Consider the following 132,780-nt stretch of genomic DNA (forward strand, 5'->3'; position numbering starts at 1 on the left):
AAAAAATGGAAGCAACCTACGTGTCCATCAGTAGATGAATGGATAAAGAAGATGTGGTACATATAAATGGAATATTATTCAGCCATAAGAAGAAAACAAATCCCATTTGCAACAACATGAATGGAGCTAGAGAGTATTATGCTCAGTGAAATAAGCCAGGCAGAAAAAGACAAATATCAAATGATTTCACTCATCTGTGGTATATAAGAACAAAGAAAAAATGGAAGGAACCGAACAGCAGCAGACTCACATAACCCACAAATGGACTAACAGTTGCCAAAGGGAAAGGGCTTGGGAAGGATGGGTGGGAAGGGAAGGATAAGGGGAAAAAGGGGACATTACTATTAGCAAACAAAATGTAGAGGGGTCACGGGGTGGGCTGTACAACACAGAGAAGACAACTAGTGATTCTACAGCATCTTACTCTGCTGATGGACAGTGACTGTAATGGTGTATGTGGGGGGGACTTGATGATGAGGGGTGTCTAGTAAATATAATGTTGCTCATGTAATTGTAGATTAATGATACCAAAATTTAAAAAATCATAATGATAATAATAAAAAAATAAAATTACAGACCAATATCCCTGATGAACATAGATGCAAAAATACTCAACAAAATATTAGCAAACCAAATTCAAACTTACATCAAAAAGTTCATCCACCATGATCAAGTAGGATTTATTCCAGGGATGCAAGGATGGTACAAGTTAGAAAATCCATCAACATCATCCACCACATCAACAAAAAAAGGACAAAAACCACATGATCATCTCCATAGATGCTGAAAAAGCATTTGACAAAATTCAGTATCCATTCATGATAAAAAGTCTCAATAAAATAGATACAGAGGGTAAGTACCTCAACATAATAAAGTCCATATATGACAAACCCACAGCCAACATCATACTGAACAGTGAGAAGCTGAAAGCCTTTTCTTTAAGATCAGTAACAAGACAAGGATGTCCACTCTCTCCACTTTCATTCAACATAATTCTGGAGGTTCTCACCACAGTAATTAGACATCAGAAAGAAATAAAGCGCATCCTGATTGTTAAGGAAGAAGTTAAACTGTCACTGTTTGCAGATGGCATGATATTGTACATAAAAAATGCTAAAGAATCCAATCCAGAACTACTAGATCTAATATCTGAATTCAGCAGAGTTGCAGGATACAAAATTAATATGCAGAAATCTGTTGCATTCCTATACACTAACGATGAACTAACAGGAAGAGAAATCAGAAAAACAATTCCATTCACAATTGCATCAATGAATAAAATACCTAGAAATAAACCTAAGCAAGGAAGTGAAAGACCTATACTTTGAAAACTACAAGACACTCATGAGAGAAATTAAAGAGGACACCAATAAATGGAAACACATCCTGTGCTCATGGATAGGAAGAATTGATATTGTTAACATGGCCATCCTGCTTAAAGAAATCTCCAGACTCAATGCAATTCCTATCAAAATACCAATAGCATTCTTCAATGAACTAGAGCAAATCATTCCAAAATTCATATGGAACCACAAAAGACCCCGAATAACCAAAGCAATCCTGAGAAGGAAGAATAAAGCTGGGGGAATTACACTCCCTAACTTCAAGCTCTACTACAAAGCCATAGTAATCAAGACAATTTGGTGCAAGAACAGACCCATAGACTAATGGAACAGAATAGAGAGCCCTGATATAAACCCAAGTATATATGGTCAATTAACACACGATAAAGGATCCATGGACATACAATGGGGAAAGGACAGTCTCTTCAACAGCTGGTGTTGGCAAATCTGGACAGCTACATGCAAGAGAATGAAACTGGATTATTGTCTAACCCCATACACAAAAGTAAACTCAAAATGGAATAAAGACCTGAATGTAAGTCATATAACCATAAAATTCTTAGATGAAAACATAGGCAAAAACCTTCTGAATATAAACATGAACAACTTCTTCCTGAACACATCTCCTCAAGCAAGGGAAACAAAAGCAAAAATGAACACATGGGACTACATCAAACTAAAAAGCTTCTGTATGGCAAAGGACACCATCAACAGAACAAAAAGGCATCCTACAGTATGGGAGAATATATTTGTAAATAACATATCACATAAGGGGTTAACATCCAAAATATATAAAGAATTCTCTTGCCTCAACACCCAAAAAGCAAATAACTCAATTAAAAGATGGGCAGAGGATATGAAGAAACAAGTCTCCAAAGAAGAAATTCAGAAGGCCAACAGACACATGAAAAGATGCTCCACATCACTAATCATCAGGGAAATGCAAACTAAAACCACAATGAGATATCACCTCACAGCAGTAAGGATGGCCAGCATTGAAAAGACTAAGAATAACAAATGCTGGTGCGGATGCGGAGAAAGGGGAACCCTCCTACACTGCTGGTGGGAATGTAAACTAGTTCAACCACTGTGGAAAGCAATATGGAGATTCCTCAGAAAACAAAAAACAGAAATACCATTTGACCCGGGAATCCCACTCCTTGGAATTTATCCAAAGAATACAATTTCTCAGATTCAAAAAGACATATGCACCCCTATGTTTATTGCAGCACTATTTACAATAGCCAAGAAATGGAAGCAACCTAAGTGTCCATCAGTAGATGAATGGGTAAAGAAGATGTGGTACATATACACAATGGAATATTATTCAGCCATAAGAAAGAAACAAATCCTACCATTTGCAACAACATGGATGGAGCTGGAAGATATTATGCTCAGTGAAATAAGTCAGGCAGAGAAAGACAAGTACCAAATGATTTCACTCATTTGTGGAGTATAACAACGAAGCAAAACTGAAGGAACAAAACAGCAGCAGACTCACAGACTCCAAGAAGGGACTAGCAGTTACCAAAGGGGAGGGGTGGGTGAAAGTGGGTGGGGAGTGAGTGAGTGGGGGATTGAGGGGGCATTATGTTTAGTACACATGGTGTGGGGGGTCACAGGGAAGACAGTGTAGCACAGAGAAGGCAAAAGTGAATCTGTGGCATCTTACTACACTGATGGACAGTGACTGCAATGGGGTATGGGTGGGGTCTTGATAATAAGGGGAAATGTAGTAACCACATTGTTTTTTCATGTGGAACCTTCGTAAGAGTGTATATCAATAATACCTTAATAAAAGAAAAGAAATATAATGCAAACCACAAATGTGAGTCTATATATAATTTTACATTTTTAATAGTCATGTAAAAAATAGAAAGAGGTAAAAGTAATTTTATTGAATACAATATCCAAACATTATTTCAATAAGTGATCTATAAAAATTATTAAAGAGATGTTTTACATCCTTTTATTATTCTGTCTTTGAATCTTGGTATATAATTTACACTTCCAGCACCTTTCAGTTTGGAGTGGCCACACTTCATATACTCAATAGTGGCTTATATGTTGGACAGTATAGGTCTAGAATATAAATACTGAGATACTGAGTCTAAATAGAGTTGGTTTTAGGTGCTACAGATGAGCAGTATCAAATATGAAATTTTCCAATGTGAAATTTCCTAATATATACTTTTAATTAGAATGAATGCTCTTACATAGAAATTTTTATAGGGACGAAAAGATTTGCTGAAAAATTATGTTTACCTACCAAGTGAGTAATACTTTTGCATTTAGGATAAAAGAGCAGCAATAACAGTGGGAAGAAAAAAAGAACCTCCGATTTATGTATATGCATTGAAAATCATTTAACACTGAATTCACTGGTAATACAGTTTGCGTAAGTGGATACAAGGGACATAAACGTTCTAAATCCTGTGATTCTCCCTTCAAACCAGCCTTAGCATTTTTCCTTTTAGGTTCCCACTGCCCAGACTTTAACTCAAAGTCTTTTCCACCAGTACCTGGGCTGGTAAGGAAGGCTTCTTAGATGCCAGCACATCTGTTCTCCTTTTCTAAACAGACCCTCCGGTAGGTGCAGCTCAGCCACCTCACTATGTCCCAGGAGTCCTGGACAGAAGGCTGTTATCTGACTGAAGCCTGTCTGTCCACCTTGAATGCCTTCTGCCTTCGCTCTCTAACCTAGACTCACTCTGATGTTGCACTTTTATGGTGTCATTTCCCTCAGCTAAGACATTCGCCCCTTCCTTTGTCTGGTTATTCAAGTCCTATCACCTTTGCCTGTGTGCTGCAAACTTCACTTCTTTCAAGAACGCCTTGCTGTCCTGTGGACATGCTGCTTTCACCCCCTTCGGCTCATGCCGGGTCCCTTGTCACCCACTGCCATTCACTCACTGTCTTGTGATTGTCCCTGGAGGGCCAGATCACTGAGTCCTGCAGATTGCTCCCTCTTTGCACTTGCTTCTGCCTAGAGATACTTGTAGAACTGTCTTCCCAAGGCTTCTTCACAGTTTATAGATGTCTAGAAAGCTTAAGACACACGTGATTCTTGCACTTGAAAAAAGTGTGTGAGGCCCTGACTACTTTTGCCCAGAGCAAAGAGCAGGGCCATGGAACACATTTGCCTTCCATGCTATCCTTCGTCCTTCACCCAGACCTGTATTCTGCCATGTGACTTCCCAGAGGTGGACCCCATTTCCCAGCCTTGAATTCTAGCTGGCAATGTGACTTGTTTTGGCCATTAGAATGAGGAAGAGGAGGAAAGTGCCAGTGACAATCCTTGGCCACCAAGTAAACCCGATCCGGGTGGACACAGTGGGAGGAGAAGAGAGTTAGGAGTTTGGTGCCTTCCCTGCACCGTTCCCCCCCAACCAGTCTGGCTTTGCCAGTAAACAAAGAGGATCCTTAGGTCAATGCCCTTCACCTCCTGGGCCTCGATTTCCTCTCCTAAGAAATGAAGAGATCAAGCACGATAATCCTCATGCTCATGAAAACTATTAATATATATATGATATATTAGCCATTCTCACCCAACTCTACTGCTGAATTAAGTTTTTGCCAGCTGTTGTGGAAAATGAGAATATTCTATTATGGAATAGATATTCCAAACATTGTGTTCACATGGTTTTAGCAATCATTAATAAAATCTTAAACCATCTTTGAAAATAGTCAAGGAAAAGGCAACTACTATTTGTCAGATGCTTTCATGTACCATTGTCTCATTTACTTCTCCCAACTCTGTAAACGGATATGCTATGTAGGCTTAAAAACCAGCTGAAGTCACATGATTAGTGGATGGTGGGTGGAGCTGGGATTTAGATCCTGGTCCTGCCCGGAGTCCACACCCTCTCTGCCAGGCCTGCAACAGTTGGGATGATTCAGAATGAGACACAGAAGCTAGTTTAATTACCTTCATGCATGCTGGTGTGGAGACAAGATAGTAAGAGACTTTTAAGGCTGGTAATCTTTTATACCTTAACCCTTTCCTTCCAAGTTCATGCTGAGATTTCATGCAAGTCTGCAGTCAGGGCTTTCTCTTTAACCTCTGTTTCTTTGGAACAGTTCTCCCAGGAAGCATGTGTCATGGCCAGGGACTCATGTTTCACAGAATAGCATTCACATTTAGAATGTGAATGTTACACCACACAGAGTTAATCTCTCTCTTTACAAGGTACATTGACAAGGATGGGGGAAAAAGTTATTATCTTGTAGCTTTCAACCTGTGGCCCTTTACTGAACACCAGTGCTGATGGTGCAGTATTAATTAATATTCTTACAGTTCTTATAAATATCTAGTAAATGTCAAAATGCATTGAAGAGTAAGCAAGGCAGCTAGGGCTTGAAGAAGCAATATTCTAAAGCAAAGAGAAGTGCATTGTTCGTGGTCTTTCAGTTTTCAATTCTTTCCCCGCTCATAGTAGTTGTCAATCCACAGTTCTGGCCATAGAGATTGAATGTAAGGCAGCAACATAGAACCTACAATAAATTTTCTGGGCTATGGAGACAAAAATTAGAATTTAGGGCTCCCTAGGTAGCCAAGATTTTATGGTCAAGATTCCAGAAAGAAAGGGAAATACGAAGAAGTGAGTCTGAAATTCTGTTTATAATCCCCTCTCAAGACATTTATTGACACCTAAGTTGAATTTATGAGATTCTTTAGGTTTCAAGTTTGCTTTTTTTATCATTTCCTTTTTGCTGAAAACCTTTCTTTTAGCCATTATTTTAGGGCAGATAGTCTGGACAAATTCTTTTAGTATTCCTTCATCTGCGAATGGCTCAATTCTCCCTTCATTACTGAAGGATATTTTTGCTGCGTATAGAATTCTAGGTTAACAGTTCTTATCTTTCAGCTCTTAAAAAACATATGCCACTTCCTCCTGGACTCCATGGCTTCTGATGAAAAATATGTGGCTGTCATTCAATTGTTGTTCCTCTATAAAAAATACATCACTCCTCCAGTTGCTTTTGAGTTTTTTCTTTTTCTTTAGTTTTCAGAAATTTGAAATGATACGTCTTGGTGTGGATTTCTCTGCATTTATCTCATCTGGAGTTTTTGCTCAGCTTCTTGAATCTATATGTTTCTATCTTTCATAAAATTTGGGAAATTTTTACTCATTGTTTAAAAAAATTTATTTTTCAGTTCCAATTTCTTCTCTTCTTTTGAGTCTTTGATGACATAACATTAAATATTTTTTGTTCTATAGATTCCTGAATTTCTGTTCATTTTTTCCAGTCTATTATCTCTCTGCTGCTCAGGTTGGATCATTTCTATCCTTCCAGCCTGAGGCTCATTGACTCTTCCCTCTGTCATCTTCATTCTTCTATTGAGCCCATCCAGGGAGTTTTTTTTAAATTTCAGGTGTTGCTCTTTTAGTCACAAAATTTCCATTTGGTTCTTTTTATATCTCATATTTCTTTGAATTTTTTAATAAACAATTTTAAATATTTCATCATCCCTGAATATTTCAATATGCCTCTCTATCATAGTAGAAGCTCAGCTTCTGCTAAGTTAGAATGCCATAAAAGAGCAGACCCCAAATTTCAGCAGCTTACAACAACAAAAGTGTATTTTCCTTCCTTCACATTATATGTAAGCTGGTGATCATCAGTAGCTACACTCCACCTATGGGTAGTTTGTGAATCTTCACTTCTCTCTTTATCCCAGGACCCAGGCCGAAGCAGCAGCCCCTACAGACCACGCCACTCCCATAGAAGAAGAAAAAGAATAAGAGAGTAGACAGGAACTTGAAGTGCCATTTAACCTCCTGCCAGTCTGGCTAAGAGTCACTTCTGCTTATATGTCACTGGCTAAAAACTAGCATGATGTCAGTAGTATGGGGAAAAATAGTCTTTCCAGGGGAAGACTTGCAAATAATACAGCAAGAGATAAAGGGCGGTGATGATATATATTTATTATCCAGGAGAGAGGGATAACTCCGAATAATCGTTTTTTTCTCAAGTCATGTTTCCTCAAGAGACTAGGGCAGCAGTGCCGTAGCAGTTTCTATCTTCTGGATTGCTTGGTTGACTCCTCATGGTGTCAGTTTCACCTGTTCCTCCGTCCCTAGATTTCTCATAAAATGAAAATGATATATAAATAGTTAAACTGAGGTTAAAAATTTTTGGCAAGAATGTTCATAGGTAATACTGTGTTGTCCCTATTACAGCGCATCAGGAAGCATATGATGTCTTACTGTCTTACCACAAAGGATGATAACACCGATCATTGAGTTAAGGTTTTGGCAACCTGATTCCTCCAATGTAAGTTTTTTTCCTCCTGTAGTTATCACATCTGTGCTGTGAGACTCATGAACTATGTGAATAGCCAGTTTCCCACCAATCTTTCATTCCAAGGCTTTGGCATCCATTGATGAGACTGCCTCAGTTATTTTTTCAGTTGTAATAAATGATTATTTTTATCATAACTTTTAAATTTGTTAGCTGGCATTCTTGAGTAAAGAAGGGTTTTCTTCATCAGCCTATCTAGTATATTTATAAGGCAAATAGCTATTAGATTAAAAATGGAAACGCTTAGGATCCCATTAAACTGAGTTTTTAATCTTACTTTTAAAGAATTAATATTATATCATGAACATTTTTCTATATATATATATATTTTTTAATAGTTTTGTTGCTGTATAATATAGATTATAGTGATGACTATGAGCATTAATCTGACAAAAATATATAGGATCTTTATGCTGAGAATTATAAAACAATTTTGCATGTTTCCTTGACTTTTATGGCTTTGGAATTTTTTTAAATTAAAGTATCATTGATATACAGTCTTATGAAGGTTTTACATGAACAACATTGTGGTTTCAACATTCACCCATATTATCAAGTCCTCACCCTCCCACCGCTCTCACTGTCTATCAGTGTAGTACGATGAACCAGAGTCATTACTTATCTTCTCCATGCTGTCCTGCCTTCCCTGTGATCTACCTGTACTGTGATTGTGAATTATGGTGCCCTTAATCCCCTTTTCCCTCCCCACCCACCATCCTGGCTTTGGCATTTTTAAAGATTACAGGGCAAATATTTTGTAGAATGCTGTTCAATTTGAATTTGTCTCAAGATTAGATTTGGTTTATGCATCTAGAATTTCTAGAATTCTAGAATTTTTACCTGGTTCTTTAAAAAAATTTTCCCATTTCTCCATGGAATTCTGTTTGTTCACCCATTTTGTCCATGTTTTCCTGAAGACCCTCTATCATATTTATTATAACTATTTTAAAGTCCTTTTCAGCTATTTCCAAAATATCAGTCATTTGTGGGTGTGCTTCTACTTACCTCTTAATTACAGGTCACATTTGTTTGCTTCTTTGCATGTTTAATAATTTTTGTTTATTTGTATTGATCATTGTGAATGATGACATGTTGTTGAAACTCTGGGTTAAGTTATGTTCCTCTAAAGAGTATTACATTTTACTTTGGCAGAAGTTAAATTACGAGCAGATCACCTGGGCCCTTGGGGGATCAGTTTTAGCCTTTGTTAGGGTAGGTATATTCTGTTTGCCCTTGGCTCTCAGATGTGGTCTTTACTCCAAGGCATGTCCCTTCTGCATCATCAGTGGAAAGCCCAAACTATTTACCAAACTCCCCTATTTTTTTAGGATTTAAATGCTAAATGAAACTCTTGAGTCCTAGGCAGCTGCTAAAACCTCTGCCCAGTTCCTCAGCCTCTTTCTTTTTGCTGGTTTCTTGTAGTCTTGTTGTGTGCATACACAATGTAGGAATCTGCCAAGGATTTAAGGGAAATTCATATGAAAATGTCGGATCTGTTCCTATGGTGACCTTTTCTGTTATAGGATTTCCCCTCCCCACATCAAATTCCAGTGCCTCTGGATAATTTCCCAAACTGACTTCTGTCTCAGTAGCCTAGCAAAAATGCCACTCTCTGCTTGAGTTCTGCAGTAAATGATGAGGTGCCTCAGGGGAAACACTGATTGTATGTGGACCTCACCAAATAAGCTTCCTTTTTTAAAGGGTAATCCTTCCCATTTCTCTCTACTTTGGGTTGCTTTTCAGTTCCCTCACCCCATTATCTTTTATATTTTATCCAGGACTTATCATTGTTATTGGCAATAGTTAACTAATACAAGATACATCTGAAGTACATGGACTGGACTGATAGCATGTTTTGATTCAAGGGTATTTAGAATTAACTATAAAGATGAAATAAATCAAATAAGCAGTACTTATATATATGTCTTAATGAATTTGTGTCTTACTTGTGGAGTTTGCAATGTTTAGTAGAACTTAGCATGCTAGGTTTGTGGTTCTAACTTATAATATGTAATTGAATAATTGGTTTTAACTTGTCATTTAATGTTTAAATCTCACTTATTTTATAAACAGCATGGGAATAATTAAAGGCATTTTAAACTCATCATATTTATATTTAACTTATTGAATTTAAAAATATTGTTTAGATACTTTGGCGAAGTCTCTCTGTAAATCAGATATTAAAATACATAAAAAAGGAAATTGACTCTTTTAAATTTCAAAATTCAATTTGAAATAATTAAAGTATTTAATTAAATTTGTAAGTGGGATCAAAATTAATACAAGCTCCTCATGAATGATTATTATAATTTTCTATATTTATAAGAAAAATAAGAAAGTAAGTATTGCAAATTGAACCAGGATTATTTTGTCTTTGTAACTTTGATAAATTGAACAGTTAATTTTAAACCAAAAGATTAGGTATGTGGATCTGGATTCTGTGACTTGGTTAAAATTGTCCTAGATCACGATTTATTTAATGTCTGTCATCTTCAATTTCTTTATCTGTAAAATATACCTAAAAGTATATGTTTCAATAAGTAACAATGCTCATGATGATAACGATGGTTAATGAGAACACATTTTTAAAGGAGAGTTACAGAACAATGTATAGAATATGATTCCATTTTTTGGTAAAAAAAATAAGATAAGCAAACACAGGCATAAAAAATATCTCATGGAAAAAGAAAAGAAAAGAGAAACAGTAACTCCAGGAGGCTAGATAGGTGACTTTTTTTAAAAATTGAAGTATAGTTGATATACAATCTTATGTTGGTTTCAAACATACCACACAGTAGTTCAACAGTTACCCTTATTATTAATTCCTCACCACAACTAGTACAGTTTCTATCTAAAATTTAGTTATTCTGGCTTAAAGTCTAGCTACCATTCATGATAGAAAGATGTTACAGAATTATTGGCTATATTCTCCATGCTGTACTACCAGCCCCATGACCAACTTCTATATATATATATATATATATATATATAGGTGACTTTAATTTTTACATAAAATTACCTATCATTTCTAGTTTTTCCACAGCATAAATACATTATGATATTATTCCACAGTACAAATAGTTATGATAGTGTGTGTGTGTGTTTATGTATGTGTATTCATATATAAAACTTTCAGTTGTAGTTCATTTGTGGGGTTGTAATTTTTACCACTTGTTCATTAATTTTATTTATTTTCTATGTTGAACAGATATACCATATAATCAGAACAAACATATACCTGAGGAGTCTGAAGTCAAGAAAAAGATATCTTTCCTTGGTTTTAATCCTGCATAGAGGTCTTCCCACGTGGGTTCAGGTAGAAAGAGGCTGCGCCTAGTAGCCATCAACACAGCCATTAAGTTATTAAAAAATTCTTCTTTAGCATATTTGCTTTGAGATTGGGTGTAGACTGATATCAATCCATCCATCCTTCATGCCCACAAGTAAGGGGGGACTTGCCTCACATTGTAATGGAAGTGTGTACCTGTCCCTGCCCTGGGTCTCCTAGTACAGTGTGTGTCTAGAGAGAGGCTGTAAGTACCTCCATTGTATCCTTTCCTTCTTACCTATTGCCACCTCTTTTCACTCTCCAGGCTCTTGTGAAGCCCTTTACCACTCTTCAAGCCTCCCTGATCCCCTCTCTCCCCCAGGGAACCTCTAAACCCCCCTCTTCTTTCCAGGACTCAGGTCGGAATACCCAAATGTCCCCCTCAAATTCTGCAAACCAATCTCTGAGAGTTCCATAGCCTACACAACAGTTTTCTGTCCTTTTTGGATAATGGTTAATGGTCAGCAGTTATTTATTTAACCAGACAAGCAAACTTAACCTCATATGTATGTCATTTCCTCTTTGAAGTTTTTCCTGACCTTCTCACTCCCAGAGAATAAACCCTCCCTTACCTGGACTATCAATTCTCCAAGGCCCCTTGGATGCCCATCGCTTAGAGCACCGCTCATGTAGGACCATGGCTCTTTGCTTACATTTTAGTCTTTGACAAGATCATATGCTTTTTGAAACCAGAGATATGTCAGGGTATCTCCAGCGCTGACCACAATGCTTATAACATGTTCTCATCACTTGCTCATTGTCTTGAAGCAAAAGACAATGTGCATTCTGACCCTTAAGAGGCTACTCCCCCGTTGAGAAGAGGCACCTCTTCTTTACAGAAGAATCCCGTATAATATATGTAGGTGCCCCCACCTCCTACCCCAAGGGTGACCTGGATTCACTGACTCACTTCCAAAGAATAAAGTAAAGGAAGGGAAAAATAACATCTTTACAGTGTAGATACCTTGCAAATACCATCTTAATCAAGTGATGAAGGTCAACATCATCAATGATGCCATGTAGATACCAGACGCCGCTGATAGGGTGTGATGAGAGGGCCCTTCACCTCTGTGCTATTTTTCTGCAAACCTGCAACTCCAGTCTAGATGAGAAAATATCACACAAACCCAGACTGAGGAACCTTCTACAAACATACCTAACCTGTACTCCTCAAAATTGTCAAGGTGATTAGGAAAAACAAAACAAAACAAGAAAGACTTGAGAAACTGTCACAGACCAGAGGAGACTAAGGAGACATAATGACCTAATGGGGTGGGGGATCCTGGGTTGGATCCTGGAACAGAAAAAGGACAGTAATGGAAAAACTGGTGAAATCTGATAAGATCTGGAGTTTAGTTAATAATAATGCAGCAATGTTACCTTTTTAGTTCTGACAAATGTGTCATGGTAATTTAAGAAGATAATATTTGGGGAAGACGAGAGCTCTCTGTACTATATTTGCAACTTTTCTCTAAGTCTAAAATTATTCCAAAATTCAAAGTTTATTTTAAAAGAATCATTCCCCCATGCACTACACCCTCTGTAAAGGCCAAAAGATCAAACATCCTTATTTGGGTATAAATGGAACCCAGTTACTTAGATACTATGTAGTAGAATTGAGCAATTAAAGCAACATAATTTATTTTTATTTTATTCTGATTATAATGATCTGTAGAAGAGAATACCAACTGCCTGCACATCCATCCTTTATTAACAGAACTCACACTGGCACCCAGCTAAATGGCTACATTTACTGTCTTGCTTGTAGGCTGGGGTAACTCTGTGGTTAATTTCTGTTCAATGCTATGGAAACAGAGTATTTCCAGGAAGTCTCCTTCAAAGGGATAGGAACTCCTTTCCTGCTGCTGGTGAGAGGGTGGGAGGTTCCTGAGCAGCGCATAGGGACTGATGGAGCCATAAGAGAGCTTGAGTCTGATCTTTGATGAAGTCTTGGAGGTGTCACGCATGATCCTGATTGATACGTGATCATACACACCTGTTTCTTTTAAATGGGAAAATTTCATAGACGTATATAGGTGCATATGGAAGAAAATAGAAATGACCTGTAATTCCACCACTTTGAAATAGCTTGTCTTGACACATTCAGTATCATGAAGTAAACAGATACATATCAGATATTAAAACAAAACTCTTAGGATCTCAAACACTGAGTTTTCTATCTTATTTTTAAAATCCTAATATCATGGGCACCTTTCTTTACATTTATTTTTTTTAAATATTGTTTTGGCTTTGGAATAATATGCATTATGGTCATGAATTATCTGGGGCCTAGATCTTTGTAAGTTCTTAATAAATACAAGTGATTGTTATTATTATTATAATTTTTTAACCAGTTCCTTCTTGGAAAGTTAACCTGTCAAATCTAATTAAGAAAGAAGAAACCACAAGAGAACTTAGAACAAAAGGAATTTAATACCGGGAAATGGTCACAAAGGTGATACGAATGCTGAGATATAAAATAGGGGAAATTAAATAACTGAAAGGTCAGCAAAAGAAGGCGCTTCCACTGTGAGGTACAAGGAGAAAGGGAAAAGGCCCTGTGGCCACAGCCTAGGCCCGGAGTCACGGGTAGGAGCTCTAGCGTCATTGCAGACGTTTCCCACGGGAGCTAGAACCGCGGAGGAAATCCAGCTGCTTCCAGAGGGCTGGGGGGAAACACTCGGGATTCTCCCTTCCTCCCTCCCAATAGTCTCCTTCCAGGGCCTCCCACTGGCCAAACCCATGCAGGGGCCTAGGAAACGGAGCGCTCAGGGATCAGCCTGGGGCTGCAGAGCAGGGCCGCGGAAGAGGATCTGGCTGGAATGGATCTGATGGAAGCAGACCCTCTTTTACTATTCTGCGTTCATTTTTACCCTTCCACCTTTATTTAACAACTTCAAACCTGAAGCACCGCTCTTTTACAAATGCTTTCTCCTTCCCTGTAATAAGAGGGGTTGCAGATCCCATCAATTATCACATTCGTATCAGATGCAAGATCTCCAGGTGAGTATACCCACCTAGCTGGATGTGTCTTCTCACCGTCTAGTGAATCCACTGTGAAATTACGCACCGACAGCATTCCTCATGCAGAGCACATGGAAGAGGAAGAGCGTCGCCAGTTAGTATACGCATAAAAGTGTGTACGGAGCCTTCGGTTCTCATTTCCATACCTGGTCACAAGGCCATCAATATTTTATCACCCATAAAATACTTGGTAGATGGATTGGAGCGTCCCATCTACTACGGAATATATAGCCTCTGAAATCCAAAGAAGTTCAGGAATAATTCAGCAAAACACATTAATTTTATAAATACTAATGTCTCCCATATATCAGTCACTCTGGGAGATACAGGAAAAAATGAAAAGTGGGTTCATCCTTTGAAGAATTTCATCTAGTCAATTGCATGGCAATATGAGCCATGACTATGGCTCTGTGTGGACAGGGCCCGATTACATTTATGTATGAAGCGCTGTAAGCATGCAAGGGAAAAGTAACCATTCCTCCCCTTGCAGGCTGAATAGGAGAAGGAGGGGATACCTGGTTGTGTTAAACTGTGAGCCGATCAGCTCAATGAACAACAAAGTATTTTATCCAGGCCAAACACAAAAGGTGTTCATACGTCATGACTCTCACATTTAAACTACTTCTAAGTATGTAATTTACCTATCAGATAAATTTGTTTTCTATGTTTGGATCCTGCAAAAAATGCAACAGAATGAATTTCTGTTTCCCCTTTGTAAGGAGATTTTAAAAACAATTCTTTTTTATTTAAAAAATAAAAAATAAAGAAAAGAGAATTTCCCATTGCTCTTCAGAACAGCAAAATAATCCTCACCATTGTCATGCAGGGCCTGGCATTGAACACTTAATAACTGAACTAGAGACTTAGTTTAACTTCACGCTCAATTATAAATTGTGTGTTAAATGGGTGTTCCATTATTGGACATATGGCACCCAATTTTGAGGTTTGAACACAGCCTTTCTTTTGTCTCTTATTGATGAAATAGATGCAAGATATTCAGCACCCTTGCATTAATTCTCAGTCACTATTTCTAATGTGTTTTTATTTCTTGGAAATAATCAGGAAATATTCCATAACTTGGAGCAACAATCTGTATCTGACATCTTGTATTCACTTAAGTCAAATGCAATCAAGATTGAATAATTTATATTTTCCTATTGACAGCAAAGATTATTCTGAATTTTCCTTACAAAAAAGGAATTTCTCTGATGCCTCTTCTTTAAACACACACACCTACATAGAGCTATTTAAACGTGTTACCTTATACTGCCATAGCTAATATCTTAAGACTTAGTATATACTTGAGGCGATATGATAGCTTACAATAGCGTGTGTACATAATATCTCCAATAGTCTTCTTGATAAATCCAAGCCTTGTCAGCTGACTCTTTGTGTCAGACCTGATTATCTGATGATTGCTGTTTTCAACCTTGTAAACTGGCAGGAGATACGTCAGGTTTGCCCTTTTTTGTTGTTCAATTGTGCTTGCTTTATTAGTGTTATCTTTGATCCAAGGTCCCTTTGAAGGTTCAATTTTACAGCATTTTGGGAAGATTACTTAAACGCAAAGGGAGGTAATATAGTCTGCAAATCCATGTAACACAATGCCCATAAACTTCAGTGCATCGCTGTGAGCTGGAAGACGGGACACTCTCAAGGGCGCCGTTGTCAGCAGCTCCAGGTTATGGAACCACCTCGTGCCTCTCAGCGACCTGGGCTTCCTCTGCACAACACGTGGCCGTCGTATGTGAGGTCAGAGTACGAGTGTCAATCTGATTATTACAAATCTAAAAATCCATTCAAACTGCAAGCTAAACCAATGGATTTTAATGTAACAGCATACAAAATGTCTATTGATATGGTTTCAAATTCTACATTACAACTCACCTAAAAAACTGGTCACAATGATCTGAAAAGGTTATTGAAATATTCTTCCCTTTTCTAATTATAAATCTATATGGAATCAGGTTATTGTCATATACTTCTACCAAATAACATATCACAGCAAATTAATTGGAGAAGCAGGTAGAAGGATCTGGGTGTTTCCTTTAGGCCAGCTTTAAGAAGATTTGAAAAAATTAAAGTAATGGTTCGGTTTTCTCACCAAATTTTTTAATTTTTGAAAATACAGTTATTTTTCATAACATAGTTTGTTAATGTTACTATGCAGTGTGTTATTATTGGTATTTTAAAGCAAACAGAAATATTTTAAAATTCTCAAATTTAACTTCTAACATGGTATCAGTGGATATAACTTTCATAAACAAAAGCTCTTAGAATCCTCAATAATTCAAAAACATCAAAAAGTGGAGAAAATGTACCATGGTAACACCAACAACATGGATACATTTTATTAACATAACAGGGAGTAAAAATACATTTTGTAACACTATTATGATTTCTGTTTAAAGATTCGCAGAATGATGTCAGCATCATGGCTGAATAAGACATCCCTCATTTGTGTCCCCTCCCCCAACAACAACAATTTGACATCCATTCATGGTGAGAAGTGCTTTGTGGGAGCTGTGGGACCCAGCGACATATGCAAGGGACCTGGGAGACGTCTCGCCCACCTGCATACCTAGGCACCCAGAGCTTGGTCCCGGCCGTGGATCCTGCGGTGGCTGTGAACTGGCTCCAGCCCTTCTCTGCCCTGGTTTAGGAGCCCCTGGGAAACACTGTCTTATCAACCAAATCACCCACAGATGAGAAGGCCTTTGCGGAAGTTCAGGTTTCCCGTGAAGAAGCTCGGGCACACTGTTGGAGCAAAACACATGAGTATGGATGTATTGGAGAGGGCAAGAGGAATTGTCCAACTTTACTGCATCACCCCTGCCCCTAAGGTGGCATGGCTTAGGGCCCGGAGAGGTCTCCTCCACCTGTGATCACTCTGGGAATGTGACTGGGCCTCTGCAGCTGTGCGGGGTGCTCCCAAAGAGGTTGGTTTCTCTTACCACCAGCAGAGTACTGAATCATGAGCTTCATGAATGGAGCTGAAAGAGGCTGGGAGAGTGGCAGATAGACTCCCAGATCCTACTGACTATGCTGTGGACTCCATCAGGTAGCCTGTCCATGAGCCACTGGAGTCACCTTGACCATGGATTTCCCAGCTGGTCCACGGCACCCACAGTGTTGTGTGCATCTGACCCACACGCCCGTCCACCATGGCCAGCTCCCTGTGTACTCTTGATGGTGGCGGTGAGAGCGAGCTTTGGCAGATGGCTAGCGAGGACATGCGGAAAGCCGTCCCCAGTCCGTGCACAAGGGAGGGATCACAAACGTGAGCTTGAGCACCACCTTTGGGAAAACCAAAGGGAGTCTTTCAGCGTTCAGCCTGGTGCGTTTCAGTATAAAGAGAAAGATTACAGGCTTAAGTATTCTGCCACAAGATGGAGCAAGAAGCTTGGAGCACGTGTACCGACAGAAGTTCTGATAAAGCCTCAGAATCTCTATCAGGGCAGGTGGAAGGTGTTTCTCTCCCAAAAGCAGGATAGTAAAGACGAGTTAGTGACTGATTCGATCCTTCAAATGTGAAGACAGCAACACCCAAGGAACACGAAAACTCAAGGAAATAGGACACTGCCAAGGAATCACAGTACACTTCCAAAACCACTCCCAAAGGCAGAGAGATCTGCAGCTTACCTGATAAAGAATTCAAAATAACTGTTCTAAAGAAATTCAGTGAGTTACAAGAAAACACAGAAAGACAATGAAATGAAATCAGGAAAATAATATATGAGAAAAATGAGAGTTTAACAAAAAGAGATCATAAAAAAAGAACAAAACAAATTCTGTTTTACATGAATGAAGTGAATAATGCAGAAGAGAGTAGATCTTAAATGTTCTCACCACAAGAAAGAAACGGCAATTATGTGACAGAATGGAGGTGTTAACTAATGCTGCAGATGCTGTGGTAATCATCTCACAGTGGGCATCAGACCAACACCTCCTGCACCTTAAACTTACACAGTGTTGTATCTCAGTTATAGTTCAATAAAGCTGGGGGAAAAAATGGTCAACTGGAAAGACTGATTAAAAGTGATTGTGTGGTCCAGGGAGCCAAGATGGCGGCGTGAGTAGAGCAGCGGAAATCTCCTCCCAAAACCACATTTATCTATGAAAATATAACAAAGAGAACTCTTCCTAAAATAGAGACCAGAGGACACAGGACAACATCCAGACCACATCCACACCTGCGAGAACCCAGTGCCTCATGAAGGCAGTAAGATACAAGCCCCTGGCCGGTGGGATCCGAGCACCCCTCCCCCCAACTCCTGGCGGGAGGAGAGGAGTCGCAGTGGGGAGGGAGAAGGAGCCCAGGACTGCAGAACACCCAGCCCCAGCCATCTGCACCAGAGCGCAGACACAGTGCATACGCGGGGCCCTGGATACAAGGGAAACAGGGCAGCAAGACCGGCGAGTGGGTGCCTGAGGCTGGTGCCAGAGAAGAAAGAAACGCAAGTGGCCATTTTTTTTTTTTTTGGCGAGTGCTTTTTCTAAGTCTTAAAGGGACAGGGACCCCAATACTAGAGAAACAGGGCAGCAAGACTGGTGAGCGCGTGCCTGAGGCCGGTGCCTGAGGACAAAGAAAATCGTGTGTTTTTCTTTTTTCATTATTTAATTAATTAATTAATTTGTTATTTATTTATTTATTTTTGTTGTTGTTTTGTCTGGCAAGTGCTTTTTGGAAGTCTTAAAGGGGCAGGGCGGGACACTTAGTTCAGAAGCAGAGAATTGGGGGATCTCTGGGCACTCTAATCCCCTGGGCTGCAGGGAGCACAGAGGCCCCTTATGGAGATAAATAGCCTCCCGGCCGCTCCCACTCCAACACAACTCCACCACTTTGGAGCAGCAGCCTGAGCCAGGCCACGCCCACAGCAACAGCGGAGATAAACTCCATAGCAGCCCAGCAGGAAGCAGAAGCCTGGTCTGTGTGCTGCTACCCAGCACAAGCTAATAGAGGTCGCTATTCTCCCAGGAGAGGAAGGCCACAAACCAACAAGAAGGGAAGTTCTTACAGCCGTCACTCGTACCAGCTCTGCAAACTATCTCTATCACCATGAAAAGGCAAAACTACAGGCAGACAAAGATCACAGAGTCAACACCTGAGAAGGAGACAGACCTAACCAGCCTTCCTAAAAAAGAATTCAAAATAAAAATCATGAACATCCTGACGGAGATGCAGAGAAAAATGCAAGAGCAATGGGATGAAGTCTGGAGGGAAATCACAGATGCCAGGAAGGAGATTACAGAAGTGAAACAAAACCTGGAAGGATTTATAAGCAGAATAGATAAGACGCAAGAGGCCATTGAAGGAATAGAAACCAGAGAACAGGAACGTATAGAAAGTGACATAGAGAGAAATAAAAGGATCTCCAGGAATGAAACAATACTAAGAGAACTGTGTGACCAGTCCAAAAGGAACAATATCCATATTATAGGGGTACCAGAAGAAGAATAGAGAGGAAAAGGGTTAGAAAGTGTCTTTGAAGAAATAATTACTGAAAACTTACCCAAACTGGGGGAGGAAATAATTGAACAGACCACGGAAATACACAGAACCCCCAACAGAAAGGATCCAAGGAGGACAACAGCAAGACACATAATAATTAAAATGGCAAGGATCAAGGACAAGGAAAGAGTTTTAAAGGCAGCTAGAGAGAAAAAGGTCACCTATAAAGGAAAACCCATCAGGCTAACATCAGACTTCTCGACAGATACCCTACAGGCCAGAAGAGAATGGCATGATATATTTAATGCAATGAAACAGAAGGGCCTTGAACCAAGGATACTGTATCCAGCACGACTATCATTTAAATATGATGGCGGGATTAAACAATTCCCAGACAAGCAAAAGCTGAGGGAATTTGCTTCCCACAAACCACCTCTACAGGGCATCTTACAGGGACTGCTCTAGATGGGAGCACTCCTAGAAAGAGCACAGAACAAAACACCCAACATATAAAGAATGGAGGAGGAGAAATAAGAAGGGAAAGAAGAAAAGAATCTCCAGACAGTGTATATAACAGCTCAATAAGCGAGCTAAGTTAGGCGGTAAGATACTAATGAGGCTAACCTTGAACCTTTGGTAACCACGAATTTAAAGCCTGCAATGGCAATAAGTACATATCTTTCAGTAGTCACCCTAAATGTAAATGGACTGAATGCACCAACCAAAAGACACAGAGTAATAGACTGGATAAAAAAGCAAGACCCATCTATATGCTGCTTACAAGAAACTCACCTCAAACCCAAAGACATGTACAGACTAAAAGTGAAGGGATGGAAAAACATATTTTGGGCAAACAACAGTGAGAAGAAAGCAGGGGTTGCAGTACTAATATCAGACAAAATAGACTTAAAAACAAAGACAGTAACAAGAGATAAAGAAGGACACTGCACAATGATAAAGGGCTCAGTCCAACAAGAGGATATAACCAGTCTAAATATATATGCACCCAACACAGGAGCACCAGCATATGTGAAACAAATATGAACAGAACTAAAGGGGGAAATAGACTGCAATGCATTCATTTTAGGAGACTTCAACACACCACTCACCCCAAAGGATAGATCCACCAGGCAGAAAATAAGTAAGGACATGGAAGCACTGAACAACACACTAGAACAGATGGACCTAATAGACATCTATAGACCTCTACATCCAAAAGCAACAGGATATACATTCTTCTCAAGTGCACATGGAACATTCTCCAGAATAGACCACATACTAGCCCACAAAAAGAGCCTCAGCAAAATCCAAAATATTGAAATTCTACCAACCAATTTTTCAGACCACAAAGGTATAAAAGTAGAAATAAATTCTACAAAGAAAACAGAAAGGCTCACAAACACATGGAGGCTTAACAACATGCTCCTAAATAATCAATGGATCAATGAACAAATTAAAATAGAGATCAACAATATATAGAAACAAATGACAACAACAACACAAAGCCCCAACTTCTGTGGGATGCCGCGAAAGCAGTCTTAAGAGGAAAGTATACAGTGATCCAGGCACACTTGAAGAAGGAAGAACAATCCCAAATGAATAGTTTAACATCACAAATATCGAAATTGGAAAAAGAACAAATGAGGCCTAAAGTCAACAGAAGGATGGACATAATAAAGATCAGAGAAGAAATAAACAAAATTGAGAAGAATAAAACAATAGCAAAAATCAACAAAAGCAAGAGCTGGTTCTTTGAGAAAATAAACAAAACAGATAAGCCTCTAGTGAAACTTATTAAGAGAAAAAGAGAATCAACACAAATCAACAGAATCAGAAATGAGAATGGAAAAATCATGACAGACTCCACAGAAATACAAAGAATTATTAAAGACTACTATGAAAACCTATATGCCAACAAGCTGGAAAACCTAGAAGAAATGGACAACTTCCTAGAAAAATACAACCTCCCAAGACTGACCAAGGAAGAAACACAAAAGTTAAACAAACCAATTACGAGCAAAGAAATTAAAACGTAATAAAAAAACTACCCAAGAAAAAACTCCCCAAGGCTGGAGGGATTTACCTCGGAATTTTATCAGACACACAGAGAAGACCTAATACCCATTCTCCTTAAAGTTTTCCAAAAAATAGAAGAGGAGGGAATACTCCCAAACTCATTCTATGAAGTCAACATCACCCTAATACCAAAACCAGGCAAAGACCCCACCAAAAAGAAAATTACAGACCAATATCCCTGATGAATGTAGATGCAAAAATACTCAATAAAATATTACCAAACAGAATTCAACAGTATATGAAAGGGATCATACACCATGATCAAGTGGGATTCATCCCAGGGATGCAAGGATGGTACAACATTCGAAAATCCATCAACATCATCCACCACATCAACAAAAAGAAAGACAAAAACCACATGATCATCTCCATAGATGCTGAAAAAGCATTTGACAAAATTCCACAGCCATTCGTGATAAAAACTCTCAGCAAAATGGGAATAGAGGGCAAATACCTCAACATAATAAAGGCCATATATCATAAACCCATAGCCAACATTATACTGAACAGGGAGAAGCTGAAAGCTTTTCCTCTGAGATCGGGAACTAGACAAGGATGCCCACTCTCCCCACTGTTATTTAACATAGTACTGGAGGTCCTAGCCACGGCAATCAGACAAAACAAAGAAATACAAGGAATCCAGATTGGTGAAGAAGAAGTTAAACTGTCACTATTTGCAGATGATATGATATTGTACATAAAAAACCCTAAAGACTCCACCCCCAAAACTACTAGAACTGATATCAGAATACAGCAAAGTTGCAGGATACAAAATTAACACACAGAAATCTGTAGCTTTCCTATACACTAACAATGAACCAATAGGAAGAGAAATCAGGAAAACAATTCCATTCACAATTGCATCAAAAAGAATAAAATACCTAGGAATAAACCTAACCAAAGAAGTGAAAGACCTATACCCTGAAAACTACAAGTCACTCTTAAGAGAAATTAAAGGGGACACTAATAAATGGAAACTCATCCCATGCTCGTGGCCAGGAAATATTAATATCATCAAAATGGCCATCCTGCTCAAAGCAATATACAGATTTGATGCAGTTGCTATCAAATTACCAGCAACATTCTTCAATGAACTGAAACAAATAATTCAAAAATTCATATGGAAACACCAAAGACCCCGAATAGCCAAAGCAATCCTGAGAAAGAAGAATTAAGTAGGGGGAATCACACTCCCCAACTTCAAGCTCTACTACAAAGCCATAGTAATCAAGACAATTTGGTACTGGCACAAGAACAGAGCCACAGAGCAGTGGAACAGACTAGAGACTCCAGACATTAACGCAAACATATATGGTCAATTAATATTTGATAAAGGAGCCATGGACATACAATGGTGAAATGACAGTCCCTTCAACAGATGGTGCTGGCAAAACTGGACAGCTACATGTAGTAGAATGAAACTGGACCATTGTCTAACCCCATACACAAAAGTAAATTCAAAATGGATCAAAGACCTGAATGTAAGTCATGAAACCATAAAACTCTTAGAAAAAAACATAGGCAAAAACCTTTTAGACATAAACATGAGTGACCTCTTCTTGAACATATCTCCCCGGGCAAGGAGAACAACAGCAAAAATGAACAAGTGGGACTATATTAAGCTGAAAAGACACCATTAAGCTGTCAAAAGACACCATAATAGAACAAAAAGGAACCCTACAGTATGGGAGAATATATTTGTAAATGACAGATCCGATAAAGACTTGACGTCCAAAATATATAAAGAGTTCACATGCCTCAACAAACAAAAAACAAATAAACCAATTAAAAAATGGGCAGAGGAACTGAACAGACAGTTCTCCAAAAAAGAAATACAGATGGCCAAGAGACACATGAAAAGATGCTCCACATCACTAATTATCAGAGAAATGCAAATTAAAACTACAATGAGGTATCACCTCACACCAGTAAGGATGGCTGCCATCCAAAAGACAAACAACAACAAATGTTGGCGAGGCTGTGGAGAAAGCGGAACCCTCCTACGGTGCTGGTGGAAATGTAAATTAGTTCAACCATTGTGGAAAGCAGTATGGAGGTTCATCAAAATGCTCAAAACAGACCTTCCATTTGACCCAGGAATTCCACTTCTAGGAATTTACCCTAAGAATGCAGCACTCCAATTTGAGAAAGACAGATGCACCCCTATGTTTATCACAGCACTATTTACAATAGCCAAGAATTGGAAGCAACCTAAATGTCCATCGGTAGATGAATGGATAAAGAAGATGTGGTACATATACACAATGGAATACTACTCATCCATAAGAAGAGGGCAAATCCTACCATCTGCAGCAACATGGATGGAGCTGGATGGTATTATGCTCAGTGAAATAAGCCAAGTGGAGAAAGAAATATACCAAACGATTTCACTCATCTGTGGAGTATAAGAACAAAGGAAAAACTGAAGAAACAAAACAGCAGCAGAATCACAGAACCCAAGAATGGACTAACAGGTACCAAACGGAAAGGGACTGGGTAGGATGAGTGGGTAGGGAGGGATAAGGGGGGGGGGAAGAACAAGGGGGGTATTAAGATTAGCATGCATAGTGGGGGGAGGGAGAAAGGGGAGGGCTGTACAACACAGAGAAGACAAGTAGTGATTCTACAACATTTTGCTATGCTGATGGACAGTGACTGTAAAGGGTTTTAGAGGGGGGACCTGGTATAGGGGAGAGCCTAGTAAACATAATATTCTTCATGTAAGTGTAGATTAAAGATAACAAAAAAAAAGAAAGAAAAGGGGAATTACTCCCTGATAGGATAAAACTAACTGTATATCAACAATTAATGCACGCTTTAAATATCCTTAATTTTGATCACTTAAAGGGTGTCAGATGATCAGCTGTGGAGGTACATTTTTCTGATAATATTCCTTTCTCTTAAAAAAAAAAAAAGCAGTTCCTGTGTGGTGACCTCCAATGAGTTCTACACAATGGTATAAAGGGCATATCAAAGTGTGGGCAAAGGGTCTGTTTGTGTTTATACAGAGGATCAAAGCCTAATTTGGCTACCCAGAAAATGAACTAAGATACGATATGAAGAACAACTTCCAACATCAGCACTCTCTGGAAGAGTCATACCAGAAGATGATCATCAAAAAAACCTCAACAAAGATCCAGGTGATGCTGCAGTTGTAGCTGCATTCATCCCACCAGTTCCTGGACTTGCCATTGGAATGAAGAAGGAGATGTCTAAGCTGGCCTGTGCATACAGTAAAACAACAAATTTGACTGGATCTGTACTGTTGTAACTCAAGCAAGAATTAGGAGAAGTGCAAGTTGTAGCGCTCCAAAATCTTACAACTACAGACTATCTACTGTTAAAAGAACATATGGGATGTGAACAGTTCCCAGGAATGGGTTGTTTTAATTTGTCTGATTTCTCCCAGACTGTTCAAGTACAGTTGGACAATATCCATTATATCATAGACAAATTTTCACAAGTGCCTAGGGTGCCTAACTGGTTTTCTTGGCTTCACTGGAGATGGCTGGTAATTATAGATCTGCTTTGGTTATGTAACTGTATTCTTATTATGTTAATGTGTGTCCGCAATTTAATTAGTAGTTTAAAACCTATACATGGTTAAGTTACTCTACAGGAAGATATGTCAAAGAATAATCAATCTTCCCATGTTTTCTTCCATCTGCTACATCTATAGCTTTTCTTCTTCCTTCCTAATTACAACCCTTAAATAGAATTCGTGCCTCATATCGAATTCACCGAGTATCATAATTCCTCCAAGTGGTAAAGATACCTCAAGACAAATACTGGGCATTAAAGCCACAGGGCATAAATCTGCAAAGAAGTAAAAAGCTAGCCTTTTCAAACAATATTGCCTCTCTCTCACTTGCCAACTTTACATTTCTCTGTATGGCCCGAGAAGATGACTGGTTAGCCAGAGATGGGTAAGATTCCTCAAGGGAGGAACAACCTAAGACAGGCACAGTTGCAGGGGGCCCATCAGGTGAGAAATTGGGGATCAACAGAGGTGAGGCTTAGAACCTCATCCCCCCCCCCTGTTTTGAGAGAAATCTTCTGTATCCGTGGATGTTTTATTGCCCTCGTCTAGCTTGGATTAACACATAGTGTACCAGGCACACACCTGATCATCTACATTCGCTCTCTTACAACACTAAACTGTTTTCTACCTTTATCTTGCATCTACCTACCACTTCAGCATTTTATTTAAATAAATAATAATAATTATAATAAAGGGAGAAATGTGGGATTCACATATAAATCAAGTATAAAAATCAAATGAATATTCATATTTGACCTGATTGTTTATAGTTCATCATGTGTGATCAGTTTCTGTGATGACTGCCCTTGCACTGTTCACCATATAAGAACTTACTCACTATGTAAGAACCTGTTCTCCATCTAAGAACTTGTTGGTTATGCTTCAGAAGATTGGAGACTGACGAGAATTAGGCTTGGGGTGGATTAATGAGTGTATATTGAGCATTGAGTCCCCTATACAGAATTTTATTGTTTTTAACAACCATTTGATCAATAAATATGAGAGATGCCCTCTCAAAAAAATTTTAAAAAATAAAAAATAAAAATAAAATAAATAAAATAAATAAAAATAGATAAATAAACCCTACACCCCCCAAAAAATATCAAATATTAATCACTAGAAAAAAAAAGTGATTGTGTGTCAGGGAAAGGGGATTGAAGAGCTGAAGGAGGAGGTGAGCAACTGAAATACAAGAGGGGCTTTGCAAGAACATTTTGAAGAGTGTGTCATGAATTGAGGAGAGGAATTACCTCAATTTTATACAGCTAAGGTTTAAAAACAAACATTTTTTTTAAGATACACTTGTAATGTGGCCCAAGCAGGCCTAAGAGATCTTATTGAACCAAGATTCCCATTAAATAAGGGTCTACAAGTTTCCTTCTGCTATATTTTTATATGAGTCATATTCCTCTGGAAAGGAAATTTCAATTCTCTTAAAATACTTTCTTTATCTCCTTGTTGGAATGAAGTTCTCTTAACTGAACAGAAATCTCTCTCTCATTTCTCAAATGGAGGTATTTAAAATATAAGTAACCTTGAGAGAAGTAGCCTGCAAATTAAATTTACAATAAGGAGTAAATGACTGGTATTAGATTTCCTCGCTAAGGATGTGTTTAATGGGAGGCCAAATGAGCAGGATTTAAAATTCCTTGGTTGTGTAGGGGAATGGAAGGAATGGAAAAGAGAAGGGGTTCATTACAATGTGAAAGACAGATGAAGTCCCTTGAAATTTTCATTAAAATTCATGCTTGCAACAAATTGTATTTTGGGGTTGAAACAAGAAAAAGTGTTTGCCATGTGTTTGTGGCAGTTTAGTTCTGAGTTCAAGGTATACAATAGATTAATTTTTACCTGTCTAATATTTGCTCCGGTTAACAACTAAGTAAATATAATTTTACTCTCTGCTTTATGTGATAGACTTAAAAATGCGAAGGGATTATAAATATATGGTTGAGGACAATGGTTACCTGGGGTGGGAGGAGGAGGGGTCAAAAGGGGAGCTACAGACAGGTAACAACTATGTTTTTAGAAGTTCTAGCAGCTGCAGGAAGGAAGGAGTAAATACAATGAAAGAAGGCCATGGGTGGATAGACGGTATTGTTGCGATATGAACTAAGTAGTACCACTAATTCTGTGTATTTGAAATTCAACAGAAAAAGAAAAACAATGAATTTAGGGTTTAATAAGGTAGGTGAAATCTGAGGAGCGAGACCTGTTAGCAGCATCTACATCTACATTGTTTTCAAGTAGAGGTGGCAGATTTGTGATGTTGGACAACGATGTTCTTCAGTAGCTCTCCTAAACCAGTGAATCAGATTTTGCTGTGTCCCCTATATGGGGTAAACTGAGGCAGCTCCCTGTCTATCCTCAGTGAGACAGCCCTTGAGACTGGGTCATCAGAAGCATGCTCTGTAACGGGGTGAGCCAGGGTCCCCAAAGTGTCAGCCCCTTGGAGACCATTGCAGGGGTACAGCCGAGAGGAGGCTGAGAGTAGATGTTGAATGTTCTCACCACAAAAAAGAAATGGGTCTTCTTCATAGGGTGGCCTTCGTGGGGATGGAGGTAGTGTGTTCTCATGAGGGGCTGGTGAATTCCAGGAGGGCCGTCCTCCCATGTTGGGCCCTCCTCAGAGATGTTTATTACTACACAGGAGAGGCCAGAGTGCCTGGAGGGAGAGGCGCCCACCTTAGGTGTCAGGGACTTACCTGGGAACCTGTCACTCCTATGTGTGGTGGTTGCTGCCCGGAGGGATGATCAGGACCACAGCTTCCGACTCTGTGTATGACAGAGAGAGCGAGTGGTGGCTTCTTCAGTTGGGGGTAGGGGGGCTGAGGGGTGTCAGACAGTAGATCAGGATCATCCAACCACACACTGGGAGAGCCCCCTCCAACATGAGCCTGACAGGGGACCTTCTCTGATCTGTTACCCTTTATTTTCTTCACCCTGCGGCAGCACCAGCCTCATGTGGTTGGGCCCTTCATTATATTCAACTTAGTCCACTGACCTGCTATGTTCTTTTTCATTCCTGTTTATTTTCATATATTGAAGTGCTTATGAATAGGTAATACAATGGCATAGTCTTTAATGCAAAAGCAATAAAAGGTTGTATGTAGTGGAAACTCAACCCTTCTATCCCCCCGTCAGCCCTACTACTCTTCAGCAGCAACTATTTTTGTCACATCCTTGTAAATATCTCAGAGATTTTACATATATGTATGTGTATGTGTATCCCACCAAAGATATATTCCCTTTTCTTTCCTTGGCACACTAATGGTAAAACACCATATACACAGTCTTGTACTATTTCACGTATCTCAGAGATGTTTTCATTTTAGTACATCAAGAGCTCTGTTATCATTTTTAACAATCACATGATTTTCCACTGTATGCAAGTATCATAACTTATTTAACCAATCATCTATCGATGGATGTTTAGATGGCTTCTGATATTACAAATAATGTTGCATAAAATAACCTGGTACAATATAATACCCATGTTTCATATCTATAGTTTTATAGTTTTTATAAAGTTTATAGTTTTTCTCCCTTTTTGCATGGCTTCTGGATTTTTGTCATGGAAAGGGATTCCTCACTTCCCATACCAAAGTTTTTTCTCCCTTATTTTGTTCTAATTCTTTTTGACTTCTTGCATTTTTTTAAATTTTGGTATCATTAATCTACAATTACAGAAAGAACATTGTTTACTAGGTTCCTCCCCTTCACCAAGTCCCCCCCACATACCCCTTCACAATCACTGTCCATCTGCATAATAAGATGCTGTAAAATCACTACTTGTCTTCTCTGTGTTGCGCAGCCCTCCCCGTGCCCCCCACGCACTATACATGCTAATCGTAATGCCCCCTTTCTTTTTCCCCGCCTTTATCCCACCCTTCCCACCCATCCTCCCCAGTCCCTTTCCCTTTGGTAACTATTAGTCCATTCTTGGGTTCTGTGAGTCTGCTGCTGTTTTGTTCCTTCAGTTTTTGCTTTGTTCTTATACTCCACAGATGAGTGAAATCATTTGGTACTTGTCCTTCTCCGCTTGGCTTATTTCACTGAGCATAATACCCTCTAGCTCCATCCATGTTGTTGCAAATGGTAGGATCTGTTTTTTTCTTATGGCTGCGTAATATTCCATTGTGTATATGTACCACATCTTCTTTATCCATTCATCTACTGATGGACATTTAGGTTGCTTCCATATCTTGGCTATTGTAAACAGTGCAGCAATAAAAATAGGGGTGCATCTGTCTTTTTCAAACTGGAGTGCTGCATTCTTAGGGTAAATTCCTAGAAGTGGAATTCCTGGGTCAAATGGTATTTCTATTTTGAGCATTCTGAGGAACCTCCGTACTGCTTTCCACAATGGTTGAACTAGTTTACATTCCCACCAGCAGTGTAGGAGGGTTCCCCTTTCTCTACAACCTTGCCAACATTTGTTGTTGTTTGTCTTTTGGATGGTAGCCATCCGTACTGGTGTGAGATGATATCTCATTGTGGTTTAATTTGCATTTCTCTGATGACAAGCGACGTGGAGCATCTTTTCATGTGTCTGTTGGCCATCTGAATTTCTTGACTTCTTGCATTTTCTACACATAAATTTTGATCCAGTTGTCATTTGTCCTTATGTAAGTTGTATGACATGGGTGTTAACTTTAATTTTCCCAGATGGTTACCCAGATGTTGCAATACTATTTATTAAATGATCCATCCTTTCCCCACTGCTTAGAACTATCACCTTTATTACCACATTTTTGTTTGTAGTTAGATTTATTTCTGAGTCTTATTATTTTCCATCGGTTTCAGTACCATATTTATTATTATTATAGTTTTATTTTAATATCTGATAGGGCTGTTGGCTTCTCATTATTTTTATCAGAATTCCTCTGAATATTATTGCTTGCTTGTTGTCTTGCTATTAAAATTTAGAACCAGCCTATCTAGATATAAATATACAGACCAAAAAACCCTCAAAATCAAGCACACATGCACACACACACACACACACACACACACACACATGTTAACTAAGGAAAATTGACACCTTTGACATACTGATTGATCCTTCTCATGCATATGGTAAACTTCCATTTGTTCAGGTATTTTCTTGTGTCTGTGTCCCACAAGGGTAATTTAAAGTTCTCATGTCACAGATCTGGACCTTTGGGTTCAAGTCTGCCACTGGGGCCAGTGCTGACCCAGTGAGAAGGCTCCAGACTGTCAACCACCCATGGGACAACTAGTGATATTCATCACTTAAAAAAAATCAACTTTATTGATTATATATATCAATATACACATGATAAACTGTATCCTAGTCATAAATTTTTTCTCAAAAAAATTGTCAATAAACTTTGTTCAGAAAAACACAGCACATTGACACTAAAAAGGGGTGTGCTGAAGTTTCCCTAAGCCCATGTCCACAGTTTAATCAGGTACTGCTTGGTGCAGTCACTGTTGCATTTGCCTCCCTCTGGTCCCAAACAGGTCATCTTCAATTCTTTTTTGGAGTCTGGGGCCCCAAAGCGCCATGGGATGTTGGAGCTGTAAGAAGCCTCTTGGAGGCTGATGAGTTCAGTGGACCGGTTCAGTGCTGTGTAGGAGAAAGCACGCTGCATTAAGGCAAAGCAGACCATGGCATCCTCATCTTAGCCCATCCAGTATCCAGCTGACTGGCCGAGCCTTTTAGTTTTTTTGAGACTCAATTTCCACCACTGTGACAGATGGAGAGGTAATACCGACTTGGTCTACCTCTAGGATCACTATGAGGATTGAATGAGATAGAGGGTGTGAAAGGCATCAGCAAAGTCAAAAGTAATGAAACACAAAGGATTTTATTAAATAGATAAGGAAAATGAAAGACATACGGAAGTCCCCTGCGCCCAAAGTTGTCTCTTTTTATTTGGTGGCACCAATCAAAAGATTGTTGCATATATCATGCAACAAACTAGAGAACTTACCCTCTGGCCAAGCATTGTGTAAAGGTCACAAACAATAAAAGACATAGTTATCCTTGCTCTAAAGAAACTCATCATCCAGTGGGGTAATATATTTCTTTTTCAAGAATAAAATAGACTCTTGGGTGCTGGTTACATGGGAATGTTCACTTTGTGAAAAGCCATTGAGCTGTACAATGATACTTTGTATCTCTTCTTTATGTATATTAGGTTCATTTCGACACAGAGTTTACAGAAAAGTATATTGGATTTATTTTAACTTTGTAAGATCCATTCACAGATTTGAATGTAGCATAGCATCTTATCATATGTTGCACTACAGTTTATTTACTCCTTCCACTAGTGACGGGTTTTTGGGTCATTTCTAGTGTGGGGCGATTATGAACAATGCCGCTGAGAATCCCCTTGTACGTGTCTCTGGCAGTGCAGTTTGCTCTGGTAAGGGAAGAGCTGAATGGTTGGTTATAGGTATCTTCAGATTTACTAGGTGGTGCGAAAGTGATTTGGAAGTGGTTGTCCCAAATCTCCTTACCAGCAATAATGACATTATTCCAATCAGTGTTGGAAGACATTAAGATTTTTGGCAGTCTGACCAATGTTTTGTGTCATCTTGTAGTTTTACTTTGTATTTCTGTGATGTTGAACTTTTTGATATGTTTATTGACCTTTTGAATTTCTTCCTTTGAGACATGCTTCCTAAGAATTTGCCCATTTCTCTACTGGGATTTCCTTGTATTGATTTGGATTGGGGATTACTTAAGAATTCTGTAAGTGTAAATGGACAGATATCGAGACATCCTAATATGATCCAATGGGAAGTTATAGCTTTGACATCTCTGAAGTCACCAGCTATGTCAATATGTCATTGGGAAGAATGGATTTTCCATTATGTTTTTATTATTGATTTCTACCTTAATTACATCATAGCTAATTCTTTGAAATGACTGAGATTTGATTTATGGCCTGCTGTACAGTCAGCTTGTGTAACTGTTACAGGTGTGATGTGAAGCATGTATGTCAAGTGTGGTATCTGTGCTTTTTAAATCTGTATCTCTTATTTTTTTTCTGCTTGTCCTATTAATTACTGAGACGAGTACATTAAATATTCCCTTGTAATTACAGATTTGCTGCTTATCCTTCTAAATCTGTCCACTTTTGCTTTACGTATTACAAGTCCATGTTATTAAACCAGCTCGCCAGCACAGGAGACAGGAAACCTCTACATCTGCCTGATGAAATGTGTTCACAGCCTAGGCATCATGAAGTTTTTCCTTTCTTTTTTTATAATCCTGTTTATCTCACTTTCCAAAAGGAAGGCATCTCACTCACCTATTTCATTCCTCATTATGCTGTTTCACCTCTGGAGCACCACACAAAGGGTACTCTGGAATATTAATTGTTGGTATTAATCAAGAAACCATAAACTGAAAGCAAGGTTTTGTGTTTTTCACTGCTTAGACATATATGTGTTGAAGGGCACAGAATAACATTAGATTATTATGGGACTTTTTGACATATAACTCAAGAATATTTAAAAAGTTGAATGGGGGGCGGAGCCAAGATGGCGGCGTGAGTAGAGCAGTGGAAATCTCCTCCCAAAAACACATAGAGCTATGAAAATATAATAAAGAAAAATCTTCCTAAAATAGAGACCACAGGACACAGGACAACATCCAGACCACATCCACACCTGCAAGAACCCAGCGCCTTGTGAAGGGGGTAAGATACAAGCCCCAGCCCGGCGGGACCCGAGCGCCCCTCCCCCCGGCTCCCGGCGGGTGGAGAGAAACCGGAGCGGTTTTTTTTTTGGCGAGCGCTTTTTGGAAGCCTTAGAGGGACGGGCCCCCGTTGCTGGGGAGGCAGGGTGGCGGGACCGGTGAGGAGGTGCCTGGGAACGGCGCCGGAGGACAAAGAATATCCTGCGTTTCTCCCTGCGAGACCTGGGGGCGGGTGCCTGAGACCGGTGCCTGAGGACGGAGGAGGTCGCGCGTTTTTCCCCTTTTTTTTTTTTCTCTTTTGGGCGAGCGCTTTTTGGAAGCCTTGAAGGGACGGGGACCCCAGTGCTAGGGAGGCACGGTGGCGGGACTGGTGAGCGGGTGGCTGGGACCGGCGCCTGAGGACAAAGAATATCCCCCGTTTTTCCCTGCGGGACCGGTGGGCGGGTGCCTGAGACCGGAACTTGAGGACAGAGGAAATCGCGCGTTTTTCCCCTTTTTTTTTTCTCTTTTCTGCGAGTGCTTTTTGGAAGCCTAAAAGGGACAGGGACCCCGGTGCTAGGGAGGCAGGGCGGCGGGACTGGTGAGCGGGTGCCTGGGACCGGCACCTGAGGACAAAGAATATCCCGCATTTTTCCCTGTGGGACCGGTGGGTGGGTGCCTGAGACCAGCACCTGAGGACGGAAGAAATCGCGCGTTTTTCCCCTTTTTTTTCTCTCTTTTTGCCGAGTGCTTTTTGGAAGCCTTGAAGGGACAGGGACCCCGGTGCTAGGGAGGCAGGGCGGCGGGACTGGTGAGCGGGTGCGTGGGACCAGTGCCTGAGGACAAAGAATATTGAGCGTTCCTTCCCTGCGGGACCGGTGGGTGGGTGCTTTTTGGAAGCCTTGAAAGGACAGGGACCCTGGTGCTAGGGAGACAGGGCAGCAGGACCAGTGAGTGGGTGCCTGGGACCGGCACCTGAGGACAAAAAAAAAAACACAAAAAAAATCGCTTGTTTTTTCCTTTTTTTTTTCCTTTTTTTTTTTTCTCTTTCTTTCTGTTCCCTCTCTCATTGTTGCTGTTGTTGTTTTGGTTTGGAGAGTGCTTTTTGGAAATCTTAAAGGGGCAGGACAGGTCACTTAGACCAGAAGCAGGGAATCTGGGGATCTCTGGGCACTCTAACCCCCTGGGCAGCAGGGAGCACAGAGGCCCCTTACGGAGATAAATAGTCTCCTGGCTGCTCCCCCTCCAACGGGGCTCCACCATTTTGGAGGAACAGCCCCAGCCAGGCCAAGCCCACAGCAACAGCGGAGATAAACCCCAAAGCAACTGGGCAGGAAGCAGAAGCCCTGTCTGCGCACAGCTGCCCAGCACAAGCCACTAGAGGTCGCTATTCTCCCAGGAAAAGGCTACAAACCAACAAGAAGGGAAGCTCTTCCAGCGGTCACTTGTACCAGCTCTGCAAACTATCTCTATCACCATGAAAAGGTAAAACTACAGGCAGACAAAGATCACAGAGACAACACCTGAGAAGGAGACAGACCTAACTAGTCCTCCTGAAAAAGAATTCAAAATAAAAATCATGAACATGCTGACAGAGATGCAGAAAAAAATGCAAGAGCAATGGGATGAGATGCAGAGAAAAATGCAAGAGCAGTGGGATGAGATGCAGAGAAAAATGCAAGAGCAGTGGGATGAAGTCCGGAAGGAGATCACAGATGTCAGGAAAGAGATCACAGAAGTGAAACAATCCCTGGAAGGATTTATAAGCAGAATGGATAAGATGCAAGAGGCCATTGAAGGAATAGAAGCCAGAGAACAGGAACGTATAGAAGCTGACAGAGAGAGAGATAAAAGGATCTCCAGGAATGAAACAACACTAAGAGAAATATGTGACCAATACAAAAGGAAAAACATTCGTATTATAGGGATACCAGAAGAGGAAGAAAGAGGAAAAGGGATAGAAAGTGTCTTTGAAGAAATAATTGCTGAAAACTTCCCCAAACTGGGGGAGGAAATAATCGAACAGACCATGGAATTATACAGAATCCCCAACAGAAAGGATCCAAGGAGGACAACACCAAGACACATAATAATTAAAATGGCAAGGATCAAGGACAAGGAAAGAGTTTTAAAGGCAGCTAGAGAGAAAAAGGTCACCTATAAAGGAAAACCAATCAGGCTAACAACAGACTTCTCAACAGAAACCCTACAGGCCAGAAGAGAATGGCATGATATACTTAATGCAATGAAACAGAAGGGCCTTGAACCAAGGATACTGTATCCAGCACGACTATCATTTAAATATGATGGTGGGATTAAACAATTCCCAGACAAGCAAAAGCTGAGGGAATTTGCTTCCCACAAACCACCTCTACAGGGCATCCTACAGGGACTGCTCTAGATGGGAGCACCCCTAAAAAGAGCACAGAACAAAACACACAACATATGAAGAATGGAGGAGGAGGAATAAGAAGGGAGAGAAGAAAAGACTCTCCAGACAGTGTATATAACAGCTCAATAAGCGAGCTAAGTTAGGCAGTAAGATACTAAAGAAGCTAACCTTGAACCTTTGATAATCACGAATCTAAAGCCTGCAATGGCAATAAGTACATATCTTTCAATAGTCACCCTAAATGTAAATGGACTTAATGCACCAATCAAAAGACATAGAGTAATAGAATGGATAAAAAAGCAAGACCCATCTATATGCTGCTTACAAGAAACTCACCTTAAACCCAAAGATAAGCATAGACTAAAAGTCAAGGGATGGAAAAACATATTTCAGGCAAACAACAGTGAGAAGAAAGCAGGGGTTGCAGTACTAATATCAGACAAAATAGACTTCAAAACAAAGAAAGTAACAAGAGATAAAGAAGGCCACTACATAATGATAAAGGGCTTAGTCCAACAAGAGGATATAACCATTCTAAATATATATGCACCCAATACAGGAGCACCAGCATATGTGAAGCAAATACTAACAGAACTAAAGAGGGAAATAGACAGCAATGCATTCATTGTAGGAGACTTCAACACACCACTCACCCCAAAGGATAGATCCACCGGGCAGAAAATAAGTAAAGACACACAGGCACTGAACAACACACTAGAACAGATGGACCTAATAGACATCTATAGAACTTTACATCCAAAAGCAACAGGATATACATTCTTCTCAAGTGCACATGGAACATTCTCCAGAATAGACCACATACTAGCTCACAAAAAGAGCCTCAGTAAATTCCACAATATTGAAATTCTACCAACCAATTTTTCAGACCACAAAGGTATGAAAGTAGAAATAAATTCTACAAAGAAAACAAAAAGGCTCACAAACACATGGAGGCTTAACAACATGCTACTAAATAATCAATGGATCAATGAACAAATCAAAATAGAGATCAAGGAATATATAGAAACAAATGACAACAACAACACTAAGCCCCAACTTCTGTGGGATGCAGCGAAAGCAGTCTTAAGAGGAAAGTATATAGCAATCCAGGCACACTTGAAGAAGGAAGAACAATCCCAAATGAATAGTCTAACATCACAATTATTAAAACTGGAAAAAGAAGAACAAATGAGGCCTAAAGTCAGCAGAAGGAGGGACATAATAAAGATCAGAGAAGAAATAAACAAAATTGAGAAGAATAAAACAATAGCAAAAATCAACGAAACCAAGAGCTGGTTCTTTGAGAAAATAAACAAAATAGATAAGCCTCTAGCCCAACTTATTAAGAGAAAAAGAGAGTCAACACAAATCAACATAATCAGAAATGAGAATGGAAAAATCACGACAGACTCCACAGAAATACAAAGAATTATTAAAGACTACTATGAAAACCTATATGCCAACAAGCTGGAAAACCTAGAAGAAATGGACAACTTCCTAGAAAAATACAACCTCCCAAGACTGACCAAGGAAGAAACACAAAAGTTAAACAAACCAATTACAAGCAAAGAAATTGAAACAGTAATCAAAAAACTACCCAAGAACAAAACCCCGGGGCCGGACGGATTTACCTCGGAATTTTATCAGACACACAGAGAAGACATAATACCCATTCTCCTTAAAGTGTTCCACAAAATAGAAGAAGAGGGAATACTCCCAAACTCATTCTATGAAGCCAACATCACCCTAATACCAAAACCAGGAAAAGACCCCACCAAAAAAGAAAATTACAGACCAATATCCCTGATGAATGTAGATGCAAAAATACTCAATAAAATATTAGCAAACAGAATTCAACAGTATATCAAAAGGATCATACACCATGACCAAGTGGGGTTCATCCCAGGGATGCAAGGATGGTACAACATTCGAAAATCCATCAACATCATCCACCACATCAACAAAAAGAAAGACAAAAACCACATGATCATCTCCATAGATGCTGAAAAAGCATTTGACAAAATTCAACATCCATTCATGATAAAAACTCTCAGCAAAATGGGAATAGAGGGCAAGTACCTCAACATAATAAAGGCCATATATGATAAACCCACAGCCAGCATTATACTGAACAGCGAGAAGCTGAAAGCATTTCCACTGAGATCGGGAACCAGACAGGGATGCCCACTCTCCCCACTGTTATTCAACATAGTACTGGAGGTCCTAGCCACGGCAATCAGACAAAACAAAGAAATACAAGGAATCCAGATTGGTAAAGAAGAAGTTAAACTGTCACTATTTGCAGATGATATGATACTGTACATAAAAAACCCTAAAGACTCCACTCCAAAACTACTAGAACTGATATCGGAATACAGCAAAGTTGCAGGATACAAAATCAACACACAGAAATCTGTAGCTTTCCTATACACTAACAACGAATCAATAGAAAGAGAAATCAGGAAAACAATTCCGTTCACCATTGCATCAAAAAGAATAAAATACCTAGGAATAAACCTAACCAAAGAAGTGAAAGACTTATACTCTGAAAACTACAAGTCACTCTTAAGAGAAATTAAAGGGGACACTAATAAATGGAAACTCATCCCATGCTCATGGCTAGGAAGAATTAATATCGTCAAAATGGCCATCCTGCCGAAAGCAATATACAAATTTAATGCAATCCTTCTCAAATTACCAGCAACATTCTTCAATGAATTGGAACAAATAATTCAAAAATTCATATGGAAACACCAAAGACCCCGAATAGCCAAAGCAATCCTGAAAAAGAAGAATAAAGTAGGGGGGATCTCACTCCCCAACTTCAAGCTCTACTACAAAGCCATAGTAATCAAGACAATTTGGTACTGGCACAAGAACAGAGCCACAGACCAGTGGAACAGATTAGAGACCCCAGAAATTAACCCAAACATATATGGTCAATTAATATTTGATAAAGGAGCCATGGACATACAATGGCAAAATGACAGTCTCTTCAACAGATGGTGCTGGCAAAACTGGACAGCTACATGTAGGAGAATGAAACTGGACCATTGTCTAACCCCATATACAAAGGTAAACTCAAAATGGATCAAAGACCTGAATGTAAGTCACGAAACCATTAAACTCTTGGAAAAAAACATAGGCAAAAACCTCTTAGACATAAACATGAGTGATCTCTTCTTGAACATATCTCCCCGGGCAAGGAAAACAACAGCAAAAATGAGCAAGTGGGACTACATTAAGCTGAAAAGCTTCTGTACAGCGAAAGACACCATCAATAGAACAAAAAGGAACCCTACAGTATGGGAGAATATATTTGAAAATGACAGATCTGATAAAGGCTTGATGTCCAGAATATATAAAGAGCTCACACGCCTCAACAAACAAAAAACAAATAACCCAATTAAAAAATGGGCAGAGGAACTGAACAGACAGTTCTCCAAAAAAGAAATACAGATGGCCAAGAGACACATGAAAAGATGCTCCACATCGCTAATTATCAGAGAAATGCAAATTAAAACTACAATGAGGTATCACCTCACACCAGTAAGGATAGCTGCCATCCAAAAGACAAACAACAACAAATGTTGGTGAGGCTGTGGAGAAAGGGGAACCCTCCTACACTGCTGGTGGGAATGTAAATTAGTTCAACCATTGTGGAAAGCAGTATGGAGGTGCATCAAAATGCTCAAAACAGACCTACCATTTGACCCAGGAATTCCACTCCTAGGAATTTACCCTAAGAACGCAGCAATCAAGTTTGAGAAAGACAGATGCACTCCTATGTTTATTGCAGCACTATTTACAATAGCCAAGAATTGGAAGCAACCTAAATGTCCATCTGTAGATGAATGGATAAAGAAGATGTGGTACATATACACAATGGAATACTACTCAGCCATAAGAAGTGGAAAAATCCAACCATTTGCAGCAACATGGATGGAGCTGGAGAGTATTATGCTCAGTGAAATAAGCCAAGTGGAGAAAGAGAAATACCAAATGATTTCACTCATCTGAGGAGTATAGGAACAAAGGAAAAACTGAAGGAACAAAACAGCAGCAGAATTACAGAACCCAAAAATGGACTAACAGGTACCAAAGGGAAAGGAACTGGGGAGGATGGGTGGGCAGGGAGGGTTAAGGGGGGAGAAGAAGAAGGGGGGTATTAAGATTAGCATGCATGGGGGGGAGGGAGAAAGGGGAGGGTGGGCTGCACAACACAGAGAGGACAAGTAGTGACTCTACCACATTTTGCTAAGCTGATGGACAGTAACCGTAATGGGGTTGTTAGGGGGGACCTGATATAGGGGAGAGCATAGTAAACATAGTATTCTTCATGTAAGGGTAGATTAAAAATTTAAAAAAAAAAAAAAAGAAAGAAAGAAAGAAAGAAAAGGGGATTACTCGTTAACAGGATAAAACTATTGGTAAATCAAAGATCAACGCATGCTTTAAATATCCTTAATGTTGATCACTTAAAGGGTGTCAGATGATCAGCTATGGAGGTACTCTTTTCTGATAATATTCCTTTCTCTTAATTAAAAAAAAAAAAAAAAAAAAAGCAGTTACTGTGTGCTGACCTCCAATGAGTTCTGCACAGTGGTATAGAGGGCATGTCAAAGTGTGGGCAAAGGGTCTGTTTGTTTCTACGCAGAAGATCAAGGCCTAGCTTGGATACCCAGAAAATGAAATAAGATACGATATGAGGAGGAGCTTCCGGCATCAGCACTCTCTGGAGGACTCGTGCCGGGGGATGATCATCAAAAAGCCTCCCCAGGGATCCGGACGATGCTGCGGTTGTGGCTGCATCCAGCCCACCGTCTCCTGGACTTGCCATAAGAAGGAGGAGGGAGATGTCTAGGCTGGCATGTGCATACAGTGAGACAACGAATTTGACTGGATCTGTACTGTTGGAACTCAACCAGGAGTTGGGAGGGGTGCAAGTTGTAGCACCCCAAAATCTCATGACTATAGACTATCTATGGTTAAAAGAACATATGGGATGTGAACAGATCCCAGAAATGGGCTGCTTTAATTTGTCTGATGGTTCAAGTACAGTTGGAAAATATCCATCATATTATAGATAAATTTTCACAAATGCCTAGGGTGCCTAAATGGTTTTCTTGGCTTCACTGGAGATGGCTGGTAATTATAGATTTGCTTTGTTTATGTCACCGTATTCCTATTATGTTAATATGTGTGTGCAAATTAGTTAGTAGTTTAAAACCTATACATACTTAAGGTACTATACAAGAAGATATGTCAAAGAAATAATCAATCCTCCCAAGTTTCCTTCATATGCTACATCTATAGCTTTTCTTCTTCCTTCCTAATTACAAACCTTAAATAGAATTCGTGCCTCATATCGAATTTACCGAGTATCATAATTCCTCCAGGTGGTAAAGATACCTCGAGACAAGTGCTGGGCATAGAAGCCACAGGGCATAAATCTGCAAAGAAGTAAAAAGCTAACCTTTGCAAACAATATGGCTTCTCTCTCACTTACCAACTTTACATTTCCCTGTATGGCCCCGGAAGATGACTGGTTAGCCAGAGACGGGTAAGATTCCTCAAGGGAGGAACAACCTAAGACAGGCACAGTCGCAGGGGGGCCATCAGGTGAGAATTTGGGGATCAACAGAGGTGAGGCTCAGAACCTCACCCCCCCTGCTTTGAGAGAAATCTTCTGCATCCGTGGATGTCTTGCTGCCCTTGTCTAGCCTGGATTAATATTTAGTCCATAGGCACACACCTGATCATCTGATCATCTACATTTGCCTTCTTACAGCACTAAACTATGTTTTCTACCTTTATCTTGCATCTACCTACCACTTCAGCATTTTATTAAAAATAAAAATAATAATAATAATAGGAGAAATGTGGGATCAACATATAAATCAAGTACAAAAATCAAATGAATATTCATATTTGACCTGATGGTTTATAGGTCATATTGCATGATCAAAACCGAAAGTTTCTGTGATGAATGCCCTTGTACTGTTCACCATGTAAGAATTTATTCACTCTGTAAGAATTCGTTCACCATGTAAGAACTTGTTCGTTATGCTTCAGAAGATTGGAGACTGACGAGAATTAGGCTTGAGATGGATTAATGATTGTACATTGAGCATTGACCCCCCTATACTGAATTTTATTGTTGTTAACAACCATTTGATCAATAAATATGAGAGATGCCCTCTCAAAAAAAAAAAAAAAAAAAAAAAAAAAAGTTGAATGACATTGCATGACAAGAGTCCTTCCATTTCTACTCAGTGATATGTGTAAACATGCTTCTAGTTGTTTATAGGAATACATATGTTATATATTATATATATAACATATTATATATATATAGGAATGGAAATAGGAATAGAATTTATGCTGACCCCTAATTCTAATAATCAGTATGATTATCATGGATATATAAACTAACAACAACAAAAAAGCCTCAGCCATTTCACTAATGCATATGTAATTTAAATATATTTAATGTAACTTAAAATTTTACATTTAAGAAATGTAAAAATGTATAATTAAGATGATTTGGCTAATTTTATATCAGTAATAATTGCAATGAAAGGCAATATAGAATTTTTGAGCAGTTAGAACTTAATGGTCACATGAAATTGAATAATTAAAATCAATTTTTCCATATTTTAATTGCAGATATGGATGATAAGGTGATCAATTAAAATAAAAACCTCTGAAATGTAAAGATATATTTTTATGCAAAATTCTGAGGTCAAGGGGAAGAAAGAATGACATAAAATGTTTGTTAAAACTAGTTAGTCTATGTTCACGTATGTTTTAAGTGAATGAACTGGGACTCAATTTTTTTTTGGTATTCTTTTCCACTGTGTACATCTAAAAGAATGATGTTAATGTTTTCCTTAAAAATGTTAATTTTTGTGATGTGCAAGAAAGAACATGATAAAAAATTCTGAGGTCAACTTTCAAAACGTGGAATTCCAGTGAAATAAGCCAGGCAGAGAAAGACAAGTACCAAATGTTTTCACTCATCTGTGGAGTGTAAGAACAAAGCAAACACTGAAGGAACAAAACAGCAGCAGAATCACAGAACCCAAGAATGGACTAACAGTTACCAAAGGGAAAGGGACTGGGGAGGATGGGTGGGAAAGGAGGGATAAGGGGGAAAAAGGGGCATTACGATTAGCACACATAATTTGGGTGGGGGGGACGCAGGAAAGGCAATGTATACAGAGAAGACAAATAATGATTCTATAGCATCTTACTACGCGGATGGACAGTGACTGTAATGGAGTAGGTGGGGGGGACTTGATAATGGGGGGAGTCTAGTAACCATGATGTTGTTCAAGTATTTGTACATTAATGATATAAAAACAAAAACGTAGAATTCTTTTGGGGTATATGCCCCAGAAGCAGCTGTGCTGGCCCAGTCTGCCTCCTGCCTGAGGGCCTCCAAATGCTGCCAGACACTTGAAGAGCTACGGATTTTCTGGGAAGAAGTTTCCTTCTTTGGTTAAGAGTGTTTCAGCATCTCAGCACATTTACCATCTGGGGATTCCCATGTTTGTCTTTACGCCTAGGTACAGGCACATGTAAGCCAGGGCTTTATTGTCCAACAGGAAGGGAGTGGCGCCATGTAACAGTGAGTGCCCAGAGCTGGAGGTGTTTGGAAGAAATGGAATCGTGGACCATGCTCTCTTTTAGAGCTAAAATCTGATCACCCATCTTACTCCAGCTGCAAAGAATATGGGAGGAAGGAAAGCTGGACAGACAGACATATTTTTGAGGTGCCTACTGTGTTCAGGTATCTTACTAGCTGCTTTCCTGCATGTTGTTTTATTTCCTTAACAATCCATCTTACAGATAAGGAAATGGGGCCTCAGGGAGATGATAGGCTTGCCTAGTTTACACAGCCTGTCAGTGGTGTGGCTGGGATTTCATCCCAGGTCTGTCTGATTTGGCATACATGGCCACAGCATCAGACGTGTGTGTGCCTTCTGGTGAATTAACTTCTCTGTGCTCAAGCTTCCGCATCTGTAAAATGGGACAGTAATAGCTATTTTGCAGGTGGTATTCACAATCTAGGGAGTTTATTTGTGGACATACGCAAACCCTTAGCATAGCGCCTGGCTCACAAAAGGCCCTGAAGATATGAGAGTTGACTATTTAGGCACAGAGTTGGGTATCCTGCCACAAGGTTTCTCCAGAAAAGTGATAGCAAGTACTTGGGACATGAACCTTTGGGAGTACAGCTTTTCTTGAAGGTGACAAACTGAACGGTGAACTTTGCCTTAAACTTTTGAGACCAAGCAGCTAAGACTAAAGGCTGGACTTTGATTTGGGGTTAGGTAAAAGGGGAAAGGTGCTCTTGCCTCTCAGACCTGTCCTGAGAGATCTGCGGCTCACTCCTGTCCACTGTAACCCCTCTTAACCAGGAATTTCCCACTCTCCATGTGTTAAAATCAAACAATGAAGCCCATTCAATGTACCACAGTAGAAGATTCAAGCCTCACTGTTGCATCACCCAGACAGGGCAGCAGCCACAAGGGACACCTGCCTCCACTGTTCACTTCCAGCTTTTTATATTACAAAGTAGTTTCAGTCCCAAGACCTGTCTTCAGCTTAGATGGTAAGCTTTAACAGACAATGGCAAGCAGAAAGGCTCTACTTAGGTATCTTGGACTGAGGGAAATCTTACTTGGAGAGTGAGGGCTGTTTTTTATTATTTTTAATTTTGGAATCACTATTCATATAACCCCCATCATGATCTTTGATGTATTTGCTATTCAAAGCACTAGTGTGTGTGTATTCTACAAAAAAAAAAAAAAAAAAAGAAATATAAAAAACAGACATCTGTGACTAAACTTTTCACTGCAGAGATGATGACCTTAAGCTGGGAGTGTCCTTAAGTAGCTAGTTGTTCCTGGAGCCACTGGTGTTGTTTGGGCGCCACCTGGTGGCCAATGGCCTTCCCTGTCAGAGGGTTACAGGCTCTGGTCATGTTTCTTAACCCTGGCTACATGTAAGGAACCACCCTGAGTTCTGATTGAAAAGGTCTACGGACTTCCCGTTTCCAGTTGTGCATATAAAGAGCTTGAAAGCCACCACTCTGTCCTAATGACAAGTAAAAGACTGAACAGACTAAAAAACTCTTCTAGAATCTAGAAGATAAATGAGGGTACAGTGCAGACCGGTGCCCTCAAGATTGGAGGCACTGACAGATGAATAGAGAGAATAACAAATGAAAGAAGAGGAGACCCATGAGCAGAAGCTGCTATGGGAACCGTGCTGGGTAGGAAAAAACCTGACCTGTAATTGATAAATTGCCAGAGGCTCTTCAACTGTGAGAAGTAAAAACTCCGGGGGTATCCAGTCATAGGGGTCCCCCACAATATTGTGAGATTTACCTGCAGGAGCTTGACCAGATTCCCACAGTAAATACTGGAGAAAAATCTCCTCTCCTGATTCCCTCAGGGCAGAGGGCAGAGGACAAGGAGCCGTTCTGAAGCCGGCCAGAGCCCGCAGTTCTTAACACCTGCCCTCAGGACACACTAGGCAGCCCTGCCTGACCCGCTGGGACGCTATCAGTCTAACGGACGGAGGGCTCCAGACATCTGGTATGCTGGATACTTGCTCTGATGAGAGTCAGGTCTCTTCATCTTGGGCCTCTCTGTGAACTTGACAGATACAGTACTTTACAGGACGTCTTAGAGAAGCCAAAGCTTGCCAGCTCTGCGTGAGGCCCAGAGAAACGGAACACTTCTCAAGCTATACCAGACTGCTGTCAAAGTGATCTGCGCCCAGCCTTTTAAACCCAGTACCCTCGAGAGCGTTCAAAGCGTCTGTGGCAGATTGGGCTGCGTGGAGCTTGGGGGGAAGCCCCAGCATGAGAAGCAGTATGACGATTAATATATATGTGAAGACTAATATAAATATATATAATATCTAATATGAAGACATGGCCTAATATACATGCTTCCATTGCTGTAATTTCCTTGTGATAGTATCACATGGTTTTTGTTAAAATAAAAAAAATTTTACTTAAAATTTAAAAAAAACAGTACTTAACCATTTTTAAGTCAGTGCCATCAAGCACTTACTTAATAAGTACTTACATCAAGTACTTTCACAGTGTTGTGTGATCACCACCACCATCCATCTCTAGACTTTTTCTCATCTTGCAAAACTAGAACTGAACTAGAACTCGATACGTATTCAAGAATACCTGCCCAGTCCTCCCTCCATCCAGCCCTGGCGACCACCACTCTACTTTCTGTGCCTGTGAATCTGAGTGCTGTAAGAACCCTATTGATTTTAATTTTGATACCTTTATAATATCTTTTGCTCTCTAGAAAGCCAAGTCTTCTTTCCAGCCCCCCACCCCCACCCCGCACCGCAAGCGCCGCTCCCGCTGCAACACGCTCTTGGCTGCCGTGGCTCTCGCCTCCTGCTACGCCACAGCCGCCGTGATGACCATCTATCGGGACCTCATCAGCCATGGAGATGTTCTCTGACATCTACAAGACCCGGGCGATCACGGGCCGGCTGTGCCTTGAGGTGGAGGGGAAGGTGGTCTGTAGGACAGAGGGTAACGCTGATGACTCGCTCATTGGTGGAAATGCCTCTGCCGAGGGCCGCGAGCGAAGGTACCAAAGCACAGAAATCACAGTGCTGACACTGTCCTGAACCATCACTTGCAGTGAACCAGCTTCACAAAAGAAGCCTACAAGAAGTACAAGAAAGACCATGTGAAATCAATGAAAGGCAAACTTGAAAAACAGACACCAGAAAGAATAAAACGTTTTATGACGGGGCTGCAGAACATCCTTGCTAATTCCAAAAACTACCGGATCTTTATTGTTGAAAACACGAGGCCAGACGGCGTGGTTGCTCTGCTGGACTATCATGAGGATGGTGTGACCCCATATATGATTTTCTTTACGGATGGTTTAGCCATGGAAAAATATTAACAATTTGACTATTTGGATATGTCACCTGTCGTCATAATTGCTGCTTTTCATCCACACACCAGGACTTAGACAAATGGGACTGATATCATCTTGAGCTCATCATTTATTTGGACCTTATTTGGAGCACAGGCTCCAATAATGTTTTTAAAGAAAAAACATATCATGTAGGCTGTCTAAAAGTAAAATGCATTTAAACTAAAGAAAAAAAGTCAAGTCTTTCCTCATTGCTCTTTAAAAAATTTCCTGGACGCTCTTGTACATTGGATCTTTCAGTTGAGTTTTTGAGTTGGCTTCTCAAGTTTCATAAAACATTCAGATGGGATTTTTGATATTATACTGAATCACTCTTAAGGTGATGATTTAAGCTTTAGAAAAAAATGATATTAAAACAAGTTAAGTCTGTTCTAAAGTTATAAAACTCTAATGACTCAAATAGAGAATTTCTTTTATTTTCAAATAAATAATACTATACTCAGGTTAATTTTATGCAAGAAAGAAAATATTTTGTTTACATTTAACTGTAGGTATATTCTCAGGACGTTTTCATTACACTCATCCAGAAGGATAGAATTCTTCCTGTGAAATATTAATGACTAGGCTCATGGGACTTTCTGTTCCTCTAATACACAGTATTAAGAGGGGAAGGACAGGCCACAGAGGGCGCAGGGAGTAGACTGAAAAGGCTGAAGGTATAACTTCCAAATTTCAAAGTAGGCTTGTATCAAACAACCTAAAATTCCTGACTATGTTTTAATCATCTTGTGCCATATAATTAATTTGACTATCCCCAAATTCCATCCATTGTATGCCATCTAGTAAGCTTTTGTTGATCCTCATGAATGCCATAATTCAGTATGGAGTGTGGAATCTGTGTCACATGGCAGCCCTAAAGTTACTGTCTTATAATTGTACTCTCCTTGATGGTAAATATGTATCTTCAAGTACTCTTTTGAAATCACATCTCTGGGGGATGGTGCCCCTTTCCCCAAAGAGGAATTCATTTAACTCTATCAATTTATGTGTGGATGTGTCATATCTACCTGTTTTAAACAGAGGCAAAAAACTTATTTCATGTGGTACAAAGATTGGAGAGGATGACCTGGGGGCCAAAAAAATGTATTTCATTCACTGATAGTAAATGAGAATAAACTGAATATATGAACAGTATTCTTCTTTAGACCGAGTGGTAGTTTGATGTTGGAAAATTCCTGGGCTGATGATCAGATTAAAATGGCATCGCAGTGCAGTTCTGTTTTCGGGGCATCCTGGATCCCCATTTTGATGCTGGTTCTTCTGTGTGGTTCAGAAAACTGAAAGAAGGCTTCCCTAACAGCATTCTAATCGTATCATTTTTTTTTAATTGAAGTATCATTGATAAATATTTTTTTTGAGAGGGCATCTCTCATATTTGATCAAATGGTTGTTAACAACAATAAAATTCTGTATAGGGGGGTCAATGCTTAATGCACAATCATTAATCCATCTCAAGCCTAATTCTCGTCATTCTCCAATCTTCTGAAGCTTAACGAACAAGTTCTTACATGGTGAACGAATTCTTACATAGTGAATAAGTTCTTACATGGTGAGCAGTACAAGGGCAGTCATCACAGAAACTTTCGGTTTTGATCACGCATTATGAACTATAAACAATCAGGTCAAATATGAATATTCGTTTGATTTTCATACTTGATTTATATGTGGATCCCACATTTCTCCCTTTATTATTATTATTATTTTTATTTTTAATAAAATACTGAAGTGGTAGGTAGATGCAAGATAAAGGTAGAAAACATAGTTTAGTGCTGTAAGAGGGCAAATGTAGATGATCAGGTGTGTGCCTGTAGACTATGTGCTGATCCGAGCTAGACAAGGGCAGCAAAACATCCACGGATGCAGAAGATTTCTCTCAAAACAGGGGGGGTGAGGTTCTGAGCCTCACCTCTGTTGATCCCCAATTTCTCACCTGATGGCCCCCCTGCGACTGTGCCTGTCTTAGGTTGTTCCTCCCTTGAGGAATCTTACCCGTCTCTGGCTAACCAGTCATCTTCTGGGGCCATACAGGGAAATGTAAAGTTGGTAAGTGAGAGAAGCCATATTGTTTGAAAAGGTTAGCTTTTTACTTCTTTGCAGATTTATGCCCTGTGGCTTCTATGCCCAGCACTTGTCTCGAGGTATCTTCACCACCTGGAGGAATTATGATGCTTGGTAAATTCGATATGAGGCACAAATTATATTTAAGGGTTGTAATTAGGAAGGAAGAAGAAAAGCTATAGAGGTAGCATATGGAAGAAAACATGGGAGGATTGATTATTTCTTTGACATATCTTCTTGTAGAGTACCTTAAGCATGTATAGGTTTTAAACTACTAACTAACTTGCGCACACATATTAACATAATAGGAATACGGTGACATAAACTAAGAAAATCTATAATTACCAGCCACATTGATAAACATTTTTATACTGGCTTCAAATATACAATATGGTGGTTCAACAGTTCCCCATATTATTAAATCCTCACCCCCTTTAGTGTGTTTCCTACTGTCAACATAGGAAGATGTTACAGAGCGCTGACTGCATTCTCCAGGCTGTACCACTATCCCCGTGAGCAACTTATATAATGATTGAGAATTTTTGTGCCCCTGTATCTCCCCAGCCCTTCCCACCCACCCTTAAGAGACTTCCTAATTTATTAAAATATTCCAGAGATAGGAAATACTTCCAGTTCACCTACTGAGAGCTAAAAACTTTTTTCTCAATTACAGACACACAAACCAGAGAGCTTTGCATTTGGTTTAAAACTTCAGCTACGGTTAAAGTGAGCACAACACAAAAATCACCCCGATCTAGATCTCAAAGGGCTGTCTGCCTTCTAATGAGACACAACATTGCACAAACAAAAATGGCTGAAGACCAGATTCTTTGTCATCTCTTGTCAGAGAATAGACCCCCATCTCTACATGACACACATAATCAATTGGCCAAAAAAAAGGCCAGTTTTTCACTCATCATAACCACCAAAGGGAAATGACGTATTGTCCATGAGGAAGCCAGATGACATCCAAACTTGGCCAAAATCAGATACAAAAGCACAAACAACAGAGAAAGAAATGACCAAATGGAAAGTGTCAGTGAAGGCAAAGTTTCTTGCCACTTAAGATTCATTCCAGGGACGCACTGAAAAAGTTTTTGAGCTCAAAAATTCCATGTCTTAACCAACAGAGTTTAAGTGGCTTTGGCAGCTGAATCCACTTGGGTGTCTCAGGGGGATCTCTATCAAGTGTCAGAGATGATTTTCAAAAAGTTAATGACATGACTCTCTTACAAATAGAAACTGACCATCTGCCAGAGATTTATTTAATTAAATAATGAGAGAACCAGCAAAACTGGAGGGCTAGTGGCTTAATAATTTTTATGAATTTTATAAATCTTACTCATAAGGGTATTATCTTTGAAGATGTTTCAACTCCAATAATGTACAACAGCTTAGTAAGGTTTTATTTCAAATCATTAATCAAGTACATTACTGAACTCTGCATTTTAAATTGTGGTGACTGTAATTACATAGTTAACACAGCCCATAACTGTGGATTCAGATATAAGTATTATTTTGTCTATTTTTATGCATTTGTTACTTCCACCCAGATTGATCACTTAATATGATAATTTTCATATCTACTGCAAATATATATATGTCTTTTTAGAAATTATATTTTTGTTTTTATGATTTGATGGGATACTGAAGTTTACAGATGTGTTTTTTATTGAATTTTAAAGATTTTTAGATGTTTACCAAAACTTGCACTCTCCCATTATTAATTCCATGTAAAACTCAGAAACATTTCAAACGATATCCAGTATAACTTGGGGTTATAACTCTGAACTAATGTTCTGATTTTCTCTGCCACTTACTTAAAATATTTAAGCATATGCAATGATATACCACGGTGACACTGGTTAATCTAAGCTGTACGTGCAATTAGATGCTTTAATCGAGAATTCAAACCTGAGGACGAATTACCTGCTTGAGAAAGGCCGAGCTCTACAGGCAACGGCAGTAAGCATGTCATTTCTCTTTCTCTCTGAATAACACCAGATAGTTTGGCTTAAGTCAGGACCCTTTGTTCTGTTGTAACCTATTTGTGTAATACACACGTTCATACAATATAAACTAACTAATCTATATCATTCTTCAGTAGAGAATTGCCTCAGTTTAATGTAGATATTATACATAGTTCATTTTTGCACCACCAAACCAGAGCAGCTGGATGTTAAGTAAAGGAAGGCAGATAAAGTCAGCAAAGGGTAGAGAAATACAGTGCTGGACATGATGCCTAGACACCCTGGATTCTTCCTTGCGGCTCTGTTGGCCCACATGATGGTTCCTGGAAATTCTAATGTGTCATGTTCTTCATATGATCTTACCTAACATAACTTGACAGCCTCAACCCTTCTTTATGCTGCCGTGAACTGACTTAAACTTATTTTTAATGGCAATTTAGCATAGTACTACTGTTTTCAAGATTTAATATACCTTTTTTTTGCTTGCTTGCTTAATTAAAAATATCCTTATGTACAGAATAATTTTCCGTGAAACCTCTTTACAGTATAACCAAGTTTAAGGTAAAGCATATTGTTGCTTAGTTCTACCAATTAATTAGTGCCATGATACCCCCAAATAAATTAATATGTGCCTGATAAAATTGGTAAAGGTCAGTCTGAATTTAAAAAGGTGTAATTGTCCAGAAAGTGTTTTGGTTTTTTTTTCTCATCAGTCTCCAATCTTCTGAAGCATAACGAACAAGTTCTTACATGGTGAACAAGTTCTTACATAGTGAGTAAGTTCTTACATGGTGTACATGGTGTACATGGTGTACAAGGGCAGTCATCAGAGAAACTTTCGGTTTTGATCATGCATTATGAACTATAAACAATCAGGTCAAATATGAATATTCGTTTGATTTTTATACTTGATTTATATGTGAATCCCACATTTCTCCCTTTATTATTATTATTATTATTTTTAATAAAATGCTGAAGTGGTAGGTAGATGCAAGATAAAGGTAGAAAACATAGTTTAGTGTTGTAAGAGGGCAATTGTAGATGATCAGGTGTGTGCCTGTAGACTAAGTGTTAATCCAAGCTAGACAATGGCAATAAAACATCCACAGATGCAGAAGATTTCTCTCAAAACAGGGGGGGTGAGGTTCTAAGCCTCACCTCTGTTGATCGCCGATTTCTCACCTGATGGCCCCCCTGTGACTGTGCCTGTCTTAGGTTGTTCCTCCCTTGAGGAATCTTACCCGTCTGGCTAACCAGTCATCTTCCAGGGCCATACAGGGAAATGTAAAGTTGGCAAGTAAGAGAGAAGCAATATTGTTTGAAAAGGTTAGCTTTTTACTTCTTTGCAGATTTATGCCCTGTGCCTTCTATGCCCAGCCTTTGTCTTGAGGTATCTTTACCACTTGGAGGAATTATGATACTCGGTGAATTCGATATGAGGCACGAATTCTATTTAAGGGTTGTAATTAGGAAGGAAGAAGAAAAGCTATAGAGGTAGCAGACGGAAGAAAACATGGGAACATTGATTATTTCTTTGACATATCTTCTTGTAGAGTAACTTAAACATGTATAGGTTTTAAACTACTAATTAAATTGTGCACACACATTAACATAATAGAAACACAGTTACATAACCAAAGCAGATCTATAATTACCAGCCATCTCCAGTGAAGCCAAGAAAACCAGTTAGGCACCCTAGGCATTTGTGAAAATTTGTCTATGACATAATGGATATTGTCCAACTGTACTTGAACAGTCTGAGAGAAATCAGACAAATTAAAACAACCCATTCCTGGGAACTATTCACATCCCATATGTTCTTTTAACAGTAGGTAGTCTGTAGTTGTAAGATTTTGGAGCGCTACAACTTGCACTTCTCCTAATTCTTGGTTGAGTTCCTACAGTATAGATCCAGTCAAATTTGTTGTTTTACTGTCTGCACAGGTCAGCTTAGATATCTTCTTCTTCATTCCAATGGGAAGTCCAGGAACCGGTGGGATGAATGCAGCTACAACTGTAGCAGTGCCTGGATCTTTGTTAAGGTTTTTTGATCATCATCTTCTGGTATGACTCTTCCAGAGAGTGCTGATGTTGGAAGTTCTTCTTCATATCGTATCTTAGTTCATTTTCTGGGTAGCCAAATTAGGCTTTGATCCTCTGTATAAACACAAACAGACCCTTTGCCCACACTTTGATATGCCCTTTATACCATTGTGTAGAACTCATTGGGGGTCACCACACAGGAACTGCTTTTTTTTTTCTTTAAGAGAAAGGAATATTATCACAAAAGTGTACCTCCATAGCCGATCACCTGACACCCTTTAAGTGATCAAAATTAAGGATATTTAAAGCATGCATTAATCTTTGATTTACAGTTAGTTTTATCCTATCAGGGAGTAATCCCCCTTTTCTTTCTTTCTTTCATTTTTTTGTTATCTTTAATCTACACTTACATGAAGAATATTATGTTTACTAGGCTCTCCCCTATACCAGGTCCCCCCTCTAAACCCCTTTACAGTCACTGTCCATCAGCATAGCAAAATGTTGTAGAATCACTACTTGTCTTCTCTGTGTTGTACAGCCCTCCCCTTTCTCCCTCCCCCCCGCTTGCATGCTAATCTTAACACCCCCCTTCTTCTTCCCCCCCTACTTATACCTCCCTACCCACTCATCCTACCCAGTCCCTTTCCCTTTGGTACCTGTTAGTCCATTCTTGGGTTCTGTGATTCCGCTGCTGTTTTGTTCCTTCAGTTTTTCCTTTGTTCTTATACTCCACAGATGAGTGAAATCATTTGGTATTTCTCTTTCTCCGCTTGGCTTATTTCACTGAGCATAATACCCTCCAGCTCCATCCATGTTGCTGCAAATGGTAGGATTTGCCCTCTTCTTATGGCTGAGTAGTATTCCATTGTGTATATGTACCACATCTTCTTTTTCCATTCATCTACCGATGGACATTTAGGTTGCTTCCAATTCTTGGCTATTGTAAATAGTGCTGCGATAAACATGGGGTGCATCTGTCTTTCTCAAACTTGATTGCTGTGTTCTTAGGGTAAATTCCTAGGAGTGGAATTCCTGGGTCAAATGGTAAGTCTGTTTTGAGCATTTTGATGAACCTCCATACTGCTTTCCACAATGGTTGAACTAATTTACATTCCCACCAGCAGTGTAGGAGGGTTCCCCTTTCTCCACAGCCTCGCCAACATTTGTTGTTGTTTGTCTTTTGGATGGCAGCCATCCTTACTGGTGTGAGGTGATACCTCATTGTAGTTTTAATTTGCATTTCTCTGATAATTAGTGATGCGGAGCATCTTTTCATGTGTCTGTTGGCCATCTGTATTTCTTTTTTTGGAGAACTGTCTGTTCAGCTCCTCTGCCCATTTTTTAATTGGATTATTTGTTTTTTGTTTGTTGAGGCGTGTGAGCTCTTTATATATTTTGGACATCAAGCCTTTATTGGATCTGGCATTTACAAATATATTCTCCCATACTGTAGGGCTCCTTTTTGTTCTATTGATGGTGTCTTTTGCTGTACAGAAGCTTTTCAGCTTAATATAGTCCCACTTGTTCATTTTTGCTGTTGTTTTCCTTGCCCAGGGAGATATGTTCAAGAAGAGGTCACTCATGTTTATGTCTAAAAGGTTTCTGCCTATGTTTTTTTCTAAGAGTTTTATGGTTTCATGACTTACATTCAGGTCTTTGATCCATTTTGAATTTAATTTTGTATATGGGGTTAGACAATGGTCCAGTTTCATTCTCCTCCAGTAGCTGTTCAGTTTTGCCAGCACCATCTGTTGAAGAGACTGTCATTTTGCCATTGTATGTCCATGGCTCCTTTATCAAATATTAATTGACCATATATGTTTGGGTTAATGTCTGGAGTCTCTAATCTGTTCCACTGGTCTGTGGCTCTGTTCTTGTGCCAGTACCAGATTGTCTTGATTACTATGGCTTTGTAGTACAGCTTGAAGTTGGGGAGTGAGATCCCCCCTATTTAATTCTTCTTTCTCAGGATTGCTTTGGCTATTCGGGGTCTTTGGTGTTTCCATATGAATTTTTCAATTATTTGTTCCAGTTCATTGAAGAATGTTGCTGGTAATTTGATAGGGATTGCATCAAATCTGTATATTGCTTTGGGCAGGATGGCCATTTTGGTGATATTAATTCTTCCTAGCCATGAGCATGGGATGAGTTTCCATTTGTTAGTGTCCCCTTTGATTTCTCTTAAGAGTGACTTGTAGTTTTCAGGGTATAGGTCTTTCACTTCTTTGGTTAGGTTTATTCCTAGGTATTTTATTCTTTTTGATGAAATTATGAATGGAATTCTTTTCCTGATTTCTCTTTCTATTGGTTCATTGTTAGTGTATAGGAAAGCTACAGATTTCTGTGTGTTAATTTCGTATCCTGAAACTTTGCTATATTCCGATATGAGTTCTAGTAGTTTTGGGGTGGAGTCTTTAGCGTTTTTTATGTACAATATCATGTCATCTGCAAATAGTGACAGTTTAACTTCTTCTTTACCAATCTGGAATCCATGTATTTCTTTGTTTTGTCTGATTGCCATGGCTAGGACCTCCAGTACTATGTTAAATAGCAGTGGGGAGAGTGGACATCCCTGTCTAGTTCCCGATCTCAGAGGAAAAGCTTTCAGCTTCTCGCTGTTCAGTATAATGTTGGCTGTGGGTTTATGATATATAGCCTTTATTATGTTGAGGTACTTGCCCTCTATTCCCATTTTGCTGAGAGTTTTAATCATGAATGGATGTTGAATTTTGTCAAATGCTTTTTCAGCATCTATGGAGATGATCATGTGGTTTTTGTCTTTCTTTTTGTTGATGTGGTGGATGATGTTGATGGATTTTCGAATGTTGTACCATCCTTGCATCCCTGGGATGAATCCCACTTGGTCATGGTGTATGATCCTTTTGATATAGTGTTGAATTCTGTTTGCTAATATTTTATTGAGTATTTTTGCATCTACATTCATCAGGGATATTGGTCTGTAATTTTCTTTTTGGTGGGGTCTTTGCCTGGTTTTGGTATTAGGGTGATGTTGGCTTCATAGAATGAGTTTGGGAGTATTCCCTTCTCTTCTATTTTTTGGAAAACTTTAAGGAGAATGGGTATTATATCTTCTCTGTGTGTCTGATAGAATTCCGAGGTAAATCCGTCTGGCCCGGGTGCTTTGTTCTTGGGTTTTTTTTTTATTACCATTTCAATTTCTTTGCTCATAATTGGTTTGTTTAACTTTTGTGTTTCTTCCTTGGTCAGTCTTGGAAGGTTGTATTTTTCTAGGAAGTTGTCCATTTCTTCTAGATTTTCCAGCTTGTTGGCATATAGGTTTTCATAGTAGTCTTTAATAATTCTTTGTATTTCTGCGGAGTCTGTCATGATTTTTCCGTTCTCATTTCTGATTCTGTTGATTGGTGTTGATTCTCTTTTTCTCTTAATACGTTTGGCTAGAGGCTTATCTATTTTGTTTATTTTCTCAAAGAACCTGCTCTTGGTTTCGTTGATTTTTGCTATTGTTTTATTCTTCTCAATTTTGTTTATTTCTTCTCTGATCTTTATTATGTCCCTCCTTCTGCTAACTTTAGGCCTCATTTGTTCTTCTTTTTCCAGTTTCAATAACTGTGATGTTAGACTCTTCATTTGGGATTGTTCTTACTTCTTCAAGTTTACCTGGATCGCTATATACTTTCCTCCTAGGACTGCTTTCGCTGCGTCCCACAGAAGTTGGGGCTTTGCTTTGTTGTTGTCATTTGTTTCTATATATTCTTTGATCTCTATTTTAATTTGTTCATTGATCCATTGATTATTTAGTAGCATGTTGTTAAGCCTCCATGTGTTTGTGAGCCTTTTTTCTTTGTAGAATTTATTTCTACTTTTATACCTTTGTGTTCTGAAAAATTGGTTGGTAGAATTTCAATATTTTGGATTTTGCTGAGGCTCTTTTTGTGGGCTAGTATGTGGTCTATTCTGGAGAATGTTCCATGTGCACTTGAGAAGAATGTATATCTTGTTGCTTTTGGATGTAGAGTTCTACAGATGTCTATTAGATCCATCTGCTCTACTGTGTTGTTCAGTGCTTCCATGTCCTTACTTATTTTCTGCCCAGTGGATCTATCCTTTGGGGGTGAGTGGTGTGTTGAAGTCTCCTAAAATGAATGCATTGCAGTCTATTACCCCCTTTAGTTCTGTTTGTATTTGTTTCACATATGCTGGTGCTCCTCTGTTGGGTGCATATATATTTAGAATGGTTATATCCTCTTGTTGGACTGAGCCCTTTATCATTATGCAGTGTCCTTATTTATTTCTTGTTACGTTCTGTTTTGAAGTCTATTTTGTCTGCTATTAGTACTGCAACCCCGCTTTCTTCTCGCTGTTGTTTGCCTGAAATATGTTTTTCCATCCCTTGACTTTTAGTCTGTGCATGTCTTTGGGCTTGAGGTGAGTTTCTTGTAAGTAGCATATAGATGGGTCTTGCTTTTTTATCCATTCTATTACTCTGTGTCTTTTGATTGGTGCATTAAGTCCATTTACATTTAGGGTGACTATTGAGAGATATGTACTTACTGCCATTGCAGGCTTTAAATTCGTGGTTACCAAAGGTTCTAGGTCAGCCTCTTTAGTTTCTTACTGCCTAACTTAGCTCACTTATTGAGCTGTTATATACACTGTCTGGAGATTCTTTTCTTCTCTCCCTTCTTATTCCTCCTCCACCATTCTTCATACATTGGGTGTTTTGTTCTGTGCTCTTTCTAGGAGTGCTTCCATCTAGAGCAGTCCCTGTAAGATGCCCTGTAGAGGTGGTTTGTGGGAAGCAAATTCCCTCAGCTTTTGCTTGTCTGGGAATTGTTTAATCACGCCATCTTATTTAAATGATAGTCGTGCTGGATACAGTATCCTTGGTTCAAGGCCCTTCTGTTTCATTGCATTAAAGATATCATGCCATTCTCTTCTGGCCTGTAGGGTTACTGTCGAGAAGTCTGATGTTAGCCTGATGGGTTTTCCTTTATAGGTGACCTTTTTCTCTCTAGCTGCCTTTAAAACTCTTTCCTTGTCCTTGATCTTTGCCATTTTAATTATTATGTGTCTTGGTGTTGTCCTCCTTGGATCCTTTCTGTTGGGGGTTCTGTGTATTTCCGTGGTCTGTTCGATTATTTCCTCCCCCAGTTTGGGGAAGTGTTCAGCAATTATTTATTCAAAGACACTTTCTATCCCTTTTCCTCTCTCTTCTTCTTCTGGTACCCCTATAATATGGATATTGTTCCTTTTGTTTGGTCACACAGTTCTCTTAGTATTGTTTCGTTCCTGGAGATCCTTTTATTTCTCTCTATGTCAGCTTCTATATGTTCCTGTTCTCTGGTTTCAATTTCATCAATGGCCTCTTGCATCTTACCCATTCTGCTTACAAATCCTTCCAGAGTTTGTTTCACTTCTGTAATCTCCTTTCTGGCATCTGTGATCTCCCTCCGGACTTCATCCCATTTCTCTTGCGTATTTCTCTGCATCTCTGTCAGCATGTTTATGATTTTTATTTTGAATTCTTTGTCAGGAAGACTGGTTAGGTCTGTCTCCTTCTCTGGTGTCTCTGTGATCTTGGTTTGCCTGTAATTTTGTCTTTTCATGGTGATAGGAATAGTTTGCAGAGCTGGGACGAGTGATGGCTGGAAGAACTTCCCTTCTTGTTGGTTTGTGGCCTTCCTCTCCTGGGAGAATAGCGACCTCTAGTAGCTTGTGCTGGGTAGCAGCACACAGATCGGGCTTCTGCTTCCTGCCTGGCTGCTATGGAGTTTATCTCTGCTGTTGCTGTGGGTGTGGCCTGGCTCAGGCTGCTACTCCAAAGTGGTGGAGTTGCGTTGGAGGGGGAGCAGCTGGGAGCCTATTTATCTCCATAAGGGGCCTCTGTGCTCCCTGCAGCCCAGGGGATTAGAGTGCCTAGAGATACCCAGATTCCCTACCTCTGCACTAAGTGTCCCGCCGTGCCCCTTTAAGACCACAAAAGAAAAAATGGCTGCTCGTTTTTCTTTATTCTCCGGCACCAGCCTCAGGCACCCGCTCACCAGTCTTGCTGCCCTGTTTCCCTAGTATTGGGGTCTCTATCCCTTTAAGACTTCCAAAAAGTGCTCGCCAAAACAAAACAATAACAACAACAACAAAAAATGGCCGCTCGCTTTTCTTTTCTTCTCCAGCACTGGCCTCCGATACCCACTGACCGTTCTTGCTGCCCTGTTTCCCTAGTATCCAGGACCCCACACATGCACTGTATCTGCGGTCTGGTGCAGATGGCTGGGGCTGGGTGTTCAGCAGTCCTGGGCTCCCTCTCCCTCCCTCTCTGACTCCTCTCCTCCTGCCAGGAGCTGGGGGGAGGGACGCTTGGGATCCACCGGGCCAGGGCTTGTATCTTAGCCCCTTTGCAAGGTGCTGGGTTCTCGCAGGTGTGGATGTGGTCTGGATGTTGTCCTGTGTTCTCTGGTCTCTATTCTAGAAGAGTCGTCTTTGTTATATTTTCATAGATATATGTGGTTTTGGGAGGAGATTTCCGCTGCTCTACTCACGCTGCCATCTTGGCTCCACCCCCTAATCGTATCATATTTGAACCAACTACTTTGCAAGTTGAAGTATTCAAAAGGTATATATAACCAACTACACACTTAACCTAAGTTTCTTGTTTTATGACATACATTAGAAAAAAACACTCTCCTTCATATTTTACAAATAGAGCTTATGTTTGTTGTTTCTTTCTAAGGTTATTTTTTTATCAGGTTCTGATTATTTTACATTCATCAAAAAGAAATAGAGTTACATTCCAGGTATAAAGGCTGACTGGCTTACTCTGCGTTACGTATCATTACTAAGGATGAGAAACCAGATATGTTGTGCCCCCTGAGATGATGCAAAATGAAGTATACAACACCTCATTATAGTACCCATGCCTAAAAAAGAAAAACAATGAATCTGAATCTATTCTGCCAGTGGATCCAACAAATTAAACATCGTAAGGGTACAATCAACCTAAAGTTACTCTTATACCAACATCACTTCTTTTCATATTATTGGTATACATGATTGAAATAATTTCAGAAAGTAAAAATTCACCATAGTGGGCAAAAATTCATCTTACTGTACTTTAATCAGAATTCCTTATAATAATAAATTAAAAATATTGTACCCTACTTGAATTCTGGTAAACAGTATTTGTTATTGCATAATTTGCATATAATTGAGGTTAAGTGGATTTTTTGCCTAGTGATTAGCTTTTCTTTTTCTTTATTAAGAATTGTGAATGCATATTTTTTGCTCATTGTTCTATTTGATTCTTGATGTCTTTCTTCCTTCTATATATTAGGCCTTTATTTGGTAAAGTTATTTATCATTTATCATATTTGTTCTACACTCCTCTTTTCCAGTTTCTAATTTTTAAAAAAATGTTTATAGACTCATATAAATTTTAAACATTTTAATGTTGTTAAACCTGCTGCTTCTTTCTTTTTGAGTTTTTCACATTGCTCTTAAACTTAGGAAGTTATTCCCTATTTAGAGAGATTCTGCTTCATGACCGAGAACTCTGATATTTAGAAATAAATATGAGTATTTAAAATCATATTTTCTTCCTAAAAAAAAAGGAAGATGTTCACCTTACAGTTTTTAACGTGGACCATTACTGAACTGCTATGCGTAAATTGATATTGTTAAAATTTCTGAAATTATCTTGCAAATAGCACAGTTATAATGAATAATTTGGGGTGTTTTAAGTGGGTCATTTTGTTATGTGTAAATGTTTAAACTGCCACAGTTTTTATAGCCATTTTGTCATTTCTACAAATGATGAAGTAATAGATGTAGCTGAGCCTGTTTGCACTGCTAGGGTGGCCAAGGGATCCCAGGAGCTAAGAGGTTTTCCAGATCGAAGGTCTTTCAGTGGTAAACCTGGGACAGACCCATTCAGGCAAACCACGATGGTTGACCACCCTTCAGAAGACAGCACACTCTGATCTTATAGGATCTTACAGGTTTCTCACCACTGAGTCTGGAAGTCTTTTCTGGACAACAGAAGCTAGCCACTTCCCCTTCATGCTGAAACACACACTCACACTTAGAGCATTCAGCCTACAAGCTGCCACTCCTCTCCAAACTGACCTCTCTCTAACTTGAAAAGAGCATTTATTTGGTGACAACAAATGCAATTATGTAATATCCTTTATATAAGTCACAGTAGAGTTGTTTTAAAACTAAAAACAGGATAAATGTAAAAAATTGACAATTTGTGTAGGACCTGGCAGAAAAATAGCTTTCTTAAAGTCACCTGGGGGTTGCTTCCACACCCATGTGATGTAAATTCAGAAAGCCCAAGATTTGGGGTTCCAGGGCTGAAATATAAAATATCAAGACAGTTGAGGGATACAGACTTTTGAATAAAAGACTTGGAGAGTAGATAGCAGTGCTAAAATTGTACCCTGTGTGAGTTAAATAACTAAAACATGAATATACAATGTGACTAACAACCAAGATATTGTACTGTGGAGGTTTTATGCTAAAATCGATAGTAGTAAAAGAGAATGGAGGTGTTTTCCATGTATCATGTGTTGCCCTCCAACCAAAGGCATGACCTGGGGAATCCATACATAATGATTTATGGCAGGACTCAAGCCTTGAAATAAAGTCATTTATGATCAAGTTTAATGAATATGTTTGCTATTCATATTGTTGTTACTTAAAAAACCAATACAATAAAAGACTTACAGACCCAAAAGATCATTGACATGTTAAAGGAATAAGCAGGTTATAGAAACCTAAGTAAGATTTAAATCACAAGGTCAGTCAAAACAAAGGCAATTGTAGTTTATGAATGATTGAAAATGCATCAGCTTTACATTAAGTGAAAAGCCAAATATGAAGGTCTTACCATAAGAGTATGGTTTGAAGACTCACATCTATGTTTCTGTCGAGGTAAATTGGTACAAACATTTTAGAGGTCAATTTGGCCTCATATACAAAATGTCCCAATTGAGAAAGGTCATTTCTAAGAATTTTGTGCACAGAAATATTTGCACAGATCTGTAAAAATATATCTGTGGGCTTATTGCTGAATATTTGTAATATTTGTGATAGTGAAAAGTTGACAACATAGGTGTATAACAATAGAGTTAAAAACGTTATTGTGGATCTACACTGAAGGATACTATGCAGCCATCAAAAAGAAGGAATTAGATTTATATATTGGGATATACTGGGGAGAAGAAACAAGTTGAAGAACAACATTCATAGTGTAATTTTATTTTATAAATTTAAAAAATCTGAATACACCTTCATATGTGTACACCTAAATAATTCAGAAAATACTATATTCACAGCAAACTGCTAAGAGTGGTTAATGCTGGGAGTGGGAGTGTTTCATTTAAATTTTTTATGATGTACTTATAATACTTTGTGTTTTAAAGGCAGTATTTCTTTTTTGTTTAAGAGCCAGGGAAGATATTACTAATTAGGTCCTCACTCTGAAATCACCGAATTTCCTCTTTTCATGACCACATCAGAGATAAAAGGCAGTGGTGATGGTATATAAAAGAATATCATTGGTCCTGTAGGTAAAACCAGACCTCTCCACATCACCCCAGCTACAGGTAAAATGCTGAAGTCACTTATACAATAAAGATCATATATTCAAGATTTTCCAATGGTCCTTAAAATATCTTTATAACTGGTTTGTTATTTTATTATATGTTTCTTCAACCTTGAAGTATCTTACCATTCACTTGTTGAAATTCCACCATGTGAATCTGTCTGCTTTTGCTTCCTCATAAAGCAGTATGAGTTGTTTCTCCATTCTCTTCTCCTTCCTTTCAACTAGAAGTTAAATATTTTTAGGCAAAACACTTCATAGGTGGTGCTGTATACTTCACATTTCACCGTAGTAGAAAGCACATGAGGTGGACATTCAAGATGGTGGCATGAGTAGGGTGGCAGAATCTCCTCCTAAAACCATATATATTTTCAAAATATAGCAAATACAACTATTCCTAAAAGAGTGACCAGAAGATTCAGTACACAAGCCAGACTACATCTGCGAGAACCCAACATTTCACAGAAAAGGGTAAGATACAAAGCCGTGACCCGGCGGGACACGAGCACTCCCCCCACCCCAGCTCACCGGTGGGAGGAAAACAATCAGAGTGGGGAGGTAGTGGAAGCACAGGATGGCTAAATAACCAGCTCTAGTAATCTTCCCCGGGAGCACAGATACACATTGCATGGTGCGCTGGATATTAGAGGAGTGGAAAAGCAAAATCCGAGATTAAGACTGCAAACGCATTCCCACCGCTGCCTGCCCTGGGACAAAAGAAAAGCATGCGCTTTAAAAGTCTTAAAGGGACAAGGGCTTAACAAGTGAACTAAATCATCCTGGCACACTCAGCCCAGCAGGCTGGGAACTTTAAGGAACTTCAGGCGCCCTAAACCCCTGGGTGGCAACACAGCTCTGAACCCCTCACGGTGATAAGCAGCCTGCTGTTCCTTCCCCACTGCCCTCACTGCAAGCAAACTTGCTGACCTGCCATTGCTGTGGAACAGCCAGGGAGCAGCCCCGCCTACAGCAACCACACAGCTTAATACAGAGGCTTCTTCCTGCATGCGGCTAACCAGCCCAGATTGAGAGGCTGCTCACTGCACGTAGTTGACTGGCACAGACAGCGGAGATGGGCACAGAGTCTGAGAAGCATGAAGGGGCTCTGTTCTCGCAGCAGAACACACACTGCTTGCCTGAGAACCCTGCCACTGCCCTAGGCAATCCCGAGGGCCGCTCCACCCACAGCAGCTCAGGGGATTAACGCAGAGGGTGCTCCCTGCATGCGGCTGACCTGCACAGACAGTGGAGATAGGTGCAGAGTCCAGAAAGCACGAAGGGGCTTTGTTCTCACAGCAGAACACATGCTGCTCGCCTGTGACCCTGGCCAGTGCCCTAGGCCATCCTAAGGGCTGCCCTGCCCATGGCAGCTCAGGAGATTAACCCAGGGGCTCCTCCCTATGTGCAGTTAACTGGTACAGACAGTGGAGACAGGCAAGGTGACTGGCAAGTAAGAAGGGATTTTGTTCTCCCAGCTGACACATGCGCCACTCACTGGCAACCACTTCCATCACCATGAAAAGGCAGAAGAACCTTGTTCAGTCCAAAATCCCTCAAACACCAGAGAGAGAGCTTGGTGAGACCGAAATCACCAATCTTCCTGAAAAAGAATTCAAAATAAAAGTCATAAGCATGCTGATGGAGCTACAGAGAAATATGCAAGAGCTATGGGATGAATTCAGGAGGGAGATAAAAGAAATGAAACAAACAATGGAAGGACTTAAGAGCAGACTGGATGAGGTGCAAGGGACTGTTAATGGAATAGAAACTAGAGAACAGAAGGAGGCTGAGGCAGAGAGAGATAAAAGGATCTCTAGGAATGAAAGAATATTAAGAGAACTGTGTGACCAATCCAAATGGAACAATATTAGCATAATAGGGGTACCAGAAGAAGAATAAGAGAGAAAAAGGGATAGAGAGTGTTTTTGAAGAAATAATTGCTGAAAATTTGCCAAAGCTGGGGAAGGAAATAATTTCTCAGACCATGGAAGTCCACAGATCTCCCAACACAAGGGACCCAAGGAGGAAACACCAAGACACATAATAATTAAAATGGCAAAGATCAAAGACAGGGGCATAGTATTAAAAGCAGCCAGAGAGAGAAAAAAATATGTATGCACCTACAAAGGAAAACTCATTGGGCTATCATCAGACTTCTCAGCAGAAACCTTACAGGCCAGAAGGGAATGGCATGATATATTCAATACAATGTAACAGAAGGTCCTTGAACCAAGAATATTGTATCCAGCAAGATTATCATTTAAATTTGAAGGAGGGACTAAACAATTCCCAGATAAGTAAAAGTTGAGGGAATTTACCTCCCACAAACCATCTCTACAGTGTATTTTAAAGGGACTGCTCCAGATGGAAGTACGCCTAAGGCTAAATAGGTGTCACCACAGAAAATAAAACCACAGCAAACAAAGTAGACCAACCAATACTTACTAAGGGCAAAATAAAATCAGCTATCCACAGAATCAGTCAAGGGAAACACAAACAGTACAGAATAAAACACCTAACTTATAAAGAGTGGAAGAGGAGGAATAAGAAGGGAGAGAAATAAAGAATCATCAGACTGTGCTGATAATAGTATAATAAGTGAGTTAAATAAGACAGTTAGATAGTAAAGAGGCTGCCCTTGAACCTTTGGTAAACATGAATCCAAAGCCTGCAATGGAAATAAGTACATATCTATCGATAATCACCCTAAATATCAATGGGCTGAAGGCACAAATCAAAAGACACAGAGTAATAGAATGGATGAAAAAGCAAGACCCATCTATATGCTGCCTACAATAGACTCACTTCAAACTTAAGACATACACAGACTAAAAGTGAAGGGATGGAAAAAAATACTTCATGCAACTAATACTGAGAAAAAAGCAGGTGTTGCAGTACTTGTATCAGACAAAATAGACTTCAAAACAAAGAAAGTAACAAGAGGCAAAGAAAGACATTAGATAATGATAAAGGGGGCAGTCCAACAAGAGGGTATAACCATTATAAATATGTATGTACTGAACACAGGAGCACCTACCTGTATGAAACAAATACTAACAGAATTAAAGGAGGAAACAGAATGCAATGCATTCATTTTAGGAGACTCCAACACACCACTCACTCTAAAGGACATATCAACTAGACAGAAAATAAGTAAGGAGACAGAGGCACTGAACAACACACTAGAACAGATGGACCTAACAGACATCTACAGAACTCTACACCCAAAAGCAGCCGGATACACATTCTTCTCAAGTGCACATGGAACATTTTCCAAAATGACCACATAGGAGGCCACAAAAAGAGCCTCAGTAAATTCAAGAAGATTGAAATTGTACCAACCAACTTCTCAACAATGTTGCTCATGTAATTGTATATTAATGATACCAAAATAAAAAGAAAAGAAAAGAAAGCACATGAATCTAGCTCTCCCAATATTTGTAATGTTAAGATTCATCCTTGGGTTAAGATGATGATGGCCTGATTCTAGAATTGTAGTACCTATACTAAAATCATAAAAAATAGACTTTAAGTCTATAAGAGACAAACAAGGACATTTTATATTAGTAGATGGGTCAATTCATCAAGAAGTTATAACAATTATAAACACGTACACACAAAACAACAGAACTTCAAAATATATGAAGCAAAAAGTGACAGAAGAGAAGGGGAAAATAGACAGCTCTATAATAATAGCTGGAGAGTTTAATAACCTACTTTCAATAATGAGTGGAACATCTAACAAAAAATCAATAAGGAAATAGAACAACGTTATAAGCCAACTAGACCTAACAGACATATCTAGGACATTTCACTACCAAGAGCTGACTGTACATTCCACTCAAGCACACAGGGAACATTGTTCAGGATAGACAATATATTAGATCACAGAAAAATCTCAATAAAGTAAAACACTCAGGTCATATAAAGTATCTTCTCCAACCACAGTAGAATTAAGCTAGAACTGAGTAACAGAAGGAAATCTGGAAAATTAAAAAATGTATGGGAATTAAAGAAGTCAAGAGATATTATAAAATATTTGGAAATAAATGTAAATGAAAACATACAGCATACCAAAACTTATAGGACATGAGAGCAGTAGTAAGAGGAAAAACCTATAGCTATAAACACCTACATTAAAAAAATAAGGAAGATCTCAAATCAACACTGAAATTTACAACTTAAGGAATGAGGAAAAGTATAGAAAATTAAACCCAAAGTGAACATAATAAAGTATGTAATAAAGATTAGAGCAGATATAAGCAAAATAGAACAGACAACAATTGAGTTATCAATGAAATCAAAAGTTGGTTCTTTAAAAGTACTAACAAAATTGACAAACCTTCAGCTAAATTACTAAGAAAAAAAAGAGAGAGAGATGACGTAAACCACTAAAATCAGAAATGGAAGTGGGGGCATTAATACTGACTTTACATAAAAAATATTCTAAGAGAATACTATGAACTTTATGTCAACTAATAGGATAACCTAGATGAAATGAAGAAACTCTTAGAAATATACACATTACCAAAGTGACTCATGGAGAAATAGAAAATCTCAGACTATTAACAATTAAAGAGATTGGGTCAGTAATAAAAATAAATCACCCAATAAGGAAAAATCCAGGACAAGATAGCTTCACTAGTGAATTCTATGAAACACTAAAGAATTAATACAAATTCTTCTTAAACTCTTCTAACATATGGAAGATAAGGGAGCACTTCCTAACTCATTCTATAAAGCCAGTATTATCTTGATACCAATTCTGGACATAGAGACCACAAAAAGGAAGACTATACACTAGTATAAAATACAGATATAAAAATTTCAGCAAAATATTAGCAAATTGAATTCAACAGCATATTAAAAAGGACTATACACCATGAGCAAGTGGGGATTATTTTTTTTCACTCAGTATCATTTCTTGGAAATTCATCCAAGTTTCTTGCATGTATCAATAGTGCATTCCTTTTTATTGCTGCATAGTATTCCATGGTATGGATGTACCACTGTTTGTTCAACTATTTACCCATTGAATAACAGCTGAGTCGTTTTCCGACTTTTTTGGTTATTATGAATAAAGTGCTGTGAAGATTCATGTCCAGGTTTTTGTCAAATATACATTTTCAATTGTGTCAGATAAGTGTCCAAGATTGTAATTTTTGAGTCATACAGTTGTTTCATGCTTAGTTTTATAAGAAAATGCCAAACTGTCTTCTGTAACGGTTACATTGTTTTACATCCCACCAGCAATTTATGAATGATCCTATTTCTCTGTATCTTTAGCAGTATTTGGTATTGTATTTTTTTATTTTAGTCATTTTGATATGTTTGTAGAGGTATCTCATGGTGATTTTAATTTGCAGTTCCCTAATGGCTGATGACATCCAACATTTTTTCATGTGCATTGTTTGCTAGCTGTATATCAGCTTCAGTGAATTATATGTTTGTCTTTTGCCCATTTGCTAACTGAATATTTTTCTTTTACTGTTGAGTTTTGAGATCTCTTTATGTATTCTAGATACTAGGCCTTCGTTAGATTTGTGGTTTGCAGATATTTTCTCTAAGTCTCTAGCTTGTCTTTTCACTGTTTTACAAGGTCTTTCTTAGAGAAAATGTTATTAATTTAATCAAGTCTGATTTATTAATTTCTTTTCTTGTATAACTCGTGCTTTTGGTACCAAGTCTAGGAATTTTTTTTGCCTAGTGCTTGGTCCTGAATTTTTTTCCTATTTTTTCTTAAAGCTTTATAGACTTGTACCTGTGACAATTTTGAGTTAGTTTTTTGTATAAAGTGCAAGGTTTAGGTTGAGGTTCAATTTTCTAACACATGGATGTCCAATTGCTCTAGCACCATTTCTGGAAAAGGTTATCCTTTCTTCATTGAATTGATTATGCATTTTGTAAAAAATAAGTTGGCACACATATCCGAGTCTATTTCTGGATTTTCTATTCTTTTCCATTGATCTATGTGTTTATCCTTCTACCGGTACCACACAGTCTTGATTACTGGTTATTTTTTTGAAAGCTTTGGAGTAGTTTTCAAAACATGCAGTGAAGACTCAGCACTGCTGCTGGGGCTAGAAAAAATGTTCCAAGAGACTGATGAGTATAATTATGTCTCATAATCCCAAGAGGTACTGTGAAAAGCATGTTTTGCTTAGAGGCAAAATACCTGGATTTGTAATTTTAGTGCATCAGGATGTGGCTGGGTGTACTGGCCAAATCTTTCAGCCTGAGCCTTGTTTTCTCATCTATGGTACTGGGATGCTGACATCTGTTTGGCCTACCCTTCCAGTATGCTTATGGAATCTATAGAATCTATAAGGTTTACACTAAAGCCAGTGTTCAAATATAAAGGGTTATTATTTGAGGGATAAGGCAAATGAGATCCAGAGAGCTTAAGGTCCTTCTTGCTGAAGGTCACTTTTTATTGGTTTGGTGGCATCAGCCAGAAAGTTTCACACGTTATTTGACAAATACTTAAAAAGAGTTCACATTCTGCCAGGCACTGTGAAAAGTCCCTAGGAATAAACATAGAAAGACATGGTCCTAGTCCTTAAGAATCTTCCTTTTTAGTGGGGATATATTCCATTTTTCAAAAGTAAATTCAAATTAAATTTGTATTGGGACTCTTAGAATTCCAGGATCCTTCAAGGTGGGTGGATCCATGGGACAATAAATCATTGTTCTGACATCCCTGTGAGTCACCAGCTATATTTTCAGGCATTCACAGGGCTGCACACTGACTTTGGTAGAGCCAAAAGGAAAGGGGAGGATTTTCCTGGACAGAACCAAAAACCCTCCAATGCCCACATGCTTGCAACCCCTTCCAAGCTATTCCCATGCCCATTCCAGGATTTCTTTGCCATCCATTTATTAAAACAAAGCAAAAACAACCTATGGAGCCAATTTAGAGTACTATATTGTGAATAAAAAATGCACTTTGCCTACTTCAAATGGAGCAGAACCTGTCAAAAGAGGGCAATCCTAAGAGTCAGCTTGTCTCTTCTGTATGCTCCCAGGTCTCATTTTGCAAACTGACTTCAGCCCAGGTCTGTCTGCAATAGAGCTGCATGGAGTAGTTTTAACAGTCAGAGGAAGAATAAAGGCAATTATTACTGAATCACTTTTAATATTATTAAGTGTGTTTTGGTGCATTCAGAATGCAAGGCATGAAAGTAAAACAAAAACACACAATAACAAAATATGCTCCAGCACAACAAAGTCAGAATCTAGTTCCTAGACTGACAGCTGTAGAGATGCTCTGAAGTAATTCCAAGTATCATCTCAGCCATTGGTGAGGGTCTGCTACCCGGAGGCACCTGAAGCCCTCTTTGACAAAGCAGCTGGTGCTTAGTTACTAAGTGTTCATGGTGATTTTTAGAATGGTGGAGTGGACGGACGAATAGAGAGATAGGTGGATTCATTCACTTAATACATACTGAATTTCAACTGTTTTGCCAGGCATTGTGCCAAGTGCTGTTAGGGAGTGACATTTGAAATCTGAGATCTGAAAACTACATTGACATAAGTAGGTGATGGCTGTAGTCAGAGCTGCCCTGTGCATTGGACCCAGAGAAGAATGGGGAATTGGCAAGAATTGGGGAAGTGACCTATGATGACGATGCGGGCAAGACTTCCCAAATATGCTTCTAACTTCAGGGAGACACACATATCTCTGCCTAACCATAGCCTATTATTTCAAATCTACTGGGTTAATAGGAGAAAGAACACAAAGCATGTAATTGTGGGCTCTACATATACACCAGAAAGAGTATAGGGAAAGTTCGAGGTAGGAACAAGAAAGGAGAGTAGGCAGAATTCTGCCTCACTGAAGAGCAAAGTGAGACGGATTTTGATGGGTATAGAAACTGGTGCATTCCATTTGAGATGGCAAGTCCATAGTTAGGAATTTATTGTCCAGAATTATTTGCAAAGGTATATAAGGAAAAGAACAAATGATGAATCCACATGCCATTTCTTTCACTGGATCTTAAATAATGCAGTCACAGACACCCTAAGAGCTGAGGAGGTTCTTCCTTCTTTGAGGTTGGAAGTTGTCACTGCAGCTGAGTTACTGTTTTTAGCTCCTTTTGGGATTCTAAAACCCTATATAAAAAAATCCAAACCTTTTAATTTCCTTTGAACTCAAACATGCACTTATGGAGCACCTGGTGAATGCAAAACTTCGGCTCGGCTGGGAAGGGTGCAATGCAAGATAACTTAGATCTGCTACTCTGACTTGAAAGACTGTGTTTGAGAGAAGATTGATTTGTAAAAACCTAAAATACTGAAATTCAATGAAATAATGGCTGTAATACAGCATTATGGAAATATGGAATAGTGTAAATACAATACATTCTAATTGGAGGGATAGGGAGGGGTGGAGTCCTAGTAAATCTGGCCTTAGCCTTGAAACATGATGACTTTGGGAGGCTCAGAGAGAGGGAAGGCCAGTTTCTCTTCCTTTAGGTTGGAAGAGCATGAGCTGTTATTTATTTAGTAAGTCTTTACTGAGCATCAACAAGGTGCTGTGTGATATACAGAAGCATAAGATCTACTATAAAGAGAAGATAAAATACATCCCTGAGAGAAAAATCACATGATATTAAGTGATACTATGTGATTAGGTATCAGAACAGTCTACAGAGTCCAGAAGTAAAGCGGAGGTACAGGGTAATTTTTTGTTTTGATAGTGAATTAGCAGCTTTGAAAATATTTCAATGAAATTAGAAGGAGAAAGCATGAGACACAAGATACACACTATTTCTACTACTACTCCCCTTCTCTAACCTTCTAGATTTTATAAAAAGTTTTTACTTTTAATTACCTGATGAGAAATGCATAATATACAATTTTATTTAGAAAAATTCAGGGGATAAGAAGTAGAGTAAAAAGTAAAATTCTGCCTTCAAAATCTCTCATTCTCCACCCAATATTACTTCTTTTCTTAGAAGTAAGCACTGTTAAAAGCCTGCTGTGTTTTCTTCCAGAATGATTTTTGGGGTATTTATATAATAGGTAACTGTGCTGTGATTTCACATGCATGGTTATAAGTGCTTTCTGTACTATGTAAAAACTCAATACCTGTATTTTGGTGATATTTTTCTATGTTAGTATATAGATAATAGAGTACATAGAGTTAAAACTCATTCTTCATAACTAGAATCTACAGTAAGACTATACCTTGGCTATTTCACCATGTCCATTTTGATAGACCATAGATCTTGAGAGCCACTAAGATCTTACCTGATTTATTTAAATATGCAAAAAAGCAAAAAATGAGCCCCAACACTGAGTCTACTGAATAGACATCTTATTTGAACCTCTCATTTACAGCCCTTACTCACTTCTCTTGAACTGTCCCCTGAAAGGGAGACACAAGCAATCTCGGCACCCCCCTAATCTTCCAGGGGGTTCTGTCTGCAAAGTGTACCCAGTATCTGGGAAACATGCCTTGAGGCATCCGAAATCAGCCCCCACTCTCTGGTTTTGTTCTCCCATCCTCCCTCCAGTTTCCCTCGCTTTTGGTATTCAAAGCCAAGTATTTCCACTAAAAACACAAACAAAACAAATCAACAAAAACAAATAACACTTTTCATCTACATAGCAGCTCCTACAAAAGTGGTTTGACTTTCAACTCCACCATGAATTGAAAAAAAAATTCCAGGTCCTCTTTTACCCTCTCTTTCAGAGATTCGTTGTCCTTCCCTGAAGCAGGGACACTAAGGTGATCACTGATATCTCAAAGGTGGAATGAAAGGCAGTGGGAAAAGCAAGTCCAGGGAGAGTGAGACCTCAGTTAATAACCTCAAATATGCCCAAGCACAACAGGAACACTTCCCCAAATCAGGTATATTTTGTGAGCATCACTTCGCTAGTTGCCTGATATTCTAACAAATATAATTTACCATTCTCATTTTATTTTTTAAAAACTATATTGTATGTGTGGGGTCACAGGGAAGACAGTGTAGCTCAGAGAAGACACATAGGGACTCTGTGGCATCTTATACACTGATGGACAGTGACTGCATTGGGGTATTGGGGGGACTCGATTATAAGGGTGAATGTAATAACCACATTGTTTTTCTTGTGAAACCTTCATAAGAGTGTATATCAATGATACCTTAATAAAAAAATTATATTGTAGATGATCTATGACTATCATAAGACAAATTCCCCCACCTCCAATTTATATTATAATTTATATCATAGTATTTGTATTATGTGAAGGCTTTTGTTACAGAGTCCGAATTGATTTCCAAATAGTTGTAACTGGTTCTAGAAAGTGCTGTATTTAGATTAAGTGCTGGTAGAAACGTTAAAGACTCCTGCACCAACCTTGAAAAAGTTGTCTGTACTAGTCGCCACCACTTCCTCACCTCTTACTCATTCCTCGACTCTTTGTGGTCTGGCTTCTGCCCAGACTGCTCCACTGAAACTGCTTCTGTCGAGGATATTGTTGCTGAATATAAGTCCTTTTCTTGTTTGACTTCTCAGAACTATTTGACAGTCCTGGACCCCTCCTCTTCCAGGAGACTCCTGTGCTCTCTGGGTTCTCCTCTCCCCAGTTTCAGTTTCCTTTTTAGGTTCATCCTCTTTTGAGCTTACCCATGTTTCTCAGGGATCTTAGACCCAAAGATCTTACTCTAAAAACGCTCCTCCAGCATTATTACCCATCCTCACTTCTAGATGCCGAAGTCTCCTAACTCCATCTCCTTCTCAGCTCCTTCTCATCCATCTGCTTACCAGACAGAGCTCCCCAGGAGGAGCTCCCAAGCCTATCTCAATGGAACAATGTCGAAATTATACTTATCATCTTAATCCGCCCTTGGTCCCCGCATTCCCTAATCTCACACCACATCCAAGGCGCCCAAGCCAGAAACATAAGCATCATCTCCTTCCCCCTCATTCCCCTCACACTGAGACAACTTCGCATTCTTGCTGTCTGATGCCAAATCTCTCTCAAATCTGCCCGCATGTCCCAAGTCCTCTGCCCCTGCAAGTCCATGTTCCTATCAGTCCAAGCTGGAACAGTGCCAACTTGGCTTGCTGCCTCTGGTCTTGCTTCTTTTCCTTCAACCCATTCTTGACACGGCAGAGAGAGCAAGCTTTCTGAAATGTGAATTTAATTACACCTTTCCCAGCCCAGAATCTTGTAGTTTCTCCTCATTGCCTCAGAATAAAATTCAACCCCCTTGCTTCCTGAGGAAGAGATATAGGTGGACATGGACTTTAAAAAAGTAAAACTGACTCTGTGGTGTACAGCCCTATATGAGTTTGAACACATGGATAGATTTTGAGGCCACAACTCTCCATTACCACAAAACACTCCCTATTTTTATAAACACTCCTCTATTATTCCTCTATTATTTTTATAGTCAAGCTCTCCCCATCCGTAACCCCAGACAACCACAGATCCATTCTCCATTGCTATAGTTTGTCTTAAAAAAAATTTTTTGAAAACAAAACAAATCTAAAGCCCCTTAATGACTAAAGCTTTAATGATTCTACCTCTGGTCCAACAACTGCCTTCCCCCACTTTGCATTAGACAACTATTTTCAGTTCTTCTGAGTTCTAAGCTTTCTTCCATCCACGGAACATCCTCCCCGCCCGTTGGATCGGGGAACTCATCTGTGCTCCACTCACTACAGAACTTCCACGCTGTTGTAACTGCTAGGTTTTTTGTCTGTCTCCTCCATCATCAGTTTCCTCCGCGCAAGGACCCTGTTTCAGGCATGTCTATAAGTCCAGCTTCCCTGGACGGGCCGAACCCCGCCACCCCAGCGCCCCACAGCCTCAGCAACCGTTGCTGTGGCTACACATTCCGAGGCCCGCGCCGGGCTCAGAACGCCGAGCGCCGAGCGAGCAAGCGCACTGCCGCGGGCCCAGAAGGGGGCGGGCCTCGGTCACTCGCCTTCCCCGTCCCTACCCCCCCGCGCCTGCGCGCTGCGGACAACCGTTGCCAGATTCCCCGCGCCGTAAGGTTCGACGGTAACCGTCGACACCCTGCCCATTCGGCCTGAGGTACCTGGCGTGGTGGTGGTGCCGGGACGTTCCCGTCGCATGGCGGAGTGCTGCGGATGTTGCCTATGAAGTCCGTAGTCCTTCTAGTTGCACTGTTACTATGGCCTTCGTCGGCGCCGGCGTATCCCAGTGAGTGGCCGGCCCGAGGCGGCAGCGACCCAGGGGATTCCACTGGGGGACCCTCCCGGGTCCCGGCTCTTCCCCTTCCCAGTTGCTACTGCCCTCCCTGTTCCTGCACTACTCTGGCCTCCTGCGGAGGTGTGCTCCTGGCCTCGCGACCTCGTCCGCGCGGACCTGCGTGCGCGAGCCCGGCATCCAGGCTGTGGGTCCCAAACGTGGCCGGAGGCGCCAGGCGAGGCCCCCCGGGCTCGCGGGATTGAGCTGCGCACCCTGGCGGAGACGGTCCCTGCGTGCGCGGCGTCGCCTTTCACCCGGGGCGCTGCCTGTGTGATGCAACAGTGGGTAGCAAGCTGGGGCCAGCCGGCCAAGACGGTCTGTGTCTGTATGGCTGGCTGGCTAAAAATAGTTTTTACAATTTTAAATGTGAATATGAAGTGTAATCTTTGGTGAAATGTGAATAAGTATGAAATTCCAATTTTCTTTTCATAAATTAAATTTTACTGGAACACAGCCACGCCCATTCCTTTATGTATTGGCAATGGCTGTTTCCCCCCCTTATAGCAGCAGTTAGGTGGTGGACACAGACACAGTATGGCCTGCAAAGCCCGAAATAGTTATCGTCTGGCCCTTTAGGGAAAAAGTTTGCCCTTGGAGGGCATAGCACAGAGAGCATGTGGTTTGTGGGTGGCTGGCTGGGACACTCACTGATCTGTGCATGCCCACAGAGCATCCCCGCCTAAGCAGGATCCAGAACCCTAGCTGAGTGGGAGTATAACTTTGGACTTGTCTCTCTCCAATAGCTGAAAACTAATAAGGTCAAATTCAGGCGCACCAAAATTACTATGATTAACATCATGTGGACACCTTGAGGTATCCGAGTGTCTGATATCTGATATTCCAGATATGACTGTGTACAATGTGATGATTTTATATATGTATATATATATATACACATTGTGAAAGGATTCCCACCATTGAGTTAATTAGCACAGTCACCTCACATATTTACCTTTTTGTGTGTATTATCAACTATAGTTATGTTACACATTAGATCCTCAGGCCTTATTTGTCACAGCTGAAAGCTTGCATCTTTACCAGGCTCTCTCCCTATCTCTCCCTTATCCCCAACCCTAAGTTACATTTCTTCAACTGTAACAATTAATACGAACACAATTACTTCTTTGTTCCACCTGTCAGCAAGAATTAAAATTTAAATTAACAAATTATAGGAAAACTGGTGAGTAACAAGATATGTATTCTTTGAGTACACCCAACTAAGCACAAGTTATTACAACTTTGAGTTGGAAGTACTTCAGCTTGATTATTTAAGTTTATTTTAATTGGAAGATTTTGGTGTTTTAGCTGGGAGTTCTTACATGAAGACAGCTTTCAGGTATTAATTCTTACTTGCAACATCTAATTTCTGTAGAGTAAGGGAAGTCTATTCTTTGTGAGCCCACCTCATAACCTGGATGGAAAGAGAAGCAATTTGTTCTCCAAAGTTAAGGACATTCAGCCAGCCTCTGGTCCACCTATAAACGATTCAATGCTTGGGTATGTTAAGTTTTATAGATATAGGTTCTTTATCGATAAAGCCATTCTATTTTTCATTCCTGTGGCAATGAAAATCCTAGTTATATTTGAATCTTTTAAAAAATGAGCATCCATGATTCTTAATTACATTATGGATACAATCACCAGTTGCCATTTTATCGAAGTTGCAGGCCAAGGGCCAAGTAAAAACAAGTGAGTTCTTAAAGCACAATGACCAGATGGATTCCATTGAACTTTAACTTTTTTGTCTTAATGTCCCCAATTATATGGAATATTTTGCTACTACCTCTAATTTACCAGGTATTTATTCTTGTAGCAAACCACAAGTTTAAATTAATAATATTAATGGGGTTCAAAGCTTTAGTTTTTAAAACATAAATTGTTTTTTAAGCACATGATCAGGTAGCACTCATATTGAGAAATACAGTCTTACTAAAAATGCAATCTTGAATTACAGTATTTTGAGTGTCTCTTTGTACAGCTTTAGTGTTACATTATGCATACATAACTTACCACAATCTATTGTTATCAACATTTTACCAGTTTGAGTATAGAAACCTTACCTCCATCCTCTTACCCTCTCCCATTCACAGTATAATTGTTTTGAACATTGAGAACCACATGAAAAATTATAATTTTTGCTTTTTGCTTCAACTGTTAATTTGGAAAGCTCAAGAAGGAAAAGCCTATTGCATTTACCCATATTTTTGCTCTTTCTGTTATCATTTCTTCCTTCCCAATGCTCCAGGATTCCTTATTTCACCTTTCTGTTTAGTGAACTTCTCTTAGCTATTCTTTTAGGGTAGGTCTTCTGACAAGTCCTCTTACTTTTCCTTCATCTGAGAAGTCATGATTATCCTGAAAATACCTGAAGGATATTTTCCCTTGGTAGAGAATTCTGGTTTGGCAGTTTCATCACCCTCTTTTTTTCCCCCGAATATTTGAAAAATATTATGCCATTTCCTTATAACCTCCATGGTTTTTCGTGGTAATTTGAAGTGTCATTCAAATTGTTTTTCGCCTAAAGAAAAGGTGTTGGTTTTCTCTTGCTTCCTTCAGGACTTTTTTTTCTTTGTCTTTAGTTTTCAGAACTTTGACCATAATATGTATGGGTTTCTTTGGGTTTATTTTGTTTGAGGTCACTCAGCTTGAATCTGTAAGTTCGTTTCTTTTGCCAAATTTGGGAACTTTTCAGACATTATTATGTCTTTAAATACTTTTTCAGACCCACCCTTTATTCTCTTCTTCCAAGACTCAAATGTGAATATGAGATCTTTTCATCATAGTCTCACAAGTCCCTGAGACTCTGTTAATTTTTTCCAGTCCATTTTCTCTCTGTTGTTCAGGTTGCATAATTGCTGTTCTGTCTTCCAGTTCACTTACTCTTCTGTTTCCTCCATTCTGTTGTTGAGTCTATGCATTTAATTTTTTCATTTCAATTAATGTGTTTTTCAATTTAAAAATTTTACTTTGGTTCTTCTTTATGTGCTCTATTTATTTGCTGGGATTTTCTGTTTATTTGCTGAAACTTTCTTTTTTTTTATTTGTTTTAAGTATATCTATTGCTTATTGAAGCATTTTTATGATGGCTACTTTTTAATGTCTGTCAGATTATTCTACAATCTGTGCCATCTCAGTGTTTGCATCTCTTGACTTTTTTCTCATTCAAATAGAGGTTTTCCTGGTTCTTCTTGTGACCATTGACTTTTGATTAAAACTTGGACATTATGGGCATTACATCATAAGACCTTGGATCTTCATTAAACCCTCCACTATAGATTTAACTTGGTCTCTAATAGCACATCAGCAGTGGAAGAGGAACGTTGCATTGTTACCACACAGTGGAGATAAAAGTCCCAGCTCCTCACTCAATCCTTCTGTACTGGGAGGGAAGGTGTTAATTCATACCTGGTAGCAGCACTTCTGTGGGTGAGGGAAAAGGATCTGGAGCACCTCAGTGCATCCTGAAGAGGGTAGAAGTCTGGATTCTCCACTCAGCCTTTGCTGGCTGGTAGTAGGGCTGCAGTGTTTTCTGTGGTGTTTGGCTGTAGAGCATTTATTGTATAAACGTTTTCTGTCTTGCTAGGCTACCCCTTTCCTTGTTCTTTGGCTTTGAAAGGGAGCATTCTTTTCTTGGAGCCTATTTTTGTCTGTGTCCATTGGTACTGTGGGGTTGCCAGCTCCTCCAGCCCCCAGTCTACAGTATATGCAGCAGAAAGAAAATGCCAGAACTCACCGCTGTGTCATTCCTCGGGTCTTTGAGTCCCTGGTTGGTCTGCCTTCTTCCCTCCACCTTTCAGAGTCTTCTCGTGCTTGTTTTGTATATAATGTCCAAAGTTTTTAACTGTGCTTTGTAGGATGAAGAGGGAAAAGGTAAATGTTCTCTATCTCTTTGGAAATGGAAGTCCAGATATATTGTTTTGAAACATTTTATTTGGGGTTTATGGAAAAGACTGTTTTACAAGTAAACAAGATTACCTAAGTAGGGCATCCAGCCCAACAACCCAAGTAATAAAACAATACTAGCCAAGATAAGTTTACAAATGTGATATTTTAATGTATGCAAATATTTAAAATCATGCAGAGAAATTTAAGTGACTGGAATTTTCTAAATTTCTTTTATTTAAAAAATTTTTTTATTGAGGTATATACAATAAAATGCACAAATTGTAGTGTACAGTTTAGTGGATTTTGACATGTGCATACATTCATGTAACCATCACCTAGATCAAGATATCAAACATTCTTGTGTATTTCTTTTCCTTTTCCTCTGTCACTTAAATTTCTTATATTTACAAAAGTAGGTTTATCCAGAAAGAAGTTATATGTGTAGAAAGGTTATTCATGTAGTCATATGAATCATTAGGTCAACCAAATAAAATTCTTGAATGTCTTAAACCTGCTTATATTTTCATCCATCTCATAAAATGTACTAATAAGGAACAGGCTTTCCTTCAACCCTAGTATTGTAATACTCTGCCAAGTAAGAATTGTCAGTTAAAACACAACAATCTCAAATTAAAGTTGAAGTATTAGAATATAGAATACATCAGACAACTATGTATTTAACAACAAAACTGCTTTAAAAATTACAACTAGCCCCAAACAAGGTAATTTGGCTATTCATTAGTTGGAGTGGAATGTAGTCAAATTATACAAAGGCAGTTGTAATGTTCAACTTTGTTATTCAGTCAATACTTCTATACTCTTTGAATATTAATAACTTGTTATTGACAGAACCAATAATTATGCCAGTTTTAATCAAGATTTCCAGCTAAAGTAATGGTTGTATGGCTTACCATATTACAAAAAGGAATGCAATTATAATTTAAATGAGGGGTTTAAAAAGTAATGTAGGTATGTCTTAAATTGAGGTTAAAACTCAGTTGGAAAAGATTAGTAAAAATTCATGTCTTTACATATATATTTTCTAGTTCTGTTAACTAAAATGGCCTGAGAACAGTGTCACTCCACAATGCCAGTCTTGTTATGCATCTCTAGCCCTTAGATTTTTGTCTTTAATATTGTTTTCCATTAAAAAAAAACTAGGATTCATTGAAAAGATACCTGATTTTCATATTTAGGGAGATAAAGTACAGACTGGAGGGTAAGGACGGGAGTTGGGTAGGAGATGGGAGGGAGGCAGACAGCAGTGACTGCCAGAGAGCAAGCAGGGAGGCTTTAAAAATGCAGAGGTTCCCTCAAAAGGGCACAGAAGATGCTTTACAGTAGTGGCTCCAGCTGACTAAGTTATGACTATTTGAACATAAAAAAGAAAATGATAATATTATAAGCTAGGACTGTTAGAGTGGGTAGATAGCCAGATATGAGCAGGGAGGAGAAATGGGGACTAGAATAGCTTATGAGGAATGTGCAGAATGTAGATAACAACTGGCCAAAACCAACTGGTTCCAATATGGAGAAGCTGACACAAGCTTCACCCCAAAGTTGTTTATACCCTCACTGCCATGATATTAGCATTACAGTTTTGACCCCCCTTGTGGGGAACAACTGCCCTAATAGTTCCACTGAGAACCAAATATAGCCCAAAACTCTCGTGCCTGGAGGGAGGATGGAGGAAGCCTGAACTCTAAGATTCCACCTGTTCCCTGTGAAATCTCTTCCCACGTATTAAATATTCATTTCAATTTATATAAAAGAGTTGCAGATTGTATCCTTGGGGCAACTCGCTCTCTGCTTGCACGAAACTCTCAAGCATGTACTTTCACTTTTCTTTAAACTCACATTTTCCAAACAAACTCCTAAAGCTCATCCACTTTTCTTTTTTTTTTTTTTGGTATCATTAAATATAACTACATGAGCAACATTATGGTTACTAGACTCCCCTGATCATCAAGTCCCCCCTACATATCCCATTATAGTTACTGTCTATCAGCATGGTAAGATGCTATAGAATCACTATTTGTCTTCTCTGCGTTGTACAGCCTTCCCTGTGCCCCCCACCCCTACATTATGTGTGCTAATCGTAATGCCCCTTTCCCCCCCTTGTACCTCCATTTTCACCCATCCTCCCCAGGCCCTTTCCCTTCGGTAACTGTTAGTCCATTCTTGGGTTCTGTGAGTCTGCTGCTGTTTTGTTCCTTCCATTTTTGTCTTTGTTCTTATACTCCACAGATGAGTGAAATCATCTGATATTTGTCTCTCTCTGCCTGGCTTATTTCACTGAGCGTAATACCCTCTAGCTCCATTCATGTTGTTGCAAATGGTAGGATTTGTTTTCCTCTTATGGTTGAATAATATTCCATTGTGTATATGTACCACATCTACTTTATCCATTCATCTACTGATGGACACTTAGGTTGCTTCCATTTCTTGGCTATAGTAAATAGTGCTATGATAAACATAGGGGTCATATGTCTTTTTCAGGCTGGGCTGCTGAATTCTTAGGGTAAATTCCTAGGAGTGGAATTCCTGGGTCAAATGGTATTTCTATTTTGAGTTTTTTGAGAACCTCCATACTGCTTTCCACAATGGTTGAACTAATTTACATTCCCACCAGCAGTGTAGGAGGGTCCCCTTAACTCCACATCTGCACCAAATTTGTTGTTTGTCTTTTGGATGGTGGCCATAATTACTGGTGTGAGCTGGTATTTCACTGTAGTTTTAATTTGCATTTCTCTGATGATTAGTGATGTGGAGCATGTTTTCATGTGTCTGTTGGCCATCTGAATTTCTTCTTTGGAGAAGTGTCTGTACACATCCTGTGCCCATATTTTAATTGGATTACTTGCTTTTTGTTTGTTGAGGTGCAAGAGCTCTTTATATATTTTGGATGTCAACCCTTTATCGGATATGTCATTTATGAATATATTCTCCCATACTGTAGGATGCTTTTTGTTCTACTGGTGGTGTCCTTTGCTGTACAGAAGCTTTTCAGCTTGATATAGTCCCACTTGTTCATTTTTGCTTTTGTTTCCCTTGCCCGGGGAGATAAGTTCATGAAGAAGTTGTTCATCTTTACATTCAAGAGATTTTTGCCTATATTTTTTTCTAAGAGTTTTATGGTTTCATGCCTTACATTCAGGTCTTTGATCCATTTTGAATTTACTTTTGTGTATGGAGTTAGACAGTGATCCAGTTTCATTCTCTTACATGTAACTGTTCAGTTTTGTCAACACCAGCTGTTGAAGAGGCTGTCATTTCCCCATTGTATATCCATGGCTCCTTTATTGTATATTAATTGACCATATATATCTGGGTTAATATCTGTACTCTCTATTGTGTTCCACTGGTCTGTGGGTCTGTTCTTGTGCCAGTACCAAATTGTATTGATTACTGGTAGAGCTTGAAGTTGGGAAGCGAGATCCCCCCTGCTTTATTCTTCCTTCTCAGGATTGCTTTGGCTTTTCGGGGTCTTTTGTGGTTCCATATGAATTTTAAAACTATTTGTTCCAGTTTGTTGAAGAATGCTGTTGATATTTTGATAGGGATTGCATTGAATCTGTAGATTGCTTTAGGCAGGACGGCCATTTTGACAATATTAATTCTTCCTAGCCAAGAGCATGGGATGTGTTTCCATCTGTTAGTGTCCTCTTTAATTTCTCTTAAGAGTGTCTTGCAGTTTTCAGGGTATAGGTCTTTCACTTCCTTGGTTAGGTTTATTCTTAGGTATTTTGTTCTTTTTGATGCAATTGTGAATGGAATTGTTTTCCTGATTTCTCTTTCTATTAGTTCATTGTTAGTGTATAGGAAAGGCACCGATTTCTGTGTATTAATTTTGTATCCTGCAACTTTGCTGAATTCCGATATTAGTTCTAGTAGTTTTGGAGTGTAGTCTTTAGGGTTTTTTATGTATAATATCATGTCATCTGCAAATAGTGACAGTTTGACTTCTTCTTTACCAATCTGGATTCCTTGTATTTATTTGTTTTGTCTGATTGCCATGGCTAGGACCTCCAGTGCTATGTTGAATAACAGTGGGGAGAGTGGGCATCCTTGTCTTGTTCCCAAGCTTAGGTGAAAAGCTTTCAGCTTCTTGCTGTTAAGTATGATGTTGGCTGTGGGTTTGTCATATATGGCCTTTATTATGTAGAGGTACTTGCCTTCTATACCCATTTTGTTGGGAGTTTTTATCATGAATGGATGTTGAATGCTTTTCAGCATCTATGGAAATGATCATGTGGTTTTTGTCCTTCTTTTTGTTGATGTGGTGGATGATGATGATGGATTTTCGAATGTTGTACCATCCTTGCACCCTGAGGTGAATCCCACTTGATCATGGTGAATGATTGATCCTTTTGATGTATTTTTGAATTCAGTTTGCTAATATTTTGTTGAATATTTTTGCATTTATGTTCATCAGGGATATTGGTCTGTAATTTTCTTTTTTTGTGGTGTCTTTGCCTGGTTTTGGCATTAGAGTGATGCTGGCTTCATAGAATGAGTTTGGAAGTATTCCCTCCTCTTCTATTTTTTGGAAAACTTTAAGGAGAATGGGTGTCATGTCTTCTCTATATGTCTGACAAAATTCAGCAGTAAATCCATCTGCCCGGGGGGTTTGTTTTGGGGTAGTTTTTTGATTACCAATTCAATTTCGTTGCTAGTAATTGGTCTGTGTAGATTTTCTGTTTCTTCCTTTGGCAGTTTTGAAATGTTGTATTTTTTCTAGGAAGTTGTCCATTTCTTAGGTTTTCCAGCTTGTTAGCATATAGATTTCATAGTATTCTCTAATAATTCTTCGTATTTCTGCAGTGTCCATCGTGATTTTTCCTTTCTTGTTTCTGATTCTGTTTGTGTGTAGATTCTCTTTTTCTCTTAATAAGTCTGGCTAGGGGTTTATTTTGTTTATTTTCTCAAAGAACCAGCTCTTGGTTTCATTGATTTTTTTCTATTATTTTATTCTCACTTTTATTAATTTCTTCTCTGATCTTTGTTATGTCCCTCCTTCTGCTGACTTTCGGCCTCATTTGTTCTTCTTTTTCCAGTTTCAATAATTGTGACTTTAGACTATTCATTTGGGATTGTTCTTCCTTCTTTAATTAGGCCTGGATTGCTGTGTACTTTCCTCTTAGAACTGCCTTTGCTGCATCCCACAGAAGTTGGGGCTTTGTGCTGTTGTTGTCATTTGTCTCCATATATTGCTTGATCTCTGTTTTAATTTGGTCATTGATCCATTGATTATTTAGGAGCATGTTGTTAAACCTCCATGTGTTTGTGAGACTTTTTGTTTTCTTTGTACAATTTATATCTAGTTTTATACCTTTATGATCTGAGAAGTTGGTTGGTAGAATTTCAATCTTTTTGAATTTACTGAGGTTCTTTTTGTTGCCTTGTATGGGGTCTATTCTGGAAAATGTTCCATGTGCACTTGAGAAGAATGTGTATCCTGCTGTTTTTGGGTGTAGAGTTCTGTAGATGTCTGTTAGGTCCATCTGTTCTAGTGTGTTGTTCAGTGCCTCTGTGTCCTTACTAATTTTCTGTCTGGTTGATCTTTCCTTTGAAGTCAGTGGTGTGTTGAAGTCTCCCAAAATGAATGCATTGCATTCTATTTCCTCCTTTAATTCTGTTAGTATTTGTTTCACATATGTAGGTGCTCCTGTGTTAGGTGCATATATAATGGTTATATCCTCTGTTGGGCTGCCCCCTTTATCATTATGTAATGTGCTTCTTTATCTCTTGTTACTTTCTTTGTCCTATTGTTTGCATGAAATATCTTTTTCCATCCCTTCACTTTTAGTCTGTGTATATCTTTGGCTTTGAGGTGAGTCTCTTGTAAGCAGCATATAGATGGGTCTTGCTTTTTTATCCATTCTGACTCTGTGTCTTTTGATTGGTGCATTCAGTCCATTTACATTTAGGGTTATTATTGATAGATATGTACTTATTGCCATTGCAGGCTTTGGATTCGTGGTTACAAAAGGTTCAAGGGGAGCTTCTTTAGTATCTAACCGTCTAACTTCACTCTCTTATTAAGCTGTTGTAGACACAGTCTGATGATTCTTACTCTCCCTTCTTATTCTTCCTCCTCCATTCTTTATATGTTAGGTGTTTTATTCTCTACTCTTTTGTGTTTCCTTTGACTGCTTTTGTGGATAGTTGATTTTATTTTTTGCCTTTAGTTAGTATTTGGTTTTTCTGCTTTCTTTGGTGTGGTTTTATTTTCTCTGTTGACATCTATTTAGCATTAGGTGTGCTTCCATCTAGAGAATTCCCTTTAAAATATCCTGTAGGGGTGTTTTGTGGGAGGCAAATTCCCTCAACTTTTGCTTGTCTGGAAATTGTTTAATCCCTCCTTCAAATTTAAATGATAATCATGCTGGATACAGTATTCTTGGTTCAAGGCCCTTCTGTTTCATTGCATTAAATATATCATGCTGTTCTCTTCTGCCCTTTAAGGTTTCTGTTGAGAAGTCTGAAGATAGCCTGATGGGTTTTCCTTTGTAGGTGATCTTTTTTCTCTCTCTGGCTGCTTTTAATACTCTGTCTTTGTCTTTGATCTTTGCCATTTAAATTATTATATGTCTTGGTGTTCTCCTCCTTGGGTCCCTTGTGTTGGGAGATCTGTGGGCTTCCATGGTCTAAGAGATTATTTCCTTACCCCGCTTGGGCAAATTTTCAGCAATTATTTCTTCAAAGACACTCTCTATCCCTTTTTCTCTCTTTTCTTCTGGTACCCCTATTATGTGAATATTGTTCCATTTGGATTGGTCACACCATTCTCTTAATAGTCTTTCATTCCTAGAGATCCTTTTATCTCTCTCTGCCTCAGCTTCTCTGTGTTCCTGTTCTCTGATTTCTATTCCATTCACAGTCTCTTGCACCTCCTCCAGTCTGCTCTTAAGCCCTTCCAGAGATTGTTTCATTTCTGTTATCTACCTCCAGATTTCATCCCTTAGCTCTTGCATATTTCTCTGCAGGTCCATCAGCATGGTTATGACTTTTATTTTGAATTCTTTTTCAGGAAGATTGGTTATATCTGTCTCAGCAGTCCCTTTCTCTGGGGTTGTCTGTGTGATTTTTGACTGTACCAGATTCTTCTGCCTTTTCATGGTGATAGAAGTGGTCGCAGACAGGTGGCATGTGTGTCAGCTGGGAGAACAAAGTCCCTTCCTGCTTGTTGGTCACCTTGCCTTTCTCTGCTGCCTGTGCCGTCTACCTGCACACCGCGAGCAGTCTCTGGGATAATCTCCTGAGCTGCCATGGTTGGGGGGCAGCCCTCGGGATAGCCTAGTGCACTGCGGGTGGTCGCAGCCATGCCGGGTGTGTTCTCCTGTGAGAACGGTGCCCCTTCGTGCCTTCCGGAACTTGCTCCAGCTTCCGCTGCCTGTGCTGGTTACCTGCACACTGGGAACAGTCTCTGGGATAATCTGAGCTGCCATTGGTGGGGTGGCCCTTGGGACAGCCTAGCACACACTGCGTGGGGTGGCAGACACGCTGGGTGTATTCTCCTGTGAGAATGGCACCCCTTCATGCCTTCCGGACCTTGCTCTGGCTTCCTCTGTCTGTCCTGGTTAGCTGCACACTGGGAGGAGACTCTGTGTGGTTGCTGTGGGTGGGGCTGTTCTCTGACTGCTCCGCAGCTGTGGCGGGTCAGCCGGTTTGCGTGCAGTGCCAGCTGGGGGGAATGAATGGCAGGCTGTTTATCATCATGAGGGGCTTCGGGGCTGCTTTACCCTCAGGAGGTTAGGGGGCCTGAAGTTCCTCAAGATTCCCAGCCTGCTGGGCTGAGTGTGCCAGGACGATTTTTGTCCAGCTGTTGAGCCCTTGTCCCTTAAAGACTTTTAAAAGTGCCCACTTTTCTTTTGTCCCAGGGGAGCCAGCTGTGGGGACCCACTTGCAGTCTCTGTCTCGGATTTTACTTTTCCGTTTCTCTAATATCCAGTACACCTTGCAATGTGTGTCTGTGCTCCTGGTGCAGATCACTAGGGCTGGTTATTTAGCAGTCCTGTGCTTCCACTCCCTCCCCACTCTGATTCTTTTCCACCTGCCGGTGAGCTGGGTAGGAGGAGTGCTCAGGTCCTGCCGGGTCACGGCCTTGTATCTTACCCTTTTCATGAGATGCTGAGTTCTCAGAGATGTAGATGTAGCCTGACTGTTGTACTGTGTCTTCTGGTCTCTCTTTTAGGAATAGTTGTGTCTGTTGTATTTTCAAAAATATATATATGGTTTTAAGAGGAGATTTCCATCACCCTACTCACACTCCATCTTGAGCCCCCTCCAAAGCTCATCCATGTTTATATCCCTCCTTGAATGCTTTCTTGCTGTGAGACCAAAAATCAGCATCCAGCGACAGAAACATGTAAAAAACAAAAAATATAAACATTTTTTTTTTTTTGCTATTTTGTGTTTGCCAAAGAGCTAAATAAAAGTGCCTCCTGAACAGAAAGTTTATTTCATCTTGCCTGCAGAGGGAGGGTTCTGGTAGGAGTTAGGCATTAGAATTTGGTAAAAAGTTGCTTATTTCCTTTAAGTAAATCAATTTGTATCCATGATAGTGGCAAAATCAAAAATTACATGTAATACAAAATTCCAGCATTTAAAACTCCTGACTTAAGAGTAGGGGAGTTGAACAGAATTTTAGAATATCTTATATAATTTTTTATGTTTTCCACATTGGAAATGAGTGTTCACCACTCAGATGGTGTGAAAATACCAGTATAAACAGAACAGCCATTTTGTTGTAAGAGTGAAATGTGGTGGTTTAGACCAGGAATTGGCAAGCTTTTTCTGTAAAGGGCCAGATAGCAAGTATTTTCATCTTTGTAGGCCAACTAGTCTCTGTTGCAAAAATTAACTACTGTTACATCCCAAAACAGCCATAGACAACACATAAACAAATGGGTAAGATTGACTGGGTTCCACTTTATTTACAAAACAGTTGGATGGTTATGACCTACAGGCTGTAGTTAGATCATTGCTGGGTTGAAGGCAGTGGTATACTGGTAAATATTTAAGAACTGGCTTTTAGGAGAGAAGTAAACTGATATAGCATTTGCCCATTTACATGGTGTAAATACACCCACCAGAGTCAATTTCAAGCTGTATACCTATTTGATATCACTGAATAGGGAAGTAGAGATATACAGTATCACACCATTATATAGCATTTCTACCATATAGATACACTAGATGTAAATAACCTCAAGAACATAGAAAATAGTCAATAAAATAATAAGAAAATTATGAGTTTTGAATATTTATTACTTTTTTCTGAATACTGTTTATTTAATTGCAAATTCAGATAATTTAATTTTTAGTGATACCTATTTTTAACATCTGGCTCACAAAAATTCATAAAAATTTAATAATTAGTTCTGGTGAGCCTATTCTAGCATACTACTATGTTGGAGGACATAATCAAGAACTTTGTTTCATTAAGTTGCCTATTGAATCATGAGTTATGTGACAAAATAAAAGCAAAATGATATAGAAAATTGTGTTAGTATGCAACTTTTGCACGAATCTTACTCATCTGCTTTAATAAGAATATGAAAAAATAGTTTTGTTTCTTTAAGTGAGTTGTCTGAGTCAAAGGAGCTGTATTATCTTGGTCTATTTGTCTCAGTTTTTAAGTGATAGCATATGGAGTAAATTTAGGTCAGTAGGTTCTGCCAAATGTCATATACAATGTTAAATGTTACTTATTGTTTGATTTTTTTTTTCCTCAAGGCATAACTCTGATGCCTGACGAAGAACAAAACTTGAATCACTATGTACAAGTTTTACAGAACCTAATACTAAGTGTTCCCACTAGGGAGACAAGTCATGAGAAAAAATCCAAGTTTCCAACTACTGTTTATTCTATAGGGCTGAGGGGATCAAAAGTTAAGAAGAAACCTACACAAGGAGAAACTTCAAGTGAGAATAATGTTTTAATCAATCCTATCAATGAGGAAATGACAACTTTCCCTCCTAGAGACTTCACACTGGGAATGAAGAGTAAAAAACACACTAAAAGTACAGCATTCTGGGCTATTAAACCCTACAATGTTTCTGTTGTTTTACATACAAAAGAACCTGATATTGAAAAAGAAGAGCCAGAGCCAGAGTCAGAGCCAGAGCCAGAGCCAGAGCCACCTTTAATACAAACTGAGGCACCAAAGTCATTGCCCCATGTTACTGAATTACCTACAGGTAGAAGCACTGAGTGGGACACCTCCCTAGAACCAGATGTTCCTCAGCTCTCAGGCGAATATGAAGACCACGAGGACATTTTGAAAACACTTTCAGATATTAATTCACAGGTACAACAGCTGCCTCTTGCTGAAAGCCTGAAGCCAGAATATAGGGCTGACATTCAAGCCTCTAGAGAACACTTAAAGAGAAGGCTTGCTCTAGCAGCAGCCACAGTGCATAAATTAGAAACAATGTATAAATCCCAGATGTTACCACTTGGAGGAAGCAGTGGTGAAATTGATGACATGGAAACTGTTATTAACATGCTATATAATTCTAGATCTAAATTATCTGAATATTTAGATACAAAATATGTTCCATCAAAGATGCAAGAAAAAGCTACTGTAGTATTCAATACATTGCAAAAAATATTGTGTAAACCAAGTAGAAACTCAAAACCTTATTAAGAAGTTATTAAAAAATAATATAAAAATCTTTGATATACCATGACAAAGTTGAAGCAAACTGTGTATTTATTTCAGAGGAGAAATAAGCATAATAGAGATTCAAAAGCTGTATAAATATATCTTCTATTCTAGTTCATTGTGCTAACATCTTTACATGTTATGTGTTATGAAAAATGTTCATATGCACTAAAAGCCTAATCGTTAAAAATAAAAGTTTGGTTCAAGAGTTTGTAGATTTTCTCATTAATTATTTTAAAAGTTATGAAGATCTAATTTTTAAAATCTTTAATCTTTGCTTTTACTTGGATATATTAAGTTCATCCATTTTATGAGTTAAACTGCAATCTATGTAACTGATTTTAAATAGTTGCATATTAATGTAAAATTTGAGGATATGTGGTTTTCAATTGTTTCAGAGAATCTGAGTTTTCTGTCTGAATAGCATAGGTGGAGCTTAAATCAGAACTACTTTGGATATATGTGTGCCTCCTTTGAAAGGTGGATGACGTAAAGATATAAAGATACATCCCTGCTGCTGTGTTGTTGAGTACCTTTGGGGAACCTAGTAGTACTTAACCATTGAAGCACTGTAACTTGGATTTGTAATGAAGTCATCCTCACTTATTTCCTCTTTTTGTTTGTTTACATGCACATACATTGAAGCTTTGCAAATCTTTTATTTGGGAGTATTACTAACACCATTCGGGTAAACTGTGTAGTACTGTATGGTGCAGGTAATTCTGATTTTACCAGTATTATATTTAAATTATAATTTATTCATTCATCAAGCCAGTCATTTATAAAGATATTAACCCTTTACTATGTATAGGACAAAATGCTAGGCTTTGGGGATACAGTAAGATCTAGTTCTGTCTTTGAGATTGTATTATAGCAGGAAATATACACATTGAACAAATAGCTTCAACAATTTTTAAATTTCAGTTGTGACAAGTTGTTATGAAGGTGTAAGAAATTTCAACTTATGTAGACCAAGAATAATGGGAAAGCTACTCTGAGAAAGGAGCATTTAAGGTAAGATCTGAAGTATGAAGGTGTGTGTCAGGGGAAAGTGGCATCCAGGCAGAGGGCACAGCATGTGGGAATACTCTGAATTGAGAATGGGTATGGCAAGTTCAAGAAGTAGCTGGCGTATAGAAGGGCAAGGGAGAGCATCTCGAGACTGAGCTGGTGAGGTATACAGAATAGATCCTGCAAGGCCTTACAGGGTATATTGAAGATTTCAGACTTTATCCTATAATCCATAAGAAACCATTAGTGGATGTTAAGCAAGGGGGGGGGGAGGTATGATTAAATGTGTGTATTTTTAAACACTCTGGCTACAGTTTTAAATGTAAGGCAAAGTTAGTAGTGTACTACTCATAGGCCAGATTTAAAGAAGTGGCGATTAAGAGGTAGAATGGCAGGATTTGGGGATTGAGGGGGTAGCAGGAATCAAAAATAATTCTCACACAGTCAGCTATATTATAGAAAAGACTACATAGGTTTTGTTTCATACTGTTAGTTGATTATTAAAAAAATAATTTTAGTATGGAGAAGTTCAAACATGTGCAAAAGGTAAAAGATTCATATAATAGACCCAAGTGTCCACCATCCAGTTTCAACAGTTATGTATTGATGAGTCTTGTTTCACCTAAATCCCACCCCTTTCCCTCTTTCCTAATTTATGTTGGATTAAATCCCAGGCATTCTTTTATTTCATCTGTAAATATAACAATGTGAAGCTCTATAAGCTTTTTTAAAAACCACTATCACAATATCATCATCACACACAAAAATTCAATAATTATTTAATATCAAATACCCAGTCAGTGTTCAAATTTCCAATTGTCTAATAATTTTTAAATTTAGGGTTTGTATAATTTTTAAATTTAGGGTTTCTATGAATCAAGATCCAAATGAAGTTCATACATTGAGACTGGTTGATTTGACTCAAAAGTCTCTTTTAATCTAAACATTTTCTTCCACCTCCTTTTTCCCTGTGAAATTTATTTGTCAAAGAAATTGGTCATTTGACCTATGGTTTTACACAATATGGATTTTGCTGATTGTATTCCCATAATGCCTGTTATTATGTTTTTGGTTCTCTGTATTTTCTGTTTTTGGTCAAAATGGTGTATTCTTCTGTCTGGTTGTATCTCCTTTTGAATTTTGACAACCTTTTTAAATCATTAGTTGATTACATTAACTGGTCACATGTTGCAAAATGGAGATATTATTCCTTTATTAACTAGAATATCTCTATAATGGGAAACTTCATCTGTTATTTGATTCTCCATTGGTGAAGTGTGTATGGAAGCACATCAAATGCTTGAATCCTTCTTTCTGTTTAACAGTTTTCAAAATAATAAGATCACAGACTCCTTCAATGGTGATTTATTTTCTTTTTTGATATCATTAATGTACAATTACTTGAACAACAATATGGTTACTAGACTCCCCAATTATCAAGTCCCCCCCACATGCCCCATTCCAGTCACTGTCCATCAGTGTAGTAAGATGCTATAGAATCATTAATTGTCGTCTCTGTATATACTGCCTTTCCCATGTCCCCCCTGCTACCTTACGTATGCTAATTGTAATGCCCCCTTTTCCCCCTTATCCCTCCCTTCCCAGCCATCCTCCCCAGTCCCTTTCCCTTTGGTAACTTTAGGCCGTTCTTGGGTTCTGTGAGTCTGCTGCTGTTTTGTTCCTCAGTTTTTGTCTTTGTTCTTATACTCCACAGCTGAGTGAAATCATTTGATACCTGTCTTTCTCTGCCTGTCTTATTTCATTGAGCATAATACCCTCTAGCTCCATCCATGTTGTTGCAAATGATAGGATTTGTTTTCTTCTTATGGCTGAATAATATTCCATTGTGTATATGTACCACATCTTCTTTATCCATTCATCCACTGATAGACAGGTTGTTTCCATTTCTTGGCTATTGTAAATAGTGCTGCAATAAACATAGGAGTGTATATGTCTTTTTCAAACTGGGCTGCTGCATTCTTAGGGCAAATTCCTAGGAGTGGAATTCCTGGGTCAAATGGTATTTTCTATTTTGAGTTTTTTGAGGAACCTCCATACTGCTTTCCACAATGGTTGAACTAGTTTACATTCCCACCAGCATTGCAGGAGGGTTCCCTATTCTCCACATCCTCGCCAACATCTGTTGTTGTTTGTCTTTCAGATGGTGGCCATCGTAACTGGTGTGAGGTGATATCTCATTGTGGTTTTAATTTTCATTCTCTGATGATTAGTGATGTTAAGCATCTTTTCATGTGCTTGTTGGCCAACTGAATTTCTTCCTTGGAGAAGTGTCTGTTCAGATCCTCTGCCCATTTTTTAATTGGCTTATTTGCTTTTTGTTTGTTGAGGTGCTTGAGCTCTTTATATAATTTGGATGTCAACCCCTTATCGGATCTGTCATTTATGAATATACTCTCCCATACTGTAGGATGTCTTTTTATTCCACTGACACTGATGGTGTCCTTTGCTGTACAGAAGCTTTTTAGTTTGATATAGTCCCACTTGTTCACTTTTGCTTTTGTTTCCCTGGCCCATGGAGATATGTTCATGAAGAAGTTGCTCATGTTTATGTTTAAGAGATTTTTGCCTATATTTTTTCTAATAGTTTTATGGTTTCATGACTTAAATTCAGGTCTTTGATCCATTTTGTGTTTGGGGTTAGACAGTAGTCCAGTTTCATTCTCTTATATGTAGCTGTCCAGTTTTGCCACCACCAGCTGTTGAAGAGGCTGTCAATTCCCCATTGTGTATCCATGGCTCCTTTATTGTGTGTTGATTGACCATATATGCTTGGGTTTATATCTGGGTTCTCTATTGTGTTCCACTGGTCTGTGGGTCTGTTCTTGTGCCAGTACCAAATTTTATTGATTACTGTGGCTTTGTAGTAGAGCTTGAAGTCAGGGAGCATAATTCCCCCTGCTTTACTCTTCCTTCTCAGGATTGCTTTGCCTATTCAGGGTCTTTTGTCATTCCATATGAATTTTAGAACTATTTGCTCTAGTTCATTGAAGAATGTTGTTGGTATTTTGATAGGGATTGCATTGACTCTGTAGATTGCTTTAGTCAGGATGGCCATTTTGACAATATTAATTCTTTCTAGCCAAGAGCATGGGATGAATTTCCATTTATTAGTGTCCTCTTTAATTTCTCTTAAGAGTGTCTTGTACTTTTCAGGGTATAGGTCTTTCACTTCCTTGGTTGGGTTTTTTCTTAGGTATTTTATTCTTTTTGATGCAATTGTGAATGGAATTGTTTTCCTGATTTCTCTTTCTGCTAGTTCATTGTTAGTGTATAGGAATGCAACAGATTTCTGTTTTTTAATTTTGTTTCCTGCAACTTTTGCTGAATTCAGATATTAGATCTAGTAGTTTTGGAGTGGAGTCTTTAGGGTTTTTTATATACAATATCATGTCACCTGCAAACAGGGACAGTTTGACTTCCTCCTTGCCAATCTGGATGTCTTATATATCTTTCTTTTGTCTGAGTGCCGTGGCTAGAACCTCCAGTACTATGTTGAATAAAAGTGGAGAGAGTGGGCATTCCTGTCTTGTTCCCGATCTTAAAGGAAAAGCTTTCGGCTTCTCGCTGTTAAGTATATGGTGGCTATGGGTTTGTCATATATGGCTTTTATTATGTTGAGGTATTTGCCCTCTATACCCATTTTGTTGAGAGTTTTTATCATGAATGGATGTTGAATTTTGTCGAATGCTTTTTCAGCATCTATGGAAATGATCATGTGGTTTCTGTCCTTTTTGTTGATGTGGTGGATGATGTTGATGGATTTTCGAATGTTGTACCATCCTTGCATCCCTGAGGTGAATCCCACTTGATCATGGTGTATGATCCTCTTGATGTATTTTTTAATTCAGTTTGTTAATATTTTGTTGAGTATTTTTGCATCTATGTTCATCAGGGACATTGGTCTGTAATTTTTTTTTTGTGTGGGGTCTTTGCCTGGTTTTGGTACTAGAGTGATGCTGGCTTCATAGAATGAGTTTGGAAGTATTCCCTACTCTTCTATTTTTTGGAAAACTTTAAGGAGAATGGGTGTTATGTCTTCTCTGTATGTCTGATAAAATCCAGTGGTGAATCCATATGGCCCAGGGGTTTTGTTCTTGGGTACTTTTTTGATTAGCAATTCAATTTCTTTGCTGGTAATTGGTCTGTTTAGATTTTCTGTTTCTTCTTTGGTCAGTCTTGGAGGGTTGTATTTTTCTAGGAAGTTGTCCATTTCATCTAGGTTTTCCAGCTTGTTAGTATATAGATTTTCATAGTATTCTCTAATAATTTTTGTATTTCTGTGGAATCCATCATGATTTTTCCTTTCTCATTTCTGATTCTGTTGATGTGTGTAGATACTCTTTTTCTCTTAATAAGTCTAGCTAGGGGCTTATCTATTTTGTTTATTTTTTCAAAGAACTAGCTCTTGGTTTCATTGATTTTTTTCTACTGTTTTATTCTTCTCAATTTTATTTATTTATTCACTGATCTTTATTATATCCCTCCTTCTGCTGACTTTGGCCCTCATTTGTTCTTCTTTTTCCAGTTTCAATGACTGTGACTTTAGACTATTCATTTGGGCTTGTTATTTCTTCATTAAATAGGCCTGGATTGCTATATACTTTCCTGTTAGAACTGCCTTCGCTGCTACATAGCTGCTTTCCACAGGAGTTGGGACTTTATGCTGCCATTGTCATTTGTCTCCATATATTGCTTGATATGTTTTAATTTGGTCACTGATCTATTGATTATTTAGAAGCATGTTGTTAAGTCTCCATGTGTTTGTGAGGCTTTTTGTTTTCTTTGTACAATGTCTTTGTTCTAGTTTTATGCCTTTGTGGTCTGAGAAGTTGGTTGGTAAAATTTCAGTCTTTTTGAATTTACTGACGCTCTTTTTGTGGCCTAGTATATGGTCTCTTCTGGAAAATGTTCCATATGCACTTGAGAAGAATGTATATCCTGTTGCTTTTGGGTGTAGAGTTCTGTAGATGTCTGTTAAGTCCATCTGTTCTAGTGTGTTATTCAGTGCCTCTGTGTCCTCCTTATTTTTTGTCTGGTGGATCTGTCCTTTGGAGTGAGTGGTGTGCTGACATCTCCTAGAACGAATGCATTGCATTCTATTTCCTCCTTTAATTCTGTTAGTATTTGTTTCATGTATGTTGGTGCTCCTGTTTTGGGTGCATATATATTTATAATGGTTATATGCTCTTGTTGGACTGACCCCTTTATCATTATGTAATGTGCTTCTTTATCTCTTGTTACTTTATTTGTTTTGAAGTCTATTTTGTCTGATACTAGTACTGCAACTCCTGCTTTTTTCTTCCTGTTGTTTGCATGAAATATCTTTTTCCATCCCTTGACTTTTAGTCTGTGTATGTCTTTGGGTTTATAAGTAGCATATAGATGGGTCTTGCTTTTTTATCCATTCTGTTACTCTGTGTCTTTTGATTGGTGCATTCAGTCCATTTACATTTAGGGTGCTTATTGAAAGATATGTACTTATTGCCATTGCAGGCTTTAGATTTGTGGTTACCAAACGTTCAAGGGTAGCTTCTTTACTATCTAGCTGTCTAACTTAACTCTCTTATTAAGCTATTATAAACACAGTCTGATGATTATTTCTCTCCCTTCTTATTCCTCCTCCTCCATTCTTTATATGTTAGGTGTTTTATTCTGTACTCTTTTGTATTTCCTTTGACTGCTTTTGTGAGTAGTTGATTTTATTTTTTGCCTTTAGTATTTGGTTGGTCTGCTTTCTTTGCTGTGATTCTATTTTCTCTGTTGATACCTATTTAGCCTTAGAAGTGCTTCCATCTGGAGCAGTCCCTTTAAAATACCCTGTAGAGGTGGTTTGTGGGAGCAAAGTCCCTCAACTCATTTGTCTGGGAATTCCTTAATCCCTTCTTCATATTTAAATGATAATCATGCTGGATACAGTATTCTTGGTTCAAGGCCCTTCTGTTTTATTGCATTAAATATATCTTGCCATTCCTTTCTGGCCTGTAAGTCTTCTGTTGAGAAGTCTGATGACAGCCTGATGGGTTCTGCTTTGTAAGTGATCTTTTTTCTCTCTCTGGCTGCCTTTAATACTCTGTCCTTGTCCTTGATCTTTGCCATTTTAATTATTAAATGTGTTGCTGTTGTCCTCCTTGGGTCTCTTCTGTTGGGAGTTCTGTGGGCTTCCATGGTCTGAGAGACTATTTCCTCCACCAGTTTGGGGTAGTTTTCAGCAATTATTTCTTCAAATACACTTTCTATCCCTTTTTCTCTCTCTTCTTCTTCTGGTACCCCTATAATGCAAATATTGTTCCGTTTGGATTGGTCACACATTTCTCTTAATATTCTTTCATTCCTGGAGATCCTTTTATCTCTCTGTGCCTCAGCTTCTCTGTATTCCTGTTCTCTGATTTCTATTCCACTAATGGCCTCTTGCACCTCATCCAGTCTGCTCTTAAGTCCTTTCAGAGATTGTTTTATTTGTGTAATCTCCCTCCCTACTTTCTCGTTTAGCTCTTGCATATTTCTCTGCAGGTCCATCAGCATGGTTATGACCTTTATTTTGAATTCTGTTACAGGAAGATTGGTTAAATCTATCTCCCCAGGCCCTCTCTTGTGGGTTGTCTGGGTAATTCTGGACTAGACTAAATTCTTCTGCCTCATGGCGATAGAGGTAGCTGTAGGCAGGCAGCGCGTGTGTCAGCTGGGAGAACAAAGTCCTTCCCTACTTGCTGGTCACCTTGCCCTTCTCCACTGCCTGTATCGGTTACCTGCACTTCTCGAGCTGCCTCTGGATTAATCCCCTAAGCTGCGATGGGCATGGTCATCGTCAGGGTAGGCCAGAGCCCTGTGGGGAGTGGCAGGCGCACCACGTGTGCTCTCCTGCAAGAGTGGCGGCCCTTTGCTCCTTGCCTCGGTTTCCTCTACCTGCGCCGGGCAGCTGCATGCCAGCAGCGGCTTTTGGGTCTGGCCTTGGCGGCTGCGCACCAGAAGAAGATAGATTCTGGGTGGCTGCTGGGGGTGCAGCCGCTCCCGGGCTGCTCCGCTGCTGCAATGGGCACGCATGGCCGCTCCCTGGCTGCTCAACTGCTGCTGTGGGCACACGCAGCCGCTCCGCCACTGCCAGTGGATCACGCGGCTGCTCCCAGGCCGCTGCCCTGCCACCTTGGGCACGCACAGCCACTCCCCACCATGGGTGCACGCGGCCACTCTCAGGCTACTGGGCCACTGTCGGGGGCTGTGCCGGCTGGGAAAATGACTGTCAGGCTGCTTATCATCATGAGGGGCTTCAGAGCTGCGCTGCCACCCAGCGGGTTAGGGTGCCTGGAGTTCCCTGGGATTCCCAGCTGCTCGGCTGTGTGTGTTGGGATGCTTCCACCCAGCTGTGAGGTCCCTGTCCCTTTAAGACTTTCAAAAAGTACTCTCTTTTCTTTTGTCCCACAGGAGCCAGTTGCGGGTACCCACTCGCAGATTTTGCTTTTCCATTTCTCTAATATCCAGCACACCATGCAGTGTGTGTCTGCACTCTCAGTGTGGATTACTAGAGCTGGTTGTTTAGCAGTCCTGGGCTTTCACTCCCTCCCCCCTCCGACTCCTCTCCTCACACCGGTGGGCTGGGGTTGGGGGCGCGCTCAGGTCCCGCCGTACCATGGGTTGTATCTTACCCCCTTTGTGAGATGCTGAGTTCTCACAAATGTAGATGTAGCCTGGCTGTTGTACTGTATCCACTGGTCTCTCTTTTAGGAATAGCTGTATTTGTTGTATTTCCAAAAATATGTATGGTTTGGGCAGGAGATTTCTGATGCCCTACTCACACCACTATCTTGGCTCCTCCATCTGAAGCATTTTTATGATGGCTGCTTTAAAATCCCTGTCATATAATTCTAAAATACCTGTCTTGGTGTTGATATCTATTGATCATCATTTCTTCTGGGTAGTGGTGAAAGTCCTGAACCTCTGAAACCACTCTAGTGGTGAGGGGGGGATGCCTCATTATTGCTGGATACGGGTGGAAGTCTCTACATGGTCTCCACTAACATGAAATTGGGATTCGTTACACCCTTCAGGGATGAAAGTCTTGGCTCCCTCCTCACCTTCTTTTGACACCACCTTGGTGAGGAGAGGCTTTAATTTTGTTGGTGGAGATGGGAAATGTGTTGGAGATCACTGTTTTCCTGTAATGTTTGGCTGGAATAGAGTAGTTGCTGTCTAAAAGTTTTCTGTGTTCCTAGGCTGCCCCTTTCCAGATCCTTTGGATGGGGAGAATGCTTTTTGGATGTTTTTTATTTCAGTGCCTTGCATGTTTCTGGATTGTCAGCTCTAGTTTGAAGTCTGGGATATATGAGGAAAAAAATTTGGAGAATGCACCACCATGTCATTTTTTTGGGTTCAGTGGTGTCTAACCAGTATGGCTTTTTTTTTTCATCTTTTAGAGTCTTCTTGTGTTTGTTTTATATATAATATCCAGGGTTTTAGTTGTGTTTTGGAGTTTGTACTTTATACTAATGACAATAAGAATATTTTGAAATATCTTAATTAAGCATTTAAAAAAGTTATTCTAGTTGGCTGCAGTGTAGATAAAGGATAAGAGGGAACAAGACAGAAAGTAGAGGCCAGGTAGGAGACTATTACAAGAATCTGGTGAAAAATGATGACATCCTGGATTTGGCTGTTAACAGAGGAAATGGAAATAAGTAGTTTAATTTGAGAGGTATTTAGAAGTTTAGAATCAGTAGAACTCAGTGATTGATTTCCAAGATAAAGAAAGCAGTCCAGAATGAGTTCTATGAGTCATTGATTTCTGATGAGCCATTGCATGGGTGCTAGTGTACCTTGTTTTTAATAGGATTTATTATAATTATGATTTTATAATTATTTGTGTAATTATTTGTTTAATGTTTGTCTCCCCTCAGCAGACTATGTCTAGGAGAGCAGGGCCATGAGACTTTGTTCATTGCTGTAATCCCAGCACCTAGTATAATGTCTGGCCTGTAATTATATGCTCAATAAATATTAATCCATTACAGTATATTTTAAAAAGGAAGCATGTTTGTGGGGAAGATAATTTTGGAAATATTATTTTTAATATATTAAATTTAAAGTGCCTATGAGACATGTCCCAGTTGGATATTTTGGTCTAGAGCTTAAGAGATAGCTGTAAATAAGGATTTGGGAGCTATCTGCACATAAATGGAAATTGAAGCCACTGAAGTAGAGAAAGTCTCCATAAAGTATAAGGAAAGGAAGAACTAAGGCTAAGGAACTCCAGGAAAAGGAACTACGAAAGTAACTGGGTAAGAGTAGTCAGGGAAGTGAGAAGTATATCAGGGAAAGTGTAGCTAAATTGAAGCCAAAGGAAAAGTGTTTAAAGAAAGAAGGCATTGTAGCTGGGAAATCAAACAAGATGAAGACTGAAAAATCACCCACCAAGTGAGTGCAAAAATGGTTTGAGTAATGGTCAGTGAGGAAGGCATGTTGGAAGAATAGGTTGAGACAAAAAAATGGAGACAGAAAATATACACAATTCTTGAAATATTTAACTAACAAGAATGATTTTAAAAAAAGAAGATGGTATCTGGACAGGAAAGTAAAGCCCAGGGTAAATATCTGTTATTTTCAGGTAGGTGAGATCCACCATGTTTAGCAGATGAAGGAAGGTACCACCCCCAGTGTACCAGGGTTCCCTTTTCTCCACATGCTTATCAACACTTGTTATTTTTTGTCTTGTTGATATTAGCCATTCAGACCAGTGTGAGGTGATATCTCATTGTGGTTTTCATTTTCATTTCCATGAAGATTAGTGGCATTGAACATGTTTTCATTATGTCTATTGACCATTTGTATGTCCTTGGAAAAAATGTCTATTCAGTTCTATTGCCCGTTTTTAAATTGGGTTATTTGTTTTGCTACTGAGTTATATGACTTCCTCACTTATTTTGGGTAACAACTACTTACTAGATATGTGGTGTACAAATATTTCTCATTCCATAGATTGCCTTTTCATTTTGTTGTTGTTTTCTTTGCTGTGCAGAAACTTTTTAGTTTAATATGGTCCCACTTGTTTATTTTTGCTTTTGTTGTCAAATCAAAAATCATTGCCAAGACCAATGTTAAGGAGCCTATCCTCCATGTTTTATTCTAGGAATTTTATAGTCTTAGGTCTTACATTCAAGTCTTTAACATTTGAGTTTGATGTTTATAGATGGTATAAGATAAGGGTAAGATAAAATAAGCTTGTGCTTTTGGTGTAATATCTAATAATCCATCACCTAGTCCAAGACCATGAAGATTTACCCTTGTTTTCTTTGAAAAGTTTTATAGTGCTAGCTCTGTTCATTTGAAAATTCTTACTCGAGTCCCTGCTTTCCAAGATACATGATAGTATATATTTTATTAAAGTTTTATAGCATCAGCTTTAATATTTGGATAATTTTTGTATATGGTGTAGAGTAGGATTCCAACTTTATTCTTTTGCTTATGGTTATTCAGTTTTCCCAGCATCATTTGTTGAAGAGAGGATTTTTTTCCCCAATGAATTCACCAGTGTTGAAAATCAACTGGCAACAGATAAATGGGCTTATTTCTGGACTCTCAATTTTATTCCATTGGTCTATATGTTTATTCTTATCCTATTACCACACTGTTTTGGTGACTATAGCTTTGTAGTGAGTTTGAAATTACAAACTTTGTCCCCCAGCTTTGTTCTTTTTCAAAATTGTTTTGAAAAAGTTCCAAAATTCAGGGCCCCTGTAACTATATGTGAACTTGAGAAGTTGTTTTTTCGTCCCTGGAAACAAAAAGCTGTTTGAATATGATACAGATTGCATTGAATCTGTAGATCTCTTTGGGTAGCATTGTTATCTTCAAATAGTAATACCCACGAGCACAGGATGTTTTTCTGTTTAGGTCTTACTTAGTATCTTTGAAAAATGTTTTGTATTTTTTAGTGTAAGCCTTTCATCTTCTTGGTTAAATTTATTCCTAGGCACTTTTTCTCTTACATGCTATTATAAATGGAATTGTTTTCAGCTTGTTCATGGCTAGTGTACAAAAACACAACTGATTTTTTTCTGTTTTGATCTTGTACTGTGTGACCTTCCTGAATTTGTTTACTGGTTCTACTAGTTTTTCTGTGGGTCATTAGAGATTTCTACATATAGGATCATGTCATCTGCAAACAGAAATGGTTTTATTTCTTACTTTCCTTTTCAAAGCATTTAAGTTCTTTTTCTTGCCTAATTGCCCTGGCTAGAGCTTCCAGTACAATGTTGAATGGCAATGGTGGAAGTCAGCATCTTTATCTAGTTCCTGATCTTAGGGAGAAAGCTTTCTGTCTTTCACCATTGAGTATAATGCTGGTTGTGGTTTTTTCATAAGTGTCGTTTATCATGTCCAGAAAGTTCCCTTCTATTTCTGGTTTTCTCAGTGTTTTTGTCATGAAAGGGTACTGAATTTTGTCAAATGCTTTTTCTTCATCAACTGAGATGATTATGTGGTTTTTCTCCTTCATTATATTATTGTGATGTATCACACTGATTTTCTTATCACAATCCACCTTTGCATTTTTGGGACAAATCCTACTTGGTCATAAAGTATAATCTATACTCTGTTCACTAATATTTTGTTCAGGATTTTTGCATCTATATTCATGAGCGATAATTGAGCTATAATTTTGTTTTCTTGTAACATTTGTCTGACTTTGCTATGTAGGTAATGCTGGCCTCATGGAATGAGTTAGGAAGTATTTTTCTTCTACCTTTTGGAAGAGTTTGTGAAGGATTGGTGTTAATTTTTCTTCAAATGTTTGGTAAAATCCACCAGTAAAGCCGTCTGGTCCTGAATTTTTATTTCTTGGGAGTTTTTTTTAAATTACTGATTCAATATCTTTGTTAGAGTTCTGTGAAGATTTTCTATTTCTTCTTGAGTCAATTTTGGTATCTGTGTTTGTAGGAACTTGTCTATTTCATCTAGATCTACTTTGTTGGCATATAATGGTTCATAGTATTCTCTTATAATCCTTTTTATTTCTGTAAAATAGGTAGTAATGTCCTCATTTTCATTTCTGATTTTGCTTATTTGAGTCTTCTCATTCTCTTTCTTTGTCATTCTAGCTAAATATTTGCCAATTTTGTTAATCTTTTCAAAGAACCAAATTTTTTTTTCATTGATTCTCTTTTTTTCCTATTGCTATAATATTTATTATTTCCTTCCTTATTCTAGCTTTGGGTTTAGTTCACTCTCCTTTTTCTATTTTCTTGAGGTGTAAAGATAGATTAATTATTTAAGACTTTTCTTCTTTTTTAATGTAGGCATTTGCTTCTATAAACTTCCCTCTAAGCACTGTTTTCAATGCACCCAATACATTTGGTATATTGTGTTTTCATTTTCATCTGTTTATAAATGTTTTCTAATTTCCCTTGTGATTTCTTCTGTGACCCATTGGTTGAGAGTATGTTGTTCAATGTCCATATATTTGTGAATATTCTAGTTTTCCTTTTGCTATTGATTTCTAGTTTTTTCCATTGTGTTTGGAGAGCATACTTTAAATTATTTCAATTTGTTTAAATTTGCTGAGACCTTTTTACGGCTAACATAAGGTATATTTTTGGCACATGTTCTATGTGAACTTGAGAAGAATATGTATTTTGATGTTTTGGGGTGAAATGTCCTATATATGTCTATTCAGTCTAGTTTGATTATAATGTTGTTCAGTTTCCTTACTGACCTTCTATTTAGATGTTCAATCCATTATTAAAGGTGGGCATTGAAGCCTCTGTCTGTTATTAGAGAACTGTCTATTTATCCCTTATATTCTTGCAACATTTGCTCCATATGTTTGGGGCTCTTATCTTTAGTAAGTATATATTTATAATTGTCATATCTTCTTGATCAATTGGCACTTTTATGAATATATAATGTTATTCTTTTTATATTGAAAAAGTTTTTGACTTAAAGCTTATTTTGTCTGATATTAGTCTAGCCACCCAGATCTCTTTTGGTTACTCTTAGCATGGAATATCTTTTTATACTCTTTTATTTTTAACCTATTTCTGTCTTTACACCTAAAGTGAATCCTTGGCAGAATATAATTGGATTATGTTTGTTTTTATTCATTTTACCAATCTTGTAGGTGGGAAATTTAGTCCACCTACACTTAAATCATGTAATTACTGATCAGGAAGGACTTACTTCTGCCATCTTGCTGTTTTCTGTATACCTGCCTTTTTACTCTCTCATTTCCCCTATTCTACTCTCCTTTTGTGTTTGACATTTCATAGTGAACATTCAATTCCCTTCTTATTCCCTTTGTGTGCACTCTCTGCATATTTTCTTAGTAGTTACAAGAGGTATTACATATAATATTGTAAATATATAATGACTTAGTTTTAATTGATATCAACTTAATTTCAAAAAGCATACAAAACTGCTCCTTTATAGCTCTTTCCCAGCCCTTTTTGTTGTTACCAATTATGTCTTTATACATTGTGTGCCCAATAACAGATTTATAATTTTTAATACAGTCTTTTAATCATGTAAGAAGTAAAGTTGGAGCTAGAAAGTAAAAATAAAATAATGCTGGCTTTTAATTAACCCGTGTGGTTACCTTTAGATCTATACTCAGACCTATACTTCTTCATATAGCTTTGTGTAACTAATTAGTGTTGTTTTGTTTCAACCTGAAAGACTTCTTTTAGCATTTCATATTGGTCATAGTTACTGGTAATGAACTCCCTTAGTTTTTGTAGATCTATGAATGTCTTAATTTCTCTTTCATTTTTTGAAGGATAGTTTTGCCACATATAGAATTCTTGAATGTCAGATTTTCCAAAAAACTACTGACAAGCATACTTCTGAAGATTAAGCAGACAAAAATCTTCTTGAGAATGTTAGACAGCATATATAAGGGGTTAAAGCACCTGCTTTGTTGTTTGTGTTAGATTATGACTTCAAGCCTCCTAAATTAATTTTTTCCCCCCAGTAATGTTTTAAAAAGAACTGGCACTGAAAATGGGGACTAAAAACTAGCATTCAAAATAAAATTAACTACAAAAAAAACTCAGAAATTAACAACAGAAGAAAAAAGTTAAACCACATACCCATAAAATTATCTGGAAGATTCCTGCCACTCTTGCCATTATGCTTACATTCTCTTGCACAGCTGATTCAAAAGTCTGAAATAAATTCACAGACAAGTCATTAAAAATAATTTAAAAACTGAATTCAAACCTTTTTGCAATGTAACAATTTCAGGTTTGTGATAGAGAATATGAAGAAAAACTGTAGACTAGCCTATGAGTATATTCATTCTTTCCAAGATTCCATTTCAATCAGTGATTCTACCTACATGTTAGTTCTGACAGCCATTAGGCTATGAGCAAATCTGATGCAAAATTTTAGAACAGTCTTAAAAACAAAAATAATTTATTTCTTAAATGAAAGAAACAATAAAAGCTAACAAATTTAGGCTGAGTTGAATCTCAATGTTATAAGTACTACATATGCTGCTGAACAAGTGTATTAGCAAGAGGGAAAATAATACATGCTTTTAAAAAGTGAAATTAGTTTCTACTTTGTAAAGGACTGTTTCTTTTAAAGGTACACTCAAGTGTGGAAAGATGAGATTACTGATAACTGGGATTGCTTTAAAATAGGTATTGAAACAAATTTTTGAAAACTGCTAAATTTAGTAATGGATCTATGGGTGTCTGCTCTACTAGCCTATTTTTCTGTAAGGTTAAAAATGTTCATAGTAAATATTGCCATTTGTGACCTGGACGGATCTAGCCAGGGAACTGTGGAGGTGCAATGGGTAAGAGAGAGACAAGTGCATGTGATTTCACTGATATGTGGAATCTAAAAGGATGAAACAAATGAACAAACAGAACAGAAATAGACTCCTAGATACAGAGAACTGGTAGCTGCCACAATAGACGTGGGTGGGAGGACAGACTAAGTGGGTGAGGGAGATAAAGAGGTACAAACTTCCAATTATAAAATGGCTAGGTCACACAGATCAAAAGTACAGCATAAGAGTAGACTCACAGACAGTGAAAATGGACTGGTGGTTACTATGGGGGAGGGGTTGGAATGGGTGGGTGTGGATGGTGGTGAGCAGGATAAAGCGCAATAAAAATTCTCAGTCGTAATGTAGGTGGGTCATGGGGATAATAGTACAACATGGAGAATATAGCCATTGATTCTGTAACATCTTCCTATGTTGACAGATAGTAGCTATACTACTTGGGGTAAGGACTTAATAATACGGGTAACTGTTGAACCACTGTGTTATTGTGTTGTATACTTGAAACTAATATAAGACTGTATATTAAAAAAAAATACAGTACAGGGAACATAGTCAATGTATCATTTGTATGATGACATCATTTGTATGATGACAGTAACTGCACTCACCGTGGTGAACATTTAGTAATGTATGTAACTGTCGAAGTACAACTGTGTTGTACATCTGAAACCAATACTTAGTATCAACCATAGTTCAATAAAAATACACATAATAAAAAATACTATTGTAATAACTTTGGTGACAGATGATGATTGCACTTACTGTGGTAATATTGCAGTCATACCAATTTTATTTTTAGAACATGTTACTATACTGCATGATTTTGGATAAAGAACAATGTCAGTATAATTAAAGCCTCTGCCTTTTATCTGCTTTCTTATTTACAACAAAGCAAGTGGCAGTTTAAGTCTTCAAACCTTTATCTTCTAATTCATTTTATCATCCATTAAATAAGGTACAATAGGTTAAGCTAAGTTCGTCTTTTTCTGTAAGGTAATTGAAGGTTCTAACTAAACACTTTCTAAAAAAGGGCAGATTCTAAGATCATTACACAACTAAACAGTCTTCTTCCAAAAACTAAGAGTCTCCTGAGATATGTCTCTGTTCTTCCCCTGCTCGAAGGAAAGAATAAAAACCAACGTATACAATAAAAAGAAAAAAAAAACGTATACAAATCTGGAATATAGAATCATAACCCAGGGAATGTTTCTTCATTCTTCTTCCACTTAACCTTTATTATTTGCATTGTGATGATTCACAGTCACAACTATGCTGCATTATAAGCTTTAAACTTTTCCTACATATAGATTGTATACTCTTGACAGGCACCAATCCCTCGATTTGCTATCTTTCCTCAGAAAACGATCTTTTTCAAAGCTTGGAAAATATTTAAGAAAAGGAGAAATGCATTGTAAAGGCCAATGTGTGATCTTAGTGAAGATTATAATCAAGACCGCTTCCTTATCTACTTTAGACGTAGGAAAAATGTTTTCTCTCTTTTTACAAGATGTTGTAAAACAGGCTAGAGGAAAAACCAAAAGACTATTCTTGACAAACTTCAAGAATTACCCTTTAATGGAGAATTCCTCAGGGTCTATGTCTGCAACAGGGGAGCCACTGGCCACTTTGTGACTATTTTGGTCTTAAAGAGTAGTCCGAAAGGAAATGAGCTGTTAGCTTGACACACCAGATTTGTAAAGCTTAACACATAAGAATGTAAAATATCTCATTACTTTTTTTTATTACCAGCTGAAACGATATTTCAGAATATCGTGGGTTAAATAAAATATTGAAGTTAATTTCACCAACTTCTTTCTTATTTTAATCTCAAGTTACATACGGAGCTCGCCTTGTATGTTTCTGGACAACCCTAGTGTATGTAATTAATACCCCGCTGACAGTAGCTTCTATTTCGTTCTCGGGCTATTTCGACGGGAGCTTGGGGCACCGCCAAACCGGCCAGTCTGGCGCGGGACCCTCCTGAGACCTGACACCTGGGTGTGCTAAGCGGGCGAGAAGAGACGGCGACTGGGCCCGTCCCTACTGCGCACCTCGCAGCGCGAGCTCCCCAATCTCCTCTGGCAGCGCGTCCCCGAGATTTCGCACGAAGCCACCGCACAGCTCTAGCATTTCCCTCACGGGCCGCTTCGAGGTGCAGCGCACCCGGACGTCCTCTCGGGGGTGGCGGAGACAGAGGCCCGGACGTCTGTCCCGGCTACTCCTTCCACGGCGCGCGGCGGAGACACGGCCACCTACTCCGAAGCTGCCGCCATGTTTCCAGTTTGAACTGTGGGCGGGAACTCTGGGAGCGGAAGGGCGGGTTCCCCTGGGGAAAGGAGCCCGCGTCCGACCGGAAACTCATCCCGCCCAGCAGCAGTGTTCCGGCTGAGACTCAGCGGAGAGCCGCGGGCTGCAGTGGTCGCGGCGACGGGGGCGGAAGGCATCGGGAAGGTGGACTGTCACTGCCACCTCTGCGCCCCGGGCTTTGACTGCATATGTGAGGGCGAGGCCGGGACTGTGGGAGTGGGGAGGACCCTGTGCTTTCTCCTCATGTTATCTTTGCTTTCTTCCCTTAGGACGAAGCCCCAGATCCTCCCAGGCCCCTATTTAGGGCCCTGAGTGACTTGCTCCTGACTCCCTATTTAACCCCAGTTATATCGACTTTTCTTCCCGATCCTGAATAGCGATAAGCCCTCTATCTGGTCCACACATGTCCGGCAGCTTGCAGGCTGCAGGACAGATCAGTGAAAGAGGCTTCACTCGCCTTTTTTTTCTTGTTTATGGTATTAATATACAATCACATGAGCAACACTGTGGTTACTAGTTTCTGCCCGTTATCAAGTCCCAGTCACATACCTCATTACAGTCAATGTTCACTCGCCTTTTTCCAGACAAAAGGAAGCTGCCAGCTCTCATATGGCTCATCATGAAAAGCCTTTAATTTCTTCAAACAAGTTGTGTAGGCTACACTAGAATATGTAGGCTAGAATAAAAATAGGCTACTCTGCTACCAATGCCCTTCAGGGAAACACAGGCTTGATTAAATGTTAAGATTCCTGCACAGGAATGCTGCCTGGTCCTTTGAACTCATGCATGGATCCTTTAAATGATCCCCTGTTACAGTCTTCCTAATTTTATTTCTTTAATTGTCCATAAGGGGTAGTTCCTGATCTAAAAAGAGTCATCAGAAGTACCATTCACCACTTCTTTCTGGGGATGTTTCCTTTTCTCAGTGCTGGGGAAATAAATCCTTACATTTACCATCTGGTTGTGGGTATAGGTGCCACACTCAGCCCTTACAAAACTCAAGGAAAGAGTTAAGCTGCCATGGACAACAAAGGATTGCAGAGGAAGGAAGGGGGTGGTGACTCTGGCAAGAAAAATTGATCTGAGAAATGCGCTGTGTATGTCAATGGAACTGCATGTTCCTTTAACAAATGCATTAAAAAGTTTTGTTTTCTGTGGCCAAGTTTATGTTTTGATACTTTCATTTTTTCAGAAAAGGATGAATATATATTGACCATCAAATTGTTTAGCTCACCTCATTTCACATTCAATGAAAGGAAAGGCCGGGGGCTCTGAGGGAACAGACTTGGGCGGGCCCCCTGCCAGACGCCAGGCTGACCATGGTTTTCACCGGGCTGCCTCCTGCTGGGCTGTGACGTCACACGGCATGGAGCGCCCGCCCTCCCTCCTCTCTCCTGCCCTCATCTTTGTTGCCTTGCCTTTCCCTGAAGTCTGGCTTGGCATTGCTCAGAGAAGGAGCTTTAAAGGGTTTTGGTCCAGGACAGGGGTTCTGGGTTTGAAACTTTTACTTTCTACCAAGAACTAAAATGCTGACTCTTTTCCATCTTTATCCTAATGTCTCCCCACAGGCTTTGAATAAACTTTGACAGGCCAAGCCCACATCAAGCTTTTCTTCTCTTCTCCAGCCCATATTCTTGGTTGCGTTCAAGAAGTTTCTCTGCGAGCAGTACTCACACACGTGCTGGAGGTTCACTTGGAGGAGCCCAGGTTGGCCAGGGAGCATCCTAGCACGTCCTTCTGGCTCTGACCCCAGAAGCTTCTCTATGTGTCTGATCAGAAACTGCTCTCAGGCAGGAACTGACACCAAGGCCGTCAGGGTCAGGTGGGATGAGTGCTAATAATAATAGCTACCATTGCTTGAGACAATATGTTCAACACTTTACATGCATTATCTTACTTAATCCTCACAGTAACTTTAATCCCCATTTTACAGATGAGGAAGTGGAAATCTTAGAAGTTTCCTGAAGGTCACATGGTTTGACCTCTCTAAAGCAGGAACCTATGCTTTTTAACTTAAAGCATTCTGAGCGGGAGTGTGTGTGTGTGTGTGTGTGTGTGTGTGTGTGTGTGTGTGTGTGTGTGTGATAAAATACAAACTAACATCTACCATTGTAACCATTTCAGAGTATACAACTCAAGCATCCCTCAGTGTATTCACAATACTAGATAACCATCACCACTAACCAGTTCCAGAACTTTTCATCCCCCTAAAAGGAAACACTGTACTTACTAAGCATTCAGCCTCCATTCTCCCCTCCCTCTAGCCCTAGGCAGCCACCAGTCTCCTATTTGTCTCTGTGGACTTGCCTCTGCTGTATATGTCATATAAGTGGAATCGTACAATATGTGGCTTTTTGTATCTGGCTTCTTTCACTTAGCATCATGTTTTCAAGGTTCATCCGTTTTACAGCATGTGTCAGTACTTCATTTCTTTTTATGGCTGGGTAACATTGTACTGTGTGAATAAACCCCATTTTGTTTACCCATTCATCTGTCAGTGGGCAGGTGCATGTCTTTTCATAGCAAGATAGCCTTTACCCTCATGGAATGAATCTCTAAGGTGGGATTTCAGGCATAACATCAAACAGGAAGGTAAAGGAGTTGAGAGCAGAAGTCTTTCTCAGATCTTTCACGTAACAAATTAGAAATCACATGCTCTCTGACTAGCTCATGGACAGCAGTAAGGCAGGAGGTATAAGGGTACACACTCCACAAACGTGTCAATGTTTCCATACCACTTCTGCTGGAGGGCATTTGGCAGGCTCCTGGGATTGAAGCTTACAGCTCAGGTTTATTTCCTGCCCTCCTCATTTCAGTGGGGGAGGAGGGAAGAATGTGGAGGGGTCTCAAAAGAATATGAAGGTTTCCATACACAGGCTAATGAAAGGACCTGAGATGACCCCCCCCCCCAGGAGAATTTAATCCCCAGTTCCTTCCAGCCACTGTCTGAAGCGGTCGTCCTGGATTCTCTCGATGACACATATATATGCACATAGAATTATACACCTTCTGATAACGCACTGATTTGATCTTCTTCAAGGTAGTTAAATGAGTCCAGTTTGAAAGCATTTGGATGGCCCGAGTTTTCCCTGTAAGCAAAGTACTACAGCGGTTCAGAACAAAGGCTTTAGACCTGCATTCAAATACTGCCTCCACTACCACTACTTCTGTGAATTTAGGCAACTGATACAACCTCAGTTTCTTCACCTGTAACATGAGATGGTAGCTACAGTACCAAACACAATGGATTCTCATGATCATATGTGAAGAACATAACACAGCACCTCAGGAAAGCAATTTTTAATGTATTATTAAATAAAGGTCAATATCATCATTTACTCATATTTTTTGAAAGGATTGGCTAAGGACCAAGACTGGGTTATTTGATGGTTCCGTTCTAACCCATCATCTTACATGCCTATAGATTTTGTCCATTTGCTGTACCCTTTTCATTTTGTTCCAGAAAAGAAAGAATCTACAGTTTTCCCTGTTGAAGACATTTTTATCTTGGTAGCCACCTCAGGACATGGCAGGATGGGCCTGTCCTCTGCAGGGCAGCGGGATGTCTTGGGGGAGGATGGCGGCCCCGCCCTGAGGGCTTGGCTGAGGGGTGGGAACAAAGGGGTATGTGACAGTGACAGGTCATAAAGGACAGCAGAGTATAAATATAGCTGTGCAGGGGGTGTAGGCCAGGAGAGGAGTTACTTCTCTCACCTGGAATGTAGCTCACAGCATCTGAGATTTGTCAGAGGCAGAGGTGAGGTACAGCAGAGCGCGAGCGCACCATACATCTCTACACACTTGAAGAGATTCCAGCTGGGATCCAGCACCTGCTGGCATTCCCACAGCCATCACCTGCACCCCTGCCCCCACCTCTGCCTCTGGGAGGCTCTGAGGCCTGGGGGGGAGATGGGTAATGCAGGGTGGGGTGCTGTTGAGAGACCTGCTGGGGAGCCACCTGTGACCAGGAGCATCCCGGTTCCCTCTTCTGTCAGTGAAGGGAAGACCCAGGGACCTGCCTGCCTCGCCAGCGCTGCTTCCTGTGGTAAAGGAGTCATGAACAGTGAGTCTCTGTTTCCATATTACACAGCCGGGAGGAGCCCCAGGGTGGGGAAACTGCAGCGACAACTGCGCAAGGGGGAATATCACATCTTCAAGTCTGTCCCCATGCTTGAGAGTGACTTTATCCAGATCACCAAACGGAGAGAGCTGATTGATGGCACAACTGTGCCCTGATTATGACTGTGGGCATCACAAACACCAACCCCTCTGACCCAATACCAGACATCATGCTGCTGGCGCAACCGGTCCCTGGTTGTGAAAAGCATGCGGGGTGTGACCAGGCCACCAAGGGAAAAGGGCACAAAGGTAGAACGACCTTAGAGCTCACGAGGCTCTTCCCCTTGAAGTTGGTAAAGATCTCTGTTCACAACCATAACAAACAACAGCTGCACCTGAAGCTGGCTACTGGCTGTTCCTACTACCTGCAGCTGTGTGCCCCTCCGGACAAGCAGGAAGGCCTCATTGCCCTCCTGAGACCACCGGTGGAAGCTTACAGCTACCCATACCGTTGCAGCCGGGGACATGTTCATGTCAGTGTTTGAGGAAGAGGACAGGAGGAGCCCTGAAGCAGCACATTTCCAAGGAACAGAAGGTCAGGGAGGTCGGCATTAGGACCATCGACATCCTGGAGGTGACTGCGGCCGTCTCTGCAGCTTCCGCCGAAGGGCAGAGGACCCGACAGGACTTCCACAAACCCATGACCATGCCCGAAGAAGCTGCCCCGGACACCAAACCTACATGGCGTGACTGAGAGTCAGCAGCACGGGCAAAAAGAGAGGAGGTGGCAGCAGAGGAGCCAGTAGCAAGGGCCCAGGCTCCTGGAGCAGAAGGGGTGGCAGCAGGCGCCATGGCGGGCGCTTTTAGCATGACCATCACCAAGTCTGCCTCGGAGCAGTTCAGCACAGCCCTAGCAGGGCAGCCACCGAGTGTCCTGGAGGAAGCGAAACCAACACGGCTATTTCCGGTTCTGCCAACATGTGCCCAGAGAGCATTAAAGTGAGCTTGGAAGGTGCTACAAACAAGGCTCAGAGTGTACTTCCAGCATGTCCGCTATCCTCTCCCCGGAGGACAGCGTGAGGATGGCGACTGCAGGAGCAGCACGGGCCAGCAAGATTGGTGGAGAAGCCATGAAAAGAAGTGGAATGTTAGCCTCTCCGACTTCCACTCGGCCCTCGCCCTTGCGGAGGGAGCAGGCTGGGAGGCAGCCACGCTTCTCTCCAGCCAGCACTGAGGCCCCCAAGGGGAGAAGTGAGCGCAGGGAGGAGAGCGCTCTCCAGGGCTCCCCGCCCCACAGGGTAGCCGCAGCCACCAGGCAGGTGGGGACAAGATACCCCACAAACCAGGGGACAGGACCGTAGGCAGCCAGAGAGCCCCAAGAGAAAAGAAGGGAGGCCACCACAGCTCAGGGCACAGCAGGCATGTCACCAGCCTCAAGGAGGTCAGCCCTGCTCACACCCTCACTGCTGAGGAGTTCAGAGCCTCTCACAAACTGGGGGGGACAAAAAGTTCAGGGTCCTCGCCTAAAATACACAGCAGTATCGGCTCACTGTTGAACAACATCAAAGCCAGACTGAGTGGCCGCACTGAGCCACAGAGAGGTGGACACCGTGGAGAGGACCTGCATGGAGACATCATAAAGAGGACAGCCAGGGACTGGAGGCGGCTGGGAGCAGACCCAGGGCCAGAAGCCACAAGAAGGACCAGGCCTTGGGAGGGGACCAGGGCTCAGGATGTACCCCTAGGGTATTCTGCTTTCCCCTGCATTTGAAATAAAGAGATAAAAAATACATTGAGAATGTGGCATGCTGACTTCTGTCTGAAATTCTAGGCCTGGCAGCTGAGTAGTGATGACCTCATAGTGGATTTCCGGAGGTCATCCGGGCTGCAGCCTGAGACCCCAGTGCCAGCCAGGGCAGCCCCCACCTCACACCCATGCTCAGCAGAGCCCATAGGATGACTCCAACTTGCTTCAACCCCTTTCGGGCTTTGATCCTCAAGGCCTTGGCTAAAGACTATGGCCTGGGAAGCTCTTCCCCGCCACACACCATCTCCCTATTTTTAAATACATTTCTTCCCTTGAAGGCCCATAAGTAAAGCAAGAACAGGACTCCATCCCCTTGGGCACCAGTGGGGAGGGGGGAGGAGCCCCATCTGCTGGGAACCAGAACTGGGAGGAGTCCTCTTGACTTAGCGATTCTGGAGACCCCAGGTACACACCCTGGAGAAACACGCGTTCCAAGAAACAGCTATGAGAATGCTGAGAGTAAACACAATAGCAAAACACTGGAAACAGCCCAAATTTCCATCAACAAAATTGATAATACAGGAGGATAGGAATAGAGTGGGATTCGCATAAACTTCTCAAAACAAGCCACAGAAAATGTAATCCCACTGACGGAAGAGGTCATAGACACTGTTCCATTGTTTACATTTTGGAACAGTAAATAGAAAATTTTCTGGGGAGGAGAGGCGAAAGATGGGACCAAGGAGGTAGACACAGGGTGCCAACCTTAAGCAAGGCGCTGGGCACACAGGTGTATTTTTCACATTTTACTGCCTCTGATAGGATGGTCCGACAATCACCGTGGCAGTTGTGATAAGTCGTTTCAGACATACCACAATCAATGACTTCTCATGTGTTAGGTCTGAAAGGTCTGGTCTCTTAAATCACATTTATTTTTGGTACATGATACCAAGAACCTTTGGTTATTAGGAAGAGAAGGAATGATATCTCTTCTTTACAGATGAGAACCCTGAGGCTCAGAGATGGTAAACTCCTCCAATCGCCCAGTGGAACCTTTGCGGAACAGTGACCCACAGCCCAACTCTTCCCTGGCAGAGGCGTGGGGAGGAGGCAAAGCAAACAAGTCTGAGACAGGGTCAGCACGAGGCCTGGAGACACGGGCGTTCTTACAGAGCTCCACAGGGATGAGGCCCAAGTTGACGGAATTGAAGGGAGGGAAAAGTGGGGGCTGGGGAAAAGGAGGTGGAGCTGATCAAAGTTCAGGCGTCTTCCCACTATGATGACTGCTGGTTGTTAATGAGGTGGCAGGAAGAGAGGCCCAGGGGGATACAAGGAGGAACGTGTTAAGAAATATAGCAACAGCTTCTAGATGGCTAAAGGGTAAAACAACAGAATGAGGCAGCCAAAGGAGGCTGGAGAGTGTGAATGCTGAACTGAAGGCCCAAACTGAGGAGCTCAAGAATGAGAAACAGCATTTGATATACGTGCTCAACCTTCATCGGCCACGTGTATTCTCTGGGCTCAGATCAGGCCGACTCCAGAAGATGAAAGAAACCTTTTAATTCAACAGATAAAGGAAGGAACATTGCGCAGCTAAGAAACCATGGTATGGGGGCAACTGGAGAGTCCTCACTGAATCCTCCTTTTACATCCAAAACCCTGAAGCCTTTGGAGATCTGACTTCCTGTGCAGTTTAAATCTCAGTGGTAAAGAACCACTGGTGTGGGAGAGCCCTCGATGACTTAGCTGGGCCTGTCCACTCTGCCCCACAGTGGACTTTGGACCAGGGCAAGGGCATCTTTTACCCCAACTCTGGGATGTAGGCCTTATCATACTGGCTGTTCTTGGATTCTCCAGACGGCCCCTGGTTGGGGTCCTGACTGCTTTCTGCTGGATTTTACAAAACCCAAGTCTCCCACCGTTAGGATTCATGCAGAAGTGTCTGTACCTTGGTTGGATGGGTGGGGCCACAACTGTCTTATTGGTCAGTCAGCTCTCACTATAATGCAGGACTTGGTGGGAGCTGATATTTAGTCTTCATCATGTGCCACTTATGGTTCCAGGATCTTAAAGATCATGAGTACCTGGTATAATATTGGCATGGTCCTGCATGAGCCAGGGTATAGGAGGCACCCCATCCATGCCCAGTGACTCCTGGCAAGGCAGTTGCTGGCCACCAGCACTCACATGGACAACACCCCTGGGACACCTGGAGTCCCTGAACCAGTCTGGATGACTCCTTGTGCTGCTGCCCTTTTCCTCCCACTACAATGCCTCCCAGGAGTGGCATGTCTGTGTACCAAGAGGACCTCCTACAGGCAGGTGTGGGAGGCAGGAGTGAATGGTGAAGATGGCACATTCCCCTGGGCTGATGAATAGAATAGCCAGAAACTTTTATGTGATTTGCAACATTAACTGTACTGTTACCTTTCCTGAAAACAGGCAAATATTTAGGGCTAGGGATGTCCCACTATTAAGCTGGCACTGAGAAGGATCAGTCCTAGTTTATAAGCACCCCGAGCACCTCCCAGCTGCCAAGCATGAGTTTCAGGAACATTGAGACCTGCTGTGGTGACTGATGTTTTGAGCTCAATGATGTTTTGAGCCCCTACAGCTTGAAGGCATTGTTCTAGAAGCTTTGAAATTTATTTTTCACCAGTGTTACTATGCCCTTTAATAGATGAGAAATTGAGGCCTACATAGGCTCAGGACCAAAAAATCTTAAGCAACAGGACAGGTTTCTAGCCTTCCTGTCCCTAAGGATGATCCCTTCCAAAATACTACTTTCTGAGAAGCCAGTTTTCAGAGCCAGGAAAATCTGGTTCTGGGCTCAGCACTCAGGCCCACTGCCCCTCTCTTTCCTGCCCCTGGAGAAAGCCAGCTGGAATCCACCTGGCACAGGGAACGAGAGCTTCAGATTTCCAAGCCAGAGGTGCCCTAGATACACCTGTCAGTGGCCACTACGTGGCGCTGTGGTTCAGGAGACTCCGAGTCATCGCCGACGACCGAGGCCGGGACCCGGACCGTTGGGGGTCGCGACCCAACAGTCAGACCTGCTCCGCGAGGGACCCGACCGGAACATGCGGAAAGCGGTTGCTGGGGGGAGCACTGCCACCCCCCACCGGAATTCCTCTCCCTTCCCTCCTCCTCCCCTGCGCTGGCCTGGAGGCCGCATCAGGGACGCTCGAAGCCATGGCATCTGGGACCGGCAGGACTCGCGGGCACCCTCCTTCCCCCTCGTCTTCTTCCCACCCAGCTGGCCAACCCAGCTCAGAGCTCTCGCCCGTCGTAGTTTAAGCACGCTCACAATCTGAGGATTTTAAATATTGCAACACCAAACATCAAAAGCGATCACTTGCATCAACTATTCTTCAATTTTTAAAACAATGCTTTGAGCCATTGCCAAATGTTTTCAGAAATAACAGGTACATCTAAGAAACAGGGCCCGCCCCCTGCCCCTCAAAAAGAAACACTGATCTCCTGGCTATAGGCACGCCCCTACTTTAAAACTCAGACATCAGATTTTCCTCCTTATATTAAAACTAAGTTACAAATAGGAACTATAGCTTTGTGCCTACTGTCACCTCTCTTCCCAAAGTCCTTCTCCATCATTTAAGAAAAACTTGCACAGGTATGTTTGTGCACATAGGGCTCGGCAAGGCAGAATTATGAGTTCAGATCCTGTATGTACCGTGAAGAATGGTTCCACGAGGCTCCTTGAGCCTCACTTTTCTCATCAACAAAATGGGAATATTGCTAGCACCCACCTCATGGGTTGCTGGAAAAATTCAATACATATAAAGCACTTAGAGTAGTGCTTTGATACATAGCAAGTGCTCAATAAATGTTACTCTTATTACTTTTCCTCCAGTCCTTACTGTGTGTACTTACTGGTGGTGTGCACCAGTCGTTTGGCATTCAATACAAGCAGCCTTTTGTATTCGGCTGCCTTTTCATACAGCTGTACCATGGCCAGAGTGCTTTTCCATACCCCTATGCTCAGAAGCACCCAGCATAGACCCTTACTGGGTGCACAGTCATTAGCGTGGGTCGTGGTGGTCACCATGCATCACAGCCTCTGGCTATGATTCTGCCCGCTTCTTGTCTTTTCCTGGTGGCAGTGCTTGAATAAACCTACTAAGGTAATTGCTGTGTGCCCCCTCCCCTTCTGTTTTGAATGATAAGAGCTTTAGTCTTTTATTCTCTTCTAGACGAGGGAGCCCCTTCTGCTCCCCAGGGCTAGGGCCTGGGGGTCATGCCAAAGCTTGTTTTGTTTCCACTCGGGATTAGAGAGACTGTGTTCCTATGTTCCGGATGATGGTCTGCTTAGGAAGAACCTGGCTCTACAGCCTTAGCCTCCTAGAACCTCGGCCAGGTCACGACAGTGAGGCACCCTTGCCTCTGAGAGGCATGGTCGAATGAGTGAGCGAGTTTGTCTGTGGCTGTGTCTGGAGTTGTGTGGATGTGTGTTTATGTCTTTCCTGACTTCTCCATCTCTAAGGGCAAGGGTCTTGGTAACTACTGCCTGGCAAAAAGCTTTGCTGGCAGGGCACGAGCACTCCACATGTGTTGACTGACTGACAGACTGGCTCTAGAGGCTCAGCCAACGTGCTTCTCAGGTAGATTTTTAAAGACACTGTTATCCAACTCATTAGATTCCGTCAGAAAGCACAGCTGAAGCTGTCACAGGTCATTGGGATGTCAGCAAAATGGTAACCACATATGCAAATGAGGGTGTTGGGGGTGTGAGGGTGACTTGGGGTGGAAAGGGCTGGTTCATCTAGGAAGGCTTGCTTGTTGGGGGAGGGGAGGGGACTGAAGCTGTAGTTAAAACACATGCAGTTTGACAAAGTGAGAGAAGAGTGTGGTTTTAGGCCCTAACGCAGCCTTTCCTGGTTCAGGACCTCACTTGACTCATTCCAGAGTTCCCCTGCCAGCCGCTGGGAATGTTACAGTGCATGACATCTCTCAGGAAGCTGACTTTCTTGGAAAATGTCATGCACAGAGCAAATCTATCACCTCCACCCCCAAATCTTAGAAATCCTACCTCTCTGCAGCTAGGAATGAATAGATTGGAGGCTGAGTATTAACTTAGCAATCACCACATACTGGTTTTGGGGTGCCCTGGTTACTCTCTGGTTTCTAGTTGGGGCCACCTGATGGCATCTGCTCTTGGAGAAGGGGGAGGGCACATTTGAAGGAGAAATGTAAGTTGAGCCCAATGGGTAAGGAGGGCTGAGGGGCTGGATGCCCTGATCTCTTGCTCAGCTAGCAGAGAGGGGCTGGCACGGCAGCTACCCTCTGAAGCCCTTGCCTTTTGGGACTTTGAGAGGGAAATCTAAACCATGTGTCTCTGATTCATTTACTCATCAAACTGTTGTTTGGCAAGAGTTCGTGGACATCTTGGAAAGAACATTTATTTGGTTTGGTTTCTTTTCTTTATCATGTTTTTCCTTTGAACCAGGAAGTCCGTTTTTGCCAAAACTAAAATTTAACACTGAATATGAGGTTGAATGAGAGCATTAGACGAAATGAAGATTTTTATCCTGTTTCTCTATTTTTAACAGTGTGAGACAAAACAAGTAATATCTAACAGGTAATCTTGTAAATCGAGTCCTATTGTTATCTCCATACATCAATAGGAAAACTAAACCCAGAAAAGTTAAGTAAATTGCCGAAATCCAGCTAATAAGTGGCAGCCTTCATATACCTGCATAGTGCCGAGGGCCCACAGAACTTTGGGGGTGAGGGTGAGGGGGTGGTTCACATTGTTTTAATTTCCTTTAAAATCAGGAGAAAACATGAATTTTTAGGTCTAAGGAGAATGTTTTAATGTATACCATTAGTATATTTGTCTCTCTACCAATGCAGCCATGTTTTAATTATTTTAGAAGCAGGCACCCTCGGGGAGCCAAGCCCATGACCTAATACAGAGCATCCTCTGTTTGACAAAGTGCAGCAAGGTGGGGACTAGGTAAATGACAAGAGGGTTCGTGAAAAAGCTAGGTTTTGAGGAGCGAGAGTTAAATAAGAAAGGAGAGAGATGCGCTAGTTGGAGGCATTTTGAGGAACGGGGAATTCCCTGGGACTGGGGACAGCAAGGTAGCTGATTCAGAGGTTGCACTGATCATTGGTTAAAACTCAGGTCCAAACTGCTTTGGAATTCTTATACATTACTCATCAAGAACCCATATTTAACAAATTCCATCAGTAGTACTTAAGCCCTAATTACTACTTAAATTCACAAATGCTTATCTTATATACTAGAAGGGTAAACAGGACTTTCGGTTTGTGTTCATAGTTCTTTCCTGCTAGATGTTAACTAATATCCATTCTCTGGCGGTTAGTGCCACCAATGATTAGCAAATTATCCACGATAGAATCTGGACCTGAGTACCACCTTTTGAATAAGCCTACCCATCATTTCAGAGACCTAGGTGTCATCTTGCCTAGGCTACAAGCATCCTCCAGAGGACACGTCAGCAAGCCACAAGCCCACCTTTCCCCTGACCCCTACCCCCAAAGGGGCCGCCAAAAACCCTGGCTATAAAAAGCCTCTTGACCTATTAGAGACCCTATTTTTTTGTTTGTTCTGCTGGCCAGGGCAGAGGGGGCCCTCTCAGGTTCAGCAATAAACCTGCTTGGACTGCTAAGTTCGCATCCCCTCTCTTCTTTCATCTCTCCCCTCTTTTTCTTTATCCCCTCTATCCCTTTCACATATGGTGCCGAAACCCCGGAGCAGGAAGCCGAGAGCAGGGGCTCTTTTGCAGCCTAGGAAGCAGCTCATCCCGGGCTAATGCCCAGATCCTGAGAGCCTCCTGTGTCTCGCCCCGTTTCCCTTCCCTCCCACACCCAACAACCCCTCACGAACCCCATTGCAGGGACCATCTTGCGAGAAGTCAATCCACACATCCACCACCGGCTATTAATCCATTGCAATTCCCAGGAGGGTAACTTTCTGGCCTCTCATCAACTTTGTCTTGGCGCAGGGAAAAAGTTGGTCTGGGTCCCCTTTTCTTTATCCTTTCCCTTCCTCTCTGAGGACACCATAAGGGGACCTCCTGCACTCTAACTGGGGGGACGCTTTCTTTCGGGGTGCAGGACAATCTGGGTTCAGGAGCCTCCGGTTGGGAGAGTCCCTGCGGGGTGCTTCCCAAACCGTGGCCACCCTTTCTCACCCTCCCACAATGGACAATTCTCCCTCAAAGACATCGGGAGACACCCCCCTCAACTGTCTCCTACATAATCTTTCCCAGTTGGGATTAAAAGGAGATATTCAACCACAAAAATCGGTCTTTTACTCTACTTCCACGTGGCCTCAATATAAACTCGACAATGGGTCACGCTGGCCAGTCGAGAGCACTTTTGATTTCCAGATTCTCTGAAATCGAGTAACTTTCTCCAGAGGACTGGCAAATGGCCAGACGTTCCCTAAATCCCAGCCTCCTTCACCCTGCGCGAGCAGCCCTCCCTCTGCTCTACCCTCTCCTCTCTTCAAATCCTTCTTGCTGAACAAAAACCCCCTAAATCTCCTCCCACTGAACAAAAACCCTCTAAAGCCCTCATCGAACAAAAATCCCCTACCCCCACCCTGACATCGCGCCTGCACCCCCTCTTCCCTGCTCTGTTGAGGAGCTCGCCCCCGCTGACGACCCTCTTTGCCTTATGATCCTCCTCCTCCTCCCCAACCGCCTCCGCAAAATCCGAATCCCTCCCCACCGTCCGCTCCCCGCAGCACCCCTGCCCCTCCTCCTTCCCATATCCGCCAGCGCGAGAGGCTCCTCCGACCCAGCCCCACCGTCCGCTCCCTGTAAGGCAAAGGGAGACTGGAGTTGGCCCAACTGCGTGCGCCTTGACCGAGGAAATGACCTGTGTGTGCATGCCTGTTCCAGAGAGGGCTGGCTAACCTCCCTGGAACAGTTTACTGGGAAAAAGCAGGTATATGTACGTACCAGGAGAAGAGCCCCGGCTCCTAGCCAGATCCGGGACTCTTCCCTGGTAAAGCCACGCACTCTGTGTTTGGCACAGGGCCACCTTTGTTCAGGGCATGTATTAAAAGGCGTATATGAAGAAGGGAAAAGTGCCTTGCCTGGTCTAGCAAGCGCCTGGCTCTGCAGCTGATGCCGCGCGCGCCCTTCGCTGCTGGTCTACCTTCTGAATGATATATTGTTTTGTGCTGTATGTTGCCAGCGATGTGAACCGTGGATTGGTGGTATGCCTTATTAATTTGGCCTTGCTTTCTGCTTTCCCTTCTCTTTATGTCATAAACTACCTTGCTCCTGGTCCACCATATTTTTCCTGTGCTGTATGTTGCCAGTGATATAAACGGTGGGCTGGTGGTATGACTTTATTAATTTGGCTTTGCTTTCTGTTTCCTTCTCTTTATGACATAAATTACTTTTTAAACCTATGTGAGTTTTCTCCTTCTCTTTATGTAATAAAATACCTTTAAAAACCCACGTGAGTTTTTTCCTTCTCTTCATGTAATAGACTACCTTTTAAACCTTTGTGAAGGGTGTCTTACATATGTATGACTTGCGAATTGAGCTTCAAACCATTGAGTCTGTGCGTGGCAACAGCTAAGTTTTAGTCTTGCTGTTACAAATTGGCACTGTGAGCAGGATTCTCAATTATTAATAGGGAGCAAGACTCCTTTCTTTAGAAAGAGAGCAGATGTTAAATGTATTGCTTGTGATGTCCTGGCATGGAAAGATAGGCAATTTTCTGCATTAGCCAAGGAATAGGCTGATAGCACTGGTCTAAGTGAGAACTGGCACAGTAAATTGCAGAACGCCAGTCCCCCTCAAGTAACTGAAACCTTGCAATCCGTCCCAGTGGAAAAGGGGAAAGAATTATGTGCTGTTAGCCACTGGGGATGGATACTCCTGAATGCTTATCGAAAGACGTGTCAAAAGCGAGATGCTCTTTGTGGGGAGAAATGTAAATTGGAAAAAGAGTTAACAGATTTACAAAGAAAAATGGCAATGCTGCAATGTCAAAATTTCATTTTGGGCCACCAAGCTAGAACGTACCAGGATGTGGCAGAGACGGCTGTGCGGTGTGCCCAATGTAAATATAAAAAGAGGAAGGGAAAAATTAATTGAAGGAAAGTGCATGCTGTAATTGCTAGTGCAAAAGGGGACTGGGATCCTGACAAATGGTATGGTGGTATATGGAATGACTCAGATGATGACACTGATTGGGATGAACCTGAAGAAGCAGCTAAATACGATTGAGAGCAAGATCCCCCAAAACTCAAGCATGGCCAATTACTCGTAGATTAGAAGAAAGGAGAGGGTTAAATTTAGCTGATGGAAAGTATCAATTTGCTATACGTTCTTTATAAGTAGACCCTGTATTAGTAGGAAAACTGTCCATAACTCCTGGGGAAGTCCCTAGTCCGACAAAAATCGTTAATTGTAAATAAGACCAAATACCTGGGGGGGGGGGGGGCATAAAGAAATCACTGAGACTATCCAAGATTATGTAAAGATTGTGGAGTTCTGCTAACTACCACCACTAATTGGAACCCTATTTGGCCTGTAAAAAAGAGTGATGGGACTTGGTGAATGACTGTAAATTACAGGGAATTAAATAAGGTGACTCCTCTTATGGCTGCAGTCCCTGATACTGTTAACTTTAACTGAATGAATACAAATTTACCAGGGAGAATGGTATGCAGTAATAGATTTGGCTAATGCATTTTTTACTATTCCAATTGCACCGAAATTTTGGGATCAATTTGCTTTCACTTGGCAGGGACGACAATAAACCTTTACTAGATTGCCACAGGGATATAAACATAGTCCCACAATTTGTCACAGAATTGTAGCAGAGCATCTGGATACTTTTGATACCTCCCTGCAAATAATTCATTATATAGATGACATTATTGGAAGGAAGGGATGAAAACTGTGTGCAGGAAGGATTAACATCACTTGTTCAACATCTTAAGGAAAAAGGATGGTAAATAAACCAATCTAAAACACAGGGCCCTAGCCAAAATGTGAAGTTTTTAGGCATAAACTGGGATAAAGGACATAGAATAGTAATGCCCAAAGCTAAACAAAAATTCTGGAATTTACAACTCCAAAGTCAAAAAAGGAAGGCCAAAAATTCATAGGTTTGTTTGGATGCTGGGAAGCTCACATTCCCTATTTAGGACAAATTTTGCAACCTCTTTATAGAGTGACTAGAAAGAAATATAACTTTCAATGGAGAGAATAACAAAATAAGGCTTTTGAAGAAACAAAATTAGCCATTCAAAGAGCCTTAGATTTGTGGCCTATGAGGGAAGGATCTATTGAGTTCCAAGTTACAGTGGATTTCTTTTGCAAACTGGAGCATCTGGCAGAAACAAGATGGAAAAAGAGTGTCCTTAGGGTTTGGGGAAGAAAACCTTCAGAATTATACTTCCTTTGAACAACAGTTAGTGGCAGTTTATTGGGCCTTATTAGAAACTGAGCAATTAATGCTGGGACATGAAGTACTATTCAGATTTCCTATACCTGTTATGCACTGAATGTCAAGTGATCCAGTATCACATAAAATTGGACACACACAAGAAACCAGCATAATACAATGGAAATGGTATATTCAAGATAGGGCGAAAAAGGGGCCCTCTGGAGTTGCACAGTTACACGAGCAAATTTGTCAATTGTCATCTGAACTAGAAATTGAACAGCCCCTGTACCTAAAGCTGAAGCCTCTCCAATATCTTGCAGTCAAGGACATGATTCTCTTAATGAAAATCAGAAACAACATGCATGGTTTACTAATGGATCTGCTAAATATATAGGTCAAGATAGATACTGGAAAGCTATTTCCTACAACCCTCAAACCCAGGTAATATTGGAAACAACAGGGAAAGGGAAAAGTCGTCAATTTGTTGAATTGCAGGCAGTATATCAAGCCATTATGTATGAAAAGGAGAAACAACGTCACATTTTTACAGATTTTTGAGCCGTAGCTAATGGGTTAGCTACTTGGCTGCCAACCTGGGAAAAAAATAATTGAGAAATCCATGATAAGCAACTAGGGGAACAGAACTATGGAAGGAAATATGGGATGTATTACCTTGTACTAATGGTCTGTTTTTCATGTAGACGCACACACTCCTCTTACCCTGATGAACATGAGTATAATGCCCAGGCTGATTTATTGGTGACTATAGCAACTGCTAATCTTCCATCACCTCCTTCGGATGATCAGATCTTGGCTAAATGGATACATCAACAGTCTGGACATTTAGGTTTTGCTGCCATGTACAGGTGGGCACAGGACTGAGGTATTGGGATTCTTTAGCAGCTTTAAAGGAAAGGGTAAATATGTTACTTGTCAATCAGACAATCAAAGAAGAGTACCAAAGATCATTACTGGGTTATTATTAAGAGGAAGAGGTCCTGCTCAAATATGGCAGATTGATTATGTTGGACCACTGCCCCTGTCTAGAGGATGTAAATATATTTGTACATGTATAGACACCTTTTCAGGAGTATTAGTGGCTTGTACTTATACACACGCTATTCCAAAGAATGCCTGTAGAACTCTAGATACTTTCAGTCCATATTATGGTCTTTCCACCTAACTGCAAAGTGGTAACAGTTCTCATTTTAAATGTAAACTAATTGATGTGTATTGTAGTGAGAACAATATAGAATGAGTATATCATATTCCTTGTTATCCCCAAGCCACAGGACTTATCGAAAGGATGAATAGATTGTTAAAAGAAAAATTAAGAAAACTAGGAAATAATCCATATGATAATTGGAAGGACAATTTATTTATTGCAGTACAGCGATTGAATAATAGGCCATTAGGGAATAGCACCCCATTGACTCAAATGCTAACACTTAATTTACAAATTAGAGGGCATAAAATACAGGTAACCACTAAATGGTGGATATTACATTCTAATGCAAAAGCCCCCTTCCAGGGAACATTACGCTCAGCAGGAAATGATTTATGTGTGGTAGAAGAGATTTGAATTGACTGGAAAACAAATGACATGTTCTACTGGCCTGGGAATTCAAATTCCTAAAGGATTCTATGCCCAAATTGTCCCATGAGTTTAACTCAGAAAGGTATTCAGATTATGGGAGCGATTATTGATTCTGATTATGTAGGAGAGAGAAAACGATGATGTGTCGGTGTCAAAAGAAACCCTACATTTTATTCCAGGTGATCGGATAGCTCAGTTACTATTAATTTCAGTTCTAAAAACAACTTGGGAGTAGTTATCAGATCCTCCAAATATCACTACTAGAATAGGAGGATTTGGATCAACTGAACGGATTCAAGAAGGTGCCAAAGTTTGGGTAAAGAGGCATGAGAATGATTATCCAAAACCAGGAGAAATAATAGCTACAGGCACTAATAATGTTGTTAGTATGATGATTACTGGTGAAAAGTATCCTATTGTGTTACCTACTATTCATGTCTTTTTGCATGAATAGTTTCTTCTCCTGCTATTTCTTTGGATTTAGTCTATGGAATCATGGCACCCCGGGAACTCCTCTCATTTATGCAAATACTCCTGTAGCTGACCTTGGATGGAAAAAAGCCACTACAAATAAAACCTAAGACACCTTTGTATGCCCTCCCAATAAAGCATTGCTTTATGAATATTAGTGGATCAGAAAATGTTACATGATGGTACTCTCATTTTCCGTTTCAACATTCTTTGTTAAAAGGACGAAGTTTTTGTAAACTGTTAGTTTACTCCTGAACTAGTAAAGAACTAAACTCATGCAGAGCAAAAGCTAGTTACATAAAACTAAACTGAGGAAGATGATTTTAATTTTTATGCAAATGTTGCTAATCTCTTAAACAGAAAAACAAGTGTCTGTTTTGACCTTTTTCTCTTGACCTAGCTTGCAGCAGTTTAGTAAATTATATGTTTAAAGCAGAATTGAAACATTTATCTTTCTCTACCTGATCCCTCCAAAACTTAAAACTCTCAGTCACTATTTTCATATTTTATGGCAACATTTTAATTTGCATAGGTTCAATAAGAATCTGCTCTCCTTGTGACAGTGATGCCATGGTTATTGTTTGCAGAGTCGAAGAATTAACTTAGCAAACACCCAAGGTAGGAGAGCCAGGGAGAGGCTTTTATTTAGAGAGACAGTGAGAGGACAGAGCTCCTGGCTCACGCCAGGAGGGGACAAGAGAGCCTGTGATGGTGTGTTGTCTAGGGGATTTATAGTCGGTTGAGAATTTTCAGGAATGTGGCTAAGGGCTAGGGGTGCAGACTTGTACCACCTGCCCTGCCCCCAAGGTGGGCTGGGTTGTCTGTTTGCTAGGGCTGTTTACAGTGAAGTCACGGGTTATGCCAGACACCCTTCTTTATTTGAGGAACACTCAAACATTCCAGGCCAAGTTGCTCCTGGCCTTTTGAGCTGTAACTGATCTTGCTGAAGATGTCTATATTCCTAGTCTGGTATCTTTACCCTCGAGAATTAGTGTGACCTTGACTTGAGGCCCTCACCCTACTGTGACTACAGCCACAGGCCCTGTCTCAACAGGACCAATTAAAACACTGGTTATATTACCAAGGCTTTGACTGGAATGTCATACCTGAGAGACACGTGTGTAAACTCAGATATAAACCGACAGCTTTAACGAACTAAGGTTGACTTTACAGAGCCAACAAAGCCCCTTGGAAGAACTGGCCTGGTACCTTGCTTACAGGGTTCCCAGCAGCCTTACCAGGTGAGTAAGGAAGGTCACTTCCTGGCAGGAGCAGGAACCTCAGAATGTCTTGGAGACCTCAAGAAGAGAGGAGGAATTCACCCAAATCTACAGAAGCCAAAAAACTGCAAATAGTAATGGAACCGGAATAGAAGTGCCCATCTTCCGAGGCCCTCTCAACTAACCAGTGATTGAGACCTACTTGCACCCTTTACTGCGTCCCCTCTCAGCATGAAGCAGCCAGAGCGGTCGTCACCCCCTTTCCTTAGCAGCAGCTTAGGGTATCTATCTGTAGAGGGCAGATGAGACAGGGACCTCCAGAGGGCTTATGCCAGGAGGGGACAAGAGAGAGGGGACAAGAGAGGTGTGTGTTGTCCAGGGGATTTATAGGCAGTTGAGGATTTTGGAGAACTGATTAAGGTCTTAGGGGTGCAGACTTGTTGAAAGTGGTCTTAGGATGTTTGTCCTTGATGAGACATTAAGTCCCTTTTAGCAAGCTAAAGTGAATCTTACACATGATTACAAAAGGTTAGCATAATAAAAACAAGGGCTACTTTCCTTTATCTGGGGAATATCAACTGATCTCACTGAAGAATGACTCTAGAGCTTAATGTTTAACACAGAGCTTTAATAGGGACTTCTTTGCACATTGTTACATTGCTCTGACTGTAAATATCCTGCCTTGTTTTTTCCAGAGACCCTCACCCTACTCTGACTACACCCACGGTCCCTGTCTAACCTGCTTTAGGGATCCCTTGCCTGCCGGCAGGGCCCTAGCTCAAGTAATATATTTTGAGGAACTCAGGCTATTTTTTATAATGTAAGCTACTTTTTTGGAAACAACAGGGTAGTGAGGTTTTAGGAAAAGTTTGGTTGAAAATGAAGGAGAAAGTTACAGCACCAGAAGATAGGAAGAAAGGTGAAGATTGGAAAAACCTCAGGGTAAAACGGAGGGCATAGCTGGGAGCTCTCCCCTTCTTTCTTTAATTGAATCATAGGTGATGTTGGTGGCTAGGGAGGCAGACTTCCGGGCTGGCTTTCATTTTCATTTCGGAGTTGAAATATAGGTCGGGAGTTGACCACTGTCTGATTGATGCCGGAGTTCTTGTTCACGAAGCCGAAGAATGAGCTTCACAAACACCCCAGGTAGGAGAGCGAGGTACAGGCTTTTATTTAGAGATAAAGTGAGAGGACAGAGCTCCTGGCTCACGCCAGAAGCACACAAGAGAGCCTGGGGTGATGCATTGTCTAGGGGATTTATAGGCAGTTGAGGATTTGGGGGAACTGAGGGCTTAGGGTGTGGACTTGTGTCACCTGCCCTGTCCCCAGGGTGGGCTGGGTTATTGTCTGTTTGCCAGGGCTGCTTACAGTGAAGTCATGGGTTATGCTGATACCCTTGTGGAACACTCAAACATTCCAGGCCAAGTTGCTCCGCCTTTTGACCTTTAACTGATCCCACTGAAGATGTCTATATTCCTAGTCTGGTATCTTTACCCTAGAGAATTAGTGTGACCTTGACTTTGCATAATGCTGAACACAGAGTTTCCATAGGGACTTTACATTGTTACATTGCTTTGACTGTAAATATCTTGCCTTGCTCTTTCCAGAGGCCCTCACCCTCCTCTGTCTAAGCGCACCATCCCTGTCTCACCAGGAAGGAGGAACTATTGCCCCTTTCTGCTGAATGGATTCAATGTAATTATCTGGCTGGTTCATTCAGGAGATGAATACCACATTGACGGCTTGGGTTTGGTCTGTTGCTCTACAATCAGGCGGTCAGCAGTGGCAATAACTACATCAGTCCTGGGGAAAGGGAGCTTGTGCTGTTAGGACAACACATGGCCTCACCCCTGCCACTATGGCTGTTTCATTCATGGGATCATTTTGCAAGCACTGAGGCAGCCACATTCAGAGAGTAGCTGCCCTGCACTGGATGAATCGTCCTATTCCCTGGGTTTCTCCATGCTTCTCTGAAGTGATACTCTCAGGTGCTCCCTAGAGATTGAGAGACAAAGTTCTACACACTATGGAACACACACTACAGGTCACCTACATCTTTTCCAGAGCTCCTAGTCTCCCATCTCCTTTCAGGCCATTTGTCCCCATGCAGGCACTATGTATATCTTTCCTTTAGGTCATTTCTTCCTCTTTACCCAGCTGACAACTCAGTGTTCTTCTCAAAGCTCTACCCACGGAGAGGATTTACCACCTGCGTGGGTACACTCCAGAGTGGGGATGTACTGGCTTGTTATTAGCTCATACTAATATACCAAGTTGACCCGTTCATTAATTAGACCCAGATTTTTTTCTTTTTCCTTTATCTGGTTGTAGGAAAACCCATAAGATATTGTTGCAGCAGATGTGGGAGATGTAGAGCTTTGGGCCACCCGTTTATGTAGCTCCTTTGTGCCCTTCATGCCCACTGGAGTCCAGTCCTGAAAAGGCCATTTCCACCGTACAATGGATTACTGCTGCGTCTGTCCATCTTCTGACATGGTGAATCTGATGACACACACCTCATGACAGGCACTTCATGTGCCATGGTTAGATTCATTACAGGACCTCCTTTTCAAACAGAAAATTGTATTCTGCTGCAGAAGGTGTGGCTTTGCTCCAAACCCTAGAGATATGAATTACAGGTTTCTTATTGGACTTGCCAGAGGCTCCTCATTGCTTACCATGGGTATCTCCAGCACCTCGGGTAGGCTGGGTGCTCACAGCCTGGACCTGCAGTGGGTCTTCTCTTATTCTGGGCTTCACTCAAAATTAGCAGTCTTCTAAGTTACACAAGAAGTGGGTTGGAGCAATATTCCCAAATGAAGTATCTGTTATCTTCAAAATCCAAGCCCCATCAGGTGCTGTGTCTGTTGCTGAACGTGAAGTGAGAAGTACAAAAAATGGATCTTATGAAAGGATGAACTAGCCTTGCCAGACTGTTCACTGACGTGACAGGCTCCTGCATCCGGATAGGGTTTATCTCCTACCCTCTGGCATATTTCCTAGAACTTCCCACTTTTTGTTTATCAAAGCTGATTAACACTAAGTTTTATCAACATAGTGGACTAGCACAATATGTTGTGGAATGTTGAAATAATCAAAGGCCCTGTAGACTATAGTGTGGCGGAGAACAGGAGTATTAACAGAGCCCGGGGGCAGGACAATGAATGTGTAATTCTGTTCTTTCCATGTAAATATTATCCTCACGTGCTCTTCTTTGTTGATGGAGATTGAGAATATTGCATTTGCCAAAACATTAGTCACATACACAGTATTGGATCTGTTGCAGTAAACCTTTAACACCTGGCACAGCAGCTGTAGTCGCAGCCACCAGTCGGTCGAGCGTTCAGTAGCAGAGCATAACCGCAATCTGTCTGGTTTCTGCAAGGGTGGTAAAAGTGAATTGAATGGGGGATATGATGGGATTACCATCTCCAGCATCCTTTAAATTTTTGAGAGTGGTTCACTCAGTAAACACATGAGAATTGATCATTTCTATTGATTTGCCATCTTGGTTGTTGGGGAAGGGTGTTAATTTAGGGGCTCTCACTTGCCAGATCAGGAAAACAATGTGAAGACGAGGGGCTGCTAAGAAAATCCGTCTCAATTATGGATGGCAAAATAACAGAGGGTGATGGGTAGACCCTTTGGAATCACTGTGAAACAGACTTGAGCAAGGACTCAATTTATCACCTGGCCTCCTTAAATCTCTACTCTGACCAGGAGCCACGGGGCAAGGCCTTGATTAGAGTGAGGCACATAGGGTGCACTGTCACATGCCAACCCTGCACTTGCATGGCCCCAAGGACGGGCACCCTCTCCAATGCTACGCCCAGGCATCCTGCCTCACCCTAGCCCTGGCCTTGCGGTGATGGCCCGTCAAGTGCAGAGCTCTTGCACATCCCAGGACCTCCTCTGCCTCTTGTACCTCTCCCAGCTTACCACACAGGAGGCACTTGGTGATTATGAAGCTTCAGTGTGCCAGAGGTTGTGGTCACCCCACTGCAACCAGCAATGACATGCCTGTTGCCATCTGACTGAATGATACTCTTCCAGAATCTCATCCCAAGGGGATTCCTTTCTAGGGCCATTCCTGGCACCAATTACATTCATTTGGCTTCACCCAGGAAGCAAGGCCTATGATAAAGACGTGGATACAGGAAGTTTATTTGGAAGGTGATCCAAGAGGTCAGGTAAAAAGGAGTTTAGAGGAAGGTAGGAAATGCATTTAAAAAAAATTTTGGATCAGCTATGGAAGTATATTTTTCTGATAATATTCCTTTCTCTTAAAAAAAAAAATTCCTGTGTGGTGATCTCCAGTAAGTAGTTCTTCACGATGGTATATAGGGCATATCAAAGTGTGGGCAAAGGGTTTGTTTGTGTTTATACAGAGGATCAAAGCCTAATTTGGCTACACAGAAAACGAATTAAGACACGATATGAAGAACTTCCAACATCAACATTCTCTGGAAGAGTCATTCCAGAAGATGATCATCAAAAAACTTCAACAAAGATCCTGGTGCTGTTGCAGTTGTAGCTGCACTCATCCCACCGGTTCCTGGACTTGCCATTGGAATGAAGAAGGAGATATCTAAGCTGGCCTGTGCATACAGTAAAACAACAAATTTGACTGTATCTATACTGTCGGAACTCAACCAAGAATTAGGAGAAGTACAAGTTGCAGTGCTCCAAAATCTTGGGACTATAGATTATCTACTGTTAAAAGAACATATGGGATGTGAACAGTTCCCAGGAATGTGTTGTTTTAATTTGTCTGATTTTTCTCAAAATATTCAAATTCAGTTAGACAATATCCATAATATCATTAAGTTTTCACAAATGCCTAGGGTGTCTAACTGGTTTTCTTGGTTTCACTGTATATGGCTGGTAATTGTAGGTCTTCTTTGGTTATGTAGCTGTATTCCTATTATGTTAATGTGTGCACACAATTTAATTAGTAATTTAAAACCTATACATGCTTATGTTATACTACAAGAAGATATGTCAAAGAAATAATCAATCTTCCCATGTTTTCTTCTGTCTGCTACTTCTATAGCTTCTCTTCTTCCTTCATAATTATAACCCCTAAGTAGAATTTGTGCCTCATATCAAAATTATTGAGTATCATAATTCTTCCAAGTGGTAAAGATACCTCAAGACAAATGCTAGGCATAGAAGACACAGGGCATAAATCTGCAAAAAAGCAAAAAACTAACCTTTTCAAACAATATGGCTTCTCTCTCACTTACCAACTTTACCTGTATGGCCCCGGAAGATGACTGGTTAGCCAGAGACGGGTAAGATTCCTCAAGGGAGGAACAACCTAAGACAGGCACAGTCGCAGGGGCGCCATCAGGTGAGAAATCGGCAATCAACAGAGGTGAGGCTTAGAACCTCACCCCCCCTGTTTTGAGAGAAATCTTCTGCATCCGTGGATGTTTTGTTGCCCTTGTCTAGCTTGGATTAATACTTAGTCTATAGGCACACACCTGATCATCTACATTTGCCCTCTTACAGCACTAAACTATGTTTTCTACCTTTATCTTGCATCTACCTACCACTTCAGCATTTTATTAAAAATAATAATAATAATAATAAGGGAGAAATGTGGGGTTCACATATAAATCAAGTATAAAAATCAAACAAATAATCATAATTGACCTGATTGTGTATAGTTCATGATGCGTGATCAAAACCAAAAGTTTCTGTGATGACTGCCCTTGCACTGTTCACCATGTAAGAATTTATTCACTATGCAAGAACTTGTTCACCATGTAAAAACTTGTTCATTATGCTTCAGAAGATTGGAGACTGTTGAGAATTAGGCTTGGGGTTGATTAATGATTGTGCATTGAGTCCCCTATACAGAATTTTATTGTTGTTAACAACCATATGATCAATAAATATGAGAGATACCCTCTCAAAAGAAAAAAAAATTTAGTATCATTACTATACACTTACATGAGCAACATTGTGGTTACTAGACTCTCCCCATTATCAAGTCCCCACCACATACCCCATTACAGTCACTGTCCATCAGTGTAGTAAGTTGCTGTAGAGTCACTACTTGTCTTCTCTGTGCTATACTGCCTTCCCCGTGCCCCACCCCCTAAATTATGTGTGCTAATCATAATGCCGCTTTGTCCCCTTATCCTTCCCTTCCCACCCATCCTTCCCAGTCCCTTTCCATTTGGCAACTGTTAATCCATTCTTGGGTTCTGTGAGTCTGCTGCTGTTTGTTCCTTCAGTTTTTGCTTTGTTCTTATGCTCCACAGATGAGTGAAATCATTTGGTACTTGTCTTTCTCTGCCTGGCTTATTTCACTGAGCATAATACCCTCTAGCTCCATCCATGTTGTTGCGAATGGTAGGATTTGTTTTCTTCTTATGGCTGAATAATATTCCATTGTGTATATGTACCACATCTTCTTTATCCATTCATCTACTGATGGACACTTAGGTTGCTTCCATATCTTGGCTATTGTAAAAAGTGCTGCGATAAACATAGGGGTGCATATGTCTTTTTGAATCTGCTGCTTTTGGATGTGGAGTTCTGTAGATGTCTGTTAGGTCCATCTGTTCTAGTGTGTTGTTCAGGGCCTCTGTGTCCTTACTTATTTTCTGTCTGGTTAATCTGT

The 132,780-nt window shown here is 40.2% G+C and overlaps 1 protein-coding gene, 1 long non-coding RNA gene and 1 pseudogene across 10 annotated transcripts; 2 read left to right on the forward strand and 1 right to left on the reverse strand.

Moving 5' to 3' along the window:
• Positions 1-7,229: 7,229 nt before the first annotated feature.
• LOC118970876 (uncharacterized) lies at positions 7,230-106,647 on the reverse strand. Of its 7 annotated transcripts, none has more exons than XR_012120765.1 (7): positions 73,800-73,940; positions 27,776-27,845; positions 16,583-16,758; positions 13,995-14,031; positions 11,942-12,079; positions 10,888-10,982; positions 7,230-7,425 (listed from the first exon to the last, which is right to left on the reverse strand). It is a non-coding gene; the product is annotated as an uncharacterized lncRNA (long non-coding RNA). The 7 variants fall into 7 exon arrangements; XR_012120763.1 differs by having other exon boundaries at positions 13,995-14,058; XR_012120764.1 differs by having other exon boundaries at positions 7,230-7,433; positions 13,995-14,058.
• LOC108388044 (translationally-controlled tumor protein-like) lies at positions 45,577-46,440 on the forward strand (annotated as a pseudogene).
• SPESP1 (sperm equatorial segment protein 1) lies at positions 73,626-88,738 on the forward strand. Of its 3 annotated transcripts, none has more exons than XM_073212074.1 (2): positions 73,626-73,795; positions 87,599-88,738. In XM_073212074.1, exon 2 carries the CDS (start codon positions 87,610-87,612, stop codon positions 88,510-88,512), a length of 903 nt encoding a protein of 300 aa, XP_073068175.1. In that variant the 5' UTR covers positions 73,626-73,795; positions 87,599-87,609; the 3' UTR covers positions 88,513-88,738. The 3 variants fall into 3 exon arrangements, with proteins under 3 accessions (XP_073068175.1, XP_017535192.3, XP_036866115.2); XM_017679703.3 differs by having other exon boundaries at positions 73,786-73,924; XM_037010220.2 differs by lacking the exon at positions 73,626-73,795 and adding an exon at positions 74,126-74,253.
• Positions 106,648-132,780: the final 26,133 nt, after the last annotated feature.

Source organism: Manis javanica, chromosome 8 (genome assembly GCF_040802235.1).
Source record: "Manis javanica isolate MJ-LG chromosome 8, MJ_LKY, whole genome shotgun sequence".
Lineage (NCBI taxonomy): Eukaryota > Metazoa > Chordata > Mammalia > Pholidota > Manidae > Manis > Manis javanica.

Excerpts from the sequence above, each read along its gene's own strand:
- SPESP1 (XM_017679703.3), top strand. The coding sequence starts at position 73,852 with ATGTTGCCTATGAAGTCCGTAGTCCTTCTAGTTGCACTGTTACTATGG. Across the intron at positions 73,925-87,598 it reads GTCGGCGCCGGCGTATCCCA|GCATAACTCTGATGCCTGAC; the intron begins GTGAGTGGCCGG and ends TTTTTCCTCAAG.